This window comes from Protopterus annectens, chromosome 13.part0, assembly GCF_019279795.1.
Source record: "Protopterus annectens isolate FY-2018-M chromosome 13.part0, PAN1.0, whole genome shotgun sequence".
NCBI lineage: Eukaryota > Metazoa > Chordata > Ceratodontiformes > Protopteridae > Protopterus > Protopterus annectens.
The window spans coordinates 1,181,084,903-1,181,229,081 of record NC_056747.1 but is presented as its reverse complement, the minus strand read 5'-3'; positions in this window follow the sequence as shown (position 1 = coordinate 1,181,229,081).

Sequence of the window (144,179 nt, the reverse complement as noted above, 5' to 3'; positions counted from 1 at the left end):
CCAGATCTGCCCTTAACAAAGCCAAACTGGGTAGGATCCAGTTTCTGTAGGTCCCCAATATCTTTATTTATGAGGTCCATGATGATCCTTTCCATAGCTTTGCAGACCAAGCTAGTCAGGCTTATGGGGCGATAGTTTCCAGGATCCGTTGAGGCACCACCTTTGTGGAGAGGGACCACTGTTGCTGTACGCCACTCTTTGGGTACATATCCTGTAGTAAGGCTAAGACTGAACAGTAGTTTTATGTTTGGGTTTAGCTCTTCTTGGAGTTCATGTAGGACGAGCCGGAACACCATCTGGTCCCATTGATGCTGTGTTTTTTGCTTTGGAGAGGGCGGCTCTTACCTGAGCATCTGAGATGTCAGGGGGGGCAGCACTCTGTTGGGATAGATATTTGCCCTTTTGGTGGGGAGAGGGGGGAGAAGTTTGCACTGAACCTGTCAGCTAGGATGTTGGCAATGTCTGTGGGCTTGGTGTATTTTTTGTCATTTTGGACTAATTCTGAGCATATCTGGGAATTCCCACCCAGGTTCCTAATATAACTAAAGAAGGCCTTGTGATTATCCTTAGTGTCCTGTGCAATTTTCCTCTCGAAGCTGGCCTTAGACGATTTTATGAGTGCCCGTAGTTTTTTGCTAATACTGATCAGAGATGCCTTCCCTTTTTGGGATTTTGCTCTATCATGTAGTAGCTTCCTCCTAGCATGTTTTTTTTCTGAACTATGTTTCAACACAACAGTAAACCATTTATTTTTATTACAGCACAGTAACTGCTGTGACAGAAATGCTGCACTGCAAGGGCCATCTGTCCTTGTCATAAGCTCCTTTTTGTGCAAAATCTGGAGCTTGTGATCTAATGAAGGGTGCTTCCTGTGCATGGCTAGGTGATATTTGTAGGTAGGTTTACACTGCTCCAACTTTTAAAAGTACAGCAGAACTTCATGACTTCATTATTTCACAGTCTTTGTTGAATGGCATCTCCAGTTATAACTCAGTTATACATTTCTGTTTTCTTCTTTCTATTTAATTATATTTTACTACATGGAAGTAGCCGAACTGTTCTTCTGAAATATGAAAAATTTCTGGAAACTGCGACTGAAATTTGAATCTACATCTGCCTTCCTAGAAGTTGTATTAGAGCGGCTTTAATATAAGTAACAATAGCTGTAACTGTCACATTTTGACAAATCAACTTTACTTTTCTGGATTTAATCTCTCAACCTCTCTAGAACAGGTAAAAGTTTTACAAAGTGATTACATTAACCTTCTGCACAGAATTTTCCTTACAAAAATGAGATAAAGTACACCTCTTATTGTACCATAGCATTTCATATCTCATGAAATTTTACAATATTTGTGCTCCACCTTGTCAGAATTTCATTCATGTACATCAAACTGTAAAATATAAGACAACTGTATGCAGGCATCCCAACTTAGCAGATACCAGAGTAGCAGAAGTGCCTGATTTTCAGGTTTGTCACAACCAGAAATGTTCTGTTGAGCAACACACAAATAAACCACATTTCATGAATGACCACTTTTCATATATGATTAAACCAGAATATTTTAAATTTGTTTACACAAATTATATATTCTGAAAAAATATATAGCATAATTCTGGAATTTGCTGGAGAAAATTGGCAAATAATACAAGGTACTGAGGTTAAATAACTATAGAGGGGAATGTAATTGTGTGTGATAAGGACAAGCAGAGGTTTATATTGGGAATTCAAAACTGCTTTTACTATCAGGAATTGAGAAGTGAAAGACCAGCTCAGGTAGTTTGTAGTTGAGCCTAGAACAGAAGTTGCTGTTAAAAAACAGGATAATTAATAGGGCATTTAAAATGCATGATAATTATAGGAATCAATCCAGAAGAAGTTATCAAAGATTGGGAAGAGAGGCTGGAAATGCAATTTACAGAGGGACAATGGGAGGACATAATGTTCAGGAGGAGGAGGAATGAGGTTTAAAGAAAGGCAGGAACTGAACAATTTATGTAATGGAGTGAATAATTGTTAAGAAGGAAACCATACATGTAATCTTTAACGCATGATAATGAGATAGGGGTTCTTTTCTATTAATGTATGTGTGCCTAAGCCTTATGTGAAAGTTAATTAAAGGTGTTTTAAATTATATATAACATATAGCTCCTGGTTGGGAGAAAGCACAAAAATGGAAGTGTACATGCATCTCCTGAAGTATTTAAATAGACATCAGTTGCTGTATATTAATGTTTGTTATGTCATATGATTTTTTTGTTTGTTTAATTGTGTGATTTTTTTTTTATCTGACTTGTATTTGCTGTTTTGTGTATGTCATCATGGCCTGATGACATCTTGCAAGATAAAACCCTTGAATTTTTCAGCATTAATGTTTTTTATAAAAAGTATGCAGACATAGATCGGCAACTGTTTCCTTCATTCTATGACTCAACTCTTTCTTCACCACATTCATCTCATACCAGTTATTTTCTCTCTGGATTGCTTGAAGCACATTTAAACTTGGCTAATTTACTTTTTTCAGGCAACAGTATGTGGTAAATATTGAGCAGGCAATTTCTATTTTAGTTAGTATTACTGTACATAAGATCAATGGCAACTTACTTAAGTCACCAGATAAAAATATTTATATTATTGCAAAAATAAATCATTACAGTAGCTTCAGAACTGATGTATATCTTTCGCTGGGTCTACCTGAGTTCATCGAAGTGCCAGATCATCAAATCTCACTTTGTCGACACAAAGAATATCGAACTGCACTTCTTCGAACCACTGGAACTAGGAAGATTTTCCCATGGCAAGTAACTAAGATGTTGAATTTTGCCCTTTTTGTAACAGTAGTGTGATCTTGGAGTTGGTATATTTCGTTAGGAGGTGAGGGGGGCACAGCCCCCCACCTGGGTGAGTCAGGGATGGTGCGGTTTACGTTTTTTTATTTTTTGGCTAAGTGGTTACTTACTGTGGTAAAGTCTTTGTAGTTCCTGTGGTTTGATGAAGCGCGGATTCAATGTTGTGAGTGTCGATGAAGTGAGATTCGATGTTCTGCAATTTCAATGATATCAGGTAAATCCCTTTCACTACATTCTACCTAGTTCCAAAAAAGCAACCAGCACTTAATGCTTAGAAAATGGGCTTGGAGAATCAGTCATCCACATTCATAGGTTAATATTTTTATATAAGGCTAATGACCACCAGGGTCTTTATAAGACTAGCTGTGCAACCCAGCCCAGTTTTGTCCCCGAGTACCTTAAATGCCTATATGGTGGGGTATGTTAGTAAGGAGGTAGCTAAGGGTTATAAGGGGGCATGTTTGTTGAGATGCTTAAACTCCTCCACCTGGAACAGCTGCTTCTGTTTACCTGTGGAGAGTAGTCCATGCTTGATTTCTGATTTGAAGTTGTTGATCTTTATCCCTGCTAATTCATTCTTAGCAATGAATTGCCCAGTGCATACTGATGAGTGCAAGAAAACAGTCCAACCTGCATACAGCAACATGCTTTTCTTATGTCCCCAAAATGAATATTCTCAAAACCTCAGCTTTAAAATACTGAATACGAAAATGACAAACTTGATAGGAAATAAAAAATACCATTATCAGAGCCCCATGTGTCTTGAATGCATACAACTTAACAGTGAGAAAAATGAAGAAAACTCTTACTCTACAAATACACTGACTGGCATACTGCAATAGCTGTAAAACTCCCTACTGGTCTCGTACCACTGCAAGATATTCTGGGTGCATGGCATTTGCATTCTCCAGGTTTGGGGTTGGGAGGGTGGCCTAAAGGTTAAGGTGTTTGCCTTACAAACACAAAGTGCAGGGTTTGAGTCTCACAAGGGATAATTGGCTAGGCTTAAAATGGCTCGCAAGGGCAGTTAGCTTAGTACTGATCTATGAACCTATAATCTATGAACAAGTGGGCCATGACTGTGACCTTATACTGCTACTCCAGTATGTTTGCAAGGGTAGTAAGTTGACTATCTGTTCCATGGATAGGATAGAATCCATCAAGATCAGGGGTGCAACCATCATAAAGATTATCCTTTCCAGCACCACAAACTAAGCTTTCCTCAGAAGTCTGATAAACATGATCCCACTCTAACCTCCCTTTCTGTCACCAGTCTCAAAGGAAATATCTAATATCATATCTCACAAATTTAGAGCAATATTTGCACAACTCACAAGTTATAGCTATTCCACAATTCAACAATTCCCACCAACTCTATAACTACAGTGGAGCAAGTCCCCCTTAGACCTTTCAAAAGCTAAGAGTGCCTCATCCATGGGCTCTGCTATCACACCAAATTGCCTGATTATCAGTACCAAATATGGCCTAACAGAATCCTTACTTAGCTTCTTTGTGGTTGTAGTCATAAAGCCCAGAAAACAGTCAGTGGAATGCCGTTACTCAAGGGTAGCTTAGCAACCCACTCCCCGGACATTATGTGTCTTATGGAAACCTGGCTAAAACCCAGTACTACTGACAATGAGATACTACCTCCAGGATACAATATTCACTGGTTAGACCGTGCTACAAAGAAAGGAGGTGGGATAGCAGTCCTTTACAAAAATACTCTAACCGTTAATAGAGACACTGTTCAACCTCCCCAATTCAATAACACGGAACTCCTCATAACCAAGCTACAGATTAACCAAAACAAGCACTTGAACATCATCTGTGCATACATTCTGCCAGGCAACAACCTAAATACCCTAGATGATATCCTATACTGTTTATCCACTACCTATCCCCAAGAAACCATAGTTCTTGGTGATTGGCACCCCTGCTCCTCTGACCCCCCCCCCCTCACCCATATAAACTTATCTGGGTTTAAACAGACCATAACCTCTCCCACTAGGATAAACAAACCAACCAACAGGGGAAGTATCCTAGACTGGATCCTAGTTAATAACCAGCCCCAACTGTACACAGCTGGTACTCTCCCTGATGACCTCAGTGACCATTGTCTAACCTATATCATAAAACATAAGGCAGGAAACCCTCACCAGCCCAAATATAAAACAGTTAGAAACAAGAAAAACTTTTATACTGCTATATTCCAAAATGAATTAAAAGCAGTTGACTGGTCAAAACTAAAAAATCTAACATTAGAGGAGGCCATAGCTCACTTTAACACTAAATCCTTAAGTATCCTTGATTCCCATGCTCCAGTACATACAATAAAAATTAGATCAAATACAGCACCATGGCTCAGAAAAGATACCAAAGTAAAAATCAAAACTAGAAACAGAGCCTGGGCCAGCTGGAGAACAACTAAAGCCCCACTTCACCATCTAAAATATCGTCAACTCAGGAATGATACAAAAAAATCTTTTACCAAAATTTCCTACAAAAACACCATAACAACCCTCAAAAGTTCTGGGCAGGCTTAAATCAACTACTTCATCCAGGTCATTCCACCACCCCAACCCCGGCTAACTACACCCATAGTTCCCCAGAGACCATAGCTAGCACCCTTAATAACTTTTTCACTGAAACAATCCAATCCCTGGCAAATCAACTAACCCCCTCTAACTTAAATCACATGCCTAATCTACCCAATAATCACCCCGAATTTAGCTTCTAAACAATATCCACTAGTTTTATCAAAACACTTCTAAAAAACCTAAAACCTACCACCCTCACTGCTGACCTCCTCCCTGCAGAGTACCTGCAAATAGCTGCAGATGCCATTGCATATCCCATATCTATCCTCATCAACAGAACCTTATCCGAAAATGCTATCCCCTCCCTCTGGAAAATATCTCACGTCATCCCACTTCATAAAGGTGGTAGCTCCTCAGACATATCCAACTACAGACCCATTGCCATTCTTTCCCCACTAGCCAAAATAATGGAGAAATGTGTACCCAAGCAACTAATGTAATATCTTACACAGAATAACTTACTATCCAACTCCCAGCATGGTTTCAGGCCATACCACAGCACCACCTCAGCCCTCCTTTCCTTTACTACTGCCATAAACCAAAACAGGAATGACAATAGGCTAACCTCCACCCTCTTTCTTGACCTATCAAAAGCCTTTGACATAGTCAACCATGAACTTTTCATTCTTTCATTAAAATCTATTTCCCTCAACAAGTCTGCTATCCAGTGGTTCTAATCCTACCTGACTGGTAGACAACAGGCAGTAGTATGGCAGGGCAAACTCTCCAGCCAGCTACCTCTCACACTTAGTGTCCCTCAAGGCTCCATACTAGGTCAACTACTCTTCTCTATTTTTATCAACAACCTTCACACTGCTATCCCTAAAGGTACCTGCATTCAATATGCAGATGATTCCACTCTGATCTGCTCAGCAACCTCCCAATCCGAACTGCAAACCTTAACCCAAAATACATTTAACACTATCAAGAACTGGTTCACCAACCAACACCTACTTCTGAACCCCAATAAAAAAACGAAGAGCTCTCTAAGGGTAAGGTACCTGCTAAACCCAAAAGAAGTCAAAATAATAGATATGAAGGTGCAGGTACTCCACAACAATCAAAGCCAACCAGTCTTAGATGATATAAAATCCTTTATTTGGTTAAAATAGTAAGCGCTTTCACGTCTGCAAAGGATGCTTCATCAGACTTAAAAAAATATTGAACCTGGTAATAGGGAAAGCTCGACTTTGTCCTTCCCTTTATCTTATCAGGCAGTGAAACAGAGGGCCTGGAGCCCCCAATACAAAGGGAAGAAGCACAACCAATCAAACGAGTTAATAGAAGGACAGAAGAAACCGCTAAAGACCACTTTTCTGAACTGGTAATTAATTTATCTTGTTATACATTAACAGATGTTGAGACAAAAGTATTAAATAGAGGTCTGTCTTTTGTCCCCTCGCAGGGAATGGACATTAGTGAATTAATTGTTGAGTTAAAGTGCTTCACTAGAGGGCTGGCATTGGATTTATATTTTGATAATAATGTTAATAAAATAATTTCCACTTGTGTTTTTAAAAAACCTTCTACATTCACACCAGATTTACACCCTCTCATTGGTAGTTTTGAGAAGGTTTGTATTAATGATTTTTATGATTTATATAAGAAACAGGAATTTAGGTCAGAATTCTACAATTTGAGTTCATTAGAAACATCAGCATTGAAATCTTTACAAAACAATGATACTATTGTGATACGACCAGCAGACAAAGGTGGAGCAATAGTAGTATTAGACAGTGACTACTATAAGCTCACAATGTGTGCAATGTTGTCTGATGCTGAAACATATAGAGTTATACATATGTTTGGGTTGAATAAAACCATTAGCAATGTACATGCTGAATTATATGAGATGTCGATGTGTAATTTGATAGATGTTGATCTTTATAAGTATTTCTTAATTGAGAAACCGTTAGTTCCTGTTATTAGAGGTCTCCCCAAAGTGCATAAGACTTTAGTAAATCCTCCCTTTAGACCCATCATTTCGGGCAAAGGTTGGCTCACTGAGAGCATCTCTATTTATATTGAAAAACAGCTCAGGCCGGTTGTTGATTCCACACCTTCTATATTGAAGGATACCCAACAGTTTTTAGAATCTTTAGCAAACAGTGCCTTAGACATCACATTTACTGATAATGACTTTATGGTTACCTTGGATGTCCAGTCTCTGTTTACTAGTATACCTAACAACATAGGAGTTGATTTTTTGAGGCTGTTTCTTCTTAATAAAGGCTTTACCACTAATAAGGTCATCAGGATTACTATGTTAATGGAGTTGGTATTGGAGAATAATGTTTTTCTATATGATAATAAATACCATTTACAGACAACAGGAGTTGCTATGGGCACGTCACGTACCAATTCATATGCTAACTTGGTATTAGCTTATTGGGAATCCACATACATCTTAGCACATGACCTGTATTCTGAGTATATTAAATTTTACAAACGCTTTGTAGACAACCTTTTTCTTATTTGGAGTGGTGATTCAGCGACTCTAGATGATTTTTTTAGTTTATATTAATAACTCCACCACATTTTTGAGATTGACGGGGGGGGGGGGATCATGTGATCAGATAAACTTTTTAGATGTCACCCTTAAGAAACAGAATGGGAGACTAGATACCGAAATATACAGGAAACCATGTAGGAGGAATGCCCTTTTACATAGAGATAGTATGCATCCACCTCATGTACACAAGAATATTGCAAAAAACCAAGCTACACGATGCTCCCATTTAATAAGTGACAACTTGGTATTTGAGGCATCATTAGTAGATTTACACAAAGATTTGAGTTTCAGAGGCTATCCTGATAAAGATTTATCAGTCTTACAGCAAGTGGAACGTGAGGGTACGGCTATGCCATACATTCAGAGGAATAGAGACACACACACCAGACAAGAAAAATTAGTTAATAATAATAAGAGGATGGTTATCACTTATACCAATAAGAATAGGAGGATTACAGATGTTATAAAGAAAAATTGGGGTATCTTACAGTTAGATGAGAGACTCAGAGCACTAGTAGGTCCAAATCCCAGTTTTTGTTATAGGAATACTAGGTCCCTGAAAAGTATGTTATGTTATGAGAGATGAGTAGATGACAGCTTATCATCTACAAGGAAAGGCATGTTCCCTTGTAGGAGTTGTAATCAATGCACCTCTATATCCAGTAAGACTATTTTTAAACATCCAGATATGAACGTGGTTTATAAGTTTGATCACTATGCGGACTGTAGAACACGGACTCTAGTATATCTTGCTGTTTGTTGCAGATGTAATAGATTCTATGTAGGCAAGACCAATAGGACTCTCAGGGAGAGAATTAGAGAACATTTATATGCCATTAATAGGGAGAATGAGACCAATGCTTTAGCAAGACATGTTTTGTTACAAGGTACCACACACACCTTTGAATTTGTAGCCTTAGAATTGATACATACCACTATGAGGTTAGGGAACACCAGTAACTTTACTGAGAAAGAAGAGAGCAGGTGGATCATCAGACTGCAGGCTGATATAGGACACGGTCTCAATGACAGGATTAGTTTGAAACCCTTTCTACTTGACTGTGCCTTAAAACATTGATATTGTATTTAGAGTGATAGAAAAGACGACATATTTATAGATGCATAAAGTTTTAATTTATTTTTGGATGCAATTATGATTGTTTTTACTTAATTATTCATGACAATGAATGTATTTGCTTTCTTACTGGTTCATGTTTTTAAGTGCTGTGTATTTAAATACTCAGATTGAGCTGTTTTTTTAAGTCCGATGAAGCATCCTTTGCAGACGTGAAAGCGCTTACTATTTTAACCAAATAAAGGATTTTATATCATCTAAGACTGGTTGGCTTTGATTGTTGTGGAGTACCTGCACCTTCATATCTTTTATTTTGAACCCCAATAAAACTAAACTTGTCTTCTTCTCCCCCACTAGTAGATCTACCACACTTTCATTCTCTGTCACATCTAACAATGGTACCACTGTTTCCCCAGAACATCACACCAAACTGCTAGGGGTTATCATAGACAATAATCTCAAATTAGACCTACAGGTCAACAAAACCATACAGACCATCAATAAGAAGCTTGGATCACTGTATAGAAACAAGACTCTCTACTCTTTTATATGCCTCGCCTGTACTCTCAAACCTCAACAAATCTGAACTAGTTAAGCTGTTCCATAGCTACAATCATATTGCCAGATTCTCCACTGGCTCCACCTATAGAACCCACCACCGCCAGAACTTTAAACAACTAGAGTGGCTAGAACTGCCCAGCTTAATTCAGTTCAATCAACTCTTAATAGCACACAAAATTCTGTACCACCCTGAGGATTCCCCCTCACTTAAAAATATTATTAAGCCATATAGCAACCTGAGATCCCTATGGTCAGCTGATAAACTACTGGTCCAAACCCACAAAGCTAATAACTCTTCTGGTGAATCCCTGTTTGCCAAATTCGTTGGCAAAACCTGGAATTCATTGCCAAACTATATAACCCTACAAACATCCAAAAGCCTCTTAAAAAAAAACTCAAACAGTATCTCAAAGTGAATTGGCTATGCCCATGTACCAACCCTGATTAAGTTATAAACTGAAAGCATATTCTGTAATTATCATATCTTGTAACTATGTCTCCAAGCTCTGCTTCCAATCTGATGTCTCTTACTTTTAATTGTGTCTGTCCATGAGAATTGTGAGTCCCTATTAGGGAACACTACTAAGCCATTGTATATAATCACTTTGTTTTTATAATTGTTTGCTACCTTCTGTGTAATCTATGTAAGTTTGTCTATGTGGAGCTTTTCTCCCAGGACCTCCGCTGAAAATGGACATGTATCCAGTCGGACTATCCCGGTAAACAAATGTAAAATAAATAAGTAATAAATAAATAACCTAACCATAGACTCCTATACTGTAGACTCATAAGTCTCACTCGCCTCATATGCAAAGCTATGGACTGTATGATGTTAGACATCATTAATCCAGACATTAAAAATCTCTTAACGTGGGTATTCATCATTTCTTATTTGTCAAAGGCAGGGCCTGCCTCTTTAATCTTGTTAATTTATTTGACAAATTCACTGAAGCAGTGAATAGTGGTTATGTAATACATGTAGCATATTTGGACTTGACCAAGGTTTTTAGCACTATTACACATACAAACATTATTGACAGACTTGTACATTTCAAAATAAAGCCATATGTTGTGCAATAGATGGCTAACAGGTTGTTTGACAGAAGGTTAGCGTCACAAGTGTCACTTCTGAACACAAAGTTGTCTGTAGTGTATCCCGGAGTTCAGGATTTTGCCCTCTTCTATTTGGCATCTATTTCTCAGGATTTCACATCAACATTCCTGGATGAAGTTTGAAGACAACAGTAGATTGGATGCTAATAGTCAATCTTCCATTAACTCACAATTGCATCAACAGATTTGACTATGTTAACAATTAATTGAAGGACAATGGTCTTAAATTAGGCGTGAAAAATGTAGTACAGTTCATTTTGGTAAACAAAATATTTCTAGATCATACCATATAGACAGTTCATCATTCCAACCAGACACTGTCATAAAGGATCAAGGCATTATTTTTGATAATTCCTTATCTTTGTATCATCATGATTCCACAATAGTTCAGAAAGCCTTCTGTCTGACTTATCTAATTTCCAAAGGTATCTCTCCTAGATCCAAAGAAATCTTAATTTCCATTTATTCATCTCCATTAGGCATATTACTGAATATAATGCCTGTTTTAGCACGTGTTTGTCTAAACATATCCCATTCCCACATTAGACTGAGAAAGGCTGACTGCTAAATATTATACAATGCAGACTTCGGTGGGGAGATGGTTCAGGACCTGACCTAAGAAATAAAAACAGCAATGTTTCTTCATATTTTTTTTTTCTGGTTAACTCAGAAACCCCCTACAGAGGTAATGCCCACTGGTTATAGCCAACCATCATTGGTTTATAACTCCACTATATGTAATATAGAAGGTTCTGAAATATACAAGCTTTAGCTAATTCAGGTTATAGTCTATTTATGGTTCAGAAATATATAACAAGAAGAAAGGCAGCTCCTGAATTCAACAATATATCCCTGGCATCAAAGGATGCAACCTAACATAATCCTCTCAGGTACTGGAAACGTTGTCCAGTTGAAACTTTTATTTCTGATTGGTGGATTCCCTATACTGTGGTCCAATAGCCAATCAAACCTGGGTGAGCTTGGGACCCAATCAACGACAGGGAGACATCTGACTTATTTGGAAACTCATCCTCAACAGAATTAAATGCTAGAAAACCATAGGAAAGTATGGTTAAGGCTCCCAACATTAAATGGCACCTTTTCTACACTACCTCTCTGAATTTCTTAAGAGTAGGCGAATCCCAAAAGATATAGAAAAATCTAATTAATTTTTTAACATCTCGAACTGTTGAAAAGGATGTAGAAAACTGTATATTTTGTTTCCACAACAATATTTTCCAACTCAAACAATAAGAGATGTAGACTAAAAACAAATGTTGGTCTTTTTCTGAGCGGACTTTGCCCATCTCTCACTGATAGGCAATACTTAACCTTTTTCATTACCTAACTGGAAGTCTTCTCTCCTTCTAAATTGTATAATATTGAAGTATACTTGTCATGTACTATGTTATATATGTTAATTAGATGAGTTTTGAGGGATATTCTGATGCCTCCTTTCCAATTTCCCTCACCACTGCTACTAGACAGTATGTGATATACCTGTAGTAGAAAGGGTCTTTATTTTTTCCCACATGCTTCTGGGAGGTCTCTAAAAGATACAGTCTCATCCTTTCCTTTATGTGTTCCCACATTAACATTGTTGATTGGAAAGAGCCAAGTCAACTGTAAGAAAGCCCTAAATATCACTAAAAAAGTTGCAAACTATGAGGATAGTAAGATAAAAAGTGAGTTTCATTGTTCTGCCCTTTGCTCTTTAACACACAATTCCTTCTTGCATTTTACTTCAAAAATCTTAAATAAAGCAGCACAAGCAAATCAGATGGCATAATAATTAAGGTCCTCACCTTCCATGTACAAGGTACAAGGTTTGATCTTGACCTCCAGCCAATGCTTTTATGAAGTTTGCTTTTTCTCTGTGGGGTTCCTTCCAAAAAAATTGGCTGAGTGTTTCGACCACAAACTTACCCAACAACGGACTTGTGGCCAGCAGCACAAACTCTTGATGGTACCTTCAGAGGGAAGATTCCAACTGCTTTGGATATCAAGTGTGGTGTTTAATACCCTTAAAATAGGAGAACACAGATCACAGATGGTGTGGCATGTCAGGGCTAGCCAGTTAATAGCATTAAATTGTCTTTAGGTGATTTGGTTGTGATGACTACTGTCACCAAATGGGCATAGATATTTGGTATTGATAAGTTGGTTTAGGATCTAGGCTACCCCAACCTATGCCAAAAACCCATACTCCCTTTAGGAGGGTGTATGTGCCCATAGTGGTTAGTGTGTGGCTGCCATAAAGCCCAGAAACCCGGGTCAATAAGCTACTGGCTGGCTGATGTCCAGATGCCCAGCTTGGGTTCCTTGGGATAGCTCTGTTAATCAAAATTTGGACATAAAACAAATCAACCTGCCAAATGAACTAAGGATTGCTACACTCAATACAGGTTCACTGAAGGGACTCAGCTTAGAAGTGTCCTGTTCAGGAGGCTGGACATCTTATGTATGCTGGAGATGTGCAGCAAAGCCACTTGGCTTGGGATCCAGAGTATAATACTCAGGAGGAGGACAGATTAGAAATGGTGTGGGAATTGTGGAGAGGAAGAGGCTTTGCAAGAAAGTGAGATATGTCATTAGAATTAGTGACAGACTCATGGCAATCAGACTGTAGAGTAAGGATGGGATAGTATTAATAACCTCAGTCTATGCCCCAAAACAAGGCTGTGTTAGTGAAGAAAAGAGTGCATTCAGACAGCAGTTGCAGGACCTACTAGACAAAGCAGGACAACATGAATTGTTGTTGATAACAGGTAATCTGAATGCACATATCAGGACTGCCTATTTCCACATAGGTTGGGCAACAGGAATAAAGAATAGGCCACTCTAGACTTCTGTCTGGCAAATGACTTGATTGTGATCAACACATGGTTCAACAAGAGAAATGGGCATAAGATCACATACAAGAGTGGCCAACATGCAACTCAGATAGACTTTCTCCTAGTAAAGGAAGGGCACTAGGGCTGAACATGGATCTTGGATAGACTTCCTCCTATTAAGGAAAGGGAAAGAGATTGCAAAGTCATCCCCAGTGAAACAGTTGGCTCACTGCATAAACCACTGGTTGCCACAATCAGCTGCAAGCAGTGGTCAAAGAAGACTCTAAGGTCAACAGAGACTAGGCTGAAGACCTGGAAGTTGACTGCAGAGAAAGCACAAGAGGTCAAGGTATTACTCAGGGCTCTAGCAGCTCAAGAAGAAGAGAAAATAGGTGGAATTGAAGAACAATGGCAGCATCTCAAAATAGCATGTGTGAGGACTATAGAACGCACATGCGGCCAGGCCAGGTTTGGAAATAGGATAAGGAAAGCTGGTGGTAGAATGCAAAAGTCAGTGAAGCCACCAAAAGAAAGAAACAGTGAGAACAGGAAAAAGTGAACTGCCACCATATCTGTGTGCCCTGTTCAATGACAGCCTCACCTCAGGCTTTGTCCCTACTGAATGGCGCACTGCTACAGTCATCCCTCTCCATAAAGGGGGAGCGACTACAGACCCTGGGAATTATTGCCCATTAGCCTGATGAGTCTAATATGTAAGGCTATGGAGAGCATCATCATGGACCTAATTAACAAGGATATAGGGAATCTCCAAACTGCAGATCCCACGCAATTTGGTTTTGTGAAAGGTAGATCATGCTTGCTCAACCTGGTTGACTTCTTTGAGTCAGTCACTAGAGCTGTGGATGAGGGCAAGGCAGTTCATACAACCTACCTCAATCTGGCCAAGGCCTTTGATACCATTCCCCACTCAGAAATTATTGATAAACTTACCAAACTAGGCAACAATCCCTATATCACTAGGTGGGTTGCAAATTGGCACCCACAGATAGAACCCACAGTGTGAAAGTAGTGGACTCCAAGTCAGACTGCCGGCCAGTCAAGAGTGGAGTCCCACAGGGATTGGTCCTGGGTCCTCTCCTGTTTGGCATCTACTTCTCAGATAAAGAAGATAGTCAAACACCCTTCATAAGGGATGCCAGAAACATCCTGATTACCAGCCCACAGGAACTCAAAGGCAGATGGAAGGAATATTTCTAGCAGATTCTGAATGAAGAAAATCCCACAGAAGCTGTACTGCTTCAGACATAGCCTATGATGAAAAAAGAGGAGGAACCCACCCTAAAAGAAATAAGAACAGCACTAAAGAAAATGAAATCAGGGAAAGCAGCAGATATGATCAAGATGTTAATTGAGATAGGGGAGAAATAGGGTCTATGTTAAATCATCAAACACTTAAAAAAGTAAACAATGATTTAAAGAACTAATGTAAATGAAAACTTACAATCTCGAACGCTTAGAACAGCGATTTTTTTCCCCTTGGAAAAAAAATCGCTGTTTCACAAAAAAAAAAAAAAAAATTTAAAACATTACATAAAGTGGGGGGCTTCACCCCCTACTTAAATATATCAACTCCGAAATCACACTACAGTCACGAAAACAGCAAAGTAATGGAAGCGGCTAAGTGATTTCTTTCCTAGGGAAAGAATTTGCTTATATGCTTTTGCTATTCTGCCTTTTCGTGCTTTCAAGTTCGATCAAGACGTGTTTGAAAGAATGCATCTTCGATCATTTAATAGGAACCGGAGAAATAGCTGCTGAGGGTACTCATAGCATTATGGAGAAAAAGACATATCCAAGATGACTGGAGAATAAGCATACTAGTGCCAATGTACATGAACAAAAGAGACATCCACAACTGTGGGCAGTACAAAGGTATCAAACTCCTGTCACATTGTATAAAATTCTGGAGAGGGTGATTGATAAATAAATAGAAATTAAGATAGAAAATGAGCAGTTCAGATTCAGATCAGAATGCAGTACAACCAACTCAATGTTTGCAGTGAGACAGATAGTTGAGAAGAAGTTAGCGATGAGAAAAGAGTCCAATTGGGCATTCCTAGACTTGGAGAAGGCATATGACAAGATCCCGAAGAAAGCTGATTTGAGCAGACCTTTGATGGTTTATGGTCCCAGAAACATTGGTAGAATTAGTGCAGGCTATTACAAAGACCCAATGACCCAAGTATGGACAGTATTCGGTTTCACAGAGGGGTCCCCACTGTGAGTGGGAGGGTTCAGTTCTGACCCCACTGCTATTCATACTGGTCAGAGGGGACAGATCAACTAAGCTGCTATATGCAGATGATGTGGCATTACAGGGAGACTCTGAGCAAGAATGTAAGCAAAGGATAGCGGAATAGAGTTCAAACTGAAGGCATATGGGATGAAACTGAGTACAGATAAGACAGTGGTAATGGCAGCAAATTGGTGAAATCAAAAGAAGCTGAGAATTGAGATAGAAGGGAAAGTAGTGGATCAGGTTAACAACTTTGAGTATCTGGAAGGGTGGTTTAGGAGAAGAAGTTCAAATGAGGAGGCCAAAGCTAGACTCAGAGGGTCTGCAGCCAACTGGTACAGAGTGTCAGGCGTAGTATATGACAGAAAAATGCCAAAGAAGCTGAAAATTGAGGTGTATAAAACACTAGTGTGATCAGTACTACTGTATGGCACAGAAACCTGGGGTGTAAAGGTAGAGCAATTGAGGAAGCTAGAGGTGATAGAAATGAAGTGCCTGAAACAGGTGGTGGGATGCACCCTGTGGGACAGACAAAGACATTAAGGCATCAGAGCAAAAGCCAAAGTAACTCCAACTGCAAAGAAGGTCAAAGAGAACAGATTACAGAGGTTTAGGAACATGTGCAGAAAACCAAAAAAAAACTTGATGAGCGTACACAAAGGGACCAGCCTTGGTCTCCTTTATGTACGCTCATGCAGTTTTTTGGGTTTTGGTTTGTGATTTCTGGATTCTGAACCTTTTCTGGTTTTAACATGTGCCAAAAACTGAAAGATTGCAGTGCAGAAAACAATCTGGTGAAGACGATTTGGGAAAAACAGGAAGAAGGCAAGAGGAAAAGTGGGCATCGAACAAAAACAAAAAGGTGGCTGGACTGTGAGTTAGGCTCGATTGTCGAAGAAGGTAGGAGAGTGACATTGAATCGAGAGAGATGGAAACAGTTGACATGACACCCCGACCTCATGTAGAAAATGGAGACAATGAGGTTGATGATCATGATGATGGTGATGACGAAGACAAGCAAACAAATATTACAGCAAAACCAACAATTACAGTACTAATACAGCAATCCCATTTCCAGGATCTGTGTTTCTGTTCTCACTTTCTGCTCTACCTCCTGGGCTGAATGTTATATTGTAAAGCCAAGGATGAGTTGCATGCATTGCAAAGCTAAGCATCCAGTCCAGACAATGATATACACACATTTCAAACATGTCCACAGAGCTGTGTCTATACAGCTGTCACTGGAAAAGGCACTCAAGCTGATAGTTACAAAGTGCAGTACTTTCAAGGGGATCAGTAGCATATGACATATTCTGAAGCGACTTAACCATAGCAGCAGTTTCCAGCAGTCTGAACTGGTAAATGAGACATCTGTTCTCTTTTGTAGGAAAGGCCAGACAGCTATAATACCGTCTTCATTTTAAAATAGCAAACAAACAAAAATATGTATATGAGTTATCTTAAGCACGATAAAAATTTAGTGGATAAGAAACTAAAGGGTCATTGTTTACCAAAGGTTCTAGTAGTGAAGAAAGAAATATGGGGAGGAGTGTGTATGTGTGTTTGTGTGAAGGGGTGTTGAAGGGTAAATACTGTTTTTCAGAACTATGGGCAGGGGAGCCTTACCAGTAAATATATACAATCTGTAATCAATTGTCAGCAAACCATTGAGAAAGCAACCACAGCAATAGCAATGGAAAGAATTTTAATGGTTACAATGTTTAATGCCCAGTTTCCTTTGCAGCCTCATAAGAAGTGCTTATAAAACATAATGCTCTCTGAATCCACTCCACTATTAGGAGTAGTTGCATATTCACTAAGATAAGCAAGTCTGCTAAACTACATTAGGAGATGAAGTTGGAATTTCAGGGAGGCTGAATGATACATTTTATATTTCCATGTGCCTGGAATCAGCTTCTTCACTGCAATGTACTTTATGGAACTCATATATAAAACATTACCTGTGCTGATCCATTTACAAAATGACTATTGCTAGTTACTATTCATTGTGATTAAAGCTTCTCTATCTGATGCTGTTTGCTTGTGGAAAACTACTCAGTAGAACGTTGGAAGGCAATAGTTCACTAAAGAAGTTTCAGGTGCCGGGTTTTGGATATTTGCTAACTAATGCTTTGCTCTGCATTTATAGAAACACTCAGAACATTGCTTGTGTGTTAAAACAATTTTAAAAAATTGTTTATTTTCACTCTCTGTATTGGATGCCTTATCTTTTTGCACTTTAGTTTACCTAGAACTCCTATTCAGTCATCCTCCAGGGCGTTTCTCTATCTGTTTTGCCCTTTCAATGCATGACTTCTGTAGTGCAATAAGCAAAGCATTCTCAGACCTCATCTACGATGACTCTAGATTACTTAGCTGATAACAAGTCTGAAGAAAGATAAGTATGAGCTAACACAAGATAACTGAGGACGGAAAGATGAACATGTAACAGAACCCCCCCCCCCCAATTTTTCCAGTGCAGGGGGCTGCAGTTCCTCTACCCCCATGTAATATAATCAATTCAGATAACACTGTCCCTTAGTGTAAAGGGAAACTCTCATTAAGGAATTTCTTTATACTCCTTTTATCCCTGCAGTGTTTTTATGGACTAGTTGCCATGACCTGAATGTTATACTGCCACTGGAGTCAGCATCAGAGTGATAAGATGTTATAGGAACTCTGAGTAGCCTGAGTTATTCTATCAATAGGCATTACATTTTTCTTTTCCTAATTTCACAGGAATTCTGGAGGCACAGTGCAGTTTGCTTCTAACTGCAGTGATATCTGCCTAGTGGTGCATTGCAGTGGGCTCTTAACTCCTGCAGTGATGGCTGGCTAAAGGTGCAGTGCAGTGTGCTGCTAACTCTTGCACTCATAGCTGCCCAGTGGTACAGTGCAGTTTAGTGTGCTGCTAAATCCTACACTAATAGCAGCATAATGGCACAGTGCACTGTGCTGTTAATTCCAGTGTTGTAGTGTGCTGCTGACTCCTACACTCATAGTTGCCCAGTGGTATAGTGCAGTATAGTGTGCTGTTAAATCCTGCACTTATAGGCTAATGGCACAGTGCAGTGTGCTGCTAATTTCAGTACTGGTGTCTGCCTAATGCTGCACTGAAGTGTAGTGTGCTGCTGACTCCTGCACTGATAACTGCCTAATACTGCAGTGTAATGTGCTATTATCTCCTATATTGATGGCTGGCTGACAATGCAGTGCAGTGCAGTGTGCTCTTATCTCCTGTAGCAATGGCTGACTAATAGTGCAGTGCAGTGTGCTGTTAACGCCTACAGTGATTGTTGTCTAATAATGCAGTGCAGTGTGCTGTTAACTCCTGCAGTGAGACTTGCTGCACCCCTGTCTATTTCAGAAGGCCAGCTTTCTCAGTCACTATTGTAAGCCAGCTGTCAGTCAAAGATTTGGATTCATGTCTCCCACAAGAGGAAAGAGGTCAAATGCCTGCTTCCTCCCATATTCAATTGCTAATCTGCCAGGCATATTCCTAAATGGTAGCTGTCAAACCACACAGGTATTACTGCAGGTATACTGATAAGGCTTCATTTGCTACTCTTTTTTTATTTTGATCATGCTAAAAAAAGAGTATAAAACTAAGAAATACAAAACAAACATATAGAATGTGACAACAGTTTTGGCATATGCATACACAGTTATATACATACACAAACATTGAAAAATATGAAGAATACTTTTTGTTTTAAATGTTTATCATTCCAGTGTCAAATAAAAATCAAATGTTTTCATACGTGGCGGAGCGTAAGATGTAAACAAGTGAAACAAGTAGCCAGTATAAAGGCACTACAAAGCGGGATTCGATCTGAGACAGAGAGGATCAGTTGTAACATCAGATGCAATAATGGGGAGTATGACAACATGAAGACTTTGTGAGAAAAAAGGATTGTAGTACAGTTGTAAGAAATGAGAAGGAAAAGGTGATGGGGTGGGAATAAGACAGTAATGGGTGGAAGTAGTGTGTAAGGTAGAGAACAACAAAATCAACACGTAGCGAAGAAAGAAAAAAGGGAGATCATTGAATAGCCAGCAGCATTTAGCGGCATGTTTATCTTAGTGCTTGCAGACAGAAAGGGACGACTTTTATCAAGCAAACATTGAGGGTTTTATGTGTTGTTTCCTGAAGTACTGAAGATTAGTTTTGTCCATGATGCTTCTGGAGTTGAGTTCTGGACTGCAGGTGTAAGGCTGATATGAGTTTTTGACCTTAGTTAAAATAAATGGGGGTCTAGCTAGAAGAGTGTCACTGGAGTTTTGTAGGGGATTCATACCTCTCAACGTCTTAGTGCAAAGAATCTGGGTAAAGACAAAAATAATGGGGGAGGGGCAGTTTAAAAAAGGCTGAAAGTCAGTGACCAATTTTAGTTATTGCCCTTATAAACTTAAAAAGTTTTTTTAGAATAACAGGCTTTACATTAGCATGCATTTTCAGAATAATAAGAAATCTGAAATGTAAATGTGTGTCATTATTTAGTGACATCAGTCTTTAGTTGTTTCCAGAAAACAAGAAATTTTATAAGGAACAGATCACAAATCTAGACATTCTGTAAAAATCTGGACAGTCCAGAGGTATGACTAGGATAGGCTTCTGAGAATAAGCATGTTTTTTAGACAGGGCAGTGACTGCCATTGATGACCTTAAAACTGAATGTGTTGAGGAGGAGGTAAAGTGTGACAGAATTCAGAGAGTAAGGCAGTGGTGTTCAGTGTGAGGGCTGAATAGAACAATTTTGAGGATTTTGTTTTTGATCTTTTGTAGTATGTCCACGTTGGAATTGCAATGAGCAGATACAAAGGGAAGACCATATACTAGTTGTAGTAGCAGTATATCTAGGACAATAGCTCATCTGACATCTAATGTGAGAAGGTGAGATATTTTATGTTTCACTTTGAGTTGGGTGAGGAATTTTTTGCGTTATACATCGATGTGATGCAAGAAAGAAAGGATTGAGTCATGTGGTAATCCTAAGTATTTTTGTGATGTGACTACTTGGGAAAGGGAGACGCTGTTGATTAATTATGTACTCTGGAGGAATCTTAGCAAGTTATTTACTTGTGGAAAAACACATACGGGTGTTTTTTTCATATTTAGTGTTAATTTGTGGGCAAGTAACCACTTCCAGAGGCTTTCAAAGTCTGTTTATAGAGTGTTTTGAAGTTTATCAACACTGTTGACTGCCCTAGTAATGACAATAGGTAGAAACTGTGCAATATTACTGCTTGACAGGTGGTTAGCAGCAGATACTGGAAGCAGGAACATTATGTGCTGCATCTCAAATGGCAGGCAGTTCATAAGGGATCATGGAGCTCTGAATTTATTAATCCCATGAGATAACTGAATACATCTGGTAGCATAACTTAGGGAGCATAAGCAGTTCAGGTCCATTGATTAAATGCACAGAGTAATCAAACATTAATATCCAGAAAAAGTCAAAGAGCACTAAGGTGCACACATTATATTATGCAACGATAGGCTTTACTATCTCTTTAAACATATGTATGTATATGTATGTGTGTGTGTGTGTGTGTGTGTGTGTGTATATATATATATATATATATATATATATATATATATATATATATATACGGTCTACTTTAAATCGTGAAATCCCACTTACTCAAATCAGTTACGATTGAAAGGAAAGCATCGAAACCTGACATACATGAAACTTCACATCAATGGGAACATCAACCGGGAAAGGAACCAGTTGGCCAACAGTTCAACATGCACAAATCAAAGCATGTGAAACCCACCAAAGTGGGTTTGCTTTGCCTGCCACACCCCTGCCAACTAAATATACCAACTCTGAGATCGCACTATAGTGGGGAACATGGCAAATTGTCCTGTGGTGGCCAAGTAGTTCCTTTCCCAGCTGACATTTTCCTTGATGTGAAGTTCCATGTAAGTAAGGTTTTGATGCTTTCATCTTGATCATAAGTGATTCAAGTAAATGGGTTTTTGCGTTTTTGAAGTAGACACATATATACACATGCATGCAAAATGACAGCTGTGGTTTGAACATGCCTTAAAGGAAATGACATAGTTGAGTCATAGTGGACCCCTGTAAAACGAGCCTAAGGAGAATGTTAGCCGAAAACCTCTGTCATTAACTAGGCATGTAAAGAAACAATGATAGAGAAATATCAATACTCTACAATAATAAAATAAAATGTGGTACACTGGAACATGATAAAACACAAGGATTAACAGGTGGAGGTAGGAACATGTGTTAGGAGAGCAAAAGAAAATAAAAGCAAAACACACAAAACTGATAAAAAAAAGGTTCTGTTTGTATCGATTAGTAAAATGAAAAACTGCAGGTGATGCATTAAGGCTTTAATAGGAAGCAATGAAGCAGGTGTGAGATAACCTTTGATAAGCAGTATATGAATATCTTCCTTTTCAGAGAAGAAAGGGAGGGCATGTGATCAGAGCTGGGAAACGATGAATGCATATGAGAAGTAGCAAGTAAATGCCATCCACTTATGAAAGCCCTTAAATGACAAGTAAACATTATGGCAGATAAGGTAGCAAAACTAATGGGCTGCACTCCAAAGTGAAAAAAAAGAAGAGGTCCGTGCAGTATCATGTGTTGGTTTGTCTGATTTGTTCATTAAAGCTAGACCTCATAATATTTAAGTTTGTGTAAAGTATTTCTGCAGAGCAGTAATGCTCACATTTATAAACACAGTTCTACAACTAAGTTTAAAAACAAAACATTTTATGCCTTTCTAGGAATTCAGTCTCAGTTTCAGAAACTGTACTACAAATTACTGTGGAATAAGTAGCTAACATGGAGAAAAACACTGCCCGCTAAATTTTCTGCATAAATTGTGTCTCAGACTGTACCCTTTTGCAGCCTGAAGTCAGACATTAATATGATTAACTGTGAATTTGTAGGAGGCACTTACTGCTTGAATGGCTTAAAAGACACTGGTGTAAATTGATGAGAACAGGGTGAATACTTGTCCCTCAGTGTTAAAGGCCACACTGATAACAGTATACCTTTGCAATTTTAAGATTTTATTATGCTTAGCTTCTTTATTCTGCGTCCTTATTTATCTTTGCAGTTTCTACATACTAATATACTTTGTAGTCCATGACTTCTGAAAATGGACTGCAAACAGCCCGCATGACACCCTAGTTGTCAAATGAACAAACTCAGTTATAGATAAGTAAAACTGAGTGTGGCTTAAGTTAGCTCCATCTGTAAAATGCAACGTCCTTGAAAAGCTAGTGCTGTCAAACATCGCATTATTACCACATTAAAACACAGAAAAAAACAGATAGTGCAGACAATGGCAGAAAATCTGCAACTGCTATATTCACTCATTTCCTTAAGTGATTAAATCCACACATTAAAGAGCTTCTGGCCTTTTGCTTAATACTAGGCTTTCCCTTTAAAGTATTGCAAGGATTCTCCCATATCCACTTATTAAATACTTTCCTGGAGAGATTTCCAAAAGACATTTAATGATTTAATTATTACTAATCTTATTTTCATCCAGTCAGTATCACAGCACTGTTACTTAATATTATAAAAATCAGTTGTGGCTGGAGTATACATGTCTCGTTCACCCCTAAAGTGCAAGTTTTGTAGCTCAAAACTTCTCCCCAGTCCTGCAGAGTACTTTATAAAATCTGACCCCTGCTGTTGAATGCCATGCTCCTTAAACCAGATTTAGATAGGGAAAGCACAGAGGCCCGATACATATACGTGGCATTCATACAGAACTATCATTTATGTTCTTGCTTTCAGAATTCACTGCACATGAAAATTACTCAAGAGATACAGAATACTTCTGTTACTCTCATTGCAGAAATGTTTGCTGTTGCAAAACATGAATAAATAAGTCAGTGTAACTTGATATAATATGTAGCAGTTTCATTTAATAATGAGCATGTTTATTTTTCACTAACAAAAAAAAACTTCATCTGTGAGGAGCACGTTGTGTTGAAGAATATCCCAGCAAGTAAATTGGAATGAATAATAATTTTGCTTGTTTGCTCTACATCTGAACAAGGAAAGACATGATATATAAATCTACTGCCTGTCTTGCCTCTCAAGGACATAATTGCTCTGTAACACTTGCTTTGAGAGATAAACCCTAATACTGCCTGTCATCTGATGATAATAGTGTGCTGCAGAGACTGGGAGATGGTAGCATTCTTAAAGATGAGGTAGGCAGGAAGCAACAATCTGTTAGTCATAGGCCTTTAGGTAGTTCACAAAGTGAGGAGCCCCAGCATGAGGAGAGACAAACTGCTTTCTCTGGTAATTTGGCCAAATATAGTCATGTGATGTTCCTGCCTCTTTTAAGACAAGCACACGTTTTTTCTTTTCTGGTGATCTACAGTCTCTATGAGGGTGTCTACTAGAGTGTGTGCTCCAGATGTGCTTTGAACACACTGTTCTCAGAGAAAGGTGAGCAGAAATTAACTCTTTATTCCTTTATTTGTTTTTTTTTTCTAGCCAGTTCAAGAGTCTGAACCACTGGGTATATCAAAGTACAAAGGCATAATGCCAGCAACATTTGGGCTGTGATATGAGATATCACTGCCAAACAGCATTTGCTTTAGTTGTAAGCAGCTGTAAGCAGGTATGTGCAATGTTGAGCTTGTAGAGAGGCAGTATTGTGTATTTTGCTCACTGGCCACCATGGGGATTGAGGCCTAGAAAAATATCCCTAATGGCTGCCAAGATGATGACCTCCCATGTCCAGCTCTTACCGTCTGGGCTGATCAGCTGATCCTCCACAGAGGAAAGGAACCCATTTAGTCACAGGAGAGCTATGTTTGGTAGATAGTGGGGGCATAAATGAGTATAAAAAATATAAAAGGTAGTTTGCTGTGTTTGAATCTGTATCAACAGAATTTGTCAATTTGTCTTGAGCATAAATTGTAATATAATACAAGTGAATAATAGTCAAATTATGATTACTTCTAGTGCTGTTAATTTAACCTTCCATAATCTGTAAGATTGAAATGTGCTTGTCTTTATATAATTTGCTGTGGATTATTAGAAAATAAAAATATGGATAAAAAATTAATTATTCACCCTAATTATTTTCAGACCCGTAACTCATACCAGTCTGTCATATCCTCCAGAGTCATATCAAATCACTGGGGAAAAAGTAATTATTCAATGATCTAACAGAGGCTATCAAACTTCTTCAGAACTCAATAGGCCAGTTTCTTTCCTCCCACTTGTAAGCAAAGTGTGTTACTTTATTATTGCAGTGCATTTTAATTTGTTAACCAGAGTAGAACTCTGATCCCAATGGACTTTTTCCAGACTCAGCCCAGAGAACTGAAAAATGAATACATCTTACAAGTTATATGTAATAATGTTTAGCAGTGAGTTCCACTATACAGTAAGTACACATTGGTTACAAACCAAATGTCGAAAACAATCAGTTAAAGTTGTTAGGCTTCATTGTATACAACATTTTCAACATTTACAGAGGGGAGTGAAAAAGCATGATGATACAAAATAAAAGGAAAATAATCACTTAAATGCCTAAGTATGTCATCTCTTTACCATGTCAGCTTATATGGCTTGCTGTGTGATGGCTAGCAGAGGTTCACACTGCTATTCCTTACCAACATCATAAACAAGAACGGTGATATGGGTATGCACGCAGGTGCAGTATACAGGACATATATGTTTTAATTATGTTTCTCACCATTTTCTCCTACTAGCTAACAAGATATAACCTTGACCAAAGTGATAATCTATGGCGCTCAAACAACCATTAACTGGTAATTCAGAGTTGCCATATCCTACATGCTTTTCTCTTTAAGCACCTTACTATTTGGATTCTTTAAGGATCCATCCTAGGACCTTTCCTTTTTCAGTTTATATTAATGCTGTGACTCTTGAAGTTCAGAAACTCAATTCTTTTCTTGCAGCAGATAATCTTATTTTTTTTTTTGCAGCTTAGACTGAACAGTCCTTCTCTAAACTTCTTCAGATCAGTTTTACTCTATAACACAAACAATGGTTTTGACACTGCTTCTAAAAAGAACAGCTTTAGAAAACTAGAATATTTCTAGCATATCAAAGTTAGTAACAATATACGCTATATAAAAATTCAAATGTCTTGGCCACTTGCTAGTTTCTACCTACAGTTAGATTCTCTTCACTCAAAAATCAATGTCCAAACTAGAAATCCATACAATACCTTTAATCTGGTCTCAGCCTTGGCTTTGGCCAATTTAAGGGAGTGCTTCTATGCTGACAGAGTACATACTGTGGCCACTTCTTCTATCACCAACATCTAGCTCTCTACATACTCTGTGCAACAGAGTATGGTGCCCCATTAATATCTCAGAAAGGCATATACCCCACTATATAACATACTTGAATGTCTTCTGTCCAACAGTAATAAGGCTCATAAACTCTGACATCAACTTGAATGTCTCCTACCTCCAAACATGATCTCACTAGTAATATTTTACTGAAAGTGATACATTATTTAATTCAATATAGTTAATATATTCTTACAGAAGTGCAATATCTTTCTCTTAAAAGTGCAATTGCAATAATTTCTCATGTGCAATATTAACAAACTGCATTTTCTTCTCTTTTTCTGTGTACAGTATTATTTGTTAATATGTTTTGGTTTATATGTTTAGGTAGTTTTACCTGACTAGAAATAGGTTATAAGGAGTATTTTTTTTATGTGTACTAGTCATTAGAATAGTTGTGTATATGCCATGTCTTATTCTTTTTAAACTTAAATTGCCCCTGTACTCTGACGATGAGCTGGTACCCCAAATTTTGTTTAGGTTGCACTTGTGTTTCCTAAATGGCAATAAAGTTATCTTTGAATCTTTGACTCTTTGAATCTTAAATTCCAATTATACCACGCACTTGAAAGTAACTGCCGTCTAGTCTGTCCCTGTCTGGTTCATTTCTTACACTGTCATACTATGAGGTAGTTTGTCAACTATCAGCTCTGTTTCAGATTCCTGCAGATTACATTTAACTCAGGAGTCACTTACTTCGCCATATTAGGATCAAACATATAGAATTCTCTGTCCCCATAATTATTCACAGCAGAAAATGTTTTTGATTTCCTGCTGCACTGGCATCTTACTGTCTACTCTATATTTCTTCCCTTGGGCTGACTGGCTTAATGAACCCCCCCCCACACACACACACACACACACACACCGCAGACTAGGGTCACAAGACTGGAGTCACAGCTAGATAAAACAGTTTGTATTCTCCTCAAGGCAGGAGAGGAGATCAAGGCATGCATACCCCCATACATGATGCATAGACACAGATGCCATGTCCATCCTATGCACACATGAATGTATGGCAGTGAATCTCTCCAAAGCTTCCACTAGAGCAAAGCACAGTGTCAAGGACTCCCATTGTTTCTCCTTGAGGTAGATGAGCTCACATTCAGCATGTCAAGCCTCTTCCTTGCCAGTCATCTAATTTTCCAGGTCATCAGTGTTGCAGGAGGACACCCTGCTTCTACACCAACATGCTTTTATTCACAACAGAAATCATGCAATTTTTAGTTTCTTTATTAAGGCCTTACCTACGAAAAAAGTGTACTTGCTTCTATAAGTAACTCACAAACATAAGGTATTATCAGTTGAGATAAATCTAGCATAAGCATACTTTCTAAATTATGATTAGAAAAAAAAATACGCCTTTCTAGGTTTCAAGTTCTCCAAGTTTTTTGGGTTTCCATTATCATTATTGGACTGGACCCCGTTCCTAAGTCAGGGTATTATTAGGTCATGATATTAGTATTGTTTCAGTCTTTGATGTTAGCCAAAAGTGCTCTAGTCAGCATACCTCTCAACCTCTTAGAGCAAGAAATCGGGACAAAGTCTTAAATAAAAGTGGGACAAAGGCCCAAAGATAGGGACAATTTTTAAATATTGCTCTTATAAGCTTAGAAAGTTGATAGAATAATAGGTTTTGCATCAGCCTGAATTTTCCGAAGGGTATGAGTTCTGAAACTCAAATGTCTGTGATTATTTCCTAAATTCAGTCTTTAATGAGTTGCCACTAATTTGCCAGAAAACCACAATTTTATGAAAAACAGACCAAAAATATGAGGCAAAAATCTGGACATTCTGCAAAAAATTGTACAGTTGAGAAGTATGCTTCTCAGCACTTGCAAAAGTACCAAAGTACCCAGAATTGCATCCTTCTGTTGTTCACATCAATGCTACAAGTATAGCTAGTATATTTAAGTATGATTGTAAATTGTTTTTTTATATGACCTTCTGCTTCTAGTACTATTGGAACTGTTTAAGTATTTTTCTACAACATTGTTCTTGTTTCTTCTTGCATCACCTGATATTTTATGACTCTTTTTCTCTCTGTACATAAGACACTGTAATCACTTTGTGAAGCAATTTTAATGATCAATACTACTTTTGCCTTTTTTTCATGGACTATTATATCTGGTTTTCTTGCATCTGTTTTTGAATTGTAGGTAATGGGTGATCCCATGTGATATAAACGTCATCATTCTGTATAATGCTATGTGGTTATAAACAATTGCAAACATGGAAAGTTAATGCTTCCATAGAACCATTCCATGACATTGTGCATTCCAGCAAGGCTGATGGAAACTTAATGCCTTACTTTACATAACTGTGAGGAACTTGTCTTGGTCGTCAGGTGCTGTTCTAAGAGACGCCCTGACAATGTCACCTCTTTGAAGCTATTTAATCTCAGTAATGTTGTTTTAAACAGAGGCCAGATACTAAAAGAACTGTGAACAATTTGCAGTGTGCCACTACATAGTTGCATTTGATATATCACACAGCTGACTCAGAAACAACAGACCACTAGTGCACATGCAAATCAAAATCAACATATTATAATTGTCATGCATTCCAAACTGCATCTGATTCTGTAGAATGGTGTAGCCTTCTAATTCCAGTTTAAAGAACAAGTAAAAACTGGTAGAACACGCCATTAGATTTTGGAAAACAGTGAACATCATGGGAACTGAAATGTATATAGACTTTTAGACTATGAATATTGTTAATAATGCCCAAAAGGCTATCACACAGACTGGGGTGCTCCTGGTAATGGATGAAGATCAGTATTTTGTGCTCCATGTAACCAGGAGGGATCCAACTCAGTATACAGCCAGACTTCAGTTACACTAGCTGTCCGATCAGGTGATAATAGGTAAGTACAGGATGGACAGAGAGCTGGTGTAGACTTTATGAGAGATATCTGCAACCCACAAGTCTTCACACAGTCTACAAGATAACCATGTCCCTCTGGAGACTCAAGCCTGTCTATTGCTTGGCAAGCTAACTTTTGGTGACATTTGGGTATCCCAGACAGCAGCATCTCATGACCAGAACAAGTTCCTTGCAGTTGTATATAGTAAGGCATTACATTTCCAACAAACCTGCCTGAGTTGCACAATGTTATCAAACGGCTCTATGGAAACAACAATCTCTCACGTGTCCTTGGTGTAATTGTTTTATCCACACAACAATTAAAGTCACTTTTGCTGGAGGTACTGCCTGCTACAACAACCTGCTACACAAGGTATAAAAAGTGGTCACTGTGTCTGCCATGCTGCACAATATGCCAACGTTTGGTGCAGAAGATCAGGACACAAGTGGTGTACAAGACACAGAGTGACACTACAGTCAAGAGCTGGCAATGTTACAGAAGTACAGAATTACTGATCTGTGTATAGGCATGCTGTACATGGAGTGGTACATGCACATAATACAGATTTAGGTACACTGTACACACAGGTAGGGTTAGTGCTCTGCAAGCACAGGGACAAGGTGGTTGTTTCTCTATTGTCAAGCAGTATGCTCAGCAGAAGGCCTAATCAGAAATATTGCTGCATTCTCTGGAAGTGTATCTAATGCCTGTATTTGGAGGCATAGTTGCCTTATGTGACAGTTCCAGGATGATGATATTTTTGAAGAACGTGTAGTAGGTACATATATATATATAGGACAGTCAGTGCAGTGATAGATGTTCTACCACTGTATGCACAAATGTTAATGACATAGTAACACAGATGACAGTAGTTATACACTAGAGCCATGGCTCATTATATCAGTGAGAAATCCCTGCAAGGCTGCAGGGACACTTATAACAGAGCACACACCTTGTTTGGAAATGTTATTGACAGACTGTTTTATGTGTTGCAGACCTGTTTCAGGTGTCTGCACAAATCTGGCTGTGCTCTACATTACAACCCTGAGGAGGTATCACAAGTGGTCAGTTTGTCTGCCATGCTACACAACATGCCAATATTTAAGCATGGTGGCTTGCTGACTTGTGGTGTAGGAGATCTACCTTGAGAACCCCAGTCACCTGAATTAAAAAACAAAGAGGCTTCACTAAAGGATCAGGAGGACACACGTGAGGTACTACCATGATGCACAAGACATAAACTGATAGTGTACAACCAAGAGCTGTCAGTGTTACAGAGGTACAGAATTACTGCTCTCTGTATAGGAATGCTGTACATGGAGTGGCGCATGCACATAGTACAGGTTTAAGTACACTGTACACAGAGGTGGGAGTATTGTCCTGCAAGCACCAGGACATGCTATACTGTACATGTCCTGATAGCAATGGACTGCCAAAAATAATGTGTACAGTTTCTGACAGGTACAACAGCAAGATATCCAGACATCTGTATATACCCAGGGCAAGTATAAGAACACATAGAGTTAATATACATATGGGTAATATAATAATACTAAATTGTAGTACACTTTTCATTTTTGTAACACATGCCAATGAACAAGTACATACAACTACAGTGTTGACACAGCAGGTACTCATGGTAATGTAGTATACATACAGGGCACACACACACACACACACACACACACACACACACACACACACACACACACACACACACACACACACACACACACACACATTTCAAATCACCACATTGGGTCATAATAATAATAATAATAATAATAATAATAATAAAGATATACTCTAAAATGTGTAAAGCAATAGGTCTTTGTATTTGGATGTTTCACATACCCTTTATCATCACACGTCACTTGTACCATGCAAGACTGTTTCACCACCTGTGTCAACCATTTGTAACACCAGACAATCAGGCTAAATGAACCATGATAGTAATCTAGTTCATAACTTATAGTTTAGGATTACTGTATAAGGGCCAAAAAGGCCAAATAAAATGCATGCTCTGGAGTTATTGAACAGATTAAATACTCCATCCAATTATCCAGATTTTCTTAAAGTGGTTATAGACTCACTTTTATGTATATGTCAATGCAGCCTGTTCAATAAGCGAACTATTGAGTGTGTAACATACTTTTTCATTAATGATGTTCTATACGCAGTGATCTTAAAAGTATGATCTCCACCCGTTGAAGCACATATAGGCTCTAACAATTTGACATCCATAAGTAAATGAAATTCTTCATCATGGAAAGCCCTTTCATCCAAATATTGTTTACCATGTGTGTGCTTTTAATTAACTGAATATAAACATATATGCTCTAACCTCACAGTCTATGTAAGATAACTAATGTTTAAAATTCTCTTGGTAAACGTTCATTGGATACCTTCCAACTTAGCATATTAAACTTATCAAAAGTGCAAAAAAGCAAATTATATTCAGTCCTTGGAAGTACACATGACAGATACAATTTAACCAAACAAAAGAGGAGTCTCATGAACTAAAGCTCCTGAGAATTCCTTAGATGTGTTATTGCCCCCCCCATTCTCTGTATATATCAGTAAACTTCCACTTGTTCTTCCTTACCTTCCTCTCCTCCTATATGTGGGTGCCATGGTCCCCTACTGTTCCAATATCTCCCCAACAGTCTTACAGCAAAATATACAGTGTGACTTCATTTATCTCAGTGAGTGGATTACTACTAAAAATGCCATACTAAATAAATCCAAACCAAATCTATGCTTTTTGTTCTAAACAAGAACTCATCAGATCCAACAAAACTTTAACAATCTATGATCATAACAACTATCCCTTAGAGCAAGTCTCCTTTTTCAATTATCTTGGTCTGTAGTTCGACCCCTCCCAACTTCTACCGGCATCTTGATAATATATAGAGAAATACCCGTTTTTCTCACACTTTACATCAGATCTGCAAGAAGGAAAGGAATCTTACTCCCTCACTTCGAATTCAGCCTCCTTCTTATATCAGCAGACCCTATTAAAAACCCACCGCTATTCATACAGTAGAAAACAAAATATGTATATTTTTTACAAAGTCTGCTAAGAAACACCACTGTATAACACTAAAAAGGCAAACTGGCTCCCAGTTAACCAAAGATTAGACCTGATGCTAGGATCATAACTGTTCAAACTCCTACATGAAAATGTTCTCTATCCATTAACCTCAACACTACTAAGACATACCCTGCATACAACCTAAGACTACTCAGGCCCTAAAACACAAATCCCACACTCCAACCTAAATATCTCTGATGATGCATTCTAGATTCTTGGGCAAAACTGCAGGAGTCCCTCCCACCTGAAATTAAAGACTCATCCTCCTATTCCACGTTCTGTTCTTTACTAAAATCACATTTAGTTAAACAAGCAGAATATATCTGTTATCCCTCAGATCACATCATTTAAGTCTACTTTAACTCTTCTTCACCACAATTCAACCATAAGATCCATCACTCCTTTTCACATCTCCAGTTTATTTTACTCTAATGTTTTGAAATTTCTGTGCATATTGTAAATGAATAAATTAGATCTACTATGTCTCCAAAGCATTACCCTACCATTGTGCTGTTTAATTGGCATTCATTTATTATTTTACTCCCTATTTTGTAGGTTATTATTAGATGATCAAAGCTTTACTTAATCGTATATGTAATTCTCGAGCTTGTAATATCAAAACCGTAAATTGTCAAACGGAAGATTTAACTCAGGGAAACACTTTCCTTGGCCGTTCTGTGGAGTATGCCCCTTTCTCCAATTTGGAGTGATCTCGGAGTTGGTAAGCTTTGATGATGTAATATCGAAGCATTTTGTATGTCTAGTCAGTTTTTGATCGTCGGCTGAGATTGATGGTCAAATTCGAGCAGTGCTCTACCCAGTAGACAAATGCAAATAAATAAATTAATAAATAAAATAAATAAATTAACCATACAATTGTCATAGCTTTATACTTTATCTGTGCCTGTTTAAATGTCCAAAATCTTCATAGCTGCTCAGTTTCTTAATGGCAGCATTTTCCACAATTATTATTCTCAAAAATGGTTTACCAAAAAAATAAAATATCACATTTATTTCTATTAATGTGTAACCCATGTTCTTTTAACCAAATAACAATGTTTCCAAGATCTGCATTAAATTTAGCGACATCATGAAGGCATGTAACAAGGCTCCACATTTTTACATACTCAATGTATTTTGCCTGTCATTTGGTCTCTGATATTGCAAAGTCTGAAATAATTGTGTGAAACAAAAGCAGACCCAGTAGAGATCCTTCTGGAACTTCTGCTTGAACTGGTTTCCAATCTGAATAGTAGCTGTTAATCATAACTATTTGATGCCCATCCAATAACCAGTTTTGCACCCGCCTAACAATATAAGGATCAGTAGACATATGTGGCATAGCTTGGATGCTAAGATAGTGTGGTATGCTATCAAAGGCTTTGGTTAAGTCCAGATAGGCCACCACAGATCCAAGACTAGAATCCACTGCATTTCTGATAGACTCATAGAAATCCACTGAGTGAATAAAAGTGAAACTGTTCTTTATGAATCCATGCTGAAAAATATCCAGTATTGATCCAGCGTTACTATTGTTCAAAAAGAATAGCTGAAAGGCCTCTTTAACTAATGAGGTCAAACTAATAGGTGTTTAATTATTAACCTTATCAAAACACCACCCTTGTGTATTGGGACTGTTCTGGCCAGTTTACATCTTATGGGAACCATATCTGAAGTTAATAACAGATACAATTTAATAATGTCCTTAGACAGTGTATTACACAAGCAATCTGGAATGATTTTTGCACCTGGAGTACTGTCATCTTACTTATAGATTTACTTAGTGAATCCGATATAAATACTGAACAGGAAGCAGCTTCATTAATGTTAATTAAGGGAACCTGAGTGTAATATTCCACTTATTTACTGATACTAGAACAATAGGATATACATACATTCATTTGCTATTTCTGAGCACAAATGTAATGTTTAACCCTCATGAGGTACTGGTAACACTGTTATCAAATATTCATTTATGTCTTTTTACACATAAAAACAAATTCTTACCATCCCTTGACTTGGCTAGCTTACTTTCAAACTTATTCTTAGCCATGTTTAAAGACTGACTTTTTTAACCTTTTGCTCACATTATAGTATGCCCTTCTGGCAGAGGAGGTGTTATTTTTTTTTTCAAATCCTATACTTTCTTCTTTTCCTTTAAAAAAGCTTTATGTATTTACTAGTATCCTGTCCCCACAGGAGGTGATATAAAATGATTACCTTTCTTTACACTCACTTTCATGCATCTGCTTACATAACTTAAACAGTTATCTTTAAATAGGTCTACTTCAGTAGACTGAAATACCACTTACCCGAAACCCAGATAACCAAGACGAAAAGGCCGACAGCACGAGAGTGCCGACATCCCGGAACACTGACTCACCATTCTAGGTAAGTAAACTCTTGGCCATTCTTAAAAACAAACAAAACCGAATGAAGGCAAACCCACCAATGTGGGGGGCGCAGCCCCCACAACTACATATATCAACTCCGAGATCATAGTACTGCAGGGTAAGGTGCAAATTTCAACAGGATGGCCAAGTGTTTACTTACTTGGAGTGGTGAGTCGGTGTTCCAGGATGCTGGTGTTCTTGTGCTTTTGGCGTTTTCATCTTCGTTATCTGAATTTCGGGTAAGTGGTATTTTGGTCTACTGAAGTAGACCTCTTTAAACATAGTTCACAAAGCTGCAACTTCAGAAATGTTTTAATGTGTCTATCATAGAATTGATCTTTCTTATACATCTCTCATTTTACAGCTTTGCCATGTCATAAGAATGTCTGAGGCATTCAAAAGGTACGATGCATAGGTTCATAAGCAAGTACTAGTCTAGCTACCCTTGGGGGTCATTTTAAGCCTAGATAATTTCCTTCAAAGGTAAGAATCAGACCCTGTATCATGTGTCTGTAAAATAAACACCTTAACTATTATGCCAACCTCAATACCTGTGGTAGTACACAGAGTAATGCATGTTATACACAGCAATCCAGGGGATGCTTCTGCATGCATGTCTTAAGATCTGTGGCAGCACAATACATTGCAATATACTCAAAAGCACTAACAGCTGTTATAATAAATACAGCCTACCACATATACAGACTGAAAGTTTCATAGTATAATACTCATGCATATGTCAAACCTGTCTAGCAATATTACATACATAATGCAGAGCCACATTCCATGTGACACTGGTTACATAATTTTCCTGATAGCCTGAGATATCAGGCAGGTGTCTCATGTGGAAATCAGTTAAGGTTTCGTTAGGCATACCAGTCATCATGTGTACAGGCTACAGGATACACATAGGCCAGGTTTACACTAACAAAACAGAACCACTCTCAGGGGAGAGGATAACCTATGCATCATCCTGTGGTTCTCAACACCTGCCTTTGAATGTAGCAGTGCTGTCTTATACCCATGACTCATGCGCTGTGTCTTCCATGTATACATGACATGGTGATGATATAACTGGTGTTAATGCAGGGGACTCTGTGTTATATTGTGTTACAGCAAGCTGCACTGGAGAGTTTTTAACAGCAGCAGGACCTGGCTGTTCAGATGGCATTGTTGTAGTGGCACATCATGTGCTGGACTACCACGTCATTAAAGAAATCTGCCATGTGAGGTATGTGACAACGACTGAGTAGAGTCTCACATGACATGCGTGATGCCCATAGTTTGTGCATGTTGTGATGCCATGGACTGCTGCATACTGATAGCAATGGACATGATTTCAGCTTGACAGTTGTTAAGTCCTTCATATTTCATGACCAGGTTAAGTACAATTCTGTCAATAACATCACTTACCGTAGGTACCTAAAGGCCAGTGCAGCTGTTCGTTGAATTTCATGAACAGTTGCACACCTTGAAGATATACTGACATCTTTATATTTGACAAAAGCCATCAGTCACCTCTGTGGCCATGTGAAGCCCCCTGGGGCATACTGTTGCAGTCTACTTCTTGTTCTGATGCCAGATGTTCTGGCAGATGTGTCTCAACCAGGATGTTAGATCCAGTTTGTACTGATTGTGATGAGTGTGCACACAGTGCCAGCTTCCACCCTGGCCAGTGAGTCATATGTTGTGCCCTGGGGATTCATCTATGTCACTCATCTCATCTATGTCATTGTACAGTGTTGGAGAAGTCATCCCTGCAACATCACTTACAAGGTTAGAAAATGTAACCATTATCTGTATGTACACACACACACACACACACACACACACACACACACACACACACACACACACACACACACACACACACACACACACACACACACACACACACACACGTGCACACAGTTGTATGTACTTAAGGATACACACACTATTATATGTCATACATATACACTTACCTGTAAGGATCTGTTCTGATGTTCTGTACCCATTTCATGTGAGGGTCATAGGATCATAGGAAGTTACTAGGCTATTGGCCCTGAGGCCCTCATAAGCCTTGCTAACAGTTCAGCCTATGTATAGACAAATCAGCACCCAATGCCTCTGTCTAGCAGGGGAAAAATACACTCCTGCCAAGTATTGAACCCAGGACACTCTAAATTACAGTTCACTGCAATATACCCCTAGGTCAACTCAGTTCTCAGGGTCTTGAAAGCAATCAGTTCTATCCTTTGGGGACTTCCTTGAAGAACTATCATCTGTTACACAAAATGATGAGATATTATGTACAACAAAACAATGTGACTTATCATAATTCTAATGCAATGTATATGGTAGGAGTACTTAAATACCTTGTAGAGAGGGAACACCACCTTCAGTTCCACCATCTGGTATCTGCCTGTCATCCCAACGGTCACCACAGGAGACCTGATGCTCTTCTGTTGCAGTGAGTGGTAGTGGACGTGCACCATCATATGTGGCTTCCTACTACTCAGAAATGCACCTTGCCTCACAGCTAGCATGATCTATCATGTCTGTTAGCCACCATAATCATGCCTATTGGGTATATTTAGGACCCCCAGCAGCCTTCACACCCCAGACAAGATATTCCCATATGTAGTTCCAATATGCTCTTTCACCCCCACTGCATAGTAGGGACATGCCATTTTGGCATAGTGTCTCATTAGGTAATTGTTCACATGCAGAAAAAATGCCATGCCTCTGTCAGTGTCCTGACATGTGAATCAAGCATGTGTTGGAGATGCAATCAAGGAAAATGTGGAAGTTAAGTGCAGGTTTAGCTATATATATATATATATATATATATATATATATATATATATATATATTAGTAGCAATATGTACTGTGTCCTTTGTGTCACCCGTTTGAGATTGAATATCTATTTTTGACTGAATATGCTGATATATATGTATAGTTGAAATTATATGCAGCATGTGTACAGTAATCTGCAATTTTGCAGCAAGTGCAGTCAATTGTAAACATATTTTAATTTCAACAATAGCAGTATATTTTATGATGCAGTATATTAGCTATTGCTATTAGCTATTGCTATTTGTGCTAAATGTACCAAGGTCTGTACTGAATCTGTAGTAAATCAAGTGAAACTTTCTGCTGTAGGCAACATGGACATACAACTGCATGCACTGTGTGTGAGACGTTATACACCCTATATGTGGCTGAATCTGCACAGCTGTCTTTGTTGAAGCTGTAAATAAGATAACTGTGAGTTTATACTTGTAAGTAATGGGAATGTGATTTATTAGGTAAAGATGTGTGATGCTCTCTGACCCTAGAACTGCTGTTCTTTTAACTTGAATCATGTGTATAGATGTGCTACAATCGTTAAATATATATGTGTCCATAGCCTCATTTAATCCCTTATGTCAGTATAGCTTGCATATGTATGCACATGGCTGCATTATAGTCTGTCAAATGCATATCTGATCGACAAATTATAATGCTGGCACTTTTAGACAAACAGTTCCTTTTTCGATATCAGGAGATGTCGACCATCAGCTCATTGAGTGTGTCAGAGCTATGAGTAGGTGCATATAAGTGGAGTTTTGTGGGTCAGGGTTAGTGTAAGATTAGGGTAGTGGATAGATTTAGTTGTGCGCATATGTGTGTGTATGTGTGCACGTGTGCAAGTGTTTCTTATTTAGGGTTAGAGCTAGAGATAGGTTAAGTAATATTTTTATAGCGTATGTATCGGTTTACTATCAAAATGTTAAAATTCATATGGTTGACGATCATAATGTCGAAATCATTACATAGAACGTTCAAAATACTGAAATAAAAAATGTCAAAGTTTAAATGGTCGGCAAACACCCGCAAACTAACACTAGTGTTTTTGCAGGGGGTTGTGCCCCCATGCACCCCCCACCCCCCTGCTGCTTATATATTACAACTTCGAGATTGCACAACAATGCTGACAAGGGTAATTCCTTGCCCGTTATTAATGTAATGTCAACAGATAATTCGAATGCACTTTCTGTCGACCAAATGAACTACTTAATATTCATGTGTGGACCATATGTGTCGATCATATGACCATTAGACCATATGAATTTCAGCAGTTTGATAGTAAACCGTATGTATCTGGTGGCTTGTATGTCATAAGTGTATGTCTTTACTTGATATTTTTTAGTGATACTCTTAGGGAAAGAGTTTTAGTAAGGTAATTTGTTGGGCTGGTGTTAGGAGCGGGGTTAGGTTTACTATATATGAGTAAGGTGTGGATTGATTGCAATTGATATTACCTGCTGCACATATAAATGCATATTATTCCTACCATACCCACAACATAATTGTCGTGTGTTTTAATTCGTACAGCTGAGGAGCAGTGTCACAAGTACCATACAATCATGTGAGTGCATAAACATCTCGAGAGACATCACTGTAGGATGAGATGAGTAAACATTAATACTACACATTTATATAAAATATGTCTGATTAATGGCATGAACAACTGATAGACATGGTGAATTAAAGTAAATGGTACAAATTAACATGAAGTATATCTGATTAATGGCACATACAACTGTTACTCCATACATGTAACAGCTGATAATAGTGTACCTGTTACATAGTACTGTAAATTACCATGTGTAAATGCACATGTCAAGTCTAAGGTTGTACATCTCCTATAGAATGGCACTCTTGTAAGACGTACATCCATCCATTGTGTGGCTGCTGAGACTATGCCTGTGCACACTACAGGTATGGGGTTTGCCTCTGTGATTCAATATCTATAACACTCATTTATCAATATTCTCCTTAGTTGTATCCAATTGGGGCAATATTTGCAAGCCCATCTTTATTAAAGTACATCCTACATCAGGTACAGTGGCTAGGGTCTTTCTTCATGCATAGACATCGACAAACTCATATAGTTACACAGGACAGTAATGCACCTAATAGCATAGGACATGTCTGTCCATAACCAGGCCAGTGAGTGTGGAGTACATGTGTGTCTGTAGCTTCAGCCATATCATGGATCTTATTATGTGATACAGGTCAATGTGCCAGTTGCCCACAGAGCATAGTGTTGTAAATTCTTTTACAGGTATATGTAGTTGTACCCAAAGAAGTGACATCACTATACCTTTACATGTCTAAGATGGTATAGGAGGGCAGATGGGAGAAATAGGAAACAATACCATTTCACCATCAGATATGTGGGTGTAATGGCATGGTGTATAGTAGTTCCAATATGTAAGGTTCTGTCATATGCCTCCAAGCTGAGTATATCAATTAATCTGCCCCTAAACATGCTGTATACATGTAAGACTACTGATATTCTGTTGCACATATCGTAATGGGTACACTGCCTTAATATTCCAGCTGCTGAATAAGGTACTGGATAATAGGGAAGTGTTGGCTGAGAGCCATACTGTTTGGTATATGGTTGTAATATTACTATAGTGTACAGATAAGGTTTAGCATAATAATAATATAAGGTAGCACACATGAGATGGTAACATGTGAGTATATGGCACACATGGTGGAGTTATATAGGGGTGGTGACAGGTTAATGTTTCATTGTCGTGAATGAGGTGGTATGGGAAGTGGCAGTTAGTTCCAGGGTATCAACAATAAGTGAGACTGATTGTGACATGTACAGAAGGATGTGGGATATCTATCTGAAGATATATCACAGAGTACTGTGCATAAAACCTACCTTAACTAGGCTGCAAGTTCCTACAACTGTACATCTGAACCGATAAGACAACAGAGAACAAGCAGAAATATCAATATAGTACTATATGACCTTAAGCAAGACAAACAGTACTATGATGTTTTCATTATGGCCCCATGTGCAAAAATGGGAAAGGAGGCTGTAGATGGATGGATCTGCCCTGCACTCCAAAACTTTTTGGGATGCAGCCACAGAAACTACGCAGGAAAGAAAGACTATTAGCGACAGCTGCTGCTCTTGTTCATGAGTATGTGCAACAGACCCAAGTCTGTGCTGCTGCTGCTAGACCTTGGGCAAGGAGGAGAAGGGTATTTAGACCCTGTTTAACTTTTCATGGTTTGCATGCACACACACCCATGGAGGAATACTATAATGAGACAGATGCTCAAACAAGAAACTTCTTAGAGTGTGTGTTTGGGCTACTGAAGTCATGGTTTTGGTGTCTAGATACATGGTGGGATGTTACAGTATGATCCCAGTATTGTGTCAATGTTATTACAGTCTGTGCTATCCTACACAGTATCATCCTGTGAAAACAGCTGCAGCAGGAACATCAAGGAATAGAAGCACACAGTCCACCACCACTGGCAGGGTCATCACATCCACATGCAGGTGAAGAGTCAGAGGGGGAACCCCCAGCTGGTGTGAGTATAGGTCGACGTAGGCGTGCACAATATGCCCTCATCCTGGCTAGGAGGGAATGGATAGTGCACATCCTGACCACCTAAGACGTACACCTTTCATCCTATGCACATGCATGGAGCACAGCTGATGTCAGGCAATACTCACAACCTTTACTTTCTCATGTAAAGGCTGCATACTGCTACAACAGTTGTAACTGCAGGACTGTCAAGGTAAGTGTGGAACTTGTTATAGAAAAATAAATGTGTAAACACCTGAATGAGTGACTTGTCTAGCAATGCCATCAATATCTGATGTGACTGATATCTATAATATACACTTATGCAGTTTACCAAATAACCTGTGCCATGCAACTAAAATACCCACTATAGAAAATGCAGTCCAAAGTCTACTTACCTGTACATTCTCACAAGTGGAGCAATAGGCATGACTGAAAACAGTCTCCTCACCTTCAAGTTCTCCAGCTCCATTGTTAACTTTTTATAGCATAGATTCCCCTAGCTGAGTACTCTGAAGATGCAGATCAGGCAGATCAGAACTGCTGAATACCAAACATTTGATCTCATGTAGCAGACATAAACATAGTGTGGCCTCTACATCATTGTTAGGTGCTAATGGCTTGCAACTGTGAATGGTTAGTCTGACTGATGCAAAACAATAATTCACAGACCCACCTCCCTGAAGTAGTTGTGTCAGTGAGGATGGACTTACAAAGTGTGGAACTAACTGCAGTGAGCTTCTAAACAAAACCAAACATCCCACATGTATATTTATTTGGTATAATAGCACAGTTCCCCACATTTGCTGAAAAGTGTTGTGCAATGTCATGTGTTTATATCACACTTTGAAAGAAAAATGAGATGAAATGCACTAGAGATGATTGCATGTCTGATATTGAAGTAGAGATAAGGAAAAAAATCCCAGAATAAAAAGAGAAGACAGAGCTGCAGTGCTGCAGGGCCTTATAGCCTCATCTAATGCTGTTTAGCTCCAGCCTCCCAACCATAGCTTTGAGATTCTACCCAAATGTAATGACTGCAACAGTGAAACACGAAGAACATATTCGTAAATATTGTGTGATCATTCATTCCACTAAATATGTTATCTACAAGTTTACAATCAACTGAGAATGTCCAACTGCATGAACTGTTTAATACTGGATATGAAATGTGAATTGCTTATTTGCACATTATTTAACTACTATTACACAGCTGTGTCTGTGGCAAAGAGAGATGATCTACAGCTGTGTTGTGTAAGTGTGGTAGTCTGATGGTTCAAATCCAGAGACATCTAATTGTTTCACCTTTGTTTCCCTTTTTCCCTTTCTTTTTCTCCTTTAGCATGTGTGCAGAAAATGACAATGCAAATACGGTTCACTACTTAAAAAAAGTTAAAATTTTAATTTCAGTTGTCTTATAGAGCGCAAACATGCTTAGGGTCACCGTTCGATGGTCAGCACCATGGATGGTTATGACTGCAGAAACTCCATCTGTTAGCTGACTCTCTCAGTGGTACAAGGTGTAAATACAGTAAGCTAAAACAGAAAGAAACAGAGATAAACAGGATTTGAGTCCCACATTTGATATTTTAGTGAGGGGGGGTCATAATGAGTACTTACACAAGTAAAATGTGTTTGCTATTGCCTTTTTCACCTTTGCATTGCCTACCTGAATGCAAACATGATACACTGCTTTAGGAAAAAAGTAAAAAAAAAAAATTAATGTCGTGTGTCTTCCTCCCAGCAAACAGGCTCAGCAGCGATGCATGGCTGTCAGCACTCTTGACAGTACTAAGTGGAGAAAATACAGTTGCTGCCTAGCTATCATTGTGACACCAGGTGTAACTGCAGTGAATTCATTGTCAGAACACAGGTGTGCCAGGGTTCAAATGCAGCAGACTTTACATTATACTAAGGGTGTCACACTATCATTTTTCCCAAAACTTTGATTACAAAAGTATTACCACATACTAATAGCGATGTATAGTATGCTGATTGACAAAAAGGTATCATTATTGCTTGCATACACATACTTTTGTAAGTCTCATAGCTCATTAATGACTGACATATTCACTCCCTTTGATTATGTGTGTAACTGGTTTAGCATGACAATGATGATTATGTAATAAAAATGCAGTTGTATATCTCTGACAGACACAATAGTTTACTGAGAATCACCTACACCTATCCCATAGCCTACTTATAACTGTAAAACAGAATGCATTATGAAGTACATAACTCTAAACTCTGTTGATAAAGTCATGGAAGTCTATCCATTTCCAATATATTATTAGATATTAGTCCTGCATCATACCTGGGATGTATGAGCCTGGATCTTTTAATATCATACACATACAGGCCCAATTGAAGTATAGCACCAGTCACTCATTAAACTGTATACATTTAATGACCATGGTTGGCAAGCACTTCTTCTGTGGCAAGAGGAATAATCACCTGTGTGGAAATGTATGCATTTCTTTTTACATAGGTTTGAATCCCACCTTGTACAGATAACTTTTAACAGTGTGTAAGTCCCATCAAATGTGCCAAGTCATCCCATTGATCCCCCCAAATTCAAGGCTTAAAAAGCAAGCCATTGAACATTTCAGTGCTGACCACTGGACAAAGTGTGACCAGGTATAGCACTGCACATGCCAAAGATCATTGCCAAATTTCATATAATCATTGCTGCCTCATGAACTCCCTTCCTCTTTGGCAATGTTTCTCTTTGCTTGCCATTACAAAAATGTGGTTGGTATGGGTGTGGGTGTTTGCGCACTGGTCATAAAACACGAGATCACAATTTGTCAGGAAACCATTGCTACTATTGATGGAGGACCTCTGCAAACATAACAGGTGATGGGAATAATAGTGCCAAATTCAGAGCACTGAGGTGGAGTGCGGAGATGTCCATCCTTGTCAAGTGCTATAGCCAGAGGCTGCTGCAGGGGGAATATACTGGGACTCAGTACAAGGTTGAGGCTTGGAATAGCCTAACCATGGCTGTCTTTAATGTGACTGGCATGAAACACACTGGTGAGCAGTGTAGGCACCACTATAGTGACCTTAAGAGGTGCAAGCAAGCACAACTTGACCAGTGGCTGGATGAGTTTAGAACTGCTAACACCCCCCCCAGTTTTGTAAGTACAGAGATCAAGCAACTTGAAATAATATGGAATGGTGTAGATAGACAAGAATAGCATGCATAATGCTTTCATGTCTTTTCTTCTCTCATTCTTTATTTTACAACTGCAGAGGAAATTGCAGCGAAAAGGGAGGTGCATGCTGAGAGACTGGCAAGACTTAGAGAGGCAAGGAGTAAGTCTGCAGCACAAATGACCCTGATTGAATTATTTATTGTGATTCCATAGATCAGTAGCAACTTGAGCATGCATATCTTAACTGTTCATAGCAAGCATACATGCTGTCACCTGTAGCTATCGGTGGTTGTTTTAGGCATGTGTAGTAGTGTATTCAGATTATGTGGGTTCAGTACCCACAACTAACCTATAGATTCACATTCAACAAATAATATTTTTACAGTTGAAACGTAGCAATATTGGTTTTAGTGCCATGTTGTTAACTTACTCTGTACTATCTTTAAAAGCATCTATGGAATATGTGCATATTCCAAAGATTGCTTGTAAGAATTCACAACCATTTTGGAAGTGTGAAAGCTGTATAGCTAGGATAATAATAAATAGCTATTTACTGTAATACACAATGAACATGACATATCATGGTTTTAATCACCTTTTTTTTTGTCTCACTCCAATTTTTTGGGGGGGGGTTACCTGGAATCACACTGTTCTGATGTCATACCTTTCTGCCAACAAAACAAATGCATTTCAGCACAGGGAGTTGGGCCAACTGCTGTGGCTTGGCCTGCCAACCCTCCACCGGCTGTTGTAACAAAAACCTTTGGAATGTAACCTGACAGTACTGCCTCCACAACCCCTGCTGTAAACGGTCCATCCTCATCAGGTTGGTTGGTGTACCCTCCAGGAGTATTGCTGGAGGCAGTGTGTCGCCTACCAGGAGCTCCCAAGGATGGTTTGAGATCTGATAGAGAGTGGCCTTGGTGCTTCATCAACTGAGTGGAGAAGGTGCTCCTAAGATTCAAAAAAAGGCTCTCACATCAAGAAGGCTTACAGGCAATGGTGAAAGGGGACAGTGATGACAGATCTGAGGGTGAGGATCAGATTCTACTGTTAACACACTTGACGGGCATGTGCCTCTGATGACCCCTACTGATCCCTAATCATGCTGTCCCTCAACCTTTTTTGTCAGTCATCATTCCTGTATCTAGCTTGTATGTCCTGTTTGTCTGGACCTGCTTCCTCACCTATCCTATCTACCTGACCCTTTCATTTCTAGGTCCCTTCCCCAATATTCTTCTCTTTTTGAAACCAAAAAAAATGGAAAATAATTGTCTCATACATAGCTCTCTACTTTGCATATGTGTCTTACTGACACACTTGATACGCTTGATTTGGTTTAATTAGCTATACAACATCATTGCGTTGTTGTCACCCATCTGTGTTGTGGTGATAGTCCAATTTCATGAAATTTTGTCTACCTGTGTACATTACTGTGGAGAAGAGGTGCATATCTATGATTCTTTCCCAATCTTCTCCTGTAAATGCATGTGTGATGATGTGGGCAAGTGCCAGCACAGCCAGCTGGAGTTTTGTAAACAATGATATGTCCCTTGAATATCAAACTGATTTATAAAATATGCTTGTGTTACAAATGTATTAGAACTCTATGTCATTTGTATATCAAGCTAATTTTGTAGAGATGCTTGTGCTGAAAATGTATTTGTGATCTTTGTGCGCTGCTGAAATGAAGAGAAATGTTCATGTATTATTGTAGCTGAATTAAATGTATATGTTTTAATAGAGGATATTGGCACAGCAGAGGTTAACTTTAAGAAAATAAGGAAAATGGAAATGAGCTGTAAGTATATCCATTAAAAGTCACCCCACATTGCTGAATAGGACCGGAGATGCTGGGTCTGGGGAAGAGCCCTTGTCCATTAGCTCAGTGAAAAGAGAGGATGACCCAGGTACTGCCATACACATTTGGATGTGTATTGTGGCTGTCTGGGATAAAGTCTTGTCTCAACTTCAAAGGGGAATACTGTGAGAACCTAGAGTCAGGAGACCAGATGAGGTCATTCTGGCAGCCCTCTTGGAAATTATATTTTAAATATTACAAAGAGAATCTCTGAGTATTCTGTTTGGGAAGCCTGACTAGAAAGACCTTCACCCACAACATCTTGCCTTGCGATAGTAAATAACTTAACTAGGTAACAGTAAAACTATCTTAGATTCAGTCAGGAATATAGTGAAGCTTAGTTTAGATATTGTTTTTCTATATTTGTCTAAGTTTGTCCATCAATGTTCTTTTCAATACTTCCTGTAATCTGAACTCTGCCATTTAATGTAAATATATATTCAGCATTTGCATGCTCTTTTATTATTTATTATTAAATATGTTTAAACTTTTATTGTGGCTAGTCCTTGTAGAAAGTATCTAACCTTTGAAAGTGCTTATATTTATTTGGTGACACTGGGTGGGCCACTCCAGAAGGCCTAGCCATCTTGGTGAACTACTACCATTTGTATTAGTATTAATATTGCACAGTACGATTGGACAACCTTTGTTAAGAGACTTATAGTAACTGACTGGTGAGAGTGATAACTGCCTTATAGTCTGGGCAAAGTTGGTAAAGCAGGTAATCTGTGCCAGCCTTTTCAGTGTGTGTGTGTGTGTGTGTGTGTGTGTGTGTGTGTGTGTGTGTGTGTGTGTGTGTGTGTGAAAATTAAATCTTAAAGAGTGTGTGTTTGTCAGCTATAGAGACATCCAAACCCTGCACTGAGTGTGTTCACTGTATGCTGTTAAAGGGAACTGTACCTGATGTAGAGAGGTCTGCATCTGGAAATACTGAGTGTATTCATTTGTATTCTAAGTGCACGTCACTCTCCAGTGTCAGTGGTGAGGGTTCAGGCTCCTTGATTACTGGCCCAGCATGGGGATGACATATATTGGTGGCCATCACAGAGTGGTAGCAGTGGTGGGCATCACAGCCTGTATTGCTTCGTCTTTGTTATTCTCTCTGCATACCTCCTCATGTCACCACTTTCATATCAACATCATTTTTACATGTTTAATCTGGTCAAAAATTAGAATCACACACAAGACACATGGCCAGAAATGTCCCATAAAATAGCCTTCACTTTTTGTCCTCTGCACTTGCACATAGTTTGGCATAGCACACAAATGCTGAGTGGTGGTAAATGGCTGTTCATGTCCTCAGGCAAAACCTGATGAGATTTTGCCATTGGCTGCTCTAGTCTGGTTATCTCTGTGTGATACTGCTTAGACTGACTGCACTAGAGGAACACAGAGTTAAAGCAGAGTAAAGGCAGTACTTTGAAACAGCTACTCTGACAGTTCTTAACCTGCTGGATGTAACTAAGTGCAACTTCCTATGTGGAGTGTTGACATAAATTAATTGACTGATGAATCTTTTTGCCTATAGCATCAGGGGTTCATTTTCAGATGCATCTCACATCATTTCTTAGTGTGATGTTATATGCCTATGATTTGATGTTATATGCCTATGATTTTGTAATCACTCATATCTTAACATTTGCCACAGTTAGGATTTCTCATGAAGATATATTGAATACTGGCCAAAAAAGGGTATCTGAAGTGACATCCATCCCACAACTATGAGATAGTTATCCAGCAATAGTTGTGCTTGTCATAAGCCTGTTGTCCCTCTCCTAACCCTTTTTTTATCTCTACATCATTCACTTCATGCTACAGAATGTGGCAGGTTAATAATGAAAACACACCAAAAACATGTCCATGACTGTTCCATTACAACAAACATAGTTATGTGTGTATACCCATCTCTGTTTGTATTCTGCCCTTCACTCCTACCCCTCTTTATGTGTGTATATCCATTAGGCTGATGGATGTAAAGGTCATTTCTTGATTTCTACATACTGTCATGACTCTGCTGATGGATAATGCCAACTGATTACTTTGATTCAATAGGTTATCTGTACTCCTGTAATGTGAAATGTTTCAAAATCTGCTATACAATTTCCTTTGTGTCATGTTCAGATGATGATCAGATGTATAAATGTACATTTACATCTTGTCAAGGCTTATAACCCTTAAGCAGAGAAATGTGTTTCTTTGCCACTTAATGTCTCACAAACAGGGAAGGCAAGGCTAACAGTTATTTATGTAATAAAACATTGACCCCAACATTTCAGATAGACTACAGCATGCACAGCATACTAGCTGCCAGCAATTTCTTGCATAACATTTCTTGCAATCCTGACACATGAAACATTAAAAAACAGTAGATGTATTTCACAGATAACCCCAAACAGGTCAGTTACTGTACGTTCTTATTTGTGCACAATTTGGCAATGAGGACCCGTGGACACTGTTACCTCACAAGTCCAAGCTGAATTCATGAAATTCTAATCATGCATGCACTAATACTTTGCCATCATCTGTGCAAATTAACTTCTCAGTGAAGTGCTTTGTGAAGAGGTGTATAGCATGTTAAACTCTGCTTACAGGGCTGTAATCCTCCAATACATGGAAATGCAATCATAAACACAAGAGTATGGTAGTGGCATGTGTACCTGATGGAACACATAATTTCTGATATTCATGTGTGCCCTGCAGTAATGCACTTGCAAATGATATATATTGGTACTTGGGGCCATTGTCAAACAAACTCAAGCATTACATAGTCTAATTGCATTGTTACATTTGGTATGGTTTAATAGTGACAGCATACATTGGTCATGCATGATCATATACCACAACTATTGCTTGTAACTTGTATTAATGTGGACATACCTTCATCTGAACATGAAGACACGTAACTCCGCCATTGCACTACTGGTGTTTCCCATGTGTTTGTGTGTATGTGTGTGTGTGTGTGTGTGTGTGTGCGCGCGCGCACGCGCATGTGTGCGTGTGTGTGTGTGTGTGTGTGTGTGTGTGTGTGTGTGTGTGTGTGTGTGTGTGTGTACCTCATCTACACAACATCCTGAAAAACAAGTGCATGTATGTCGTACTTCTACAATATACATTCATGACAACTTATTTGATATAGGCTGCCAGGATGCATTTATAAGTAGTTTTGCAAATTGCGCTCACAAAATCATATCACAAATCTTTGTTTTGCACTTGAGTTTCATAACGGCATATGTCACCTGCAACACCATAATGATGTCATCCTCTATAAAGTGGACTCTTAAAGTCAGACATCTATGGTGGTGCTTTCGTTAAGTACTGTTCTTTCTAACTTGTATAATTAAATAGATAGGGGTTCTAATCTCACAGCAGTCAACTTGTGTACGCTTTTGTCTATGTCTGTGTGGGTGTATGCATAGTCAGATGAGCTTGAGTCCAGGCCCTGCTGCCCTCACTCAAGAAGCATTCTGGAGACACTTTTAGACTGCTACATGACTCCACAGCAGTTTCAAACAGCTCTCCCAACATCCTCTCCTCAGCACACACTGATGATGTCATCCAGTGTAAAGTGCACTATGACAGTATTTAAGTCAGACCTCTGTAGTGGTGGTGCCATTAAGTACTGTGTTCTCTAGACTGATAGGCAGGGATTCTAATCTCACAGCATTCAACTTTTGTGTGCGTGTCTTCCTTCTTCTATCAGTCTGGAGATAGTTTTACACCAGGATGTGAGTCCACAGCTATGTCAGGCACTCCTCTCAACATATTCTCACCATACACTGATGATGTCATCCTCTGTAAAGTGCACTCTGACAGAGTGTAAGGTAGACTTCTGTGGTGGTGCTAGTCTTACATTGTATGGAATCCTGCTTGTTTACATAGACAGGTATGATATTCTAATCTGATTTCTGTCAACTTGTGTTTGGGTTGGTGGTGTATTACATTAATTGTATGCTGTTTTGAAACTGTTCTCATTTGACTCCCACACAAGATAATCTTTTACATAGCCCCCAAATCCAACACCCCTTTTTGCCATCTGTCCACATAACATCTTTTCTGCAGAACACTGAGGATGTCATCATCTTGAATATACATGCACACATCATGAAGCAGAGTCCCTCCCCGACCCTGTTTGAGCCATCTCCAGACCACTGGATGTGCAATTGCTAATTCACTCATAGGGTGGTGCCCATGTCCCATATAGACAGAGACAGTCTGTAATAAAATCAGACACATACACACATACCCCTACTAGATTCCCTCACCTAGACATAACGATTTGGGTCAAATGGTATAATAATGGCTAGGACTTTATGTGCTCTTGACAATTAGCTTAGTAATGCCTTATGACCCTCTGAAGATTGCACATATCAATGTTGTTGTCACCCACATGTGCTATGTTAAGGTGTGGATATACTATAGTCCTATAACAGTATATTCCAATTGAGAATTTGAGCTACTGTCTTGATGCCTGCTAGTGCCATTTGGTTATATGTTCCTCCCATAACAGCTGTAGTAATATGCCTCTTGAAGACTGGGGTTGTGGGATGATGCTGTGCATATTTTTGCTTTACTAAGGCATTTGTTTTGATAGTGGAGTATATCCACATTTTGCACAGTTCTTATTCACCCAACACAGTGACAGCTGCAGTATGGCACAGGTGTGCATGTATATACCTAACACCTGGAAATGTTATCTGGCATACAGTAATATCCTGTCATAGTGATCACATGGGCACATACTCCTGGGTTCATCAACATGTTGTAATGCTGTTATACACACAAACATATGACATTTTGAGATTCACTTGTAACCTCAGCAAATTCATTGCATGCACTATTGTGTTACAATTATGATACAGGTGTTTTCCAGCAGCATTGTATGGCTGCCAGCATTTGTGTCATTAACTGTTCTGTATGAAATGCATCCACCTCAGTTGTGATGTGTCCATGTATGGTGTCAGGGCCCTCACACACACATTTCCACTGATAAACATATAAGCACATGATGCACAAGTGATGTAATGACATGAAGTAGGTAGAATTGTACAATTGTGTTAACAGTCCCAATGTACCACATGTGATTCATACCCAAGGTTTTATTTGAAGGTGATGTACATCCTGAAGTCCAGTTGCAGCATAGGTACAGTTATACTGTGACTGTACTGCATCGCAGATGCATCACTACATCACATCAGTATTACCACATGATAGTTTGCATGAACAGATATGGATGTATATCAGGATTTCATGGCAGTATAACATTTTCACTGGCAATGTCAGGGGTGAAAGTGATTGGGTGACAAATTGAGGTTTGACATGCTTAAAGAGTGTGCTTCATGTATTGTTTGGTGTGTGTACAATATCACAGTCACAGCTTTCTCAAACATTGACACTTGACTTTGTACTGCTGTAATTTCTTTGCAAATGGGCATAGTAGATGCATTGTCATCAGTCTCACATACTGCTGTAGCTTTCATTATAATGGATCACTTCTTAATTCGCACATCAATGGCAGATGCCTCAGACAATATCCATTGCTATGACATGTGGCAGATGCATGCAATACTCAGCTGGATGTAGGGAATCCACTGATAATAGTGTGGTGTTAGTATGTGTTGTTATCTGTATGGCCAATAACAATATCAGGCAGGGATGCTTAGTGAAGTATATCACATTTGGCACAGTGAGCTCCCACATCTGTTAGGCCATACAAAACTATTCTCTAGGATGCTATCCGTTAGGATTTGACAGTGCGTGCTTCTCTTCAGTTGTTCTAGTAGATGTGTGATATGTCATTCTGTGCTGCACCCAGTAAATATACAGCTCAATGACAACATCAATGACACGGACTTGATTCTTGCATGGGGGGATTGTGAATTATGTGCCATGCAAACCTCTCAACTCACCAGGATTGCCCCTGACTTCAACACCAAATTTAACTCTGTCTCCCTTAACCTCTCCAAAAAGTGGTTACTTTGAGGAAGGGGTGGTGAATTCCCCTTATAAAATACTGACAGTTATTACAGTTGTACAAGTTTGTTACTGCAGAACATGTATAATAAGCTACAATCATATATTCTGTCAATACAGCAGGTTAATGGCTATAATATCCATGATTGTGGCTGTTTCTTTCTACATTTACTTAGGAATCTGATACTATGTGTCCCTGATTGGTTGAGAGCTATGATGACATGTCAGTTATAGTCTAGCCAGTCATTTTGCAAATTTTCAGAGTATGTACGTATCCCCTATTTTATATACTGTCCTTGTAAGTGTCCTCTCCACTGAGCATGTTAATGATATTTATATCACACCCATTCACCTCCATTGACATGTAACCTTGTGTGATCATCACATATATACTACCATTTATTTATTTAACATTTGTTTACTGGGAAAGTCCAGCTGGGACATAGCCAATTTTCAGTAGAGGCCTTAGGAGAAATTCTCCAGATGCATGTCTTTGGAATGTGGTAGACAAATGGAGCATCCGGAGGAAACAAACATGACTACAGAGAGGACATACAGACTCCAAACAGAGGGCACCCCAGATGAGAATTGAACCAGAAAACCTCTTGCTGTGAGGTGACAATTCTAACCACTGCACCACTGCACCTCCCATAATGTGTGTTGATATCATAATATTGTTGCTCAAGAGGTGTAAACAGCATTACTTACTATGCTATCTACATGTGTGCATAATGTTATACTAATGACTTGTCTTGGAAGTGTACATACATTGACGCATCCTGTGTTGGGGACATTTCCATATTTACCATGCTCTCTTCCTCTTTATTCATTCCTGTCATTCATGTCTGTGTACATTCTCTTCAGCTTACCTGCCCAGTGTACCTTTCCTTCTAGTTGCCCTTGCTCTTTACCCTTCCTATCCATTACTTTATTCTGTAAATAATTGTTTTTGTGTACATTGCACTCAGTACACTTTTCTTTACTATGTTGTTACTGCTATTACTGCAGTATTTGTAACCATGGCAGTCACTGTGGTTGTCTGCGTGATTTGGCGAAGCAGGTTTGCCAGTAGGCAAACTTGAATGCTTCCTCTTTCTGTGCTGGTGCTGCTTTGCATGATTTCCTGGATGGCAACGTTACTGGCCATGAAACTTTGCTTGCATTCATGTAAGCACAGTGAGGAGAAGGAATATGCAATTAGCTCTGCTGCTCGTAGCACTAACACTTAAACTCTGTTTAGGCTGCGTGTGAAGTCTACATGGATTTTAGTGAATGTCAGAGATAATCTTGATTGGTCATACAAGCAAGATTTTAGTCATCTTAGTTTAAATTTTAACAAAAATAAGAATGTGACTAACAGAAGTTCAGTTGAAAACCTTCCTTCAGTGTGAGATTATGTTTTTACAGTTATCATTGGCAATGGAAATATACTTCCCTCATTATCAAAAATATATTTTTTATTACAGTTAAGTATTAAGACACATGACAAATACTGGAATTTTTCTTTTAATCAATAAATTAAAAATTATTAATAAAAAATTTTTCAAAGATCTGATTATAAAATGTGATGGTTATACGTCTTCAAGCATATACTGGAAGATTTTTACTTGAAAATACTTAACACAGAACTTTTGTCGCACCCTGTACAATAAGTTCGATATTTAAAAAGAATGATCTTCCTTACTGAAGATGTAAAAAAATATTTAAGGATAATTTGTATAAGAATAAAAAATTGTAGTTTGATTTTCAAGAATTATTGAAGACTTTGAGGTCTGACAAATGTAAGATATCTGAATCTTTGATATTGGTAAATGCTCCTATTCCAGATTGCATAAAATCACAAGATTTTCATATGTAGTCTTTTGTGGCAAGAAAGGTAATCACCTTAAATGGGAAGAAAGAATCTGCCCCTAACTTCAAGGAATTTCTCAAGATTCACACTAACTTATGCCATAAAGAAATTTCATCTTCATATATATAAGATTTACTAAGAGCAATAGAACTTGAAACAAATGGTTGAAAGTGGATCAATATTTTAGACAATTTTTTATCTTTAATTATAATCATTATTATGACTCAATATTATTTATTTATTTATTTTTTTTATTGATTGTCTCTATTGAAGTGATACCCCAACCCCATGTGTAAAAATGGGAAAAGGGTTGTGGATAGATGGATGGATATATGTTAATTTTTGCATGTATGTACCTTATTGTTTTCATGTTTTATTCATTAAAGAAATGCAATTGAAAAGAAAGTTAAAAGAGGTTGAAAACATTGCTAATTATTGATTATTGAAACTGTATGATGCAAGATAGCCTGCCTCACCTTTACAGTGCTCAATGCTAACAGGTCAGTAATCTTTTGTGAAACAGGCAATATATAAAAGGTTGCGAAGCAAACTCCAAAGGAACCAGAACCAGTAGGAATATTCAACCACAAAACTTTAATGTCAGTGGTTAAGCGCTTTTGTTAATAACTTCATCAGAACAACACCATCATACTAAAAACACTACAATTTATACCCCTCTATTCAAAATTACATTCTTCTTCTTCTTCTTTCGGCTTTTTCCCGGTTAGGGGTCACCACAGTGGATCACTGTCCGCTCATGATTGGCAGTGGAGTTTTACAGTGTTGAGTTGCCGGCCTGGCGCCCAACCTTCCACAGAAGGCACACACATGCACACACTCACACCTAGGGCCAATTTAGAGTATCCAATCCACCTACAGCATGTCTTTGGGATGTGGGAGGAAACTGGAGCACCCGGAGGAAACCCACGTGACCACAGGGAGGACATGCAGACTCCACACAGAAGGCACCCCAGCCAAGGATCGAACCAGAGAACCTCTTGTTGTGAGGTGGCAGTGCTAACCGCTGCACCACCGTGGCCACCCTAAATCACATGATATAATTAATTAAAACCCGTTAAAGTTATATTCACCTAATAATAATGAAATTGAATAAGAAACATATAAAAACATTATAATAAACAGTCTAATAAGTATAAATACTTTCTACCATAATGTATAAATTAAACAACATTAATAAAATCTAATCACCTTATGCCATAATGCATAATTTGTGGATTGATGGTAAGGTTAAGAAAGGTATTTCTAATAATACCAATATTTTAAAAGATTCTTGGCAGTTTTTAGAAAAAACTTAATACTGTATCTTATTGTGGTACTGGAATATTTGTAACTATGGATGTTCATGACCTTTTTTCTGTAATACCTCATGATACAGGTTTATCTTGGTTTGAACAACAACTTTTTTCCACTGGTCTATTGAGTAATGTTATAGTAAATGCTTGTGTAACCCTTATGGAGGTAGTCTTAAAAAATAATTTTATTTGTTTTGAAGATCAAACCTTCAGACAGACTATGGGTGTGGCGATGGGGGCTGCATGCGCCCCCAGTTTTGCCAATCATGTTATGGCCCAATGGGAGGCAGAATATATTTTGCATAGTGAGTATTCTACTTGTTGGTCTTTATACGTCAGATTTTTTTATGTAGTTTTATTTATTGGATTAACACAGAAGAAAAACGAAAATAATTTTTGGCCTATGTAAACAATACTGTTGATTTTTTTAAATTTTCTTCTGAATATCATACAGATAAAATTTCCTTTCTAGACAGTGAGGTAGGGAAAGATTATAACAACCACTGCTTTTATTCTAACTGGTATAGAAAACCTACTTTTTCAAATACTTACTTACATTATTCCAGCTGGCACCCTAGACATCAAAAGAAGGCTATGGTAAAGGGGCAGCTGGTACGTGTTGCCAAAATGGTTTCTAACAAAAATATTTCATAATAGGAGCCAATAAAGTTGTGGATATGTTTCATAAAAAGGGGATACCCTGAGGAATTATTAGATAGGGTATATCAGGAAGTAATTACAAAAAGAGAAAATGGCTTATATGTGCCTATATTGAGAGAGCAAAGGATGGAAATGGTAAGTAAGCGTAACCCTGTGAACGTGGATAATAAGTACACATTAAGTTTTATTACCACCTTTAATTTGGACAGATCAGGAATTTTTAAGAGTAAAAATTGGTCCCTGTTTTTGAAAAATGATGATTTGTTGGAAAAATTAGGTCCAATACCAACAGTGGTTTATAAAAAGTATAGATCTTCAAAGGTAAGACTGGAAAGAAAATTTCAGAACATGGATAAGAAAGCCCAATCTGGTACAAAAAAATGTGGTTGTTGTTCCTCATGTTCTTATATAAATTCTACAAACATGTTTTGTATAAGAAAAAGGAAATACAATGTGAAGGGTTGTTTTCCATGTAACACATCCAATGTGGTCTACTTAGTACAATGTAATCACTGTCCAGCTTTTTACGTTGGAAAAACTAGTAGACCTTTTAAGAGATGTATTTACAAACATGTTTTAGACATTAGGAATAAAAAATCTACAAACGCACTTTACAGACATTTGGAAAGATTTGATAATCATAATTTTAATTTTTTAATCATTGAGCAAATTAAAAAAAGATTTACAAGGGTGGGTTATGGACGAACACCTGGACAGGAGTGAGTTGAGATGGCAGATATTACTTAATGCCTATAACCACCCTGGTTTAAATGATAGTTGTTCCATCACCTCCTTATTAAAACTTATGCATTATGGTATAAGGTGATTAGATTTTATTAATGTTGTTTAATTTATACATTATGGTAGAAAGTATTTATACTTATTAGACTGTTTATTATAATGTTTTTACATGTTTTTTAGTCAATTTCATATTATTAGGTGAATATAACTTTAACTGGTTTTAATTAATTATATCATGTGATTTTGAATAGAGGGGTATAAATTGTAGTGTTTTTAGTATGATGGTGTTGTTCTGATGAAGTTATTAATGAAAGCGCTTAACAACTGACATTAAAGTTTTGTGGTTGAACATTCCTACTGGTTCTGGTTCTTTTGGAGTTTGCTATGCAACTTTGTTCCTGGTTTGTTGCTTCAACGTCTTTTTGGAATATATAAAAAGTGTTACCATTGTGAACCCCGAAACAATTACTAGCCTGTAATCAGAATTGTTGCTCATTGGTTTGTCAACACATAATGGTATGTGGAGGATATTATAAAACCATTATCTTTATGTGAGAGCCATTACTGATGTTAGATACAATTTCCACATTATTCATGATGCTGTTTCACACAGATGTTATATATAATACTGTGGAATATGTAGTTACAGTCCGCTGGTATTGTTGAAGTGTTAAATATGTTTTTGCATTGTGCATTGTTTGTACTTGCACATGCTGTGTGTCTGTGTGTGTGTGTGTGTGTGTGTGTGTGTGTGTGTGTGTGTGTGTGTGTGTGTGTGTGTGTGTGTGTGTGTGTGTGTGCGTGTATATGTGTGTGTGTGTGTGTGTGTGTGTGTGTGTGTATGCATATATATATATATATATATATTAATATAGAGAGAGAGAGAGACACACACACGCACACACACACACACACATATATATATATATATATATATATATATATATATATATATATATATATATATATATATATATTGATAGAAAATTGCATTCCTTTACATTGTCAATGAACTTTCAGCGCCAATCTCTTTCATAAAATAAATAAATACATAAATAAATTTCACTTGCTATGATCCAAAATATACAATTTTGTGATACATATCCATGTTTAAATGTAGCATTGTATGTCACTGTATGCAGACACTTACCATGTATGTCATACATGGGGGTAATGTGACTGTTGCTTGGTGTGTGGTATATACCTGTTAAGGACAGTCATGTTTCTTAGTACCCTTAACCTTCCTATGTACTGTATATGATATAGACCATCCACTGACACATCGTAGGAATAGTGACCGTATCTGTGAGGTTATTATTGTATGTTGGCCAGTTGGCTTTAGGTGCCCTTGCAACCTCAGACTTTTCACCTGATGCTGTGTGTGTTATTATTCAGAGTAACTACATGTACGCATAGGTTCATAGGATCAAAAGAGGTTACTAGGCTATTGGTCCTAGGGCCTTTATAAGCCTAGCCATGTTATACCCTTGTTTCCTTACTGACCAAGTTGTATGGTCCATATTTGCAGTGCGAGTCTATGATCAACACCGACTGCCCTTATCCAAGAGGGACATAGTTGACACCCCTGGGGTAAAATTGCGGTCTCCCATCAAGTTGTCTAAGTTTCGTTTAAATAAGGTCATTGAGGAGCTCTGTTTTACATGAATTGGGAGTTTGTTCCAGAGGAGTGGCAATCTCTGGGAGACATATCTATCTGTCCAGTATGTCATTTTAATGTCATGGGCTAGATTAAGATCCCTAGAGTGAGTGCATGTGTTCCCATTTGACTTGTGGATGTGCAGCATTTCCTTTAGGGCAGGGTCCAAGACTGCTCTGTAGGGAAGGCACATGTTGCCTCTCAGCAGCCAATAAGATACAGAGTACAGTGACAGGGTCTTCAGTCTGTCCCTGTAGGCCTTGTGTTGAAGGCCCTGAATTTTCTTGGTGAGAAACCTCTGAGGTCTCTCCAGCTGCTGCAGATGTCTAGTGAGGTACATGCAGAATTGAGCATTGTACTCTATTAGTGCTGATGAGGGATGAGTACAGGGGAGTTAACCATCCTTAGCTCTGGGTGTAATGCCCTTATTTATGAGCTGTTGAACATAGAAGGCCTTCCTTACCACTGTGGACACATGGTGATTGAAGTTAAGGTTGCTATCAACCTGTGTTCCCAAATCTCTCACCACAGGTTTTGAGCTAAGGGGGGGTACTGTTAATATTGTACTTTGCAAGGACTTTCTCTTTGCCGAAAGGGATGATAACACATTTTGTTTTGTGTTTAACTTAAGTCTGTGGCTTTGGCACCAATCATTTGTCTGTGTAAGCCCTTTTTGTACTATATCAACATCATTGGGGGATTCAATGATTGCACCCAGTTTGCAGTCATCAGCAAACTTGGTAAACCACATCCCATCTATTTTCACCTGGATTTCTGAGAAATAGATTCCAAACAGTAGGGGGCCCAGCACAGATCCTTGTGGTACACCACTGGTAACTGGTCTGCTGGTAGAGGTGGAACCCCAGGCTTTGACTATATGTGTTCTATCAGTGAGCTATTTGGTAACCCATCTAATGACATATGGGTTAATTCCCAGCTGGGTGAGTTTCTCAATGATACCTGGGTGGGGGATTGTGTCAAAAGCCTTGGCTACGTCAAGATAGGCTGTATGCACTGTTTTGTTTTCATCCAGGGCTTTGGTGACATTCTCAAAGAAGTCCACCAGGTTTAATAAGCATGATCTACCCTTAACAAAGCCACATTGGGTTGGGTAAAGGGTTTGAAGGTCACCTATGTCTTTGTTGATAAGGTCCATGATGATTCTCTCCATGGCCTTGCAGATAAGGCTGGTTAGGCTTATGGATCTATAGTTCCCAGGGTCAGTTGATGGATCACCTTTCTGGAAGGGAATTACTGTTGCTGTTTCCCACTCTGCTGGGACAAAGCCAGTACTTAGACTATGGTTGAAGAGAGTGCCAAGTAGTTCACTAGGTCCTGTTTTAGACCATTTAGTAGGCAGCCTGGGATGTTATGTGGCCACATAGAGTCTGTGTTTTTGGCCATGGACAGTGTGGCTATTACCTCCCCTTTGGAGATACTAGGTAGAGGAGTGGTTACAGGTATGCTTTGGGGTATGTCTGATGGGGACAGTGGAGTGAGGTTTGTGCCATTTCTGTCTGCTAGCAGGTTGGCAATGTCCTCAGGGTCAGTGTGAGTGATACCGTCCACTACTAGTTTGGCACAAATCTAGGTCTTCCCTTTTATATTTTTGACATAGCTAAAGAATGCCATGTGATTATCCTTAGCTAGGGATGCTAGTTTAGCTTTATAATTGGTTTCAGAGGACTTTACAAGATTTCTAATTTACTTGTTCAAGCTGTGGAGGGTGTCCTTCCTCTGCTGAGTCAGTTCCCTCTTGTTCTTAGACATTAATTTCTTCCTCTTGATGTATAACTTATTTATGCTTGATGTCCACCAGGGTGGCTTGTTTTTTTTTTGTGAGGACCTTGTTTTGGTCTGTTCAGATACAGCTGAGTCTATACATTTCTATAGGCGTTCATACAGGGAATTTGTGTACACCTCTGTATAGGAGTCATTGTTGACAGTGGTAGCAGGGGGATTGAAACTATTTACGTCATCACTTAGGATCCTATAGTTTGTGTAGGAGAACATTTTCATTCTTTTTGTTCTTGGGGGGGCGGAGGTCAGATATGATCGTTACTTCGAATATTACTGATTTATGATCAGACCTTACCAGGGAAGGCAACACACAGGGGTAGTGCACAGACCTCCTATGTTGGTCAGTAATATGTCTAGAACATTTGAGCCCCTTGTAGGGGTGCAGACTATCTCTTTCAGAGCATTTGTATTAACAAAATCCAGGAACCTTAGGGTGAACATGTTTGCGCTCATATATGACTCCCAATTAATGGAAGGATAGTTGAAATCACCCATGACCAAGGTGTTTAGCTATATAGTGAGTGACTCAAGTAGGCCCAGGTAGACAGGGTGCTTCTCATGGTTCATGGTGGGGATCTATAGCTAACAATGACATGGAAGGGGGGTTTACAGTAAGTTGGACTTGGAGTAGCTCTAGGGAGTTGTACTGTTTGACCAGTCTTGAGGTGTATTTGTCTTTAATGAAGATGGATACAACTTTGCCTTTGGTTCTTTCATGCTCATTTTGAGGTCTGAATGCGTGCAAGGCATTGTAGCCTTGTATGGCCGGGGGTTCTGTCTGTGGCCTTGAACCATGTCTCTGTGACTGCACAGACATCAGCATCTTCCAGTTTAAGGAGAGCTTCCAATTAGTGCAGTTTCTGGTTTAAACTCTTAGCATTAAGCAGCATAACCTTGAGTTTGTCTCTAATGGATTTTTTATGTTGGGAATTTTGTTGTTATGACATTGCCTAAAAAAGGCACTGGGAGAGGCAAGTACCTTTGCCAGTAACCAAAAACCAAGAGGCAACAGGTGAAGACCATCTCTGGTAAAGCAGCATGGTCTGTCGACCATATCTTCCCAGGCTGACAGATACTGGATCCCCCTGGATTGACACCAGAAGCTAAGCCAATTGTTGAAGTCAATCATTTTTTGTTTATATTGAGGCATCACCCTAAGTGAAGGTAGAATGCTGTCTAGGGCTAGAGACATATCTGCCTGGCACACATAATCTGAGAGCTCAAGTCATGTCTCTCTTCATGTAGTCCAGTAAAGTATGTCTCAAGTCATTCACTCCAATATGGACTGTGACAGAGTCATAACGGTACTTGTCTTTGAGAGATTTGAGTGCATGCATGATCTGACAGATCTTGGCACCTGACATGCAGCTGACGGTGACCTTCTCCTTATCCAGCCTGGTGAGGGGGACATCTGTGTGTCTCACTATGGAGTTGTCTATGACCAAAACATTTGATTTTGAGGTGTTTTGTCTTAGGGGCTTATTAGCTGAGACACTGTTGTGTGGTATAAACCACCAGCAAAAAAAAAAAAAAACCTGGCAGTAGTATCCATCCACTGAGCTTTTCCTTGATCAGTCCTGAAAAGCCCCACCCCCCCTTGTGATAACAGTTCTTCAGACTAGCATTATGGATGGTTGGACTACCTTTGTTTCTCCTGCCAACCTTGTTGACTTGGATCTCTTGAGGCAATGTAGCAATTGCCTCATGTACTCTGACAAACATCTACTGATAACTCACTCTAGCACAGAGTGCGAGAGATGTACCTACACCAAGAATCTTGAATCCATGCTCTCTCACACACAAAAACAGTAACACTGAAGAGGCTGTCAACCACCCACCACTACTCATGCACATAGTATCACTACTCATACACATAGTATGCATCAAACACAAAAATCATCATACACGGAGGTTCTCTCAAAAAAATTACCAAAACACCATAGACCTCCAAAACACAAGACTGCTTCAACTAACACAGTTCCTACATCACCCATGACACATAGTGGTGAGGTTCCTGCAAAAGAGAGCTTTATACTGTATTACTGTTCTGATGAGTTTGACTACAGTGCTGTCATGCAGTCCTGAGATCTGCATGTGCTAGCATGTCTTATGACATACACCATATATATATATATATATATATATATGTGTACTTGAAAACATAGTAACACCAGTGTCTCACCTACCAAGCCCATAAAGCGTAACACTCAAAAAACACATTTTCTTGTTATTGGAGACTCCATAGTGAGACATACTGATGTCCCACTCACAAGGTTGGACAAGGAGAAAGTCACAGTCAGCTGCCTGTCTGGTGCCAGGATCCGTCAGATCACACATGCACTCAGGTCTGTCAGCAACAAGTACCATTATGACTCTGTCATAGCTCATGTTGGAGTGAATGACCTGAGACGTACCTCACTGGACTATATGAAGAGAGACATGATTGAGCTCTCTGGGTATGTGTCCCAGGCAAGTATGACCCTAACCTTGCGCAGCATACTACCCTCACCTAGAATAATGCCACAGTATAAACAAAAAATGATTGATTTAAAATAATTGGCTTAGTTTTTGGTGTCATTCAAGGGGGATCCAGTTTCTGTCAGCCTGGGAAGCCATGGTTGACAAACCTTGCTGCTTTGTCAGAGATGGTTTGTACCTGGCACAGTAGGATTTTGGCTGCTGGAAAAGGCTCTTGTCTCCCCCATAGTGCCTTTTTTAGGTAAGGTCTTGAAAACAAACTTACCCATGTGAAATTTGCCAATCATAACAAAATAAGGGTCATGCTGCTAAGTGGTAGGAGCTTAAACCAAAAACTGCACAACCTGGAAGCACTTCTATCACTGGAAGCTATAGATGTCTGTGCATTCACAGAAACCTGGTTTAAGGCCTCAGAGTGTACCCCAGCCTTGCAAGGCTACAATGTCTTCCACACCTTCAAACTGCAAAACGAACGTGTGAGAACCAAAGGAGGCGGTGTTTCTATCTATTTTTATTTTATTTATTTATTTTACATTTGTTGACCGGGCTAGTCCATCTGGATATATGTCCATTTTCAGTGGAGGCCCGGGGAGAAAAGCTCCACAAATTACAACAACATAAAAGGTCAAGATAAAGACAATAACAGTATAATTTGGTACATAAGTTTTAAGAATTATAGTACAAGCCTAAGATTATATATTTTATATTTCAGTAGGAAAAAGGAAAAATTTATCTAAGAATAGATGAATAAGACTAATACATTTGTATTAGAAATGGTGTAGTACAAATCTTTATAACATATTACAAAATTAGATACACCTAGTAATTTATGATAAGAGATACTAAGGTCTCACAAAAACTTAAGAAAGAAAAACACTAGAGATCAATAGATAGAGTATAGAAGAACAGCAAACAAGGATGGATTTCTAGTGTTATTTAACACATAGGTTGTGATACTATATGAAGGTGTTTGATCATTCCACAGTATATACTTATTTACATGAGAAAAAATCCTAAGGAAGGTTAAGCTCACTAAAAATTAGTGAGACAACACAAGATCATGATCATGGGAGGCTAGGAATTGTGGGAGTCTAGTTAATAGTTAGGTACTTAGTCTGGGTTAACACAGGGGCATAGCCAGTGTGATTTGAGGTAGGGTTTAAGCTTGCTTTTAAATAAGCTGACAGAGGATATTGAGGTTAGCTGGCTTGGGAGGATGTTCCAGGCTTTACCTACTGTATTGGAGAACAAGGTGTCACCAGCTAAGTTGTTGGATTTTGATATTTGTACAAGTAGGTTATTAGCTGAGCGTAAGGTCTTGAGGTTATTATAGGGATGACTAGGGATGTAAGTATGGGTGTATTTTGAGGTAAATACAGGATCTTATGGGCTACTATTAATTGATTGAAAAGTATTACATTTGGCAGCTCTAACCATCCTAACTGATTCAGATTGATACAGTGATGAGTTCTATAGGAGGACCCAGCTGCAAATCTGGCAATATTGTTGTAGGAGGATGTAAGTTTACTCAGATTACTTCTACATATTTTAGTATAGATAGGGGAGGCATAGAGCAAGGTAGAGATGAGGTGGGTACGAGCAATAGTAACCCTGGCTGGAGGTGTAAGAAAGGGTTTTATTCTATAGAGGGAACCTAGTTTCTTGTTTACTATTTTTATGGTGTTATTAATGTGAGGTTCAAAGGACAAGTTGTTATCTATTAGTACCCCGAGTAGTTTGGTGGTTGGTTCAGGAGATATTATAGTTCTATTATTTGAAGTAATAGTAAAGTTAAGTGGGAAGGTTCTGCGGGTGGGGGTAAATAGTAACATTTTTGTTTTTTTGGGGTTAAGGATAAGACGTCTTTGTAGAAGCCAGTTTTCAACTGTACTAAAGGTCATTTGGGTTAGTGACTGAAGTTCTGATTGAGAAGCAGCAGCGCATATGAGTGTGGAGTCGTCAGTGTATTGGATACAGTGAGCTTGAGGAATTACAGAATGAAGGTCATTTGTAAAGATGGAGAAGAGTAATGGGCCTAATATAGATCCTTGCGGGACCCCTAGAGTGACTGGGACGTGGGAAGATAAAGTATTTTCCCATAGTACAGCCTGTTGCCTGTTATGTAGGTATGATTGGAACCACTGTATAGTATGGTTGTCTAATGACAGGTTTTTGAGTGTGTCTATAAGGAGGTGGTGATTCACCATGTCAAATGCTTTGGACAGGTCAATAAAAACAGCTGAGGATAGAGTATCAATATTACGATTACTGTTAATATGGTTAGTGAAGGATAAGAGAGCAGAGGTGGTGCTATGAAATGGTCTAAAGCCATGTTGACAGGGTGCTAATAAATTGTGATCGAGTAGGTAGGTTAACAGTTGTATGTGTATACATTTCTCCATTATTTTTGCCAAAGGAGATAGAATAGCTATGGGCCTGTAATTGGACAACTCTTTGGAGTTACCGCCCTTATGCAGGGGAATTATGTGAGAGACTTTTCAGATTAGGGGAATAGATCCTTCAGAAATAGTTCTGTTAATGAGGATGGATATGGGGTAGGCTATGACTTTAGCAGCTTTTTGCAGGTATTCTGCAGGTAATTTATCAGCAGAGAGAGTAGTGGGTTTAAGTTTCTGTATGAGGTTACAGATAAGTGAAGTGGGCACTGGCTGAAAATGAAATTGATGAGAATTATTGGTAAAGGTTGTGGCAGAGCCTGGGATGCTAGGGGATAGCTGGTTGGCTAGGGATTGTATGGTTTCAGTGAAAAAAGTATTAAATGAGTCAGCTATTTGGATGGGATTGTTGTGATCAGAGCCAGAGGGAGAGGGAGTACTTGATCATTCAGGGTGTAGGAGGTTATTGATACCTTGCCAGAATTTTTGGGGATTATTTTGGTTGGTTTGTTGTAGTTGGTAGTAGTAGTTTCTTTTATCGGCTAATATGGCTTTTTTGTTTCATTTCTTAGCTGTCTGAATTGCAGGTGGTCTGAGGAGCTTTTTGTTGAGCGCCATTTGGCCCATTGTTTATTTCTTTGGAGGATTTTTTGTTTGGTCGTTTTGGTGAGCCATGGTGCCGGTTTGGTTCTAATTCTAACTTTGCATAATGGGGCATGGCTGTCTAAAATGGTTAGAAATTTAGAGTTAAAGTATTTCACGGCATTATCTATTGGGAGGTATTTCAGGGGTGACCAGTCACAGGTGACTAGTTCAGCTTGAAAGTGAGCAGGGTTAAAATTTTTGTTAGTGCGAATAGTTCTACAGATGGTAGAGTTTAGGATGACAGTTTTTTTCTGATTAAATAGGTAAGCAAGTGATCACTTATGTCCTCAGGGAGGGTGCCTGTTTTATAGTTTAGTTGGGGGGTATTAGTGAGTATCCAGTCAAGGTTACTAGTTTTGTTGTTAGTTTTATTGGTGCGGGTTGGGGATGTTATAGTTTGGGTAAAACCATATAAGTTGATATGAGTAGAAGGCTGCTCAGATATACAGGAGTTCCAGTTAATGTTAAAATCTCCAAGTATAATGGTTTCTTGGGGGTAGTTACTTGAGAGCCAGCTGAGGATAGCCTCTAATGTGTTGATGTTATTGCCTGGGGGAAGATAGACACATGATAGATATATGGCTCTGCTTTTGTTAAGCTGAACCTTAGTTAGAAGAATTTCTGCATTGTTGCAAAGTGGAGGTTTGGAGTCTAACAAGGTAACTTGTAATCCATTCTTATAAAGTATGGCTACGCCTCCTCCGTTTTTAGTGTTACGGTCACGTGTTATGATATTATAGCCAGGGGGTAGAACTGCACTGTCTTGTATTGATGGATTAAGCCATGTTTCAGACAGACAGAGGATGTCAAAGGAATAAACATCAATAAGGGCATGCAGGTGAGCTATTTTGTTATTGATGCTACGAATATTAAGATGAGCTATCAGGAGAGAGTTGGGGGGCTTGGTAAGTGTCTGTTTGATTGAATTTGTTGGTGTATCAGGCTGTGTAGCTGTGATAGTGGTAGGACCTGGGTTAGGGTGTATATCACCATCTAACATCGAGTGGACCTGAACTTTTAGAATGAGTTGCAGAAGTTTAAAAATTAGGTTCTTATTTTTTCTAGCTAGTGGGTTACATTGAGAGATGTGATGGAGTCTATGAAATATGGCTGCTGAGTACTTAGCTGAGCTGGGGAGGTTGGTAACACTATGAGTGGAGCTGGGGGTAAGGACAGAGGTGTGTGTGATGTGGGTATGCAGTCCTAGGAATCTATGGTGTTTGTAGAGAGTAAGTAGATAGGGAATGATAAGTATAATTAGGAGTAGTAATAAAGGTAAGGGTTTACAGGATCCTTGAGCCATTTGTTTAGGTTAAGGTGGTTAAATGTAGGGATATTTGTGGATAGAGTGGTAGGGTAATGGATAAAGGTAAATGAGTGATGGTTCTTTAAGGGGAGGAGATAGGGGTAAAGTGAGAATATAATAGAGGTAATAGCACTTTAAGGGGAGGAGTTAGAGGTTGGTCCTAATGCATAGGGGTGTGGCAGTTAGAGTATAAGTTTAGGACCACTGGGGGTGGGTGGAATTTGGGGGCAGGGTAGGGGAGCGGAGTGAGCCCGCAGGGCGAACGGAGCGGGATGAGCCACAGAGGAGTGCACCCTAGGAAAACAATCAGAGGAGCAGTAAGCAAAGGTAATTAAAGCAGCAGAGGGTAAGGTGACACAATGCCTTGATAATAGAATATGCAGAGAGGGTTGGCAGTGAAGAATATTAGAAGAAAGAAAGAATAGAGTGGGAGTATTAGCTCTTCCAGAATATTAGAATCCAAGAGCCTGTAAGTTACTTAAAATTGGAGTCAGAATGGTGGTCTAAAGGAAACTATTGCCCTCTAGTGGACAAAAGCTGTATAGCAGAGGCAATATATACTGAGAAAAGAGTGCAGGGCAGTAAGTATGCTATAGAGGATTGAAGAGGAAGAACAGTAAAAATTCTTGTAGTCTAAGAAGGGGGAAGGGGTGACAGGTATGGCTGCCGGCTGTCCTGGCTGGTGAAAGTAAACTTACAACCTAGGATATCTCACAGTAATTGTCTTAAGACATTGGTTTAAAGTACGTACTTTACTTATAATTAAATTCCCTTGGGGACTGTAGCAGAGGGGAGGAAAGGTTCAGTTCCTTAGTTAGGGGAAACCGCAGTGTGTTGAGGAGAATAGTTGTTTTCAGCACGCAGGGCAAGTCCTTCTTAATACTGGGGAACCAGGTTGAGCAGCTGGGAATATAAAGGGAAAAGAGAGACAGTAGTAAGACACACAGAGAGATAAAAAATAGACAGTTACACAGGCTTATTAAGTAGTAACTTGAGCATAGAACAGAGATTAACTTGCATAGTAAAACAGTCTTGACTGCACATATTACAATGTCTCTATCAGTGATAATATTCAAGCAAGACACTTATAAAAGCAATATAGTTCAGGAACAATAAAGGTTAAACTCTTCTATGACTCAGTCAAAGATTACATTCAGCAAGACACTTGTTAAAACAGCATATCTCTGAAACAATAAGGTTCAACTCGTCTTATAACTCTCTATCATGTTTGCATTTGTTATTTGTATAGATAGATATATATTTTTGTTTTAGAAAGGTAGGCTTCTAATTAGTCCTCCTTATTTGCACACATCATTGTTAATTAGGCTAGTCAGTATAAGGTGCTTGGGCAGAGGACACTGTGATTTCTGTCGTATGTATAGTAATAGTATGCAACAGGAAATACTGCTCTATATAACTATACAGTGGCAAACAATAGCTCTTCAAATCCATACGATGGTGAAAAGCAGAAACATAAACTCTATACAGCAACCTTAGCTGTCTTTATAGGTCTAAAACAACACTAGAATGCTTGTAGTCATTAGCGTTGTTAGCGTACAAAGAACGCCATGATTCCAGTCTAATATATAAATATATCATGTAACAAGAGCGGTTTATAATTTTAGTATTCGACAAGAGGTTAGTTCTTATAAATCATACATTGTCCAAAAACAGAGTCTATAGCTCTATGTAGTGACTATAGTAGTCGTAAAAGGTCCAAAGCAACACTTAAACGCTATTAGTTGATGGCATAGTTAGCATGCCACAAAAGCATACAGTCTATCCGGTGCTACAAAGTTCCTGAAAACTACTCTACCAGATCAACTAAAAAGGCTACATAAAAGGCTAACAGTAAACACGCTATCATTTAGATTGCATGTTAAGATAATCCATTTAGCATATAAACAGAGCTGTACAGTATTCTAACCGTGACTTTGTTCACACCTGAACTCCATGTGCAGTAAAAACGCTCAGAAGCACGTCAAAACAGCTGGGGATAGTACACGCTACGCAGGTTCTCAACACAGTTATTTACAAACCTGTCCTGCACGCAATTAGTACTTTACTAGGATATCATCAGTGTGGTTTAACAATTCTGAACAGGACAAAAAGAAAGCTTACCTAAAAACCCTATTTACTCCACCACCAGGACCGAACAGCACCCTAAGGCTAATTAGGAGAATAAAGATGGCGTCCTGAGGGAGAAGGTATATTTATAAGGTAAGTGATGTCATAGAGGGGGGGGCAAGAAGAGTAAGCATAGCTACAGGTAATGACCAGATTTATCCAGAGCAAAACCCTAGGCAGGAAATGGAGGGGGTGGGTCCTATGCTAACATAGTGAATAGTTCATTCCTGATGTGCTAAGGATATGAGCATATAGGAAATACAGACAGGGGAAGGAGCAAAGTATTCTAACCAGATGGATGTTAAAGGGAGTAGATGGGAAGACAGAAGATAGAGAGCTATATTAACAGGGTCAGAGCCACAGAGGAGTTCACCCTAGGAAAACAATAAGAGGAGCAGTAAGCAAAGGTAAGTAAAGCAGCAGAGGGTAAGGTGACACAATGCCTTGATAATAGAATATGTAGAGGGTTGGCAGTGAAGAATATTAGAAGAAAGAAAGAATAGAGTGGGAGTATTAGCTCTTCCTGAATATTAGAATCCAAGAGCCTGTAAGTTGGAGTCTATATTACAGATAAATTCACCTCCCTTCTAGTTAGACAGCACAACTCCATGGAGTTATTCCAAGAACAGGTTACCGTGGGTAAGACTCCCATTCAAGTCATAGGCAGTTATAGATCCCCCTCCATGAGACATGATACGCATGAAGCCTACTTGACCAAACTGGAGTCAATCTAAATATTCCCAAACACTCTGGTTATGGAGGATTTAAATTATCCCACCATCAATTGGAAATCTATGCTAGCCTTAACTCGCTAGTGTAAACGTTCCTTGACTTTGTTAACTCAAAAGCCCTGGAACAACTTTTTCATACCCTGACAAGAGGAGCAAACATACTAGATCTAGTAAAGAAAGTGTACCTCCTAACGCTAAAGTACAGCTATCAGTAACAAGTAAAAACAGTATTCAAAATGAAACGCTGTACAACAATGGCCAATGAAGTAAAGTTCTCTTGGAAAATAGGTAGTGTGATTAAATGATATAAAACTTTTAAAAGTGCAACATATATAACAAAAAACTTGCATACATTTCCAATACTTCAATTAAATGCACTTACAAGATATTCACGCTGTGAATGCAGTTATACTATAGCGGAATGATGGCTCCAAAGTATCTAGTCTTATGATGGCTCCAAAGTATCCAGTCTTTTTAGTTTGATATGCAAAGTATCCACACTGAAGATGTAGTAGCTGCTATGTGACTGTGATGAACTGTGATAACAGCTTAACCAGTCTAACAGATCAAATGAGAGCTTCTAGCTTTAATGGCAGTTAAAATCCTTTTATTGTAGAAAAAGTTAAAATCTTCATGTCAAGTTAAAATCTTGATGTAGAATAAAACAGTCCCTCTGTATTCCAAACGATAAGTGCTTTCGGCATCTTCTTCAGATTGTAGAGATTGGGACTGGAAGTTCATTTTTATAGTGCTTACAGTTCCACAGCAGGATGGGCTACAGGTACAAATGTACTTGGTTTCCTTAAGGTTCTAACTTGTTCTGTGTTTGTGCCATAAATATTTCTTAATTTCACATTACTTCCAAAATGCTTTATGTCTATAACAAATTCATTCAGATCATTCCACTGAAAGTATCTGTAGCCCATCCTTTTAACTTGACATGAAGATTTGAACTTTTTCTACAATAAAAGGATTTTAACTGCCATTAAAGCTAGAAGCTCTCATTTGATCTGTTAGACTGGTTAAGCTGTTATCACAGTTCATCACAGTCACATAGCAGCTACTACATCTTCAGTGTGGATACTTTGAAAGATTGGATACTTTGGAGCCATCATAAGACTGGATACTTTGGAGCCATCATTTCGCTATAGTATAACTGCATTCACAGTGTGAATATCTTGGAAGTGCATTTAATTGAAGTACTGGAAATTTATGCATGTTTTTTGCTATATATGTTGCACTTTTAAACGTTTTATATAATTTAATCACACTATCTATTCTCCAAGAGAACTTTATTCATTGGCCATTATTGTACAGCGTTTCATTTTGAATACTGAACATACTAGATCTGGTCTACACTAACATGTAAAACAGATGCACTGCCACAGCTGTTGGACCCTCAGTAGTTAAATCTGACCACAAATCAGTCACCTTCAAGCTGGCACTAACACCAGAACTCACAAATGGCAAATTCAGACTAAAAACTTCACCAAGGCAAACTACACCCTCTTAGATGAAGGTGTAAATGCATTCCATGCCCCACCCCCAGCTGGAAGCGGTTACTACACCGAAGCTTACGCTAAAGCCCTGTACAATCACTTGCATAAGTGTATAGACTTGGCTGTACCAGAAAGAATCAAAGCCAGAGCCCCAAGTAAAAACAAGCCACCATGGTGGACATCCAGCATCAACAAGCTTTACAATAAATGCAAAAAGCTGCTGTCCAAAAAAACAAAGGTGAAAGGCCTCAACAATGGAAATGCACCCTCCTCAGCCTCAACAGGCAAATAAGACAACATGTCAAATCCTCTAAGGATTCCTTTGAGAAAAACGTAGCAAGCACAGCCAAAGATAACCATAAGGCTTTTTACAGGTATATACACAGCCTAAAAGGTAGGACCCCAGTGACTAGTGGTGTTATACATACTAATTCCACAGAGATAGCAAACTTGCTAGCAGATAGGTGTGGTATAAATTTCACTCCCTTATCCCCTCCAAATATATCACAAACCTTCCCCCAACACCCCCCCCACTATCCTCCCCAGCATACATATCTGAAGAGCAGGACATTAAAGCCTTGTCCAAGGCATAAAATACAGTCACTATGGAACCAGATGGCATCCCAGGCTGTCTTCTAAACAGGTTGAAACATGAGCTAGGGTCACCATTAAGTATTATTTTCAATCATAGCCTAACCACAGGCTTTGTTCCTGTGTAATGGAGAACAGCAACAGTTATTCCCCTCTACAAAGGTGTCCAAGCAACAGACTTGGGGAATTACAGACCCATAAGCCTGACCAGCCTCATCTGTAATGCCATGGAATGTATCATTATGGACCTCATAAATAAAGACATAGGTGACCTCCAAACCTTGGATCCAACTCAATTTGGATTTGTCAGGGGCAGATCCTGTCTGTTAAATTTGGTGGATTTCTTTGAAAATTTTACCAGGGCCATTGACAAGGGCAAATCTGTGCACACAGCATACCTTGACTTGGCAAAGGCTTTCAACACAGTCCCACACTCAGGCATTAATGATAAGCTTAGCAAATTGAATGTAAACCCCTTTGTTGTAAGATGGGTTTACAACTGGCTCACAAATTGGGCACACACTATCAAAGTAGGTGACTCGACATCAACCAGAAGAACTGTCACCAGCGGTGTACCACAGGGGTCAGTGCTGGGCCTCCTACTGTTTTGTATATACTTCTCAGAAGTTCAAGCCAAAACTAAGAGGTTGTGAATGACCAAGTTTGCTGACGACTGAAAACTGGGCGCTATTGAGTCCCAAATTATGTCAGTATACTCCAGGAGGGTCTTACATGACCAATGACTGGTGTCTTAGTCACGGTCTCAAACTGAATGCAAAGAAATGCATCATCATTCCCTTCGGCAAAACAATGTCCCTTTACGCTATCAAATTAACAACAATGTCCTAAGTACCCATGAAATGGTAAGGGATCTGGATCACAAGTTGAATGTGACCTTAATTTCGACTACCATGTATCTACTGTAGTAAGGAAGGCTTTCTACTTAGCATACTTGATTAGCAAAGGAATCACCTCGAGAACAAAGGAGGTCATAACCCCTCTATACATGGCACTAATCTAGCCCATAACTGAGTATAATGCCCCATTCACCATGTACCGTACAAAGCACCTGCAGAAATTGGAGAGACCTCAGAGGTTTCTAACAAAGAAGATCAAGGGACTCCAGCACTTGCCTGACACAGACCAATTTAAGTCTCTGTCACTATACTCTGTATCATATAGACTTTTTAGGGGAGACTTATCCCTGGCTTACAGAGCAATCTCAGATCCAAACCTAATGAACTTGCTGAATATCCATAAATCAAACAGAACTAGAGCTACCCATTCCAGGGACCTAAATATTGGCTGTGACCTAAATAGGACATGCTGGAGGGACAGATGTATCTCCCAGTAACTGCCACATCTTTGGAACAGGCTGCCAATTCATGTGAAGCAGAGCACCTCTATGACCTTGTTCAAGAGGAACCTGGATGAGTAGATGGGGAATAGTAAATTCTTACTGAGAATAGCGCCCACAACCCTCCTGGACATGGGCAGCCATTACTAAATGCAGTCCTGGGAGGTGACTTGCATATCTATGGTATTACATTGGGATGAATCGGCTAGGCTTGAAAGGACCTCCTGGTCGATAGCCTAGTAAACTACTATGATCCTATGATCCTATGATTATTATGTGTAGTGGATTCTGTTGGGTCTGCAGTGTGTGCAGTAGGTTTGCCCTTGGGAGGTCTCTAATCTTTAAGTAGACTTCTAGCAAGTACCTCCGTGTATGTGGGTTTATGTGTTGTGAGCTTGTTATGTGCAAGAAGTGAAGTGTTTGTGCTGAAAGTATGATATTTGGTTTGTCAGTACGTGAGAGAATTGATTCCAAATTCATAGTAGAGATACCTCTCTCACATGTTGCATTTGTTTGTTCTAGGAGTAACTAGTTGTCAGTATACATGAGACTGTTGCTGTATTGCCTCAGGATGTCCATATCAATCAGGCTGGCTGGAGAAATGGTGGGAAACTGTCCATCCATTATAGCAGGTATATACTGTAGTAACTAGTGGGGTGAGGGCTAGATGGACCAGGTTTTGCTGTAAGACTAACAAAAAGCAGGTATTCTATGGAGGGCTAGGGGTAGAAAACTGCATCGATGCTTCACAATGCACAAATGAGTAGATTGCAGGGCAGCAGTGCAATCTCTGAGCAGCTCCGGTAAACTGAGTGCAAACCTGCACAAACACGATGCTTAAATACAAGAGAAGTTAAACTATTTTAAACAAAGTAATCAAAGGGAAAGACCAAGACTGAGCCTTTTTCCAGCAATCCCCAACTCAGATGGGTCCTTGGCTGCACACTTTTGCCACAAGGATGCAGGTGGGGGCCGTCTTAATGTAAGATGGCTGTTTTTAGTGCTCATATGTTACCAAGCAGTCTAGCTTCAGCAAGCCTGAATCTAGCCTATGTTATACAATGCAGAAGTACTAGAAACTCAAAAGTACAGAAAATCACAGTTACAACAGCAAAACACAGTTTTAATAAAGCAACAATTCAGAAGAATACTCCCACAAGAATATATAATCGTGTACATATGGAGACAATGTGTACCACTGCAACTGCTGTCAGCACATATAGCTGTATATTTTATGTATAATCCTTTGCTACTAATGGTATCTACAACATGTATGTAGTCATGCTCTATTATAACATTTTTCACATCTTGTTTATTGGCAATAATGCTACTACAGGTTGCACTGGACTTCTGCTAATATGGACCACAACATATGCAGAAGCATGTGGCAGTATCCAACAATCTGCATATTACCCGTGATCCTTATACATTCATCTTTATGTAGAATATGACATGAATGTACCTAAACATAGATACCATACTTATACTGTTCTGTTGTATCACATAACTGGCATGCGATTGTCATGACATATGTTCCGAACATTATATATCGTACAACAGTACAGCATCGGTGGTGCTGCGGTAGCATTGTCGCCTTACAGTAAGACGCTGTCTGGTTCGACTCTCAGTTAGAGCGTCTTCTGCGTGGAGACATGCGTGAATGGGCATACCTTCGTTGAAGGTTGTGCATCAGGGCTGGCAATTCGGTATGTAAAAATCAACTGCCAATCATTAGCTGACCAGAGTTCCGCTGTGGCGACCCCTAACCGGGAAAAGCCGAAAGTCACAACAACAACAGTACAGCATCCATATGTATGTCATTGTTCTTTTGTAGGCTTTTATGTTACTGTTTGATGTTGGTGCATAATATGTATCTATGCTAATGGGTGATGTTACCTTTGACTGAGATATACAGTCTATATGGATAATATAGAAAGCATGAGGACATACTACTTCAACAGGGTCAGTTGTTTTCCACAGTTATTATGATTATTTGTGTAGCATTTGTTTTCTGGGAAAGTCCGACTGGGAAAGAACCCATTTTCACTGGAGGCCTGGGGAGAAATGCTCCAGATGCATGTCTTTTGAATGTGGGCGGAAACCAGAGCACCCAGAGGAAACCCATGTGAATGCAGGGAGGGCATGCAGACTGTACACAGAAGGTACCCCAGCTGAGAATTGAACTGGAGAACCTCTTGCTGTGAGGGACAACACTAACTGCTGCACCACTGCACTGCCCAGGAGTACAGCTTGGCTATTTAGCAGGAGAGTGTTGCTGTATTGTCAGCATTCCCACTAGGTGTTGTGTGTTTTTTGTTCCGTGTCAGCAACTATTCTGTGTATATTAAATCATCCCCGACAACGCTGCTGTAACTGTGTAAATGTTGTTCCCTACTGACCTATACAACACGTGAGTGTTTTTTGGGGAAGCATCCTTCTACCCTGTGATATGCATTGGCAGTAGGTTCACTACATCTGCAGTGATGTGAAGGTGATCAAATATATGTTTATAACATATGCTGTTGTAACCTATCATTGTCATGTTACCCATGATCATCACAAATCTCCATTAATATAGTTGCAGGTTTATGTCATCACATATTTGTTATAGATGTCCTGTGAGGTGACAGTTATACAATGCACCAAATGTGTCACATGGTGTACACAGCAGTTTGTTACCAAAGACGTAATGAATATTGTGCCTACCTGTACAACTACATCTCTGGAATAGTTGATAAGATTCATGTCTGTAATGCTGGAACTGGTATACATAGGCGTGTGGTATGTAGTAGTGATGGCTTGTTGTGTTGCTTTTTTTTTTCACACATTTTCCCCATAATAAAAACAATACATAGACATATGGATGCAATATAATGTGCTGTTTTTAGCAAGTGTTATGCTGGTGGTTGGGGTGGTAAACAACATGTGCATCTACGTCCCCAATAAAAACTCTGTTATTATATGTTACTTTGCTTGTACTTACATCCATATGATGTAGCCTGAATGACACAATTTAGAAAAGAGAGCAAGGTACAAACTACATAGCTGTTGTCCATATACTATGTTGCACTAATACTGCTGTACTGCATATTAAAAAGTACTTCATTAGTGCACACTGTTAACATGTCTGTTATATGTTCACAATGATGTAGTGGAGACCACAGCCATAAAAGGTGTATTACCACTTGACATAATTGCTGTATAAGATAGCACTATTAGTTATGCGTACATACTATATGTCAATCCTTCACTACTGTCCACTCATTGCAATACACATGGGCATATTAATGTTTGGCCTACATATTGTCCACATGTACATAAATATCACAACACATTGTAGAGGGTGCTGTTACACTCAGTGGTATGTTGAAGTCAAAATTACTTGAACCATGTACATCCTTTTTGGGTATATATACAGCTGTTATAGGCAAACCAGATACCTGTTAGTGTATGTAGAGAATGCAGACACTGAACACGATTAATAGTAGGTATGTTGCTTATATGCATGTATACCATGCGGATGCTGTCATCTGTATACCAGACTGCACTTATAAGTAATATACACAAGGTGTGCCTGTAATACAGTGCTATATCATGTTCTACAGTATAACAGCAAGGATGTATGTCACAATTAGTCTTATTTTCTACTTGGTACATTACAGTAGCAGTATATAATATTGGGATCATTGCTGTAGCCTACCAATGTTGCAACTATAATCAGATATAGGTTCATAGGTGTTTATTAGGCTAACGACCACAAGGGCTTTTTTAAGCCAAGCCATGCATCCCAAATCTCTGACAAGTTCTGATACCCTTGATAAGTGTAAGCAGGGGTTTGGGAAATGAAACATTTACAAGCAGGGACCTAGGAGATGAACAATTTACAGGTTGCCTGTGTCCATTAGAGACACACTTGAATTGGGTTAGGGAGGAACTCTGCTTCACATGTTTGGGGAGCCTGTTCCATAGATGGGGTAGTCTCTGGGATACATACCTATCTCTCCAGCAGGTCCTATTTATATCACAGGCAAGGTTTAAGTCTTTAGAATGGGTAATTATGGTGCTGTTTGTTTTGTGGATATTCAGGAGGTCCATCAGAGTGGGGTCTGACAATGTCCTGTATGCCAGGCATAGATCTCCCCTCAAAAGCCTGTAGGAGACAGAATACAAGGATAGGGCCTTGAGGCGGTCTACATAGGACATTTTACTTACACCCTGTATTCTTTTAGTAAGGAACCTCTGTGGATGTCCAATTGTTGGATATGCCTAGTTAGGTAGATACGAAAGGGGACATTGTACTTAATGATACATCTGATGAATGACAAATACAATGGAACAATGACTTCCTTGGACCTAGATGTCATACCTTTGTTTATAAGTTGTGCAACATAGAATGATTTCCTCACTACTGTAGAGATGTGATGGTCAAACTCTGATTACTATCTATGTGTGTCCCTAAGTCTCTGACTATTGGGTCAACTCTAAGGGGTGTATTTTCAATATGATAGTTACCAGGGGCGGATAACTTCCCAAAGGATACTTTTATGTATTTCTTGGCATTTAGCTTTAGTCCATGGCTGTGACACCAGTTGTTTGTCTGTGTCAGCCCCTCCTGGAGAACATTTATGTCATTGTGGGATACAATGACAGCTCCTAATTTGCAATCATCTGCAAATTTAGTCAGCCAGAGACCACTGACATTGGCCTTGACTTCAGAGAAGTAAATGCCAAAAAAGTAGTGGTCCAAGGATTGATCCCTGAGGGACTCCACTTCTGACCGGCCTCTTTGTAGAGATGGACTTCCCAGTTTTAACTACCTGGGTCCTGTCTGTGAGCCAGTTGGCTATCCACTGGGTGACATACAAGTTGGTACCTAACCTCTTGTGTTTGTCAACAAAGCCCGAGTCGGGTAATGTGCCAAATGCCTTGGCCAGGTTAAGGTAGGCAGTGTGAACCATTTTGTCCTCTTCCATTGCTCTGGTTAACTTCTCAAAGAAGTCTACCAGATTAAGTAGGCATGATCTACCCTTGACAAAACCAAATTGGGTTGGGTACAGTGTCTGGAGGTTTACTATATCTCTATTGATCATTTCCATGATAATTCTTTCCATGGCTTTACATATACGACTAGTGAAACTTACGGGTCTGTAGTTACCAGGGTCTGTAGATGGCCCACCTTTGTGCAGAGGGATGACTGTTTCCTTTTTCCATTCATGAGCCTCAAAGCCTGTTTGGAGGCTACAGTTAAAAAGTAATTCCAGAGGCCCTGATAGATTATGTTTCATGCTATTTAGAAGGCATCCTGGGATATTGTCTAGGCTCATTGATGCAGTGTTCTTGGTTTTCGAGAGAGCATTAAGGAACTGTTCCCTAGTGATAGTAGGGGGAGTTATTTATTTATTTACTTGTTGACATTTGTTGACCTTGGAAAGTCTGACTGGATCAGCAGCCCACTTTCAGGGGAGGCCCAGGGAGAAACACTGCACAAACACATTCATAATTGCACAGTATTTTACAAGAATTTACAGAAATTACAGTACAATACAGTATGATATAACAAAATGAGAAACAGACTAATAAATTGTGGGAAGTTAGAATATCAGAGAGAAAAAAACAGTAATTTAATATATATATATATATATATATATATATATATATATATATATATATACATATATGGGTTCCCTTCAGAAGCTCGAAATACTGAAATCTCAAATTTCAGTATCTCAAGTCCAATAAGCCGAATCCACATAACAGTGAAAGTTTAGAAGCGTGAAATTCAAAACCTCGAATACCGGAGGTTTTGAATTTCACACTTCTAAACTTCCGCTGTGGTCATGTATTCAGGTAAGTGTATGTGTGTTAAGGGGTTTGGGTAGGGTCTGTGGTGTGGTCAGTGTGTTTTGTTGCTGTGATGTGTGTGTGCAAGGAGAATGTAGTTTGTGTTGTGGCGTTTTTGTCTGTGTTTGTATGTAGTGCGACCACGGAGTGAGAATATTTAAGTAGGGGAGGTGTGGGCGGTGCAGGGGGGCTTTCATCTAGTAAAGTGATTGTGTGTGTTTGTGTGGAGTATGGTGTGTGTGTGTGTGTGTGTGTGTGTGTGTGTGTGTGTGTGTGTGTGTGTGTGTGTGTGTATGTGAGTGTAGTAAAACCGTAAAATTCAAAACCTCTGGTATTCGAGGTTTTGAATTTTGCAGTTTTTAGTTTTCATTGTTATGTGGATTCGGCTTCTTGGGCTCGAGATATTGAAATTTGAGATTTCAGTATTTCGAGCTTCTGAAGATAGTTGAACTTTTAAAGCTTGACTTTCAAATGGCTGAGATCATATAATCGAGCTTTTAAAAGCTCGGCTGGTCTGAATGGAGATCTCCATACAGCACGGAACAGGAAGATTTCCCATTTCCGCAATGTAGTGCGATCTCAAAGTTAGTATATTCAAGTAGCGGGGGGTGCAGGGGGGCTTGCACCCCTGCTAGACACATTTAGTTTTTCCTTTGTATGTTGTATTTTTTTTTTTACATGGTTGATGTTTCAAATGTTCAATCATATGGTCTTGGCCATATGAAAGTCGAACATTTGAGATGTCGTTCATGTAAAGTAGACCCATATATGTATGTGTGCTTGTGTGTATATATATATATATATATATATATATATATATATACACATATATGTATGTATATGTACACACACACACACACACACACACACACACACACACACACACACACACACACACACACACACACACACACACACACACTTCTTTTTTGTAAATATTGAAATAGGTTGAAAGTTAAGAAAGGAAAATATCAGTAGAGGGGTAGTGTTAGGTTAAAAGAATTAATAAAGGGAAAGAAAAATCACTAGTGGTGTAGTTTTAAAGGGGTGAGGGGTTAGAATGATAGTTAAGGTTAGTGAGATTTATAGTAAGAACAGAGTTGTTTAAAATAACTTATATATCAAAAAGAGTTTCCTACTGGTTTTGATGGGTAAAGATTGGGGTAAGCTAGAGGAAGGCTCAAGGAGAGTTAGAAGTGGCATTCTTTATTTCGGAACTTGGATTTGTTTGTTGTGCTCGTTTCTCATTTAAATCATAGAGTAGGATGTTTATCGATTTGGATAGATGCAGGGGCAGCTTTTAGTATTTAGTAGGTCATTCTTTAAGGTGAGTTTAAATTTGTTAAAGCAGCTAATGATGTTTATATTTGATGGTATTTCCTGAGGGAAGATTGAGGGGAGGAGAGGGGTAAAGTTGGAGCTAAATTTATCAGCCAGGAGGTTTGCTATATCTTCTGGCTCATTATAGATGGCTCCATTTACAAGGAGCTCTGCACACAATTTTATATTGCCTTTGAGGTTGCAGACATAGATAAAGAATGTTTTGTGGTTGTCCTTGGCCTGGGAGGCCAAACTTACCTCAAATTTGGCTTTGGTAGACTTTATTTGTCCTCTTAGTTGTTTGTTTAGTTTGATGACAGCACTTTTATCATGCCGGGTGCTGCACCTCCTAATTTTTGCCATGATTTTCTTCCTTCTGTTATACAGGCTATTGATTTTGTGATTCCACCAGGGTGGCTTGTTTTTTTGAGTTAGTTCTGTACTTCTTCCTGGGGTACAACTGCCTCTCTGCAGCTATTAACATGCTAAAGAGTTCTGCATAGGCAACAGTGTTCTCAGGGTTTATGGGGGGCTTGACATTTTTCCAGGTTATCGCTTAATAGCAGGAGATTAGCCTTAGAGTAGTTCCTGAATATTCCACATTTAGCTGGGGGTCAAGGTTTTATTTTTACTTCAAAAGAGACCATTTTGTGGTCTGACCTTACCAGGGAAGACATTACAGTAGGGGGTGTGTAGCACTCTCCCATATTAGTAAGGACCATATCCAGTATAGTTGCACCCCTGATTGGTGTGTTGACTATTTGGTCCAGGAAGTTTGTGCTTACAAAATCCAGGAATGTACCTGTACGTTTGGTGTCATATAGGATTGCCAGTTAATAGTGGGGTAATTAAAGTCACCCATGAATATGATATTGGGTTGGATGGTTAGTGTTTCTAATAACTTTAAATACATGGTATGGGTTTCTTGGGTCATAGAGGGCCTATAGCTTGCAAGGAAGTGATATTGGATTTTGCCTATGGTGATTTGAATATGGAGCAGCTCAAGTGCGTTGTCCTGTTTGACCAGCTTTATTTTTTATGTAAATAGAGACACCTCCACCTTTAGTCCCTACCTGTGAAGGAGCTGGTCTAAATGTGTGGAAGGCATTATAACCTTGCACTGTTGGTGTGCTCTCTGTGACTTTAAACCATGTCTCAGTGACTGTACAGATGTTAGCATTCCCTAGGGTGAAGAGAGCTTCTAGGGAGTGGAGTTTTCTGTTTAGACTCCTAGCATTGAACAGTAATACCTTTAGATTTTCTTGGTTTTGATTTATTATGTCTGAAGTACTTTCAGTTTGGCATTGCCTAAAAAAGGCACTATGGGGGAGACAATGTTTTAGCTAATATTCAAAAGCCTAGAGGAAAGAGGTGCAGACCATCCCTGGCAAAGCAGCGAGGTCTGTTGACCATCTCCTTCCATGCTGACAAATATTGCTCCCCCTTAGGGTGACACCAGAAAGTAAGCCAATTATTAAAGTCAATCATTTTTTGTTCATATTGTGGCATCATCCTTGGAGAAAGTAAAATGCTGCTCAATGCTAGGCTCACACCAGCCTGAGACACATATTCCGAAAGCTCTATGATGCCTCTCTTCATATAGTCTAGGGAGGTACGTCTCAGGTCATTTTCTCCCACATGGGCTATGACTGAGTCATATTGGTACTTGTGGTCCAATGACCTGAGTGCATGCATAATGCTGTAGATCCTAGCCCTGATAAGCAACTGACAGCGACTTTCTCCTTACTCAGCCTGGTGAGAAGGACATCAGTATGTCTCACAATGGAGTCTCCAATGACCAGAATATTGGATTGTGTGGTGACTTGCCTTATGGGCTTAGAGGCAGAGGCTACATAGGATGTAGCTCTATGTGTTGATGTGGATGTTGTTTTGAAAGAGTGCATTTGGGGCTGCTGAGAGTATTTGTTATGTGTACTTTGTATACACACTGAGCCGAGTGGAGGAGGGGCATTGACTACAAATTTAATCTGAGATATATAACAATACATAGCCTGTTTTTTTTTTTTTTGCTTATTTTTACTAGTTATTGCTACTAGCAATGTATATATAGCACTTTTTATTGCTTGCTGCATACTTTTGCTGTATTTTATTGCTATTAAGTAATCTGCACAGTTAAACTAAAATTGTCTGCCTTACAGGGCCTGATAAATAAGGTTTTTACTGTCACACTGTTTGTAAAGCTTTTTAGCTAGTTTCACTGTGTGAAAGGTATTAACGGGAAATTTTCTCTACTTGTTAAGCACCTGTTTGTTTGTTCTGTTTTCCTGCCAGGGAGTGTATCATATAACTGATTTGTTTGCAGTTAAAAGCATTCTGTCGAGTCTCCTTGGTCCTTTATTTGTTTAAAAACTTTCATTTTGTGGCTCTCTGCTGTTCTTCTACTGTGATAAACATTTCTGCAGTGTTTACTGTCTAAAAGAGTGAAGGCTAGTAGCTGTAGTACTGTCCCAGTTCAGATTTGCTGTCTCTGGGCCTGTTTGTTTTTGAAGTGGTTGTTCTGAGCACATGACCAGGCCATCTTGAATTAGCAGAAGCCTTTCTTTACCTTCGTAGCAGGATTGTGTTGATTGGCTGCTGGCTGGTAGAGGTTGGATGGTCTAGGGCTTGGAGTAAGCACTCATTGGTTCTTTTCAGCTTTTTTTTTTAAAAGTTGTTTAAGGTTGTATCTTCTGGTATTTTAGCCCTAACTTTGAGAGGATTTCTGTCTATGCACATTGAGCCAAGTGGAGGAGGGGCATTGACTACAACTCTGATCTGAGATATATAACAATAAGTTTCCTGTTTTTTTTTGTGTATTTATACTAGTTATTGCTTCTAGCAATTTATATATAGCACTTTTTATTGCATGCTGCATACTTTTTACTGTATTTTATTGCTATTAACTAATCTGCACAGTTAAACTAAAATTGACTTCCTTACAGAGCCTGATAAATAAGGTTTTTACTGTCGCACTGTCTGTAAAGCTTTTTAGCTAGTTTCACTGTGTGAAAGGTATTAATGGAACTTTTTCTCTACTTGTTAAGCACCTGTTTGTTTGTTCTGATTTCCTGCCAAGGAGTGTATCATATAACTGATTTGTTTACAGTTAAAAGCATTCTGTAGGGTCTCCTTGGTCCTTTATCTGTTTAAAAACATTCATTTTGTGGCCCACTGCTGTTCTTCTGATGTGATAAATATTTCTGTAGTGTTTACTGTCTAAAAGAGTGTAGGCTAGTAGCTGTAGTATTGTTCCCCACCCTCCCTACCTGTTGGTGTCTTTCTGTTATACTTGGTGGCTTTGCAGTTGCCCGCCCCTACTGTAAATTTGATCTGGGACACTCCTCCCAGTCTAGTGTCATTAGCTCATTCTACCTAATAGAGAGAGAACATTTGAGAAGGCCAAGTCACTTAGTTTCATAACCTTGAATTATCTTCTGCTTCTCCTCTCTCCCTTTCCTTTACAAAAAAAAAAAACTTTGCTAGAATCTCCCTATATTCTGCTTAACTGTAACAAAAAACATTACGCTTGTTTCCTGCCTTTCTTGTAACTAGTCTAGTCCAGATACAGATTTGCTATATCCAGAACTGTTTGTAAGCTTCTGAGCCCCCCCCCCCCAAGCCTGTCTGTGTTGGAGGGAAGCCTGCTAACTTATCAGTGGGAGTGGTAAGCACTAGGAAACCTATCTACCACATAAGGAGTGGTTCTGGCCGAAAATTGTAGCTATTGGCTGTTTGGGCAGTTTTTCCATCTCTCTCAACTTTCTGATTTAAAAGCCCACATTTGTACTAGTTTCCCCCCTTTCCTGTAACTAGTCTGGTCCAGATACAGATTTGCTGTATTCAGGTCTGTTTGTAAGCACATGAGGCCCCCAAGCCTTTCTGTGTTGGAGGGAAGCATGCTAGCTTATCAATGGGAGTGGTACGCACTAGGTAACCTTTCCACAACATAAGGAGTGGTTTCTGGCCCAGAAATTGTAGTTATTGGCTGTTTGGGCAATTTTTCCATCTCTCTCAACTTTCTGATTTAAAAGCCTGCATTTGCACTTGTTTCTTTCCTGTAACTAGTCTAGTTCAGATACAGATTCTTAGTTTCAATGCTTGAATTTGCATATTCGTGCTCAGCATGTGTTCAGAACTTGTTGTAAGCACTAAATAAGTAACAATTACTACAGCACTCAACCTTCCTCATTACCTAGAGGAAAACAGTTTTTGTATTTACTTTCCTCACTTGCTTAGAGAAAAACAGTTCTTGTACTCACTTTCCTCACTTGTGTAGAGGAAAATAGTTTTTTATTCAGACATGTCCAAGGTTCAGCTCCCAGTGTTCTCGCCTGTCTAGCTGATGAATCTGGGCATCTTGGGGCAATGTAGCAACTGCCTCATGCACACAGACAACCCTCTCCTCCTACCACCCAACACTACAATCTGTGAGAGATGCACTAATCTAGCCAAACTGGAGGTAACGCTCTCTCCAACCAAGACTGAACTTGACAGTCAAGAGAAGGTAAACACTTGCACCACACCACACTCATCACATAGTCCCACTAAACCTACACCACCAAAATCCACACATAGAAACACAAAAACATTCATGGAGGCTCTCAATAATAATCTGCTCAAGGAACAGAGACCTCCAAAGCAGAAACGCAAGCAACCTCCACCCCTCAACACAACCCAAATGACACATAGCCCACAGATTCAGTGTGCCACTCAACCACAGCCCATAAGGCAAAACAACGTACCCAGCACACTAGTCATAGATGACTCTATAGTCAGGCACACTGATGTCTCACTCACCAGGCTAAACAAGGAGAAGATTACTGTCAGCTGCCTGTTGGGTGCCAAGATCTGCCACATAACCCATGCACTCAGGTCACTCCACAACAAGTAGAAATATGACTCTGTCATTGTCCATGTTGGTGTGAATGATCTGAGACATACCTCCCTGGACTACATAAAAAGAGACATGGAAGAGCTCTCAGATCTTGTAGCCCTGGCAGGTATGACCCTAGCCCTGAGTAGCATCCTGCCATTACCCAGAATGATACCGCAGTACAAGGACAAAATGATTGACTTCAACAATTGGCTAAGCTTCTGGTGTCATTCTAAGGGGATCCAGTATCTGTCTGCCTGGGACAACATGGTCGACAGACCATGATGCTTTGCCAGAAATTAGCTGCACCTGTCACCCCTGGGATTCCGGTAACTGGCTAAGGCGCTTGCTGTCCCTATAGTGCCTTTTTAGGCAAGGTTCAAATGACAAATTCACCACCGTAACAGGAACAGGCAAGCAAAAATCGAGGGTAATGTTATTCAATGCTAGAAGTCTAAATCTCAAAATGCACTCCCTCGAGGCACTCCTTAAAATGGAGAACATTGATATCTGTGCAGTGACTGAGACCTGGTTCAAGGCTCCAGAGACCACTACTGCATTACCAGGCTATAACTCATACCACACTTTTCGGCCAACTAACCTGGACTGGAACACTAAAGGCGGAGGTGTGCCCATATTCATTAAGGATATCCACACCTCCAGGCTAGTTGCTCAGCATAATGCATCCGAGGTTATCCAAGTGCAACTAACTCTGGGAAAAACTGTAATCCAAATTGTAGCTTGCTACAGATCCCCCACCATGACCCAGGATTCCCACTCGTCTTTTCTTGATATATTGGAAAATATTAGGGTTCAGCCAAATACCCTAATAATGGGTGATTTCAACTACCCCACCATTAGAAAATTACTCATGTACCAACTCCTTCGCTCAACGTTTTCTGGAATTCATAAATTCCAATGCCCTGGATCAACTTATTCACACCCCCACCAGGGGCAACAATATCGTATACCTAGTCATTAACAACATGAGTGACAGGTGTTCCAGCCCTGAAGTGAACTCCTCATTGGTCAGATCTGGCCATAATCTAATCACCCTAGATATCCACATGCCGCCCCCAGCCCACATTAAGGAAACCACGGTAAAAAATTTCTCCAAAGCCAACTTCATGCTTCTTAAGACAGAAGTGGTGAACTTCATGACACCCATACAGATGGACAATACAGTTACGACTGCGGAATCCTACACAAATGCACTCTATAAGCACTTACACGAGTGCATGAATAGTGCTATCCCAAACAGAACCAAGACACTATCCTCCAAAAAAAGGAAGCCAATCTGGTGGTCCCCTGCCATAAACAAACTCTACAACAAAAGGAAGAAACTGTTGCAAAAGAGAGTAAAATACCATGAGTGGAGGAGCTCCCTGGTCAGCCTCAGTAAGAAGCTGAGATACCTGAGACGTACCTCCCTGGACTACATGAAAAGAGACATGGAAGAGCTCTCTGATCATGTAGCCCAGGCTGGTATGACCCTGACCCTGAGTAGCATCCTGCCCTCACCAAGAATGATACCTCAGTATAAAGAAAAAATGATCAATTTCAACAATTGTCTAAGCTTCTGGTGTCATTCAAAGGGGATTCAGTGTCTGTCAGCCTGGGGCGACATGCTCGACAAGCCGCGTTGCTTCACAAGAGATGACTTGCACCTGTCACCCCCTAGGCTTTCGAATACTGGCCAAGGCTCTTGCTGCCCCCATAGTGCTTTTTTTAGGCAAGGCTCAAAAGTCAAACCCACCTCCGTAAACAGCACAGTTATCAAAAAACTGAGGGTTATGCTACTCAACGCCAGGAGTTTAAATCTCAAAATGCACGCGCTCAAAACATTCCTCAGTATGGAGAATGTCGACATCTGTGCAGTAACTGAAACCTGGTTCAAGGCTCCAGAAAGCACCCCAGCACTACTGGGCTACAACTCATACCACACGTTTCGGCCACAGAACAAGGACCGAAATACAAAAGGAGGGAGTGTATCCATATTCATCAAGGATACCTACACCTCCAGGTTAGTGGCACAGCATGATATCTCTGAGATCATCCATGTGCAACTAACATCTGGCAAATCTGCAATGCAAATTGTGGCCTGCTACAGATCACCCTCCATGACCCAGGACCACCACTCCACCTTTCTGGAGACACTGGAAAACATGAAGGTTCTACCAAACACCCTGATGTTGGTGATTTCAATTATCCTACCATTCACTGGAAAAACTACTGAAGTACAAATTCCCAGGCCCAGCACTTCCTGGAATTCATCAACTCAAATGCCCCTGGATCAGCTGGTAAACTCCCCTACCAGAGGTGAAAACATATTGGACCTGGTCATCACCAACATGGGTGACAGGTGTTCCACACCAGAGGTCAACCCTTCACTGGTTAGATCAGACCATAAACTAATCACTCTGGATGTCCACACCCCACCACCACCCCCAACTAAGTGAACCACAGTAAAAAACTTTTCTAAAGCAAACTTTACCTTACTTAAGACAGAGGTGGTAAGTTTCACAGCCCCCATGCCAAAGAATAATGCTGCCCAAGATGCAGAAACCTTTACAAATGCACTCTATGAGCACCTACAAGGATGCATGGATTGTGCCATCCCTAGCAAAACCAAGACTCACTCCTCTAAGAGAAGGAAACCAGTTTGGTGGACCCCTGCAATTATCAGGCTATACAATAGAAGGAGGAAACTAGTTCAGAAAAAAAGCAAATCCCAAGAAGGAAAGACATCTCTGATCAGTATCAGTAAGAAACTGAGGTCCCTCATGAAATCATCCAAGGCTAACTTTGAAAGAAAAATAGCTAAGGATTCAAAAGATAACTACAAAGCCTTCTTTAGCTATGTTAAGAATCTAAGTGGCAACTCGCAGATATGCACTGAACTAGTGCAAAATAGCACAAAATATACTGAACCTACTGATATTGCCTACATCCTGGCAGATAGATTCAGTGCAAACTTCACCCCCCTCTCAACTCCAAAAGGGCCCACAATACCGGAAAAGTGTAGTGTCCCAAAAATCACAGATGCACAGATGAAAACAGCCCTTTCAAAAGCCAAAAACACAGCATCAATGGGACCAGATGGTGTCCCAGGCTGCGTCTTGCATGAACTACAAAACGAACTAACCCCCCACCTAAACACGCTGTTCAACCTCAGCCTCTCCACAGGCTACGTGCCCATAGAATGGTGCACAGCAATGGTTATTCCTCTCCACAAAGGAGGGGCCACGACTGACCCTGGTAACTATCACCCCATAAGCCTGACTAGCCTGGTCTGCAAGGCTATGGAGCGCATCATCATGGAACTTATTAACAAAGACATCAAGAACCTCCAAACACTTGACCCGACCCCGTTCGGCTTTGTTAAGGGCAGATCATGCCTACTAAACCTAGTTAACTTCTTCAAGACAGTCACCAAGGCCATAGGCGAGGGAAAGGTGGCTCCTACAGCCTTCCTTGACCTCACCAAGGCTTTCGACACCATTCCCCACTCGGGTATTACAGAAAAACTCACCAGCCTGAACATAAACCCCTACATCACAAGATGGTTTGCCAAATGGCTTACAGACAGAACTCACACAGTAAGAATAGTGGGCTTCAGGTCTGACTCTAAACCAGTCACAAGTGGTGTCCCACAAGGCTCGGTCCTGGGACCCCTACTGTTTGGCATATACTTCTCAGAAGTACAGACAAACACAGAAGGACTATGGCTAACCAAGTTTACCGATGACTGCAAACTGGGAGCCATAATTGACTCTCCGGCTGACACGGACATCCTCACAAAAGGGCCTTACTGAGACGGACACCTGGTGTCAAAGTCATGGCCTCAAGCTAAATGTGCCAAAAAATGCATAGGCATCCCGTTTGGGAAAAACAAAACACCCACGAATTACCACATAGTTGGCAGCCCCCTTAATACAGAAGAGGTAATAAGAGATCTGGAGACCCAGGTAGATAGTAATCTCTCCTTTGACAATCATATTACCAAAGTAATTAGGAAATCCTTTTATGTAGCCCATCTAATTACTAAAGGGTTTGCATCTAGAAATAAAGAGGTTATAGTGTCCCTCTACTCGTCACTCATTAGACCCATCATAGAGTACAATGCCCCATTTGGGATGTACCTCACAAGACACTTCCAATAGCTGGAAAGACCACAAACATATCTCACCAAGAGGATTACTGGTCTCAAACATATGTCCTATGCAGCCCGACTGAAAAAACTCCAGCTGTACTCAGTGGCATATCGCTTACTCAGAGGTGATCTTTGCCTGACTTACAAAGCCATGTCCAACTCAAAATTGATGGACGTGCTCCACCTAAAGAAATCCAAGTCACTGCGAGCCACGCGTTCTAGTGAGCTAAACCTCACCACAACAATAAATAGAACATGCTGGAGGGATAGATTCCTGTCACAGAGACTCCCCATGCTTTGGAACAAAATTCCAAATTACATCAGGTAGACCCCCTCACTAACACTCTTCAAGAGAAACCTTGACGAGTGGATGGGTAACAGAAAATACACCCCTGGGATCACTTCATTGGCACTGCTTGACAGTTAATTAATCAATGGGGTGGTGAAAGATGACACACTCTGGCTAGGCTTATAAATGCCCTCAGGCAGATAGCCTAGTACCTACCTATGAACCTATGAACCTATGAATCCATTATAAGATCCTCCAAAGCTAGCTATGAAAACAAAATCGCCACTGGCAACCACAAAGCACTCTATAGCTATGTCAAGAATCTCAATGGCAACACCCAGATCTGCTCTGAGTTACAGCACAATGGCACGAAAATTACATAACCAACTGATATTGCCAATATCCTGGCAGATAGGTTCAGTGCTAACTTTACCCCCCTCTCACCCCCTAAAGGGCCCATATATATACAGGAAGAATGCAGAGTCCTTGTAATCACAACTACGCAGATAAATGATGCACTCTCTAAAGCCAAAAACACAGCATCCATGGGAATGGACAACATCCCAGGCTGCGTTTTACATGAACTGGCTCCCCCACCTAATCACCATGTTCAATCATAGCCTCACATTAGGCTTTGTGCCCACTGAATGGCGCACAGCAACATTTATCCCACTCCACAAAAGGGGAGCCACCACTGATCCCAGGAACTATCGCTTTATTAGCCTGATGAGCCTGGTCTGTAAGGCCATGGAACATGTCATCATGGAACTCATAAACAAAGACATTGGTAACTTCCAAACTCTGGACCCCACCCAGTTCAGGTTTGTGAAAGGCAGATCATGCCTCCTAAACCTGAGTGACTTCTTTGAGGCAGTCACTAAAGCTGTAGACAAGGGTAAGGTGGTTCACACAGCCTATCTTGACCTCGCCAAGGCTTTCGACACCATCCCCCATTCCGGAATTATAGCTAAACTCACTAAACCAGGTATAAATCCCTACGTCACAAGATAGGACTCACTGACATACTGACAGAACCCACACTGTAAAAGTTGCAGACTCCAAATCTGACTTCAAACCAGTGAAAAGTGGAGTACCACAGGGTTCAGTCCTGGGACCTCTCTTCTTTGGTATCTACTTCTCTGAAGTACAGGCTAACACAGAAGGCCTTTGGCTAATGAAGTTTACAGATGACTGCAAACTAGGAGCCATAGTTGAGTCACCAAATGATGTGGACATCTTACAGAAGGGCCTCACTGAGACATATGCCTGGTGTCAGAGCCATGGCCTCAAGCTCAATGCCAAAAAGTGCATTGTCATCCCCTTTGGTAAAAACTCTGTACCCATGAACTACCACATAGGCGGCAGTCTACTTAATGCCGAATGTGTGATAAGAGACCTTAGGGACCCAGGTGGACAGTAGTGTCTCCTTTGATAATCGCATCGCCACAGTAGTCAGAAAATCCTTCTATGTGGCACACCTCATCACAAAAGGGTTCTCATCCAGGAGAAAAGAGGTCATTGTTCCCCTCTACTCGACACGCATTAGACTCATTATAGAGTACAACACCCCTTTTGGAAGGTACCTCACAAGTCATCTGCAGCAGCTGGAAAGGCCACAGAAGTACTTTACAAAGAGGATTACTGGCCTCAAACAGATGCCCCACACTGACCATCTCAAAAAACTCCAGCTTTACTCCGTAGCATATCGCCTACTCTGTGGTGATCTCTGCCTAACATATAAAGCTATGTCAAACCCAGAGCTGTTGGATATACTACACCTAAAGAAATCCTAATCCCTCCGAGCTACATAGAGACCTAAACCTTGTCACCACAATAAACAGGACATGCTGGAGGGATAGATTCCTGTCTCAAAGACTTCCCATACTCTGGAACAAGCTACCTATCTATGTCAAGCAAAGTTCCTCATTAGCACTCTTCAAGAAAAATATGAGTGGATGGGAAATAGGAAATACACCCCAGGGATCACGTCTGTGGATCTGCTTGACAGGGGCACAGGAAAATAACTTTCTTGGGTGGCATAAGCCAGGAACCTTGTTGGCTAGGCTTACTTAGGCCCTTGGGCTTATAGCCTAGTACCTACCTATGAACCTATGTGCATACAAGATCACCTACAAACCATTGAAACAGACCAGTGTATAACATATGGCTTACTTATTTGGTACGTTATTACATTATGTAATGTATTATTGTGGCTGCCACGCATTGTACTATATATGCTACAGGCTGTACCATGTTATACATTGTCTAGGACCTATAAAGTTGAGGTTGTGTTCCCATATCACATTTTTTAGACTATATTGTAGCTACTCATAGACATGTCCTCTTTTAGTTGACATGAAGAATACTTTGGTGTGGCTGGACAGTGCGATCTTGGAGTTGTTATATTTAATTTGTGGTGTGTGTACATGTGTGTGTGTGTGTGTGTGTGTGTGTGTGTGTGTGTGTGTGTGTGTGTGTGTGTGTCTGTGTGTGTAGGGGGGAGGCAGAGCCCCCCACATGGGGGGGTGCAGGGAGGCGTCCCCCTGCAGAAACGTAATAAAAAGTGCATTTGGTAGTTTGGTGTCGTTACATGTGGAGGGGGGTTATTTTCTTGTGATTTGTAGTGTTAGATGTTATGAACGTCGATGTTATGGGTTTTAGATGTTTTGAGTTTTATGTTCTGGTCTCAGTGTTATGAAATTAGATGTTATGGGTTTTAGATGTTTCAAAGTAGACCCATACACACACACACACACACACACACACACACACACACACACATATATATATATATATATATATATATATATATATATATATACATATATATATATATATATATATATATATATATATATATATATATATATATATATATATACACATGCTGCTGCACTCTACACTGGGTTCGTGAACAAGATGGTAGGTATCACAGATATGCACATTGTGTTTGACACAGTGACATATGCTCTGCCCATATCATTGCCAATATGACAGTATAACATCCATCATTCTGTAAACACTGTAGTATGTGGTGATGACACGTAAGTGTGATTGTAGATTCACTGGTGGTATACTTGAGATATGTTTTCATATTTAGCTAGAGTGTTCTTAATACTTACAGTATGTTATAAAGATGTACTCATACCCAGGTCTACCAAAGAACCTGTATTACAAACTGGATCTTGTTTAGTTAAAGCAGCATCATTTACCATATCCATGAATTACCAGATAGCCTAACAATTGAATGACATCAAAGACAGCACATTTCATGGACTAGGATCCAAGACAGTGACACTGAGAAGCCAACAAAAGATGTGTCCCTTCCATTATTACAGGTGTGTGTACACCTTTGTGCCCAACAGGCTGCCCAGAGGGATGCATAAGGCTGTACTGAGGAGATGCAACACATGGTCGAAGATGTCCTCTTTGAAAGATTTTCAGGCCATGTTTGGAGATGTTTAGGGAGATGGCAGTGATGTTGTTGCAGTTACCTGTGGCAGGAGATAGAAACCATTCTGACCCATGAAGGGCCCACTAGGAATGTCGTCCACATGTGATGTGTTGTATTTTGTGTTCCCATGCCTATCCCCTTTAACAAAGTATGTGCCTGTATTATACAGTCTATTGTTATATCACTTCATACCATTCACCTTGCATACATAATAGCTAACAAGCTAAGGTAATCCAGTGCATCCTCCTAACTGAGCTTGTCCACAATACCAGTTTCAAACTATAACTTCTCCCCTCCTCAGTACTATTTCCTAGCTCTTTTAGATCGGTAACCTCTTCTGCTCTGCATCTAGTTTCCACAGAGCACAAAGGAAATTTGCTAAGACTGAGAAGAGCTTATATCACATGTGTAAAGGTGACGCCTCATAGCACCCCACCCCACCCAGCAGAGCTTGCATCCAATATGTCTGTGTCTCCTTCCAGATCAGATACCTGCTCAGTGGAATGTATAAGCAGCTGCATAGCTGACTTGGGATAAGTCACCTGCTGGGCTGCCGTAACAGAAACCCTGCAGTGTTGCTGGCTATGCAGTTGTGGAGGGAGGCAGGGTTTGTCAGTCCCTTTGTCTCCCTGTGTAGCTGGCTATCAAACAGGACAGTGGGGAGAGGACCATATTATCCATAAAATGACTGATTCTCTTTATCACTGCCTTCAGGTGCACTCAATATACCCAGCATCTCATTCCAGATGGTGGAGTGCAGCACAGTGAGTATTTCTCACTATCTTTCTATAATGAGCAATCCCACTGGTCCCACCCAGTCAGAAAGAGCACATATATTATCTGGGATTCTACCTGCTATAAAAGACAGCAAATGTTTTTAAAGCCAAACAGGAATTAATTCATGTAGAAAGGCAGGGCTTCACAAATGATGCCTACACATCTATTAATGATATTTGTACAGGTGCAAAATGGTCATGTCTGACTTGTTTTGGAAGACACAATAAGGTGGATGTGGCATTTAAAGGTTGTTGTTCCTTTGGGACTTCCATATTAGATGGGGTGCTATCTTAGCTACCAAGGGACTTGAAGTATAGACTCAGTCCTACAGGTTTGAGAGGATAGATCGCATCATATTGCATAATAAATACAAGGGTGACCATAATGATACATGCAGATGGTCCATATCCACACTCATCAAGAATCCCGCCCACCATCTCCTCTAACTTGCCATGTTTATATGCACACTAGTAGGAGTCTTCCATATATATATATATATATATATATATATATATATATATATATATATATGTGTGTGTGTGTGTGTGTGTGTGTGTGTGTGTGTGTGTCAGTATACCATTTCTGAGCTTCTGTGCTCCATACTCTGGAATATGTATGGAGACAGCAGGTTCAAGTTGTTACATGTGGAGTAGTGGATGCAAAGCCTGGAAATGGATTTGGTGCCACAGTAGTGTGCAGTTGCAGTACACATACATGGAGTAGGGGATGCAAAGCCTGGAAATGGATTTATTGCCAGGGTGGTGTACAGCTGCAGTACACATACATATACAGTTTGCAGAAGATTGACTCAGATCACCTACATATAATGATATGCTATATTCATAATGTGCAGGTATTGTTATTGTTATACTCCTTTATTTGCACAGCTGCTGTATGTATACTGCAAAGCTGTGTTACTACGTTAAATGTATACTTAGATATGACAGTGGTCAACATAATCTACAATGATACAGTCCACCATGTTCACACCTGCTGGGATTTCCTGCATGCTCATGTGTGTATCAGTTGCATCTGACTTTGTGTAATCAGCTGGAGACATCACAGATTCATCCTCTCGGATTAATGCCGATAGAGCAATAACTCTTTCACCCCGTGCTGATCCTCTGAAACCAACCTACTGAAATCACATTTAGTGAACTTCAGAGTAAGACTTTTTTTGCAGTGGAGCAAAACCCCCCGCAGCCTTCTTGTAAAGGGCATCTCAGTATACCCCTATACATATATATATATATATATATATATATATATATATATATATATATATATATATATATATAAATAACTACTCCAAGGCTGTGCAATAGCATACAGCTGGTGAAAGTGATTTCATCAAAATAACTTCAGATTATTGGTACTTGCTGAAAGGGTGCTCAGTCTACTGACATGTTCCCTTCATGTCTAAGTTGAGGAGGCCACCATCAGGTGACTACCTTCCATGATGGCTGGCCATGATCCATGGTCACTGAGCCCATCAATTTGTTGGTGTGATAAGTGTTTCTACTCCCACATCTGCCTTTTCAGTAGTGACTTCCTCACATTGCTATCAGCATTCAGACAGACAACATGACCATGGTATTGTGCATGCATACACATGTATGAGTGGCTTGCCTGTATGCTACTATCATGAAAGCTCATCATTTCATTGAGAACATCTTTCTGAGACCACTGCACAAGTCCATCAAAAACCTTGAGCAGCCATGTGTGTTCTCGCATATCCTTTTGGGGTGTATGTCCAGGTATGTTGTACCCACAACTGACCACCTGGTCTTCCTTATACATTTCCCCAGTGTCTCCATCCCATTCTGGAGAGTTTGGGCAACAACCTATGGTCACTCATACAGGGCTATGCTGACCTGCTCAAATTTGTTTTTCTCTTACTGCCAGTCTGCCATCAAGCACTGTTCACACCTTTCCTTCCTATGAGTATCTGTATGAAGTGTTGAGTTCCACAGATGGCTATATATGCACAACAAGCAGCTCAGTACCTTCCTAATTCTCACCTCTGGCCACAGACATTATACCTGCCAGATATAAGTGGGTGCCACTTCTGTGGCATCTGCCATCAATTATCCACTGCACAGTTCTGTCCCCACTCTGGAGCAGTTCTACACTGCCATACATATATAAAGTGTATTAGATATCTAATGATGCCCCTTCCATTCAACCCTGTGAATTCTGTTGAAGTGTATGATGCCTTTATATGTGATACATTCTATGTGATGCCCCAAGATTGCTTTCCTGCTTCTTTCATAATAATTAATCTTTGGCCCTTGCATGCCCACTTCCAGTGCTGGACTCACAGTATCATGACAGATAATGTTAGTATGTACACATGCATGCTACGAACATGCTTTTGCTACATCCTCCCTTATGTATATGCTGTGTATTATGTCTGTCTTTTCCTATCGACACAGGATTTCACATGCCCTGCACTGCAGTTTAAAATTAAATTCTCTGTTCTTGATCAGAATGAGCCTTCAAATGAATCAGTTGTTGACAGGGAACAGTGTGCACAGGGCCCTGAAATATTTCCTTATCATTTATACAAAATGAAAATTTATAGTCTTGCTTTCAAAGTTCGCTGTATATAACATTTATTATGAAGATAAAAGATACCTCATACTCCTCTTATTTGCTGTAATAAAACATGAATGCATTCGTGTTAGTGCAATGGATCTATTTTTTATGCTTTTTTATTCAAGAATATATATATTTTTTTACTAACAAAAAGTCTTTATCTGTGAATAACACATACTCAGGAAATCCCAGCAAATAAATCGGCATGGAAAATATCTTTGCTTGTTTGGTGCTACATCTGAACAATAAGAGATATGATATCCATCTTCACTGCCTGTCATGCCTCTCTGAGAATATGTTTGTCCTGAAACACTTGCTATCAGAGATAAATGCTAATGCTGCCTGTTATATGGTGATAACTGTTTGCTTTGGAGACAAGGAGATGGTAGCAGCTTACATGGCAGTTGAGGATGAAGCAAGCAGAAAGGAACAATTTCTTAGTCACAGTCCTATAGATAGCTCACAAAGAAAGGATCCCCAGAATGAGAGGGGGGAGATAGCTGGTTCTTTGGAAATCTGGCCAAATATAATCACATGCGAGCATTTATTCTTATTGTTACCTGATAGTTAAGATAAAAAATATCCTCATTCAATTCATTAAAAAAAAATAAAGTGGGGACGCAGTGAAAAGAACACCAGCAGTGAATATTGCTTCTACTATGACAGCTCAGAATAGTAGCACTCAAAATGCAAATGCTCAGTTGCAGAACTTTAAAAGCTGCCAGATTTGATTAATAAATCAGCCCTATAAAACCTGGGATAAATATGTTTGTGTTCTTTGTAAGTTTTACTATAATAGCTATGCATTTTTGTAGCAATGTTCTAGTAATTTAGCTAAGAATTGCTTTGGTTTGTACTCTGTTGAGAGTATTGAAATAATCTAACCATATCTGGGCCTCTGATTGCTGCAGAACCTTGAAGAGAACTGTTTTGCTATTAGCAAACATGATTAAATCTTGCCAGTGTTTCTGTGCTTAACCATGTACTGTATAAAAGCAGGTACCTTTAGCCATACTTTTATTTATGCTACCTAACTTCTCCAAATCACCACTGGTTAGTGAGATTAACAATATCTGTAGTACAGAAAGCTACACACAGTTACATAATAGGCCACACTGAGCACAACAGTACTGCACAGTAGCTTCAAAGATACCATGGCTGAGCTGCTTTCACAAAATTAGCTTGCAGTTGCTTCACGTTGCCCTTAGCAGATAGTAGTTGCTCTACATAGTTCATATTTAGGTCCAAATGGAGAGATGATGTCAGCAAGCAAAGGAGAGTAGTATTGCTGAAACGGAATTCATCCTCAAGTCTTGGTGAGTACCTTCATGAGGTGGACCCTGTTTTTCACAAAATCTCACCAATACAACACTAATATATGGACAGCAGTAGGTCAAAAATTAAAAAAAAGATAGCTGGGTGCAGAAGACCCAGGATAAAAAAGTGCCCAATCCTGGTAGGCGCACTGGTGCCAGGATTGGAAAAAAATGACAGTGTAGAATCCTCAAAATACAGAAACATCCCTACAATGGCACTAGGCCAGGCGCAGAGGGAGGATGCCCCCCCCCCTTGTAGAAGGAAGTAGCAGTCCACAAAGATCACAAAACTGATAGGCCAAAGAAGAGCCATAAAGATGATAGAATGAAAACTACTGAAGATAAGAAAGAAATGATGTATTTTTACTGTTATGCAAAAAGCCCAGAATTTCCAGATACAAGATATGCAAAAAGATTACGAGAGATTAGAGGAAAGAAAAATACTTCCACAAGAAAAACTGTCAGTAGCCTCAAATAAAAATTTGTGTTCATTAATACAACAGATTTATGAAAAACATTATATAGATCAAGAAACTTTGATCTGTTTTGAAAAAGAAGCATCTGAGGATGTTGGAAAATATAAATGACAAAACCTACCTAGAGATTTTTGGAAAGTATAAAAAAGAAATATGGACATGGTAAAGAAAGAGAGATTTGATATGGTGCAATATTTATGCAAAATTGAAAGCCAAATTAAGCAATACAAAAAAGGCAGCCCCAAAGATATTCAAAGAGAAATATAGGCAAAGGCATCCAGATATGGAAAATTTCACAATAAAGAAAATAATATCAGAAAGAGGGAATGTAGAAAAGAAGATTAGTAAAGTAGAAGGTAAAAAATAGAAGCTGAAGTTACGGAATACCTGTGAAGTGAAGGATTTGGTATAGAAGGTCTAACCCAGGTTACATCACAGTATAATGGAATGAGTCCCCAAAGTAAGGAGAAACAGGAAGATCAGGAGACATCTGAAGAAGAAATGTGGACATGGAAAAGAAAAAAAAAAGATTTAATATGGTGTAATATTTATGCAAAGGAGAAAGCAAAACTAACCAATACAAAAAGAGCAGCACCAAAGATGTCTGAAGAGAAATACAAGCAAAGGAATCCGGACATGGAAAACTTTACAATACAAAAAATAAGAAGACAAAGAGGAAAAGTAGACAAGGAGATTAGTAATGGAGAAATTAAACAAATAGAAACTGAGGTTATGGAGTATTGTGAAGGATTCAGTATAGAAAATCTAACTCAGAAAGCACCACAGCAGGATAGAGCAATAGACATCCAAATTAAGGAGAAACCAGTGGAACAGGAAGTAACTGGTAAATTGCCATATGAAGATATTGTGGAGCCTTCCACAGGAAACCAGTATAAATGTTCACTTGAAGCTGGAGAGCAAGGGAAGGAACAGGAAACTGTGGTGACTCTGGAGCAGTCAATGTTGAGGAGTGATAGGCCAGTGAGCCCCCATATGACAGAGCAATGGATGGCACAGGATGAAATTATAGAGAATATGTCACAGGAAGATGCTATAGAGCTTTCTGCAGAATGCCTACAGAAAATGGAGAACAAAAAATGTGCCCTCAGTTTAGAAGAAAATGAGCTAAGAGAAGAGTTGCTTGATTTAATAGAGATGGATAGATAGCTATATTAAGATCAATGAAAGAAACTGAATGAAGAAGGTCAATAAAACCCAAAAAGTCAGAAGTTTGATAAAACAAATGAACACAGTAATTAGAACTGTCTATATAGATCCATACGATATAACAGAAGTAAACATGATGTATTACTGTGCAGCTAAATTATTAACAGATAAAATTCTGGCACAAGAACACGGGTTAGTAAGGGAAAGGAAGGGAAGAAATCGAATCATCGTGGAAGTATCAAACAGAGAAAAATATAAAGCAGTTAAGGCAAGAAGTGTCACTGTTAGAGGAGTAGAGAAGAGGGAACAGATCAACAAAAATACTCAGAAAGATAGACATGATAAAAGCAGTGCGTAACATTATAACGGTTCCGGATCTATCATGCCCTATTGCAAATAATAAACTAAAAATATCAGCACAGGCAGAAAAACTTAGAAAATACACGGATAAATATAAAGGAAAAGTACAAAATAAGCAATTTATTGATGACCCAAAAAGTTTTGTAATGAACTGGGAAGAAGGTAAAAGGAATTGAAAAACCACACAAAAAAAGAAAAACTAGATACATTTTGGAAAAGTATTTATGAAGATCCTGTGGAACACAACAAAGATGCTAAATGGATAAAAGAAGTAAAAGAAAGTGTAAGAAGTTCAAAGGTACAGGATTATGAAATGGGATGAAGTAACAGCCTGAGAGATTGAAACAAAGTTAAAAAAGACTCTAAATGGAAAACACCAGGCCCAGATGCAGTACCTACTTTCTGGTTAAAAGTATAAACATCTTTGCATGAAGATTTAGCCATGAGTAAGAACTATTTATATGCGGACCCTGAACTGACACCAACCTGACTAACAAGAGGAGAAACAATACTCCTACTTAAGAATGAACCTGCAAGCTACCCTAAAAATTATAGACCAATAACTTGCCTTCCAACTATGTATAAACTATACACCGGAATTGATGCCAACAGAGTTTATAGTCATTTAGAAGAAAATTCAATCATGACAATAGAACAAAAGGACAATAAAAGAAAGTCATAAGGAACAAAGGATCATCTGTTGCTAAATAAAGTCATAATGGAGAACTGTAAAAAGGAGAAGAATCTGAGTATGGCATGGATTGACTACAAAAAAGCATTTGATAGTATCCCACATTCTCAGTAAGCAGAATAAAAACTAGAATGAACAGCAGATGCAGGGTGGTATCCAACGAGACGGAGCCCGAATAATGAAAAAATTCTTTACTCAATCCAATGATCAAAATGAAGTACAAATACACATAAAGTCACAGTTTAAAAATGATAAAACAACAAGTTAAGCGCTTTCGTCAATACTCAGACTTCTTCAGAACAGTGAATTGCTGGCTGATAACTCCTTAAATACACACCCAGTCAATTAGTAAAATATTACCCCACATCATTTCCTTTCAATTAAGAAACATCACAGGAAGTGTAAGGTAGTAGTGAATATTCCCCTGTTTGCAAGTACACAAAAAGTCAACTAACCAAATGTTAAATCAATAGTGTCACATGTAAAGAATGTTATAAGGCAAAAAATACCAATAACAATATAAATAAATCATAACATAAATAACTGTTTAAGTTTCAAAAGTGGTGCTATAGAAATTCTATCATTAAGACCTGGAGGGGAGTATGCATTCAGTCTGATCTGCCACTTTAACTCAATGTACTCCAAATATTCCTCAACAGGTCCGCCTCTTTGTCCCAAATCAACTTGTTCAAGAATAAAAAAACTAAAACTGTGATTACTTTGGTCATTAATATGCCTAAATAAAGCATTCTTCATATTTTTCTGCTTGATGTCATATAAATGTTGGTAGACTCTAAGTCTAAAAGCATTTTTTGTTTTCCCCACATAATAACCTTGGCAGTTTTTACATACTGCAATATAAACAACCCCCTTAGTATAGCAAAACATTTTCTTTTTATTAGTAATGGATCCAACATTCTTAAGATTAAATTTGTCTGTATCCATCATGAAAGGGCACTGGGGAGATCTACCACATTTATACGTGCCACCTCCGATTTTCTATCCAAAGGTATGAATTTTGTGCCTACTAGCAAGGGCAACATAGTAGATGTTATGGTGCAGTTAAAACTATTTACAAGGAAATTAAATCTAACTTTATTTTTTCCTGATAGTAATTTTACTTGTGGCTCAAACCTTAGAAGACCAAGTACCTTTCAACCTCCCAATCACCCTTTGGTACAAATATTTGAGGTTCTATGTGAAAACGACATTAGAACACGATTGGGTTATAGGCATAATGACTCACCCATAGACAATTTAAAAATAGAGGAGAAGGGTATTTTGAGTGAAATTTTACATCAGACTAATATAAGACTTATGAAACCGGACAAGGGTGGGGGTCTGGTTATTATGAACACTGATGATTACAATAGTAGAATGTTTGACATACTATATAGTGAAGTGTACACTGAGACCTCACGAAATGAATTAAACATAGCATATCGTAACATTGACTTAGAATTGGAGCAACTTTTACTGAATGGACAAATCACACTAGACACACACAACTACATTTTAACCAAACATCCCAGGATTCCCACCATATTTGGAATACCAAAATTCACAAATCAATACACAGTCCACCTTTAAGACCCATTGTAGATGCTAAAGCCTCCAAAACATTTAGTATAGCAAAATACATTGACAGTATGACTAAGGGGTCCTTGATAATCGGACTACTATAATTAAGGACTCATGGGACTTCCTTGGTAAAGTCAATCAGAATATGTATGACAGTAACCTCATCCTGGTGACTATTGACGTCTGTGACCTGTTTTCAGTTATACCACATGATATAGGTCTGGACTGGTTCTATGAGTTTCTATGCAGTAATTCGTCATTGAATCATGACACCATCTTGACCATCCGTACTTGTATGGAGATGGTTTTGGAAAATAATTTCATTACATTTGAAGGACATTTATTTAAACAAAGGCTTGAGTTGCCATGGGTGCATGTTGTGCACCAATCTTCGCCAACATTGTCTTAGCACATTGGGAAGATCAATACATTTTAACTCAATTCAGGACTTCATGGGTATTGTATGGGCGATACCTTGATGATATTGTCCTGTTTTGGAATCAATCAGAACAAGATTTGAATAGGTTCTTTTCGTACATGAACAGTACCACCAGTTTTGAGATTTACTATGGTCAAGGATCTAGATTATATTCATTATTTGGACATCACCATAAAGAAAGATTATGTGAACAACTGTTTTATTTCCCAACTATATAGGAAACCAACCTATTCTAACACATTATTACATTTTACTAGTGCACATCCTTTGCACCAGAAGAAGGCCCTGGTCAAGGGCCAATGTGTTAGATTGGCCAGGATGGTGTCTGACATTTATGACTTTACCAAGGAATGTGACAATTTGTCCAATATGTTTCAGAGAAGAGGTTATCCAGAGCCTTTTCTATCAAACATCATTCAGGAAGTTATAAATAAGAGGACCAGTGGACACTTTAGAGCCCTATTGGGCAATAGGGATGGCCACAACAATGTGAGGCACAATAATACTGTTTTTACACATGCATTGACACTCACATATTCTGCAGATTTTGAAGAAATCAAATACATAATACATAAATATTGGAAGGTTTTTGATAATGACATTGGGGTCTTGGACAAGATAGGTAAGAGACCCACTATAGTTTATAAAAAGAGTACATCAATAAAAGGACTACTTGAAAAGGCAAACCTAATCTCACTAGAGGTGGCACGTATAAATGTGGTAGATGTCCCCAGTGCCCTTTCATGATGGATACAGACAAATTTAATCTTAAGAATTTTGGATCCATTACTAATAAAAAGAAAATGTTTTGCTATACTAAGGGGTTGTTTATATTGCAGTATGTAAAAACTGCCAAGGTTATTATGTGGGGAAAACAAAAAATGCTTTTAGACTTAGAGTCTACCAACATTTATATGACATCAAGCAGAAAAATATGAAGAATGCTTTATTTAGGCATATTAATGACCAAAGTAATCACAGTTTTAGTTTTTTTATTCTTGAACAAGTTGATTTGGGACAAAGGGGTGGACCTGTTGAGGAATATTTGGAGTACATTGAGTTAAAGTGGCAGATCAGACTGAATGCATACTCCCCTCCAGGTCTTAATGATATAATTTCTATAGCACCACTTTTGAAACTTAAACAGTTATTTATGTTATGATTTATTTATATTGTTATTGGTATTTTTTGCCTTATAACATTCTTTACATGTGACACTATTGATTTAACATTTGGTTAGTTGACTTTTTGTGTACTTGCAAACAGGGGGAGTATTCACTACTACCTTACACTTCCTGTGATGTTTCTTAATTGAAAGGAAATGATGTGGGGTAATATTTTACTAATTGATTGGGTGTGTATTTAAGGAGTTATCAGCCAGCAATTCACTGTTCTGAAGAAGTCTGAGTATTGACGAAAGCGCTTAACTTGTTGTTTTATCATTTTTAAGCTGTGACTTTATGTGTATTTGTACTTCATTTTGATCATTGGATTGAGTAAAGAATTTTTTCATTATTCGGGCTCCGTCTCGTTGGATACCACCCTGCATCTGCTGTTCATTATAGTATCCCACATTCATGGATAAAAGAGTGCTTAAAAATTTATACAATGCATCCCACACTGATCAGTTACATTACAATGACCATGAAACAATGCAGACTACTTTGCAATTAAGCCAATGTAAAGAACAAATTATTATTCCAGGGATACAAATCCAAAGGGGGATATTCCAGGGTGACTCCCTCTCACCTCTGCTATTCTGTCTTGCCCTTAACCCATTAAGGTGTCTACTAAACATATTAGGCCATGGCTATAATTTGGCTCCTAGAAAACAACAAAGTGTAAAGACTTCTCAACTTCTCTTTGTCAGTGATTTAAAACTGTATAGCTTATCAGATGAGGAACTGAAAGCACAACTGCAAGCAGTCAAAACTTTTTCAGATGATATAAGAATGTCATTTGGTCTTGATAAATGCACAAAGGTAACATTTAAAGCAGAAAAACGGTAGCACCAAGAAAATATCAGTTTGGGACAAGAATGTGACATAAAAGAACTTGAGCAAGAGGGAGTGTATAAATATTTTGGTATTGATGAAGGATCAACAATAAAACATGAACAAATGCAAATAAAACTTAGTAAAGAATATTTTATAACAGCCCTGTGTTTCTTATACTTAGTCAAACACTCTGCTTGTGCTGTGCTGACAAGGTCATAACAAGATCGAAATATGCATATCCACAGCTAGTGGGGTAAGGATTTATTCGCCTGAAATTGTCCATTAAAATGATGAAACAAGTCATGGACATTCAGAATCGCCAATTAGCTGAAACACCTAATGTTCATAACAGTAATTTGCATATATCCCATGTGCCTCTGATACAAAAGGGTTGGGAGGTTACTCAGTGGAAGTTCTAGCTTTGCTGGTGTTTTCGTTTTGTTTTTACTGATTGTTTTTTCAGTGACCTTCTCACTTATTGTTTTAGTTTGTTGTTTGGGATATATTTGCACTAACCCTAATGATAATGGACATCAGCTGGGTATAACAGCCCTGTGTTTCTTATGCTTAGTCAAACACTCTGCTTGTGCTGTGCTGATGAGGTCATAACAAGACCGAAATATGCATATCCACAGCTAGTGGGGTTAGGATTTATTGGCCTGAAATTGTCCATTAAAACGCCAAAACAAATCGTAGGCATTCAGAATCACCAATTAGTGGAAACACCTGATGTTCATAACAGTCATTTGCATATATCCCATTTGTCTCTGATACAAGAGGATTGGGAGGTCACTCAGTGGAAGTTCTGGCTTTGCTGGAGTTTTCATTTTGTTTTTACTGATTGATTTTTCAGTGACCTTCTCATTTATTGTTTTAGTTTGTTGTTTGGGATATTTTTGCACTGACCCTAATGATAATGGACATCAGTTGGGTATAACAGCCCTGTGTTTCTTATGCTTAGTCAAACACTCTGCTTGAGCTGTGCTGACGAGGGCATAACAAGACCGAAATGTGCATATCCACAGCTAGTGGGGTTAGGATTTATTGGCCTGAAATTGTTCATTAAAATGATGAAACAAGTCATGGTCATTCAGAATTGCCAATTAGCTGAAACACCTGATGTGCATAACAGTCAATTGCATATATCCCATGTGCCTCTGATACAAGAGGGTTGGGAGATCACTCAGTGGAAATTCTAGCTTTGCTGGAGTTTTCATTTTATTTTTACTGATTGGTTTTTCAGTGAACTTCTCACTTATTGTTTTAATCTATATACATCTGCAATTGTGGGACTGCACACATATTTGGCTGACCTCACAGGACCCAAATATAGTGAACGTTTTGAAAGATGTGTTGAATAAATCTAAAATGACTTCCCTGCTTAGTCTAGCAGAAGTATATCAATGTCAAGCAGGAATGGAAATCAAAACAGAAGAAGATAAAAATCAGGCAGCAACTGAATGTGCCCAAAACAAAAGAAAGTCTGTATGGTGAAGGATCAGATTAGATGGCAAGAAATGTGGGAAATACAGAAATATAGTTGCAGGTATAAAAAACTTCTGGAAGAACCTCATGCTCATCAGGATAGAATGTAAGAATGGTTAAGGAGAGGCAAATTCAAACCAAAAGATGAAAGTTTAATATTGGTGGCCCAGGATAGTGGGCTACGTACTGAACATTTGGGAGAAACAGACAAATGTAGGTTTTGTAAAACAGAATTGGAAACAGTCACACACATCATTACTGGTTGTAAAAAAATAAACCTTGGGTAAACCAGAAATTACAATTTATTGTTGTAAGCACTTTCGGATGCAGAAATATGCAACCTTCATCAGATCGGTCTGATGAAGGTTGCATATTTTTGCATACCAAAGCGCTTACAACAATAATTTGTAATTTCTGGTTTACCCAAGGTTTGTTTTTTTCTTCGAGGTTTGTTTTTTGCTAATATTTATGTCGTTACTGGTTGTGATATATAACAGAAGGACTATATACTGAAAGCCCTAATAATGTGGCAAGACTTAAAAATCCACAAAGAAATGGTGACGCAACCAAGGCACAGAATGTCCTAGTTTAAACACAGTCCAAGGATAAATAAAAGGTAGGTAAAATCCAAGGTACTGAAGTAGCCAAAAAACACTGGAAACATGACCCACAGAGTATCATAGAAAATGATGAAGTCGACATCACATGGGATCACCCATTAGCAACAGTTCAAAAGATAGATGCGAGAAAACCAGATATAGTGGTCCAGGAAAAGTAGACAAAAGTAGCATTGATCATTGAAATCGCTACACCCAGTGACTACAGTGTCTTGCGTACAGAGAGACACAAAGTCATAAAATACCTGGATCTGCAGGTAGAAACGAGTGCCATGTGGAAGAAAGATACCCATACAGTTCCAGTAGTAGTAGGAGCAATGGGTCTTATAAAAAATAATCTACAGTCATATTTAGATATGTTACCAATCCATGTAACTCCATATGAATTGCAGAAGGAGTCATTACTGGGCACATTACGGGTGCTGCAAAGAGCACTTTTGGCTGACATCAAAGATTGAAACAATACTAATTTCATGAACTTTAACTGTACTTTGACTTAGGAATAGGGTCCATTCCCATCACAGTAATAGAAACCCAAAAGACTTGGAGAAATCAAAGAGAGAATTCATATTAAATGGTTATTTAGCGCAACTAGTTGTTCCTCCACAGCAAAGTCCAATAACTATGTCACTTATTGAATTTAGTACTCAGTGTATTTAAAATGAATTCTTCAAATTCCTGGACTAAAATGGAAGGTCAGCTAGCATGTCTTCCTTTTGTTGACTGTCTCAGAACACTTGGTATCTTTAGGCAGTATAGCATGATTACAGATAGTGAACCTTTACTTAGTACAAGACATTCTGTTTGTGAGAGATGCAAGTCTTTAGCAAACATGGAGGCTTTACTCTCACAAAAAGACACATACTGTGAGCATCACACATTTCCACAACAGTTTACACCAAACCACACTAAAATGTCTTACACACTGAGACTATAAAAAAAGTCCTTGGTCCTTGCCAAAGCCTTCTGGATCCACAAAGACTAGGTCTCAGTGAAAATATAACAACACATCACCTTCTGGTTCACTTCTAACAATGAGTCACCAGGATTTAAATAATCTCAGATGCAGTACATGAGACCACTGTACGAATAAAATAATTTTAGTGATTTGTTGATCCTTCATCAATAAAACATGAACAAATGCAAATAAAACTTAGTAAAGAATATTTTAGAAGACTTAAATTAACCCTGAAAACAGTGTTAACATCCAGGAACACAATTCAAGCTATAAACCAATTAGCTCTTCCTGTCCTAACTTACAGTTTTGGAGTGACTGACTGGCCCCAAAACATGTTGGATAGGTTAGACAGAAAAACAAGAAGGATGCTTCATGCTCACCAAATGATTTATAAAAATCAGTGCATACCAAGATTATATATTCCCTGTTCTGAAGGAGGTATGGGCCTCCTTGAAATTAATTACATCTATATAGATCTGGAACTTCCACTGAGTGACCTCCCAACCCTCTAGTATCAGAGGCACATGGGATATATGCAAAGGACCGTTATGAACATCAGGTGTTTCAGCTAATTGGCGATTCTGAATGACCATGACTTGTTTCATCATTTTAATGAACAATTTCAGGCCAATAAATCCTAACCCCACTAGCTGTGGATATGCATATTTCGGTCTTGTTATGACCTCGTCAGCACAGCTCAAGCAGAGTGTTTGACTAAGCATAAGAAACACAAGGCTGTCATACCCAACTGATGTCCATTATCATTAGGGTCAGTGCAAAAATATCCCAAACAACAAACTAAAACAAAAAATGAGAAGGTCACTGAAAAATCAATCAGTAAATACAAAATGAAAACTCCAGCAAAGCTAGAACTTCCACTGAGTGACCTCCCAACCCTCTTGTATCAGAGACACATGGGATATATGCAAATGACTGTTATGAACATCAGGTGTTTCCGCTAATTGGTGATTCTGAATGCCTACAATTTGTTTTGGCGTTTTAATGGACAATTTCAGGCCAATAAATCCTAACCCCACTAGCTGTGGATATGCATATTTCGGTCTTGTTATGACCTCATCAGCACAGCACAAGCAGAGTGTTTGACTAAGCATAAGAAACACAGGGCTGTTATACCCAGCTGATGTCCATTATCATTAGGGTCAGTGCAAATATATCCCAAACAACAAACTAAAACAATAAGTGAGAAGGTCACTGAAAAAACAATTAGTAAAAACAAAATGAAAACTCCAGCAAAGCTAGAAATTCCACTGAGTGACCTCCCAACCCTCTTGTATCAGAATCGCCAATTAGCTGAAACACCTGATGTTCATAATGGTCATTTGCATATATCCTATGTGCCTCTGATACAAGAGGGTTGGGAGGTCACTCAGTGGAAGTTCTAGCTTTGCTAGAGTTTTCATTTTGTTTTTACTGATTGGTTTTTCAGTGACCTCCTCAGTTATTGTTTTAGTTTGTTGTTTGGGATATTTTTGCACTGACCCTAATGATAAGGGACATCAGGTGGGTATAAGAGCCCTGTGTTTCTTATGCATAGTCAAACACTCTGCTTGTACTGTGCTGATGAGGTCATAACAAGACCGAGATATGCAGGTCTATATTAAAAACCCCAAAACCCTTTTGAGCGAATATGACAACAATGACACATATAGCCCAAACCGCAAATATGCTGAACCTCCTCAACTGCAAAATTTAAAATCTTGAATCGTCATAGTCGGCCAACGCCACCGCTCACTACATACTACCTACCCAAACATAATAAATAAACCACATACATACACTAACCAAACCCTACTTCAAACCCTACACTAAACCTTACATACATTACTATCTATGCACTTACCTTAACCTGCACTCTAAGGTCCGTAACTATCGCACACTTACCTTACGGAACTATACTGCAGATGGGCCAACCATGACAAATCGACATTTCGAATTTCGCAGTTTTGAACGGTTGCCATTTCCGTAGTTCGCGCAATATGTGTGGCTCTTTTCCGATTAGCTCAAATGGATCTTCGGGCTTCTAATATGGACCCAAAATATGCATAACCACAGCTAGTGGGGTTTGGCTTTATTGGCCTGAAATTGTCCATTAAAACAACAAAACAAATCATGGGCATTCAAAATTGCCAATTAGCGGAAACACCTGATGTTCATAACGGTCATTTGCATATATCCCATGTACCTCTGATACAAAAGAGTTGGGAGGTCAATCAGTGGAAGTTCTAGCTTTGCTGGAGTTTTCATTTTGTTTTTACTGATTGTTTTTTCAGTGACCCTCTCACTTATTGTTTTAGTTTGTTGTTTGGGATATTTTTGCACTGACCCTAAAGATAATGGACATCAGTTGGGTATAACAGCCCTGTGTTTCTTATGCTTAGTCAAACACTCTGCTTGTGCTGTGCTGAGGAGGTCATAGTAATACCGAAATATGCATATCCACAGCTAGTGGGGTTAGGATTTATTGGCCTGAAATTGTCCATTAAAATGATGAAACAAGTCATGGGCATTCAGAATCGCCAATTAGCTGAAACACCTGATGTGCATAACAGTCAATTGCATATACCCCATGTGCCTCTGATACAAGAGGGTTGGGAGGTCACTCAGTGGAAATTCTAGCTTTGCTGGAGTTTTCATTTTGTTTTTGCTGATTGTTTTTTCAGTGAACTTCTCACTTATTGTTTTAATCTATATACATCTTCAATTGTGGGAGTGCACACATATTTGCTGACCTCACAGGACCCAAATATAGTGAAAGTTTTGAAACATGAGGAGAATAAATCTAAAATGACTTCCTTGCTTAGTCTATCAGAAGTATATCAATGTCAAGCAGGAATGGAAATCAAAACAGAAGTAGATAAAAATCAGGCAGCAACTGAATGTGCCCAAAACAAAAGAAAGTCTATAAGGTGAAGGATCAGATTAGATGGCAAGAAATATTGGAAATACAGAAATATAGCTGCAGGTATCGAAAACTTCTGGAAGAACCTCATGTTGATCAGGATAGAATGCAGGAATGGTTAAGGAGAGGCAAATTCAAACCAAAAGATGAAAGTTTAATATTGTGGGCAGGATAGTGAGCTACGTATTGAACGTTTGGGAGAAATAGACAAATGCAGGTTTTGTAAAACAGAATTGGAAACAGTCACACACGTCGTTACTGGTTGTAAAAAAAACAAACCTTAGGTAAACCAGAAATTACAATTTATTGTTGTAAGCACTTTCGGACACAGAAATATGCAACCTTCATCAGACCGGTCTGAAGAAGGTTGCATATTTTTGCGTATGAAAGCGCTTACAACAATAATTTGTAATTTCTGGTTTACTCAAGGTTTGTTTTTTTCATCAAGGTTTGTTTTTTGCTAATATTTATGTCATTACTGGTTGTGACATATGACAGAAGGACTATATAATGAAAGCCATAATAATGTGGCAAGACTATTGCACTGGAGATTTTGTAAACATTCTGGTACTGAAGTAGCCAAAAAACACTGGAAACATGACCCACACAGTATCATAGAAAATTATGAAGTCTACATCACATGGGATCACCCATTAGCAACAGTTCAAAAGATAGATGTGAGAAAACCAGGTATAGTGGTCCAGGAAAAGAAGACAAAAGTAGCATTGATCATTGAAATCGCTACACCCAGTGACTACAGTGTCTTGCGTACAGAGAGACACAGTCATAAAATACATGGATTTGCAGGTAGAAACGAGTGCCATGTGGAAGAAAGATACCTATACAGTTCCAGTAGTAGTAGGAGCAATGGGTCTTATAAAAAATAATCTACAGTCATATTTAGATATGTTACCAATCCATGTAACTCCATATGAATTGCAGAAGGAGTCATTACTGGGCACATTACGGGTGCTGCAACGAGCACTTTTGGCTGACATCAAAGATTGAAACAGTACTAATTTCATGAACTTTAACTGTACTTTGACTTAGGAATAGGGTCCATTCCCATCATGGTAATAGAAACCCAAAAGACTTGGAGAAATCAAAGCGAGAATTCATATTAAATGGTTATTTAGCACAACTAGTTGTTCCTCCACAGTAAAGTCCAATAACTATGTCACTTATTGAATTTAGTACTCAGTGTATTTAAAATAAATTCTCCAAAGTTCTGGACTAAAATGGAAGGTCAGCTAGCATGTCTTCCTTTTGTTGACTGTCTCAGAACACTTGGTATCTTTAGGCAGTGTAGCATTATTACAAATAGTGAACCTTTACTTAGTACAAGACATTCTGTTTGTGAGAGATGCAAGTCTTTAGTAAATATGGAGGCTTTACTCTCACAAAAAGACATACTGTGAGCATCACACATTTCCACAACAGTTTACACCAAACCCACTAAAATGTCTTACACACTGAGACTGTAAAAAAGTCCTTGGTCCTTGCCAAAGCCTTCTGGATCCACAAAGACTAGGTCTCATTGAAAATATAACACCGCATCACCTTCTGGTTCACTTCTAACAATGAGTCACCAGGATTTAAATAATCTCAGATGCAGTACATGAGACCACTGTACAAATAAAATAATTTTAGTGATTTGCGACTCTGAAATCAGACACATTAATCCTCTTCTTACCAGACTGGACAAAAACATGGTGATGATAAGTTGGCTTTATGTGCCAAGATCTCTGAAACCTCAAAGACCCTTAAGGCCCTTTCACCTGACAAATAGAACTACAATATGGTGTTGGTTCATGTGGGAGTTTATGATTTGGCACACAGATCCCTGTGGGATATGCACAGAGACATGCTGGAATGCTCCATGCACATAACAAATGAGGGCTCTTCCTTGGTCCTGAGGGAAATCCTTCCTTCCCCAAGAATGATGTCTATGTACAAAGAAAATATTGTCTTCAGCAATGCTTAACAGTCCTACTTGCTTTGCCAATGATGATCTGCACATTTCATTCCAAGGATTCAGCATGCTGGTTAAAGCCTTTGTTACCCCCATAGATAATTTTAGGCAGAGTCTGGCTGATGGACATCCAACAGTAACTAAGCTATCAAATCCAAAACAGGATCACATTAAGGTAGCTCTGCTGAATGCTGGAATTGTCAAAAACAAAATGCCCAACCTTGAGGCTCTTCTTAATTTGAAATGCATTGACATCTGCATAATTACTGAAACTTGCTTCAAATGTTCAGGAAGAACTCACCCAATGACCTTCAAATCACACTAACAGAACTATCAACTTATACCCTGTTGTGGGACACCCTCTGTGTGCCCTGATAATCATGCAAGGTTTCGATATATAATAAGCGGACTTCCTATTAACAAAACCTCCATCATTTTGAGAGACATTAACCACCCATTAATAAATTGAAGCACATATACCTTAAATGTAAGACAAGCTCAAAGATTCTTACATTTTATAAACAAAAGCTCCCTAGAACAGATTGTTAACAAACTCACTAGAAGGTGTAATATTCTTGGCTTGGTCATTGTGAATTATAGTTTTTCCATGTATTTTCCATCTGATATCTCCTTCCTTTAAGTCAGATCATAAACTAGTGGCCTTCTCCATTAGAACCTCTAAACCTGAAGATACAAATACCTCTGAATTCTGGGAAATCAAATGTATAAATTTCATTAATTTCCATGATGACGTTTCAAGATTCAGTTATTCCAGCATAATCCCATACATCACCTCAGCAGGGAGCTGTACAAAAGAATTTGATGTCCATTTAGATAAATATATAGAATTAACAGTGCCTACCAGATCTAAGTAATGGGGGCATTTAAAAGTAAACCACCCTAATGGCCCAACAACATAAACACTCTCTCCAATTAATGAAAAAAAAAACTCTTTAAAGTATGCAATAGATCTAAATAGGATCCAAAGGAAATACCCCACACCACAGTCCCCCCAACCATCGCTAGGGGGATGCACTTTCCAAGCCTAAAAACACTGCTTTGATGGGCCCCGATAACATCCTGGGCTACATAATAAATAGCATGAAACATGACCTCTCTGGTCCACTTGAATCACTTTTCAACTAGAGCCTGCAATCAGGTTTTGTGACCAAGGAATGGAAGATGGCTACAGTCATTGCCCTGCACAAAGGAGGTCCAACCACTGATTTAAGTAACTACAGGCCCATAAGTCTGATCAGCCTCATATGTAAACCCATGGAAGGAATCATCATAGACATGATAAATGAAGACATAGGTAACCTGCAAACGCCAGAACCCTCACATTCTGGCTTTGTCAAAGGAAGGTCGTGTCTATTAAATCTGGTGAATTTCTTTGAGAAGGTCAGCAAAGCAGTGCATGAAGGCAAAACTGTGTACACAGCTGACCTCTACACAACCAAGGTTTTTCACTCAGGCATTATAGACAAGCTCACTAATTTAGGTATAAACCCGTTTATTACCCACTGGATAGCCAACTGGCTCACTGATAGGACCCAAGAGGTCACCCCCACTAGGAGGCCAATCACTAGTGGAGTCCCCGGGGCTTTGTACTGGGTCCACTCCTTTTTGGTATCTATTTCTCTGAAATGGAAGCAGATACTGAAGGTTTATGGCTGACTAAATTTACAGATGATTGTAAGCTGGGGGTTATCATCGACTCCGCCTGCAAACACTAGAATTCTTCAAGAAGGCCTAGCTTTAACTAATAAATGGTGCCAAAGCCATGGTCTTAAACTTAATGTTAATAAATGCATAATTATACCCTTTGGGAAGTCAACTATCCTGGCTAATAACCATGTTCATAATACACCCCTAAGAGCTTACCCAGTGGTCAGGGATCTGGGTACACACATAGACAGTAGCCTTATCTTTGACCACTATGTGGACACAGTGGTGAGAAAATCCTTTCTTGTTGCACAAAGTATAAATAAGGGAATAGAATTTAGGTCCAAAGAGGTCATTATCCCACTGTACTCTGCTCTTATCAGACCATTCATAGAGTACAATGCTTCCTTTGGTATGTACCTGAGCAGGCATATGCAGCAAACAGAATGACCTCAGAGTTTCCTTAAAAAAGAATAGAAGGCATAAGAAACCTACCTTATCAAGAGTGCCTTAAAGGTCTTTCCCTCTACTCAGTCTCCTATAGATTGCTGAGGGGTGATCTATGCCTGGTTTACAAGACATCCGCAAACCCTACACATATGAATCTCCTGCATATTTGTAAGTCAAACAGTATTAGAAAGACAAGGTCTAAGGATCTGAATTTTGTCTTTGACTTAAACAGAACATGCTGGAGAGATGGATATGTGTCCCAGAGACTGCTCCTACTATGGAACAAGCTTCCCATCCATGTGAAGCTGAGTTTTTCTATTACCCACTTTAAGCACAACCTATGCCAATACAGTAAATGGCCAACCTAGTTTTGGATACAAGTGGGAAGGAAAGGGGGTGGTAGTAAATTTATTAAGCACAGAAATACATGCAAAGGTCACTAAATGAAATGAGAGTTGGAGGGGGGGATGTTCATTCTACACTAAGAAAGGCCTTCAATTTTCCATATAAGAAGAGGAAGGGAAGCTAGGGATGATAGTGAGGCAAGTTTTGAATGTGATAGAGATGCAAAGAAGGGAAAGATGCAGGGGAACATAAATGAACATAAAACACAGATGCAGACGCATACAGGTAGCAGGTGGCAGTAAAAGGTGAGTACAGCAGTGAATGGACAAAGACAAAGGGTTGACAGTTGGTAATCAGGAGGATTGGACAACAGACAAGGTATGGGGATTAACACAGAAGGCAAGGAAGCACTTGGATGCAGGAACAGGTCACAGTATATGGTGGATGCTAGACCAGCCCAGAGGCCAACACACACACACACACACACACACACACACACACACACACACACACACACACACACACACACATGCACACATGCACACATGCACACACACAGACATATGTCACCTCAGTAACTGATTTCATGTGCAGGCTGTATTCTTGGTGACCCCGTCATTGGGATCTGCCAGCTGTGTGACTCATCAAGTGATGCTAAGATGCATTCCATGGTTATGATGCAGGCATTCAGCTGTGAAACCATCTCAGATGACTGCAGTTCATCCAAATATTTGAGAGACTACAGGGGACTTCTTGAGGCCACTCCCAGAAGAGATGCCTTTACTCACCTCCTGAGTTGTGGCCACAGAGGCCACCAGTACGGAATAGAGTGGGCCTGTGAAAAGGAAAGGGAAAATACTTAAAATAAAGCTCTGGCATTCAGTTCCTAACCTCTGCTTCCCACTGACAAAGCAAGCTGGGGTGACAACACCATAGACCAGTAAAATGATAATATCTCACTGCTCACCAGAATGCTCCACCATGTCAGGCATCCACATTGTACAAACAGCAATCATATTGATCCAACAGATGTTCCTGAAATTCCCTATGGAGGAAGAACAAGAAATGTTGCTCTCCTGTGTACACTACACAGCAGCCCTGCTGTTTCTTTGCCTGAAATAGCTGTGGCAACACTTTCAAACCCACTAGAGGAATAAAGTGGTAGCCCTGTGTGCACAGATGCACATTTGGGCATCATGTGACATGCATCACAGCAGAGCAATGAAACACCCTGAAGAAGCTCTGTAGCTCAGATCTGTGGTGTTATGAGCATCACAGACACAATGCATGAGCATATTATACACTTATGTCCACATCCTCATGACCAGCAAGGACAAGCAGGTTAGTGATGCTTAGTGTTGATAGCCAGGTGCATTAATGCACCAGTTCAGAGACAGCTACAATAAATTCCTTCATTAACATAACCCCCATTTATGCTGAAATTAGCACAAAATAAAACAGGTATTTCACATTTTGAAGGACTTCACAATGAGCAACTGTGGGATCAAGAGTTTACTGCTTTAGGACATTGCAGTTTGGAAGAGGCATATTGAATAAAGACAAACACCTGGTAACATAACCTTACACTGCATCAAGCACCAATGGTATGTTTCAGGGTCAGGGACATAGAAGAAATGGTATATGATACATAACCATAGCTAGGTCATTTAGCGATCTCAATAGTTCCCATACTGGCACCCATTTAATACAAAGTTGAGGAGCAAAAGAAAAAAAAGGTCTTCAGAAGCTCTTTGAACTTTTAACTGTTGCAAACTGCTTGCTACAAATCTAACAGCTTGCTACAGTTATCACCACATGCTGAGCACTTCACTGCTTAAAATGGAAACACCACAAGTGCAGTAACTGCATTTGCTTATGAAGTGCAGATTCATAAAGCAATTCCAGTAATGTACTCCGGCACAATCAGTACATGCTGATTGCATCCTCTAATATCTTGTGCCTGCAGGAGATTTCCCTTTGCCCTGCCTTAGTTATGTCTCTGCAACAACATAACACTGCCATGTTCAGCTATGAGTGGGGGCACAATGAGGGCAACAAACACACAGGGCAGGAGACGCCACTCATGGCATCATAACCCCTGTACAAGGTGAGGCATTGCAACACATAAATTGCTGAGGGAATGTGTGTACAAAATATCACAGAAGTTCAAAAAAAGCTGATGCTTATAGCTGCAGTTTGTATAAGATTATAGGTTCATAGGTTCATAGGTTTATACTAGGCTATCTGCCCTAAGGCATTTATAAGCCTAGCCCAAATTATTGTGGCTTACGCCACCCCTTATATGAAAAAATACTGTGCCCATTAGTTTGTTGTGCCTCTGTCCAGCAGTGACCCAGAGATGATTCCCAGGGTAAACCTACGATCTCCCATCCACAGGTCTAGATTTCTCTTGAACAGAGTCAGCGAGGTGCTCTGCCTCACATGGACCGGGATTTTATTCCACAGCATAGGGAGTCTCTGAGTGATAAATCTATCCCTCCAGCACGTCCTATTTATATCCGTGCTAAGGTTTAAGTCGCTTGCTCTAGTGGTTTTGGTGGATTTGGATTTTTGAGGTGGAGCATGTCCATTAATTCCGGGTTGGACATGGCCTTGTATGTCAGGCACATGTCACCTCTGAGCAGATGGTATGCGACTGAATAGAGCTGGAGTTTCTTCAATCTGGCAGCATATGACAGATTTTGGAGTCCCTTTATCCTTTTGGTGAGGAACTTTTGGGGTCTCTCCAATTGCTGCAGATGTCGGGTGAGATACATCCCGAATGGGGCATTGTACTCGATCATTGGTCTGATAAGTGAAGAGTACAGGGGAACAATGACCTCACTAGATCTGGATGTGAATCCCTTCATGATCAGGTGGGCAATGTAGAAGGTCTTTCTAACCACTTTAGCAATGTGAGTGTCAAAGAAAGGCCACTGTCAACCTGGGTCCCCAGGTCCCTGATAACCTCTTCTGTGCTTAGTGGATTGCCACCTATATGGTAGCTTGGGGTTACCTTGTTTTTCCCGAAGGGTATGACTATACATTTTTGGCGTTTAACTTCAGGCCATGGCTCTGGCACCAGCTATCTGTTTCCGTGAGTCCCTTCTGAAGGATATCAGTGTCCGATGCACTTTCCACTATGGCCCAGTTTGCAGTCATCTGCAAACTTTGTCAGCCAAAGTCCTCCCATGTTGGCCTGTACTTCTGAGAAGTAGATGCCAAACAATAGGGGCCAAGGACCGAGCCCTGTGGGACACCACTTGTGACCGGCTTGGAGTCTGACACAGCGCCAGCAACTCTAACCCTGTGGGTTCTGTCCTTAAGCCAGTTTGCAACCCATCTTGTGACATATGGGTTTACATTTAAGCTGGTAAGTTTTTCTACAATACCGAGTGGGGTATTGTGTCGAAAGCCTTTGCAAGGTCAAGGTAGGCTGTATGGACTGCCTTTCCCTCATCAATGGCCTTGGTGACTATTTCAAGAAGTCGACCAAGTTCAAAAGGCATGATCTTCCCTTGACAAAGCCAAACTGGGTCGGGTCCAATGTCTGCAAGTCCCTATATCTTTGTTTATGAGCTCCATTATGATCCTCTCCATAGCTTTGCAGACTAGACTTGTTAAGCTTATGGGGCGGTAATTACCAGGGTCCGTAGAGGCGCCACCTTTGTGGAGTGGGACCACAGTTGCCGTCGCCACTCCTTGGGCACGTATCCTGTGGTAAGGCTGAGATTAAACAGCTGCCTTATGTGCGGGTTTAATTCCTCATTTAGCTCGTGTAGCACACAGCCGGGGACACCATCCGGTCCCATTGATGCTGTGTTTTTAGCTTTAGAGAGAGCAGCTTTCACCTGCGCATTTGAGATGTCCGGGAGGCTACACTCGGCTGGGATAGTTATCTCTCCTTTAGGGGAGGGGTGAAGTTTGCACTGAACCTGTCTGCCAGTATGTTGGCAATGTCTGTGGGTTCAGTGATTTTTGTATCATTTTGGACTAATTCTGAGCATATCTGTGAGTTTCCACCCAGGTTCCTAACATAGCTGAAAAAGGCCTTATGATTGTCCTTTGAATCCATGGCAATTTTTCTCTCAAAATTGGCCTTAGTTGATTTTATGAGTGCTCGTATTTTTTACTAATAATGATCAGGGGTGACTTCCCTTTTATGGATTTTGTTCTATCATGTAATAGCTTTCTCCTCTTATTGTAAAGTTTGTTAATGGCTGGGGTCCACCAGACTGGACGTTTGCCCTTTGTGGAAAGAGTCTTGGTTTTATTTGGGATTGCCTGATCCATGCAGTCCTGGAGGTGTTCATAGAAGGCATTTGTAAGAGCTTCCAGCTTGGGTTGTGGTTTCCTCTGACTCAGGGGCCTTGAAGGATACCACACCAGTCTTGAGTAGTGTGAAGTTTGCTTTAGAGAAGTTCTTCACTATGGTCTTTTTGTTTGGGGTGGGGGATGTGGATTTCCAGTGAGATTAGTTTATGATCAGATCTCACCAATGAGGATATACTTCGGTGTGGAGCATTTTGTCCCCATGTTTGTGACAATGAGATCTAGTATATTTTCTCCTCTCGTGGGAACAGTGACTAGCTGTTCCATGGCATTTGAATTTATGAACTCCAGGAACCGTTGGGCTAGAAAGTTAGGGCTTGAGTAATGTTCCCAGTCTATATTCGGGTAGTTGAAGTCACCCAATATGATGGTGTTTGGAGATACATTTATACCCTCCAGTGTCTTCAGGAAGGCTGTGTGGGGTTCCTGAGTTTGAGAGGGTGGCCTGTAGCATGCTACAATTTGTAGAGCAGTTTTGCCTATTGTTAGTTGCACCTGGATGGTTTCCGAAGCTTCATGCGTTGCCACCAACCTGGAGGTGTGAGTATCCTTTATGAATATGGATACACCCCTCCTTTTGTGGAGTGGTCCGGGTTTTGGGGCGGAACGCATGATATGAGGTAAAACCTAATAGTGCGGGGCTGCTCGCAGGAGCCTTCCACCAGGGTTCAGTTAGAGCACAGACATCGATGTTCTCCATAGTGAGAAGGGCCATTAGAGCGTGCATTTTCAGACTTAAACTTCTGCCATTGAGCAGCATTACCCTCTATTTCTTCCCTATTTTGTTTTCTAGGGTGGTAGGTTTAGAATTTGAGCCTTGCCTAAAAAAGGCACTATGGGGGTGGCAAGAGCCTTAGCCAATATCCGGAATCCCAGGGGTGACAGGTGCAAGCCATCCCTTGTGAAGCAGCGTGGCTTGTCAAGCATGTCATCCCAGGCAGACAGACACTGGATCCCCTTTGAATGACACCAGACATTAAGCCAATTGTTAAAGCTGATCATCTTGTCTCTATATTGTGGCATCATTCTTGGTGAAGGAAGGATACTGCTCAGGGTTAGAGATGGAGACAGAGTCACAGCACATCAGGGGGCAATTAAGTGGTCATCATATGGGGTTGGCAGTGGTGGCTCCAGGTTCCTTTTCTTACTGGGCCACAGTAAGAAGATGGTGGGGCACATGAAGAGAAAAAGTTTATATATATATATATATATATATATATATATATATACATATATATATATATATATATATATATATATATATATATATATATATATATATATATATATATATATATATATATATATATATATATATATATATATATATATATATATATATATATATATATATATATATAGTAAAAAAAATGCACTAAAAATGAAGATACATTTCACTAACTAAGAACGAACTTCGAGCTTTGTGACACAAAAGCAGTTAAAAAGAATTAAAAGGAAAACACCAGCACCTCTTGTATTATTTAGCACTTTTGTTTTCTTTAATATCAAGACTTTTTCAGAATGACATGTTTCATTAATACACCACAATGAAACATGTCATTCTGAAGAAGTCTTGATATTAAAGAAGACGAAAGCGCTAAATAATACAAGAGTTGCTGATGTTTTCCTTTTAATTATTTTTCAATGCTTTTGTGTCACAAAGTCCGTTCTTACCCCGGGATTCATGAAGCTTGCACCATGCGCCGGAGTAGCATCGGTGATCTAGCACCAAATATGGCCACCGAACGATTCAGGTAAGATCTGTTTCTACGTGCACTACTAGCGTACGGCAGAGCTGTGCAGCTCCCGGTGCATGTATGCTAATTACCCAATGCACAGCAGTGTAGCATGCAAATGAAGGTATATAGCGATTCATGAAGTGGTACAGGCGTAGCATAAACATGTAGAAATATAAACCAAAAAAAATGGTTTACATTTTGTCAAACATAAAATCGGAGCCATGAAAGTGGACCAAACTTATGTATTATAATGTTAATATATGCCAATGGCTAAATATATAGCCAATGGCATAATACAACATGCACAAAATATAAAAAATAACATTTAATGTCATGGCCACACCAACGCAGAGTAAAACCGCAGTGCGTCGGTTCACAAACGGGATCACAAGGAAAATATATTCAGATGTCATAAAACTGTAATGTTACGCAATTCATGATATCCCCATAATAGTCAATGGCACGCATGCTACACCATAACTATGGCGCAAGGGTTGCTAAGGGTCTGTGACAGTGTTCTGTGCGGTAACTAGGAATTAGCAGTCAATGCCATGCAAATGAGTCAAGTAATACTGAATCGCAAATGCCTCACTGGCGTAAGGATGTACCACACGACGTAGTGGTACAACCGAGGAGTGGCCTGGCGGTAAACATGACATCAAGAGAGGGGCGTGCCACCGTAGCTGTAAGCACATTGAATCATTGCTAATCTGAGTTGTGTGTTGCTAAGCAAAGCCACAGGATAGGGGTGAGGAAGTAGCCATAGCTTTGCTTAGCTGAGAGCACACAAGGTAACCAAATGTGCATGTGAACATGGATGAAAACACACACGAAACACGGTAAACGGCTGTGAGCGGCACGCACCACAGCTGAAACAGGAAGGATACGGGAAGACAATAAAGAAATGCTGCAGCATAGTAATTGGAGTACAAATGAGTAATTAACACCTAGAAACTCACAGTGGGCCATAGACAACAGCTAACAAGGCTGCTAGCAGCTACCTGCAGAACAGGAAAGGGGAGGTGCCATGCAGCAAAGAAAAGAGAACTGTCACAGCAGAACAAAGCAAACTTGCAGTAGATCAGCTACATACCACATTTCCCAACACAATCCTGGGTTGTGAAAGCACAAAACAAGAAAGGCAGCAGCTGGATGCATGCCTGACAATGGGAGGAGAATTGTGTTGAAAATAGAAGTAAAAGACAATAGATGAATCACGGTAGACTAGTGTATGTCAACACCAAAGGCGCCACAATAGCAGTACCTGGTGTAAAACCAATAATTAAGATACCCTGCAGCTGGAATAGCACAAACACACCCAATTACACCAGCATCTTCCATTGCACAATAGTATAAGGTGTGAAAGTCCCACACATACACACTTGTGTATTCCCAGACACTCTGCACCATTGGTGTATACAGACGGGGAACTTTTAATATGTACATGTTAGGGGCTGCCATAGCTTTGATTCACCAGCATATGTTGGAGACTGACGGTGGTGTGGAGGATGATGCTGACAACCATGTCAGGCACCGGAGGAGGAGAAGAGTGTTCAGACCCAGGGTAACCTACCAGGGGCTACAATATCTGGAGATAGTAGAGTGTTACAGGGTGGACAGGGACATCATACAGCAACTTGTTGAGCTGTGCCGGCCATGCCTCAGAGCCAGAAGTAACAGAGGGGAAACCATCCCAGTGGATCCAAAGTTATGTATAAGGTTGAGAATACTAGCCACAGGTACCTTCCAAACGCCAACTGGGGATATCATGGGGATCTCACAGGCATCAGCATCCAGGGTATTCCACCAGTTCCTGGATGCCATGTTACCACATGCCAATGAGCACATATACTTCCCCCAAACACAGGAGGAGTTGGCCAGCAATATGCATCTCCTCCACTGTGTGGCAGACTACCTGGAGGTACTGGGTGCAATAGACTGCACTCACATACACATCAAATCACCACCCGGTGAGCAGGGTAGGCGCTACATAAACCACAAGGGATTCCCCTCCATCAACTACCAGGTTGTGTGCAATGCCCAGGGCATTATCATGGATGTGTGTGCTGGCAGCCCTGGAAGCTATCATGACTCCCACATCTGGCATGCCTCACAGCTGTATCAGGTATTTGCCATGGGGGACATCCCATATGGCCACCTGGTGAGGGATGCTGGCTATGCACTGGAACCGTGGATGATGACTCCCATCAGAAATGCACACACAGCCACGCAAGAATGCCATAATGAGGCACACGCAGAAACCAGAATCATCATAGAGCGCGTGTTTGGGATGCTGAAATCACGGTTCCATTGCTTGGACATATCTGGTGGATCCTTGCAGTACTCTCCAGAAACGTGTGCCCACATCTTCATAGTATCTGCCATGCTACACAATATGATCCTGCGGAAATAGCTGCAGCAGGGACAGAATGGTGAAGGCCCTCACAGCCCACCACCATTGCCAAGGGACCCACAGGCACAGGGGGACTCAGACCATGAACACCTTGTGCTAGCCCCAGTAGGTAGACAGAGGCATGCCCAGTATGCCCATGCCTTGGCAAAGAATGAACATACAGCACACACACTGACAGTGCAGACACTCATGGACTGACACCCTTCTCCACCTGCACACACAGCAAACATGGATGGCACACACACACATGACCACCTGTAATTTGTCATGTATAGGTGGTCTACTGTGTGCATCCTATATAGGTAGCCCTCAACTATTGTACACACAACCGCCATTGGCACAACGTAAGTCAATACCTGAACAGTAAATTAAGCTATCAGCATGTGCCCATACTGTATGTACAGGTTCATAGATACATAGGTAGGTACATGCCCAACTGCTGAGACCACCCATAAGCATAGGCAAAACGTGTCTGCTGTCACCACCCCATTGATTAACTAACTGTCCCTCTGTGGAGCAGAGCCAATTGCAGGATCCCTGGGGTGTAGCTACTGTTCACCACCCACTCTGCAAGGATTCCCTGGAGTGTTAGTGAGGGGTTTTGTATAATGTAATCAGGGATGTAGTTCCAAATAATAGGGAGTATCCCTGACAGGAATCATCACAGATGTGTACATGTTACATAGTATACCTTAAACACAGCTTGCATATATAGGTAGTTCTCCACAGAATAATAAACATGTGGAACACACAACCGCTGAAATGTGCATTAATCACCCTTGCACTTCCAGTGCCTGTCCTGAGAGGTAAGATATCACTGCCAGGATTAGAACATGCAACCATGTACACATTCATCACAATAACATACCACTAAGCTACCTGAGATGTTCCAATGGCAGTCGTGTATACTGACAGGATAAAACACAAAAGGTAGAAATGTGTTGAAATAGGACAAACCGGCATGTACCCAATGAAAGGTGTACGTTTTATATATATATATATATATATATATATATATATATATATATATACATCATCATATATATAGAGAGAGAGAGGGAGAGAGAGATATATAGGGATATACATATATATGTAGATATATAGATAGGTTAACAACATCTACATAACCATGGAGGTACATATAAATGGGATACCTACCACATACCGACTGCTTTACATACCGATGCGTAATCCCAAGGCTTAAGGTCCGAAAGAATACAGTACCGAAACACCAGATGCACGAAGTGTAATCTCACGATGTTAATGGACAGTTAGTCAGTGCTTCTGGTGTTGCGGTTCAGGTAGGTTACTGTGTGTAAGTGTGTTTCTTAGGGCTGTAGTGTGTGTGTGTGTTCTGTGTGTGGTGTGTGTTCTTGGGGGACTGTAATGTGTGGGTGTGGGTTAGCTTTGTGCATCTGTTTGTGCGACCTAGGAAGTAGAATATTAAAGTAGGGGGTGGTGTGGGGGCTCAGACACCTACATGGGGGATGTAGGGGGGCTTGGCCACCTGCTCATGTGTAGTGTAGGATGGTTTATTTGGATGTGTTGGGTAGCAGTGTGTCTGTGCGTGCATGTGTATGTTCCATGTTCTTGTTACTTTCGCGAGTTACTGTCGATGTCAGTAATGTGGGGTATGGGAGTCTGGTCCTGGTACTGTGTGTGTTGGAACACTGTGGTTTCAGGATTCCATAGGTCTCCCGTATACAGCGGTTGAAGTGTTCATATATGTGTATAACATGGACCATAGCAATCACACATTCCGCCACTACCAACCTTTATGAACAAAGGATATGGAGAGTATATGCCTATACACTATTACAAATATGTGCTATGGACATGAGCCAATGACAGTGTTACCACCTGTCCCACTTTGCGAGGGACACTCCCTCTTTGGGCGGCTGTGTCCTGACCAAATATATTAAACGTGGCAAATGTCCAGGGATTGTAGGACATAATTATGTCCCATATGTACTGTAATAGTTGCATACAATAGTTATTTCTGTATCTAAAATACCTACATGTTACAGGAGACAGGATAAGCAACTAAACTGCTACAAGAATAAGCTTATATTTAGGCAAGAAAGGAAAGTTCTATCCCTTGTACTGACCGTGGGTTTGTGTCGGCCTGTAAAATCAGATGTGTGTCCTGAAAAGGTCCCACTGTGGCCATATGAAAAGGTGGCAACCCTAGCCAAAGAGGGTCAGTCACCAACACAACTGCAATGACTGCAAATACCTATGACAGAAATACACAGCTATCATGTAGCAACACGTTATTACATTCAGATGTATTACAGAAGGGATTCAAGGACTAACATCACCTGCATGCTATACAGGAACCACATAACAGTGCCTTAATGAATCAGCCTGCAATTACCATTGTATTAGTCCACAAGGACAGATGTTCAAATAAGGAAGGAACCCTCATGCACATAGCGATTATGTATAAAAGCAGTTCCTACACACCTGCATCTGCTAAGCACACCCACCATCACCCCCACACCCAAACATATTGTAATACAAACTGTAATAACATCACAAATCATTCACTCACTGTACGACATCTGCAGAAGCCTTAACATACCTTGTCAGAGACACACTAACATGGCCCTATGTGAAATAGCTACTGGTATACAATGGAACAGCTGCTGATGTAACAGGGTTTGTTTGCACTAATCCTGTTTCAGAGGGTTGTGTGAGCACCGGGATGTATTAGCAATTAGTGAGTAACAGCACAGTATGCTACACTTGTACACCAAATCAAGGATGACTGGTGAGCACACTGTATACCACATAACAGTTCATGCATAGCCATATGGCCTTGAGCTGGCCAAACATCCTTGCCAGACTTAAACATCTGCAGAAGTATCAAGTACAAACAAACCCTGCATAAGTAGCACTATTCCGAAATATACTCACATGTAGAACTAAATCTTCTAGCCATTACACACAGTCCACGGGTGAAATGAAGCTAATATATCTCTGTGTGTCTCCATATAGCTGTTGAAATATATCACAAAAACACATCTAGGCTGTCTCCCTCAAAAGTAAGGCAAACGGACAATGCCCAAAAGGAGTACTCAGTTATACACCACTGTTGCCATGGTATCGGCTAACGGAGTAGCTGCACAGCTGATGTGCATCTAATTAATTACTTTGGAACAGCAATTGGTGGACAGGATACCACATGTTACCGATATGTAACTAGAAAAGGATGTGTTATTACACATTCAAACCATCCGTATATACCAGTGGAACGTTACAAAGAACATTGAAACACAAACTGAAAAGGATTGAATCAACAGTTAATGACACCTCAGGTTACTGTAGTAGTTAAAGTGCACGTAATCCATATAGTGGAAACAGTTATCTTGTCGTGATGTATTGTTGAGCATAGTAATGCTTGTAGTATTTGTGTGTACTGCTGTAGGTCACAAGGCAAACACCGCATACACCACAAGGGATGCTATATAAGGGCTTTGAACAGAAATACTCCTCACCAGCCAATGTCAGTGGCAGGGCTGGTCCAACAAGTATGTGCTGTAACAGGGGATAGTATATGTTGATATATTGTAACTGTAGCCATATGTATGGGTGTATTATAGATAATAACATGTGGAAGGTTGGGCCACTGTGCAATTATGATTTGCATTGTGGGATATTGTGCCAATAACTGTGTAATGTACAGTATTGTAGGCAGATATGTATTACAAGCTACATAGCATTGCTGTAATGTTAGGCAAACATTAGTTATGTCAATTGGCAATTACAATACACAATAACAGGATACATATGCCTTTTAGTGAGCCGACAGTTTATCAGCATGATAGCAAAGTAAAATGGAAGAGCTATTTAACTATCCATGCACATAAGACATGTAATATGTGCAAAGGTAGGTACTAGGCTGTCTTACCAAGGGTATTTGTAAGCCTAGCTAGAGTGCATTGGCTTTCGCCACCCCCATAGGTTGATTCCCTGTGCCTCTGAATGGCAGAGCCAATAGTTCCCTGTGCCTCTGTTCAGCAGAGCCACTGCAGTGATCCCAGTGATACATGTCTGTCTCCCATCCACACGTCAAGGTTTTCCTTGAACAGTGCTAGTGAGGGGCCCTGCCTGATGTACATTGGAATCATGTTCCAAAGCATGGGTAGTGTCCGGGTCAGGAATCTATCCGTCCAGCATGTTCTACTCATTGTTGTGGTTAGGTGTATATCCCTAGAGCATGTGGCTCTCGGGGGCTTCTGTTTAGGTGGAGCATATCCAGCAATACAGGGTTGGACATGGGCCTTGTATGTCAAGTAGAGATCACCTGTGTGCATGTGGTATGCAACTGAGTTCAGCTGGAGTTTCTTAGGTTGGGCTGCATAAGTCATCTGTTTGAGGTCTGTAATCCTCTTGGTGTGGTACTGGTGTGGTCTTCCAAGCTGTTGCAGTAGTCTTGCAAGGTATATCCCAAATGGGGTGTTGTATCCTTTAATGGGTCTAATATGTCATGTGTAGAGCCACAATGGCCCCCCTGATCTGGATGTGAACCCATTAGAGATTAGGGGGGCCATGTAGAAGGATACTCTAACTACCTTGTCATTATGGGTATCGAAAGAGAGATTGCTATCTACTGGGGTTCCCGGATCCCTTATTACCTTTTCTGTATGTAGGGGACTAGCACCTATGTGGTAGTCCATGGGTAATTAGTTATATCCAAAGGGGATGATTATGCACTTTTAGGCATTCATCTTGACGCCATGATATTAACACCAGGTATCCATCTCAGTGCGACCCTTCCAGAGGGTGTCTGTAACAGCTGGGGAAACAATTATGTCCCCTAGTTTGCAGTCATCTGCAAACCTTTTCAGCCAAAGCCCTCCTGTGCTTGTCTGTACGTCAGAGAAGTATATACCAAACATGAGGGGTTCTAGGACTGAGCCCTGGGGGATGCCACTTGTAACTGGTATACAGTCGGACCTAGGGTATGCATCTCCCACTGTGTGGGTTCTATCCGTGAGCCACTTTGCAAACCATCACATGACGTAGGGGTTAATGTTCAGGCGGATGGGTATGTTGATAATACCAGAAGGAGGAATGGTGTTGAAAGCCTATGAAAGATCTAGGTAGGCTGTGTGGACCTCCTTACCCACATCTACTGCCTTGGTAACTGTCTCTAAGAAGCCCACTAGGTTTAGGAGGCATGGTCCACCCTTAACAATGCCAAACAGGGAGGGGTCAAAGGTTTGGAGGTACCCAATGTCTCTGTGACAGTGATCCATGATGTGCACCATAACCTTGCAGACCAGGCTAGTCAGGCGTATAGGGAAATAGGTCCCGTGGTCCGTTGTGGCACCACCTTTGTGGAGTGGTGGGATAACTGTTACTATGTGCCATTCAGAGGGCACTATGCCCGATGTGAGGCTATTATTGAACATGGTGTGTAGGTGGGGAGACAGTACATTCTGAAGTTTGTGTAAAACGCAGCCTGGGATGTCGTCTGGTCCCATGGATACTGTGATATTACCTTTAGAGTGTGTAGCTTTAAGAGGGATCTGCCAGGATGTTGCCAATATCAATTTTTCTGTAATGTTCGTGCCTTTGTGCTGTAACTCAGAGCAGATCTGGTTGTTGACATCGATATACGTGACATAGCTACAGAATGCTTTGTGGTTGTTGTTGGTATTAGTTGCGTTTTAGTTTTTGTAGCTAGCTTTGGAGGATCTTATAACGGATCTCACCTTCTTACTGAGGCTGGCCAGGTAGCTCTCCACGCATGGTATTGTACTCTCATTTGCAACAGTGACTTCCTCCTGTAGTACAATATGTTTATGGCAGGGGACCACCAGATTGGTTTTGTTAATTAGGAGTATAGCGCCCTGGTTCTGTTTGGGATAGCACAAGCCATGCACTTGTATAAGTGCTTATAGAGTGCATTTGTGTAGGATTCAGCAGTTGTAACAGTACTGTCCATCTGCATGGGTGTCATGACGTCTACCACTTCTGTCCTAAGAAGCATGTAGTTGGCCTTGTAGACATATTATACGGTGGTTCCCTTAATGGGGGGGTGGGTGCGGGATGTGGATATCAACAATGTTCAGCACATGGTCTGATCGGACCAACGAGGAGTTGGCTTCACGTGTGTAGCACAAGTCACTCATGTTGATAATGCCTAGGTCTAGGATATTGTTGCCCCTGGTGGGTGTGTGGATATGTTGAGTCAGGGCATTGGTGCTTATGAATTCCAGAAACCATTGAGCTAATGTGTTGGTACACGAGTAGTTTTCCCAGTTAATGGTGGGGTAGATTCAGTGAGACGTATGTGATGAGTGTGGTGTTGTGCGAATGTGTACCTTCTCCACATGACAGTCAGGGTCAGGCTTGGTTGGAGAGACGTTGACCTCCAGTTTGGCTAGATAAGTGCATCTCTCACAGGTTGTAGTGTTGGGTGGCAGGCAGAGAGGCTTGTCTGTGTACATGAGGCAATGTGTACATTGCCTCAAGATGTCCAGATTCATCAGATAGCAGGTGAGAACACTGGCAGTTGACTCTTGGACATGCCCGAATATAGAACTACAGTCACCTAGATAAGTGAGGAAAGTGAGTACAAGAGCTAAATTACTCTAAGCAAGTGAGAAAAGTATGTACAAAACCTGTTCACCCTTACCTCTAGGTAATGAGGAAGATTGAGTGCTATAGTAATTATTAGCTTACGTAGTGCTTACAAGTCCTGAACAAGTGCTTAGCATGAATAAGCAATCCAGATAGGGTCTTGGATAACATAAACACATGGCTCCCTACCCCCAACAGGTACACAAGCATATATCCATGTACACCACAGGACCCCTGTACCCACAACTATGCAGGTACAAGCTGCAATCAGGCTGCATGGGACCTGTCCATATCACAGGTTGTATCATACACATATGGCAAAACAAGATGCTCTCCACGTACACATCATGTAAAGCATAGCTCCATGTCAGGTTATGTACACACTGAATGGTGCACACCAACAGGTATCACAACCCACAAATGGGGAGACACCACTGATAATGGGAAGTATTTTACTACTACCCTGCTGAGTCTGGTCTGGAAGGCCATGAACCTTGATCAATTAAGTGATGTCAGCAGTACAGATGTAGATGACAGTATGGTTGATGTCACACTGCATATCATAACCCTGCCAGGTCATAGAACATCATCACCCATACTGTGTACCACCTACACTCGCTATACTAGATGTACATTCCTATGTCACGGGAGTGTTTTGCAACAGGACTGCTGGCAGAACCAACACTACAGAAGGTGTCTGAATAATACATGATCATTACACCAGTGGCAGCTACAGTATGTCAGGGTTAATGATTTTTATTCCCCCTCATTGTAGTCCATACCTCACAGACAAACAGAAGGCATCTGCCTATTGAAGTATGCGATTGACTATGACCTAGGAGCAATAGCTGACTCAGGAGTGTTGTGGACAACATACAGAAGGGGCTTTGTGGGTGAGGGGTGTGTGTGACATATGGCCACAATCTGACAGCTACATATTGCATTGTCACCCCTATGTTAATAACCCTATACCCATGAACTACCACCTAGGCAGCGGTCAACATAATGGACACTTGTGTGTGAGGGATGCAGCTGGGCAATTGTCTTTCCTGTGATAGCTACATCACCACACCTGTCAGGTAGTCATATGTGGCAACCCTAATAATGATAGGGTGCCATTCATGAATATAGAGATCATTGTCCAGCCATACACAACACTCAAGTGACCCATATCAGATCACATATTTCCTTTAAGGGGTATTGGCCATGTGCAGATGGCCTACACCAGCCTTCCCATTCCCCTTCTCCACTATGTAGCATGACGCATACCCTGAATAAATCCATGTCCAACCCAGTGATGTTGGACATGCTACACGTACTCATCCTGATCTCGAACACATACTTCATGGACATCCACCTACCACATGCTGGACAGATCCTTGTCCCATACACTTGACATAGTTCTGCCATACTATGCATTTCTGTCTGTCAAAGCTGCACATCGCTCCCCTCTCAGACATGGTGTGATGACCACATGGTAATGCATGGTATATGTATCATTAACCCTGTGGATCAGTAATGTGGCACTGCTCCACCTGGCCCCACAGACCCGCCTGTCAGCTACTGCCAGATAATCTTTCATCCTAGATTCATACATGGTCCATGGCATATAGCCCACTAGTTGACTTTGACTGTACATGCTATAGTTGATATCCATCCCTGCAAATACCATCTGGCTAGTCAGTGTTCCATGTGTATCACATGTGTAATACAGGTGATACATGGCAGGATGTTGAATCGCTGTACAGTGCCATGTAGATGTATATGGCAGAAGACATACATGTAAAACCTTATGTGAGCATGTCTGCAGGGTCACAGGTCATGTCTGTTAAGGCAGTGTAAGTCCTTATATGTGACATATACACAGCATCAAGGTCAACTGCATTAATGTGGACACATCCATCCATGTGCTGATAGGTAGGAACACCAGTACAGGCAAACAGACATAACCACATCAAGACAGCAACCACATGGGGTATGAGCAATGTAATCAGGTGACACACACACACATATAAGCTGATAATATCCACTCAACATTGAGTGTTACATGTGTGTGACACAAACACGTCAGTGTCATGTAGGTTTGCAAATACAACTATTTAAACTTAATTAATGTGATACACATGTATGTTTAGCTGTAGCTCTGTATATCTCTGTGAGTTATTGTGACCTGTCTCCATCATTATGTCTTCCAGGTATGCCGCGTGCAAGGCTACCCCCTTTTACCCTCTTGGAGGATGAGGCCCTCATCCCATACCTACTTGACAATCATGATATCCTGTTCAGCCATGTGCCACAGGATGCACAGCAGCGGGATGCCCTGTGGATGGAACTTTGCAGGAGGGTTAATGATGTGGGTGGCCAAAACTGCACATACCAGCAGGTGCACAGACACTGTACAGACCTCATTAGACGGGTGAAACAGCATGCAAATGTAATCGCCAGGGAACAAGGTGCAACAGGTGGTGGACCACCAACCCAGCCCCCACTCACACGTACCGAGGAGCTACTGGCCAACCTGGGGACACATGCAGAACCACATCCACAAGCCTTAGCTGATATTGTGGAGGTGGGTGTCTCTCCACCACTGAGCCTGGAGTTGCCTGGAAAGTCAGTACTGCACCTATAACAACTATATTCCATATAGTTGCATGTGTCACAGTACAATATGTAATGTAACATCATATGCAAGGCATGTATACACACATGCCGCATACTATAGTATGCTACTCTGTGTATGCACACATGTGCATACACCATAGTATAGTCTAATGCACTGGTGTATGTGTTATCCACATTGCACCCTGTAGCATTTATACAGGGGTGGATTATGCTCATACTGCTGTGTTGCTCCTATTTAGGTACCTCTGGTGTTCCGCTGCGACAGCAGCCCATTGCAGGTGAGAGTGTTATTATTTATCAGGAACCGTAATGCACAAATCTATCTGCCATGTGGCCATTTACAACATGTACACATAATGTATGGTCCTGTCACAATATACAGGTTGGACCTGCAATACATCACAATGACTACCCATGTGCAACACCTGCAAAGTATGTGAATCATCTCACTGACATGAATCCTCACAAACTGTCATTGCCAGATGTGTTGACAGCTGTGCATACAATGGTGGAGGTGCTGTTCACTTTAGGGATGTACTACAGATTTGATCTACACATGTGGTGAATACAAACAGTACTACACAGTGGGCTGGAGTATGGCCAGCACAGAGGATTCACTGGTGTGGATCATAGCCCTGCTATGAATATCACACAATGTGATGTGCTATCTAGACATGTCCATGACATCTATTGGCCTGGCTGCTACACTGCTTACCTAACCTGAAAACATATCCCACATACCACCCTTTATCTGCATAACCCTGTTGTCAGTGGAGCATATATGTCATATGGGACAACACAGACATGTGAAATAGATGCCCATCACAATAATTTGGACAACACATGTACACACATGGCCATGGAGTATGGCCAGAGACATGGAGCAACACACACAGTAGACGTGTTGTGCTTGTGTGTACACCCTGTCGTACAATGGCTACACATGGTTCAACCATGGCCTTTGTATAATGGTCATATTGTAGATGTGGCACACTAGACATCCTACAGGCCTGTGCACATCTTGTGTAGGTGTAACATCAATCCACCACATAAGATGTGTTGAACATCTTGAGGGTGTTGCGATATGACAGCAGTCACCTGTACATTATCCACATCAGGCCACAGATACAGTACATTCCCGTTGCTGGTTTTGGACATAAATGTCATACTAGCTCCATGTGTGTGTGTGTGTGTGTGTGTGTGTGTGTGTGTGTGTGTGTGTGTGTGAGATACACAGATGTCATGTGGGACATGGTGTACCGACGTGTTCTCCATGTCTGGCTATGGTGTCAACCGTATACCCATCAGTGACCTGTGTCACAACTTTCACATCATGGTTTAGTGTGTATGCACCTCAGTGATGTGGGTCACATTCCACAGTATATATGTATTGTATCTGAACACAGTCATGGCTATGAACCCTGTCTGTAACTCACACTTTATAGCACTAGAGACGCCTCATGACTCCCTGCAATGGCCATGCACATCAGCAAAATGTGCAGTATATCTGTAGAGCGGACAGACAACACTGCATTGGTACACCATTGCCCCATTGTATATTTGACAGGACACCATTGTGTTAAACATGTATGCATGTCATTGCACATGTCAGAAGATCACATGTCATATTACATATGATTATCAAGGTGATATGCCACACATCAGGCAGGTGTACTGTTAACCTGTGCTGGTCCATATGGTGTGACACAGGGATGTATGCTAACTACTACTATGACTGTGTAATTTGCATGCCGTCTGCTATGACACATGCATGCTGTTGTGGGCAACCCAGGGATGTATGATAACTACCACTATTATTGTCTGCGCTGCATGCCATCTGCCATATCACATGCATGTTGCATGCCTTCTGTCATATCACATGCGTGTGTGTCTGTGTGTGTCTATTGTATAGATTGGAATGTACAGTTCTTGTCTGCCCTCACAGGTGATGTAGGTGCATTGCCCTCCTGCAGTACATCTGATGTTAGTGTCTCCACAGACTCTAGCAGTGATGATGAACATATGATTGAGACACAGGCAGAATTGTCAGGGGCTGAAACTATGCCATTGGTTGCCATTCCATCTATATCACCCTCATCCCCGCACACAGATCCCATACCTGCACATACCCCATCACCAGTGGCCATAGTGGAAGGACAGTTGGCGCATGGTAGCTTGGAACAGGAAAGTGTGGGGGCTGTGGAAGGTGCACCTGCACACCATGGTGTCAGCTAAACGACTGGTGGTGCCCCACACAGGCACGTGGCCAGTGCTGCTCGTAGGAGGACCTCTGGCCAACATGCTCCTGCATGACAGAGTGCAGTAGCTTGTGTCACCAGATGCATGTTTCAGGCTGTAATGGAGGCACAGGCACATGCTGAATGGCGCAACAGAGAAGATCAGAGGCTACAAAGGGCTGCTGTCCATTCTTTAAACAACAATATCCAGGCAATAGTAAATGCTCAACAGCAGATTGTTGATGCTTTGGATAGATGGTTGGGTGATATGGTTGGAGTCCTTGACCGTGGCATGACAATCCACAAGCGTGAGCTCTCTGTGTTGGAACATCCGGTAGGAGTGAGGCATCGGGCATGTGGACGTAGGCCTGCTACATCACCTGTGTCAGGTCTACGTGTACAAGCTACCTCACATACCCGCTCCCATAGTGGCGGTAGCAGCAGCAGTACATCTGGTGCTGTGCTGTCCACACCACAACACAGCAGGCCATGTGCACATGGCCCGGGATGGTCCCAACAGGAACACGGTTCCAGTGGACAAGTGACATCAGACAGTACCCAATCTGCACCTCTGTCTGGTAGTGCCCGTGCAACCCCTGGCAGGCACAGGTCACATGTCCGTGGCTGGACAACATTAACCGTAAAACCTTACCTGTACAGTCTGCAGCTGTCAATAATACCACTGTGTAGGCCAGACACATGGGAGAACTGTGTGCATACATACACGCACACACTGGAAATATATGTAGGGCACCGCAACACACACATGCATAACATCCACACATGCCCAATTAGATCAAAGGCCCAAACCCACACACATGATGTCATCCAATGGTACAGCCTAGGCCTCTGGCAAACATTAACACCATGTGCATATGATGATGCCTGTAGTTGTTATGTCTTTTGGCTTTTCCTGATTAGGGGTCGCCACAGTGGAACTCTGGTCCGCTAATGATTGGCAGTAGATTTGTACGTGCTGATTTGCCAGCCCTGATGCACAACCTTCAATGAAGGTATGCCCATTCACACACATTTCCACACAGAAGACGCTTCAGCTGAGAATCGAACAGAACAACGTCTTGCTGTGAGGCGACAATGCTACTGCAGCACCACCACCACAGTTGTAGTACAGGTGTACAATACTGTTAACAGTATGTGTCTTTTGTAACAACAGTGCAGCCTAGGCCTCCGGCAAACATTAACACCCTGTGCATACGATGATGCCTGTGCCTTTTCCCTGACATCCATACCATCAGTGCAGGGACATGCTCATATGGTCTGATGCACAGGGTGAACAGCCTAGGATGATACGTGTAGTTTACAAATGCTGAGGACTGTTGACAGGCAGCAGATATACCATGTAGTACAGGTGTACAATACTGTTAACAGTATGTGTCTTGTGTAACAACAGTAACTGCATGTTGGTCATGATGTTTTGCTGTCCTTCTTCAGGTCTAATTGCACATGCCGGTGGATGTCAGTCTTTGCAGTTAGTGTCCCATATGTCAATGTGGACTACTCACAGGTATGCATGAATATATCAGCATGCACCGTGTAGCTGCCACATACCAGTGAGAATGTCCCACATTACAAACCCATCTACTGTTCCAAGAGCAGGATAGCTGTGTATTAAGCTACTGTGGCCATAGACATGACATCCATAAAGGGTGACATCACAGGTACAGTTACATGGACTGGTGAGGTAAGAGAGTGGTCTAGCTGATTACAAGGGTAAAGGCCAGTGGGAAGTGTGATGCCTCATTGGGAGTCAGTAATACACATTCCCATGATAGGATGCCAACACACAACTGCATCCACACACTCAGGTATTGACTCACATGTATTCAGTGACACAGTAACACATGCACACACTCACAGATTCACTGACACAGTAACACACACTCACACACAGTTGCTACTGGTGGAATGAGGACCCCTGCCTATGTGCAAATCATCATTACAGTACTGTGCACCTACATGATGTGCCACAGAGAATAAACATGTACAGGTAGTCAGTATGGCCTAAGATTGGGGACAACATGGATAGTAGAATGCATCACCTGGATGGTGGGAGGGGTCTTATCAGTTCAGTATGGTAACATACATCCTCACCCCAGGGACCAGTCAGCCCTACATACACACACTGTGGCATTCAGTAATTAATACACCTATGTCATGCACATACAGATACCTCACGTGTGAGATACACGCCCCTGCCTATGTCCTGCTTTCTACATTGCAGTCTGTACAGATGTGTACACTAGTGTACAGGGGAGTGAGTAACAATTGAGATGTATTCCCCACAATACGTGACATATATGGACACACACACAACTGCACATGCCAGTACTGTGAATCTCAGACCTGCCTAGCTCATGTTATGTATGTCAGATGTACAGCAGTATTGCATGTGTTACAAAACTGTACTGATGCTTCCTGTGGCAACAGTGCTGATATATGCACTAGGGACGTCATATCTATTAACAGGTGTCAAGTGATTTACCTTCACTGTCACCCTGACTGCTGTCTAAGTTGTGTGTTATATCCTTCAGTTAATAAAACCATTGCTTACCGGTTACACAGGGTATTGTAGGACTGCTTGCGACACACCTGTGAGCTGTCCACAACAAACATCCATCTGCAAAGATGCCCCACCACTTAGTTATTTCCACACATCTGTCTATACCTGTGGTACATCTTTCTGTATATTCAGCATATCACCATATACAGTTGGCAATGTTGAGGCTGCATTGCAACTGCATGATTTACTAGGATACATGCCACCTGCATACATTGGCAACTGCACACACATGTTATCTGAATGCACAATGCTATGTGTATAGATGTGTAGGTCCTACAATTCTGACATTTGGTCATATTTGTAGGCATTGCAATTGGTGGATATGTGTAATGACATACGTGACACATGGACTGTTGTATGATATGATGGGTAACCAGTACAGAGGGGATGTTACCTCTGTCAACATTAATATCACACCATATGTACTGATATCATTCATCAGCCATGGACCTACATTCCATGTGCATGTGTGTAATGGCTGTAGCCACCTGTTTGCACAAAGGACAACAACAGCTATGCTATTTACAGGTATGTTGTGTGTGTGGCATGTACATACCCAGGGCAGGTAAATGTATGTTATATCCATACATGAGGGTGTGTACTGGTGTACAGCAACAGTCATCTGCTAATGGTGGAAAGTACTGAGGGCCCCTGGTATGTGTACAGCTGACCTGGTCACAGAGAGTGGTATCATTGCATTGCATAACACATGATGCAGCTGTGTCAGTACATGTGTACTCTCTACAGTTGATGTAGAGCTTAGTACAGTACACAGGTCAAGGGTCACATGGTGGTGTACTCTTCTATGCCATACAACCTGTATGGTTGCATGTTGGTAATCCGAGGGCATGGTGGTGTCTGAAGTTTACATCCTAGAATGCAGCATGTGACACTGTGTCCTGCACATGGCTTATTTGTGATGCCTTTTGTGGGGGGACTGGTCAGTACATGTGAGTGGCCTTTATGTATGTGGGTAACACCACCTGGAGTGGTCTGTACCTGTGTTATGGCCCACATGTCTGGTTCTGAGGTATATGGTGGTAGTGCTAGGTTCTGAGGTATATGGTGGTAGTGCTATTGTACACTACAGAGCCATCAGCCAGGTGTTCCTCACTACACAGATGTCAGTACTCCCCATTGTTGGATCTACAGTGACCAGCTGTGAATATGGACGCTACACATCTAGCACTGGTTACCATAAGAAAACAATGCAGTTGTCCTGTAGGTGTATGGGAGTTAACCTGTGTTTAGGACATTTGCCTTGGAATGGCACTGTGTGGGTGGATGTGACTTGGGTAATATCCACACTCCCTTGTATCATGAATGCATGTGATATGTGACAAAGGCCTGCCTACTGTCAGCCATGTCATCCCAGAATGACAGCTGATGTTGTGTAAAAGACCGGTGTCAAATATATGAAATGACAACTACTAACACCAGAGCCCATTACAATGTCTTCTTTACATCTACCTGTAATAGCATGGCCACTGTGGCCCTCCGTGTTTAGCATCAGAGTGCATCCCAGTCAGCCCTGTGCTACTAGGGATATGTGCATGGCTAGTATATCCTTGTGTAGATGGACACATAGTAGTGCATTCCGACCAGCCCTGTGCTACTAAGTGTGTGAGCATGCCCAGTGACACCTTGTGTCAGTTATGTGTCTCTGTGTATGGGCATGGCCCATGTAACCCTGTATAGTGGCAGTAGTCGTCCATTCCACAGATGGGCATACTCCAGGTCAGGCTGGATTCCTACTTTAAACACATAAGTTCACAGGTATGTACATCTTAACTGCAAGCATCCCTGTTGATGTCCACATTCCCAGACGGTCATAATGACAGCCTTGACATGTGTAGTCTGTGCGGCGCGATTCGTAAGTATGTATTTTTGTAATAGTAATCTGTAAATAGGCAGGTGTTCCGTACCCACCACTGGCGTGTGTGTGTGTGTGTGTGTGTGTGTGTGTGTGTGTGTGTGTGTGTGTGTGTGTGTGTGTATGTGTATGTCTGTCCCCATTTGCCAGTGGGCTCTAAGTTGCTTTTAGACTGCCCACACTCCATACATTTCTTATACCCACCGTTATCAAGGCCAATGATGTCACCCATCTACAAATACACCTCTGGGAGTGCTGTGTACCAGTAATTTCGGTAGCGCATTCTGTAACTGTGTAATGCTGTAGTGTAGTAAAGTAATTAGGTCGGTGTTCTAATCCCAGACATGCCAACTGTGTGTGTGTGGGTGCGTCTGCGTGCATGAGATAAGTACAGTGCTTTGTAGTATTCACCGTAACGTGTGCCCTAAATGCATGTTGCTGCAGTTTGATACGGTAGGGGTTTGTATACAGGACATGGCAAGTGTGTGTTTGTCTGTCAGAGCCTGTGTAGAGGTGGCCGTGATTGTCTTACCATTGGACATGTTTGGGAGTGGGTTTTGTAGTTTTCCTATATAGTATCCGTCTTATGACACATTGGCCACTTCACGAGGAGTACAGCTGTCAGTCAGCCATGACACCGTGTTGGCAAGCCATACCCATACATCTGACAAAAGGGTTGGTGAACTAAGTATGCAGCCCTACTAGTAGCCGGTATATGTCCTGCACCCATGTGCCATGCACATACAACCTTGCCTAGGATATCCCATTATGTTTTGAGTAACATGCACATTGAGGACAGATAGTAGGCATGGTGTGACTGCAGTGGCCTACAGAGGACATGGCACCCTGTGCAGTGCTACAATAGGCACATATATGCGGACGTTGTGCCTTCACTATGTTCCACACTGAATGGCTGCAACATATGTGGTGCCATCATATGTGATCCACTAAGGCCAGACAGTGCTGTACACATGTGCCCTGTATGGACCCATGCCACTGACACCACAGACTACCTGTATCATTCTATCCATGCAGGTGCAGGGCTGACCTTCTCACTATAAGCAGGTTTTGCAACACCAGGCCAGTACTGGCATATCGGGGTATAACAGGCTGTGTTCACTACATGTGTCTGACAAACCAGGTACACCTGTACATGACACTGTACAGTATTGTGGGACATGCACAATGTCCATGTGAAGGACTATCAAACACAGACATGGCATGCATTGCAAAACTATGAGCCTACACACTGGTAACCAGGATGTCAGGCCAGATAATGCAGTACCCATCTGTGTAGGACATTGCAGGCACTACACCCATGCACTGCACACCATTGTCGGGTGACGCAATGGCAAGGATTACCCCTCACCCAGCCTTGTATAGCCATCTTGCACAGCCAAACACTACACACCCATGGAGTAATGCATACCTGCATGACAGTACTGGCACCCTGTGTCTGCATGTGGGTTGTGATGCTCCCAACCACAGTCACTCCCAGTATAAACCTCGTTGGCATACCAACAGTTGTCAAGCACTTTTACATGCCCTAGCCCATAGAACCTCCAGATATCCTCTGTGGTGCATGTGATCCTGTACATTATTGTGGTGTGGCAAACTAAGTAGTTACATTGCGTATTTGCCACCCTGGCAAAGGTGTCAATGCATGTCCATTAGAGTGTGGTTGTGGTGACAATGGCATCCGTTCACATGGATGGACATGTGTGCCACACCTAATGTATGTCTACTATATCTGTTGCAGATGGCACTCACTCACCTACACACATGTTCTTACAACACAGCAACATGTCGCCTTTGTGGCACATGTAGTAACGTCATGTACATGTAATAGTAATGAGTAGTCAGGGGTTTGCCCTTGTACTATTCAGCGTGTGGCAGATGATGCTTATGGTTAAGTCTCCAAGCCCATCCTTTGTGTACATTGCCTGTCCTACACACACACTCTCTGGTGGATGTGAAGGTGTGCACCTGCACAGCAGTAGCATGTGTACTGTAACAGATGGAAATGGCCTCTGCACCTATTGCAGTCCTCCTCTAGCTGATTGCATGTGGTACAGCTGTGATGGTGTTCCCATAGCCATCCGCATGATAAAAACAGTACACTATCTAGGGAAACATGTTATTATCTGGCCATGACAGTTGCTGTGAGTGGTACCTGGATGTGGTGTTCTGACACGGCATCGCAGATGACATCTGGATGTACCTCAATCATTTTCCACAGTGGGAAATAGCCTAATGACAGGGGGGTGATGTGCTACACAACTACAGCATGTAAGTGTAGCTATGCTGCATTGAGACTACTGCCTGTTTAACATGTGTGTGGTAATGGCTATTCTGCATGTTATAATACAGACATGACAGTACTCTGTTCATGAGGGAACCCCATCTGTAGGGTCATCTGTGAACTGGTCAGTGTGTGCAACCATTTGTTTCCTGTGTTACACACTGAACACACTTCTGTGCACAGCAGAAGTATGGTGTGAGGATTGCAGACAGTACATGATGATAGGGATGTGTTACTGCCATTGCATCCCTGACTGGACATGTGTCACATGAGACAGTGGTATGACTGACACTGTGTGGGATTCCCAGTGACAAGCCAGTGATGGGCAACTGTTCATAGCTGCGGTCACACGTCTACTACACATTGTACAGTTGGCATTCGGTATATATGCATGTGTTGTGCTCCGTCTGTAAATGTATATCATCTGTTGTGTTGGGTGGCTGGTGATATCCATGCATACTGTTGTAGGTAATCATGTATGTTGTTGTCTATCACTAAGCCATATGTGGGTTTAAGATGCAACACCATAGACTGAATGGGTTGGCAGGTCCTGGCAGATCCTCCTGTCCCACTTCAGCTGACCATGGCACTGGGCACTAGCACATCTGGGGCCCAGCCATTAACATCAACCTCTGTTGGCTCTGCACCACCTTCTGGTGGTACCACCACTGAGGATGAAGCATGTGCCCCTTGGGAGCGGGACCAGACAGGTACATATCTGCTGTCATGCGGTCCTGGATGTGTTGTGTCGGTGGCTCCCTAAGGGGTTACGATGCCAGATACGCCAGTTCAAGGGTGGAATGTCAAATTTACAGGGTGATGCTGCCCCTCCTGGACAGCCTCCAGCACTGCCTCCTTTGCAGACGTGTAGGTGCAGTGGCAGTTGCCCATGGCTGGGACCTCCATCCCACTGTTCCCATGGGCTTTTGAATGCAGAAGACCCATCCCCATTCAGGGTGTATCCCCTCCACATGGGTCATATACCAACCCTGTATGCTGTCATTTCTGTGCTCCTACCTATCCTCCACGGCCATACCTACACTCCTTCCCCAACATCTGACCCTCACCTATGGACACATAAGGCCATTCACCTCCTAGGACATCATCTGCTCTATACATAACTGTCCATTACACACACGTGCCCACTGGACACATGAAACCCTTGTAATATGCATCATAACATACTACTGTTATCCTCAGCACTGTCCACAGGCACACGATCCTGGTATGCACATCACTTCTACATGGTCCAGGTACACGTGAGAAGGATGACCCCATTGTACACAAAACACTACCGGTCCCTTGGTGGTTACCCCATTTACCTTTATCATGATGATAATGTTGCACACAGCACATTGCAGGAGTACTGTTCACACATAATGATTGGACAGGTACTGCTGTGTTAATGTACATTACATGCACAGAGTGATGTATACAGCCAATGTACAACTATTTGCGTGTATGACTGACACGTCTGTCTGAGGGAGTCTTGTGATCACATAGAGGAACACCACTACATAATACAGGTGTCGCTGGTGTTTCCCATTTCATTCATTTGTAATGCTTTGTTGCCATATGGTATGTCCCTGATACATCTCTATATATGTATGTACCTATATGCTGGACATAAATACTCACATGTACATCTACATGATGGGATACATTCCTATACTGTTGAATGACTGCGCTGTATGATATACTCTGGTTACAGCCTCTTACGCTCGATTAGCCTCTACATTGCTTAACCAATGCAATACTCGCATACTGGTAGCCAAACATGCTTACACCCGCTCAATCCCGCAATTGCTAATGCACCGGCATGGGTGCTTGCTTCTGTCACTCACACCCTTGGGTGTGAGCGAGGACCACAATATTACCTTGTGATGCCTATTACATCGGACTACATGACTACAGTATCGGGATTGGCCACCCATTAGGCGACGGCATTGCGTTCTACTGTACGGAATCAGCAGCCTATCCAGTGACACAATCATATTTGTGTGTACCTCATACAATGTGCTCCCACCTTGTGAAGCCTATTACACCGGAATACATGAATGCAGTATCGGGAATGGCTGCCTATTAGGCGATGGCATGGCGTTCAACTGTATGGAATCAGCAGCCTGTCAGATGAATCATTCATATTTGTGTGTTCCTCTTACAATCTGCTCCCACCTTGTGATGCCTATTACATTGGGCTACATGACTACAGTCATAGCCAGCCTTAGGTATAGGCCAACTAAGTGGCCGCCTAGGGCACCGCTTTAGTGAGGGCACTTTACCAGTATTTATTTGGTGTAGGTAGACCAGGATGGGGGCACTGGGTGGTGTGATGGGGGTGCCATTGTGACCTCTGCCTAGGGCACCAGTTGACCTAAGGCCACTCCTGACTACAGTATCAGGAATGCCTGCCCATTAGGCGATGACGTGGCATTTGACTGTATGGACTCAGAGGCCTGTCCAGTGAATCATTTATATTTGTGTGTTCCTCTTACAATCTGCTCCCACCTTGTAATGCCTATCACATCGGACTACATGACTACAGTATCGGGAATGGCTGCCCATTAGGTGACGGCATGGTGTTCAACTGTACGGAATCAGTGGGCTGTTCAGTGAATTAATCATATTTGTGTGTTCCACATATACTCTGCTCCTGTCTGACTGATACATGGGAACCGAGACCCTGCATTACAAACAAGTAGCTGGGTTGTGGTTGCCACATCCGTCGGACAGGTCATGC